Source organism: Pogoniulus pusillus, chromosome 34 (genome assembly GCF_015220805.1).
Source record: "Pogoniulus pusillus isolate bPogPus1 chromosome 34, bPogPus1.pri, whole genome shotgun sequence".
NCBI classification, from domain to species: Eukaryota; Metazoa; Chordata; class Aves; order Piciformes; family Lybiidae; genus Pogoniulus; species Pogoniulus pusillus.
The window spans coordinates 9,286,266-9,397,674 of record NC_087297.1 but is presented as its reverse complement, the minus strand read 5'-3'; the positions used below and the strand labels follow the sequence as shown (position 1 = coordinate 9,397,674).

Genomic DNA, 111,409 nt, shown 5'->3' with positions numbered 1-111,409 from the left:
ACCCAGCCGAGAATTTGTTTTCCACGTGCAAACCCAGCTGATGGCCTTCAACTGGAACAGATGTCAGAGAGTGACAGGCACCCTGGGGCACCCTTAAAGTACTGCTGGAACTTGACTTGGGGCGGGGGGGGGGGGGGAGGAAGAACACTATCAAATTACTAAATGCATTCTAACAAATCACATCGGAGTGGAGGAAAAAGCCTGAGCGGAAGAAAATTACTACTTTCATTTTCTTTCTTCTCTTCTGCTCCAACTCAGTGTGTGCTGCCTTATGCAACGCCATCAACCCCGGCACTAATGAGCGCTTCGGCTGCCTCAAATGGCACAGCTTTTAGAGTGCTGGCCTAGGGGCTGTGTTGCTGGAGAAATTGGAGAGATTAGGAGGAGCAGGTACCCCTAGGAACACGTTAGAGAACTTCAGCCTGTGCAGAGTCAGAAGTGTGACTATTAGCTGACGTTTTGTCCCTGGGTGGCTATGGGATTTCAACCTGCTCCAATGTGGAGGTAAAAAATGGCTATGGTAATATTTCCTCCGCCTTCTGTTGTTGATCTTGTGTGTGTACAATACTTAGCCCAAGTGTTGTGCATGCATGTAGTGCCTTTGCTCCTGAAGAAGAGATTGGACTAGGAATTCAGCCTGTGTGATGGAGGAGTGCTAGGCAAAATCAGACTTTAAACCATACCCTGGTGCATGAACTGTGTGACAAGCTTTGACACGTGGGCCCTTGATGAGTGACCAGAGACTGAAGGAGTACAGAGAACAACAGCAGTGGTTTGGATAATCTCATTGTAATCCATCAGTTAATTCCAAAACAGTCCATAAATCACATTCCTTCTCAAATAAGGCCTCCAGCACTCAGCTTTATGTAGCTGCTGTGACTGGAAGTTGCTCTTTTTTCCTTTAGGAGAAGTAAGTGAGCTAGGGTCAAGTCTTTACTGATCTGAGCTTCAGGAAGGAGAATTTGAGGGAAGAGCAGAGTGTTGTGGCTATCAGACTTGGTGTTTAGCAGCTTTGGGTAACACTGTATTGGAGCCAGGTGGTGCAATTTGGCCTTGGGAAGCTTACAAAACCTCAGGAGTGCCCACACAGGGTATGAAAAGCAGTGGCTTGCTCTTCTTAGCAGCAATAGTCTGGAGAAGAGAAGGCTTAGAGAGGATTTGATGAATGTTTCAAAGTATCTGAAGGCTGCCAGGAAGGGGAGGACAGGCTCTGTGCACTGCTCCCTGTGATAGGACAAGGAGTAATGGGTGTAAATTGCAGCAAAAGAGGTTCCACCTCAACACAAGGGGGAACTTCTTACTGTAAGGATCACAGAGCACTGGCACAGGCTGCCCAGAGAGGCTGTGGGATCTCCTCTGGAGCCTTTCAAGGCCTTTCTGGATGTGTTCCTCTGTGATCTGTGTTAGTATTGTCCTGCTCTGGCAGGGGGGGTTGGGCTCAATGATCTCCTTGGGTCCCTTCCAGCCCCTAACATCCTGTGAACCTGTGAATAGCATTAACATCATTTCACATCTTCTCTTTTATTGCTGTTCACTCACCCTACTTCCTCTCTGTTTACTCACCCCCCCCCCCCAGTGAATTCACCCAGACTAGACTCAGCCAGCTGGAAGATAAGGAATGAAGTTTTACATTCATAGCTGGATGATCTTTACAATTATAGAATGGTCTGGGCCAGAATGGACCTCTAGAGGTCATCCAGTCCTGCCCCCCTGAAGTCAGCAGGGACATCTCCACCAGCCTAGGTCACCCAGGGCCCTGTCAAGCCTCACCTTGAATGTCATCAGGGAAGGGGCCTCAACCACTTCTTTGGGCAACCTGTTCCAGTGCTCCACCACCCTCGTAGTAAATACCTTGTTCCTAACATCCAATCTAAATCTGCTTTTCTCAAGCTTGAAGATGCCCAGACCATTCTGGAGTTGGGTTTTTCCTGGGTCTTGAAATGAGTTGTTACCATTGCACCAAGTGTCATGGGGAAATGTTATCAAAATGTTCCTGAGGCACTTCAAATTCTTTCTTCAAGCTCTCTTCCCTTTGAACCTAATTTTGGTTATGGTTGATCTATGCATGCTTCTAACATGTGAAGGGAATGTGTGGGAACTAGTGTGGTTCTTCAAGTGCTCTACTTTGAACAGGAAAACAGAAAATGTAACTAGGAAGATAGTGCAGTCTCTGAATCTGCACCTCGGCATCCACCGTAGCCTGGGCGCTCTGAAAGAGCCCCTGTCCAAAAAGGAGTCAGTGCAGCAGAGGTTTACAACGGAGCTGGGTTCAAGAGATGCAGAGCTGATGGTTGCCTTGGGCTTGGAGTAATCTTCCCTTTCAGCAAAACGAAGAGCACAACTTCTGCTTGAGGGGTGGGGGTGAGGAGAGGACACACTCCCTGGGCAGGGCTGGTGCCTGTTTGCTGGGCATGGGACACCCAGCAGCTCTGCAGAAACAGGAGATGAGTGCAGCTGGACTGAGTTCTGCCGAGGAAAGGTTCTATGCTCAGAGGAATGTGAGTACATAATGTTGTGTAAAATTGTGTGCTTCATACATAGCCCCACAAGAGCTCCCCTAACAATATGCTTGGATTTTCATTACAATACCAGGAGCAGGAAGCTCCAAGGTGCTTTCTTTAAATAGTAATGGTCTCAGAAGGAAATGGAATCCTGCCTCGCTCTTTAGTAAAGGCTTTGGTGAATGATCTCTGCTAATCCTTTTGTTATAACTCTTCCAGTACTTCAAAGCATGAAGTTAGGAGAGGCAGACAGTACCAGCCTTTAAATGACCCTATTACAGGGCTAGGCAGCTGAAGGAGTGGAAGGTGGCTTTGAATACGTGTGGACATAATTCATGTGGTGCTTATGTTTCTCAGAAATTCTCCTTGTCATGACCCATCTTCAACACTTGGATTGCTTAAAAAAAATCCCTTTGTTTTGGATGGGGAAATGAAACCCAAACAAAACAAAGCTTCCTCCTAAAGGACTTCAATTTACAATACATAGCAAGAGTGCTGCAGCCCTATTTAGATGTCTTAGCACAAGGAAAGCTGTTCTGTTTGTACTTTAACACCTTTCACCCCCCTGCACACTCTGATAAACTTTAGCTTTTAAGACTCTCCAGCTGTGCCTCCAGCAGTAATTGGGGTCATTAGTCATTGCCTCCCTAGGCTAATTACCAACGCAATCCAAATGTCATCCTGTAAAGAAATGGAGCTTGAGCAGGCTAAAGGCTGCAGCCACATGCAGATAGAAATAAAGGGGAAGAGAGGAGGACATATATTTTACCCTCTCTCTCAAACAGCAAGTTATACAGGAGAAGTGTGGCCAGTGGGGCCAGGGAGATGATTCTCCCCTCTACTCTGATCTGCTGAGACCCCCCCTGGAGTACTGCATCCAGTTCTGGAACCTCTATTACAAGAAGGATGTGGACGTGCTGCAGAGAAGGACTACAGGCTGAAAGAGTTGGGGCTGTTCAGTCTGGAGCAGAGGATGCTCCCAAGTGACCTTCTTGTGGCCTTCCAGTATCTGAAGGGCACTACAAAAAATCTGAGGAGGGACTATTTAGGCTCTCAGGGAGTGACAGGACTGGGGGGAATGGAGCAAAGCTGGAGGTGGGGAGATTCAGACTGGATGTGAGGAGGAAGTTGTTCAGCATGAGGGTGGTGAGAGCCTGGAATGGGTTGCCCAGGGAGGTGGTTGAGGCCCCATGGCTGGAGGTGTTTCAGGCCAGGCTGGATGAGGCTGTGGGCAGCCTGCTCTAGGGTAGGGTGTCCCTGGGCATGGCAGGGGGATTAGAACTGGCTGATCCTTGTGGTCCCTTCCAATCCTGACTGATTCCATGATTCTACTGCCTTCTATAAGCACTGATTACTTTAATAGGCTCCTAAATGTTAAGTGAGGCAAAACCAAACGAGGTGCTTGTGGCTTAACAATTGTGTCTTTGTTTTCTGGCATGGTGAGCATTTGCCCAATGTTGAAATTTTAATCATGGGATGGCCAAATGCACTGTAGTTATCAATTCTTCATTTTAAAGGCAAAGTTTGAAGTCAGTCTATGAGGTCTGGCATGTAAAAAGTACAGCTTGTGGAAAGAGAGGTAAAAGGTATCATTCTTACCCAGAAAAGATTCTAATTTGACCTTAAAGTATGACATGAACATGAAAATTTTATGGACAAATGCTTGAAGTCATGCTAACTTAGATAAGGCATTTGTTTAGCAGCTGTGCTCTGGCAGGCAAACTCCATCTGTGACCTGGGCAAAAGCGTGTGCTGAGCTGCAGTCCTCTGCTGAATGGAGAAAAAGAAGTTTTCACACCAGATCCAGAATTTTGCTCTAAATTGCTGGTTGTGGTTGGCATGCTGGGTCCTTAGGAACAGGAGAAGTCAAGGGTTCTGCAGCTTCTAAAAGCAATTCTGAGGCAGGGTTCAGTGTATCACCTCATGCTTCAGATAACTTACAGTCATGCTGATAAGTCAAAATGATTCTATGAGGGAAAAATGCAAATTAGTAGGTCTCCAGGGCAGGATTGCAGCTATATTTGCATTCCTTTAATAGGAGCATGAGACAGGAATGTGCTCCATGCAATATGTTTTCCCTAGATAAGTATAGAGGGCTCTGCTCTGTAGCTGTTACTGGGAACTGACCTTTAGGGCAGGTTTTTGGTCACTGAAGAGTGGATTTAGCGAAGCTGCTTTAGGACTATCGGCTGTTTGCTGTGTTTGATCATTCAGGGCTACAGCTTTGCAAGTGTGGGTAGGGTTTGCATTGCTCTGTGAGGGCAGGAATATAGACAATGGATCCTGCTTTTGTCCAGAATATTGAGCTTTTCTTTATTTGTAGTATGAGCAGCAAAAACATTTGAGTTCAAGCCTTCCATTTAGGCTTGCAAGTACTTTGCAAGGATGGGTTCTCAGTAAAGGAAAGTTGTGCTCACCTAACCACTTCTCTGTTTGTGTTTACAGCCCTATTTCAAGTTTTGGAATGACCAGGGTTGCATACACATGCCTCTCCTTTCTGCCTGGGTGGAGAAATGGCAGCAGATTGAGGGGACCCTGTGAACCTCCCTGCCTCTTCTGTGACTTTGCAAGAGAAATGCTTGGGAGTTACTCAAAGGTATTTGGAGCAAAAGGCTTTTCAGTTAAAGGAAATCCCAGGCTCACAGGATGTCAGGGGTTGGAAAGGGCCCATGGAGATCACTCAGCCCAGTCCCCCTGCCAGAGCAGGACCACACAATCTAGCACAGATCACACAGGAACACATCCAGACAGGCCTTGAAAGCCTCTAGAGAATGAGGCTCCATGACCTCCCTGAGGAGCCTGTGCCAGTGCTCTGGGACACTTACAGTAAAGAAGTTCCCACTTGTGTTGAGCTGGAACCTCCTGTGCTGCAGCTTCCATCCATTGCTCCTTGTCCTATCCCAGGGAGCAGTGAGCAGAGCCTGTCCCCCCCCCCCACTCCTGGCCCCCAGCCCTCAGATATTTATAGACATTTATTAAATCCCCTCTCAGTCTTCTCCAGACCAAACAGCTGCAGGTCCCTCAGCCTCTCCTCATAAAGCAGTGCTCCAGTCCCCTCACCATCCTTGTACCCTTCTGCTGGACCCTCTCCAGCAGATCCCTGTTCCTCTTAAACTGGGGAGCCCAAAACTGAAGGCAGTACTCAAGATGAGGTCTCACCAGGGCAGAGTAGAGGGGGAGGAGAACCTCCCTTGATCTGCTGGACACACTCTTCTTAATGCACCCCAGGATCCCATGTTCCTTCCTGGCCCCAAGGGCACCTTGCTGTGCCAGGGTTCACTTGTTATCCACCAGCTCTCTCGAGTCCCTCTCCATAGGACTGCTCTCCAGCAGATCACCTCAAAGGTATTTGAGTGTTAGTCAGAAACTGTTTCTGAGAAGCCCTGTCTGCTGGATGTTCTGCAGCTCTGGATTTTGCTGCCCTTGGCTCTCTTCAGAAAAGTTTAATTTTTAGAAGCTATTGTGATAAAAAGTTGCCATGTTGTTTCATGATAAACTGGGGTTTGTGTTTTAATATCCAACATATTTTTTCTGGTTGCATCTATTCATAGGCCAGTTCATCTGTTTGCCTGAGAAAGCTGTCAGAAAACAGCCTGAACATGAGCCAGCAATGTGCCCAGGTGGCCAAGAGAGCCAGTGGCATCCTGGCCTGCATCAGGAATGGTGTGGTCAGCAGGAGCAGGGAGGTCATTCTGCCCCTGTACTCTGCACTGGTTAGACCACACCTTGAGTACTGTGTTCAGTTCTGGGCCCCCCAGTTTAGGAGAGACATTGAGATGCTTGAGCGTGTCCAGAGAAGGACGAGGAGGCTGGGGAGAGGCCTTGAGCACAGCCCTACGAGGAGAGGCTGAGGGAGCTGGGATTGGTTAGCCTGGAGAAGAGGAGGCTCAGGGGTGACCTTATTGCTGTCTACAACTACCTGAGGGGTGGTTGTGGCCAGGAGGAGGTTGCTCTCTTCTCTCAGGTGGCCAGCACCAGAACAAGAGGACACAGCCTCAGGCTGTGCCAGGGGAAATTTAGGCTGGAGGTGAGGAGAAAGTTCTTCACTGAGAGAGTCATTGGGCACTGGAATGGGCTGCCCGGGGAGGTGGTGGAGTCACCGTCCCTGGAGCTGTTCAAGGCAGGATTGGACGTGGCACTTGGTGCCATGGTCTGGCCTTGAGCTCTGTGGTAAAGGGTTGGACTTGATGATCTGTGAGGTCTCTTCCAATCCTAATAATACTGTGATACTGTGAAAACCTATTTGTGTGGTGTTATACTCTATGTGCTTAGGACTATTGCAATTTTCTTGGTAACATATAGCAAAAGTACATTTTGAAAACTAGTTGAAACTGCCTGGAAATTCTTCTTCTTCTTCTTCTTTTAACAAGAGTGGAAGTGTTTGAGTTTTGTTTTTTTTCCCCTCTTGGCTTTTATGAAGATTAAGTTTGAATTTGTGTTTCTTTTCTATCATTGCAAATTTGAGAAGTGCCAGAACTGCTGCTGCTGTTCTACTCATCCAGATAAAGTTCAGGCATCTCCTTCTGTTCATGTGGACAGATTATACCACAATTAGTTTGTTACCTAGAGAGAGTTCAACAGATTTTAACAAAACAAGTAATTTTATTTACAGGCCAGCAAAGAGACTGCTCAAGAAAACTAATACAAACATTTCTCTGACTTGCTCAGACTGTAGCTGGCTCTCAGGCTGCAGTTCTGAATGAAGCTGCAAATTGAATGTAAATGATGAACATAAACACCATTATCCATTTTTCCAGTTCATCTCTCTTGTGTGGTAATTTTGCCTGCTACCCTTTCTGGTTTGTTATACAGCTCTGCCAAGAGGAGAAAGAAATTAGAGATCAGCTAATGTATAAGGCATGTGTATGTGTGTGTGTGCATGCATCTGAGACTAAGTTCTTGTGAAATACTGGATCAGATCACTGGCTTCTTAAAAAGGTATTGATGTCTTAATCCTTTGTTGCATCCTCCTGTGGCTGCACACCACCAAAACAAAAGACTTTTTCAAGAAGAAAGGTTTTGTTCTATCATTTTGTCTTTTACAGCAGATAAAAGTAAGACTTTGAAGAATAAAATATTCTATTATGTCTTTGCCAACAGAGATACTGCTAAATCCACCTCACTGACTGCTCCAGAATTCCCATTTGGTCAAGGACAAAAAACTTAGCAAGTGCCCAAATTGCTTTCTTTGTTGCCCTTTCCAATTGTGGAAAATGATTTCTAACTGTAGAAAATGATGTGTGGGCAGAGCCTTCTGAAGCTGTGGTGACCCTTACTTGACATCAAAATTCTGTCTGCTTTCTTCTACCAGTGCTATCTAGGTAGCCAAGAGAGCCAATGGCATCCTGGCCTGGATCAGGAGCAGTGTGGCCAGCAGGACAAGGGAGGTTATTCTGCCCTGTACTCAGCACTGCCCAGGCCACACCTTGAGTGCTGTGTCCAGCTCTGGGCTCCTCAACTCAAGAGAGATGTTGCAGTACTGGAAGGTGTCCACAGGAGGGCGACAAAGCTGGGGAGGGGCCTGGAGCACAGCCCTGGGAGGAGAGGCTGAGGGAGCTGGGGGTGTGCAGCCTGCAGCAGAGGAGGCTCAGGGCAGAGCTCATTGCTGTCTACCTGAAGGAAGGCTGTAGCCAGGTGGGGTTGGGCTCTTCTGCCAGTCACCCAGCAACAGAACAAGGGGACAGAGTCTCAAGTTGTGCTGAGCAAGGTCTAGGCTGGATGTTAGGAGGAAGTTGTTGCCAGAGAGAGTGATTGGCATTGGAATGGGCTGCCCAGGGAGGTGGTGGAGTTGCCGCCCCTGGAGGTGTTCAGCAAAGCCTGGGTGAGGCACTTAGTGCCATGGTCTGGTTGATTGGCTAGACCTGAGTGCTAGGTTGGACTGGATGATCTTGGAGGTCTCTTCTCTCTGTGATTCTGCAAACATCAGAAAACCACACAACATCTTTCCTCTTCTGTCCATTTTAAGGACCTCTTTAATGTATGAATGGCAACAATTAATTTTACTCATGTCCTTCATTTCAGCAGCAGTTGTTTATAAAGTAAGCACTAATAAGAGGATGTTTCTGGTGAATGTGTTTGTCCATTAAGTAGGTCTTCCCCGGATGCCTCTGCTGCACACACATTATTGATCACTGAAGAGTTGAATGAGGAAAATTTATCAGGAGGCTGTTCTCTGTTTAAGGTACAGATGCTTTCTTAAATCTTCGTGGGCAAAACATATGTTGGGTTTTGTAAAGCTATTATTATTGACAGAGCTTTGAAATCCTCAGTCTCGTGCGTTTAGGCAAGCTGCTCTGTTTTGAATCTCTCCTTTGGTGAGAGGTGGAGGAATCTTCTCCCTGCACAGAACTGTGTGTGCAGGTGTGAGCCCTGTGAAGAGAAGTCACAGACCTATATTTTAAGGACCCTGAGGACAAAAAAAAAATATCAAAAAGAAGTCAATTTTTTAGTAGCAAATACTCTTTTTCTCCTTACATAGGCTGCATAGCCTGGCTTTAAGAAATGCCACATTTGTGCGCAAACAGCAGCATCTGCTCCAGAAGGAAGGAAAAGGAGCAGCTTGGCATTTAAGGTTTCTCTAGTCTTTACCTGGTTAAGACGAATTCAAGCTCCAGAAAATGTCAGTGGAGTTGAATCAGATGATGAACGTCCATCTCACAGGAGGCAGAAGGTCTGACCTGCGTCTTTCTAGCCATGTTGCACTTCAGGAAGCTGTTATTTTAGACTATGCTAAAAGACTTTCTAAACACACATGAGAACTGAGGTAAAGCTCTGGCAAGGCAGTTGGATTAGATGATATCTTGGGGTCCCTTCCAGCCCCTGGCATTCTGTAAAGAGCTGCACCAAACAAAGAGACAAAATTAGTGCATGGGGGGATGCTGTGCAAACCTCTTAAGGTAAGTTTCTCATGCTACAGCTGGCAGAAGTGAAAAGCTTCCTAGTCTGTATTTCCCACCTGTTTTATTCCTCTGCCTTAGGATGAAATGAATCACATGCTAGAAGCAGTGTGTCACAAGACGGACATGAAAAGAAGCCTTGTGTGACTAGCTCAGATTTAAATGTCTGTGCTATAAAACCAGAGAAGAGAAATCCCATCCCTCTCACCTTCTTTCCTCTTGGTGTGTGATGTGAGAATTTGACAGGTAGGTGATTCTGTGGGTGGCTGTTGGAAATACCACATTTTGAGGCATAAAAGCCTTGATTCTATTATCAGTAATGTTTAACAAACTGCAAATTGAGATTGGTAGCTGACAGAGAACGCATATGTTCCTGACAAGTCACCTTCAGGGGAATGATCTTATTTACAACCTTGGAAAGAAGAATAGTTTAATGACATACTTCTGCTTGACTGATTTAATATTTTTTGCTTTAAAAGTATCCTGCTCATCTTCTTCAGACTGCTGTTCAGACTCTGTTTTATAGTTTTACATGGCACTGGTAAGTACCACTTATTTGTCTGCACAAAATCCCTGCCTGAAATGAAAAAGCTGCTTCACCACTTTTTGGAAATAGAAAGCTTAATCACAGGCAGACTTTGCCGTTGGCCAAGTCCCACAGCAAATCTATCCTAGACGAGGCCACTGGAGTGCATCACTCTTAGATCCGCAGCTTTAATTCGGTGCTTGGGATTGCCCTGACCCAGGTGCAGGACCTTGCATTTGCCCTCGTTGAACTGCATGAAGTTCACACAGGTCCACATCTCCAGCCCGTCAAGGTCTCTTTGGGTGGCGTGCATTCCCTCCAGCATCAAGTTCTTGCTCTCTTCCAGCCTGGTCAGTAAAATGATAACTCAGTGAAAGCTCAGTGTGAAAACTCATGTATTTCCTCCCAAGTCACCATATCTATAGAGAGATATTTTCCAGGGGAAAAGAGAGAAAGAAATTCCCAGGCAGATCTAAGTCTTAGGCACACAAACATTTCCATTGGCTTCATGGGCACGACTCCTGCGTAAGATCTACTTCCACAATTAACAGTCTCTCAGAATTGAGTTTTAAATCAAGGATTGAGTTGTTTGGGTTTCTTTTCCAAAGCCCATACACCCTGAGGAGTGAGAAAGCAGAGCCTCTGAGGACAAATTGATAGGATAGATTTCTGCAGCAGAAACAAATACTTTAATTTGTGTTGGTAGCAAAAACATTGCGCTAACACAACCAGGCTTGGTCGTTAATGCTATGTTCTATTACTAACACTCTCTACCAGACAAAGACCAAGTTTCCTTGTAATTTTCAAGTGCTTCAAGGCTATAGGTCTCTTTTTAATCTTTATCTCCTTTCCTAATGACTATTAGTAGTAGAATATATTGCCAAAATTAAAACAAACTAAATTCTGTAAAGCATTAATTTATGCACCTCTTATGCTGTGAGTTTAATTTGCTGGTGCTAGTGCATGGAAAATAGAATGGACTAAATACAGTAGGTTTGGGAGGACACAGGCTTCATTTATGCTTTTTTTTCCCCCCATCTTTGTTTGTTTATTCTTTTTAGTTTCATACACAGCCTCAAGAAATACTTGTATGAATTCAGTTTCCATTTTCCCCTCTGAGCTTTAAGGTTGATATTCCATTTTTCTTATTCTCTTTGAGTTATTTTGTTGTTTGGAGGGAGGTTGTTAGTTTGCTTGGGTTGGATTTTTGTGGGTTGGTTGGTTTGTGGTTTGGAGGGTTTAAATTTTTGTTTGCTTTGTTTCTCTTGTTGTTGTTGTTTTGGGGGGGCTTTTGGAGGTGTTTGTTTCTTTGGCTTTTGGAGTCTTTTTGGTGGCAAAGGACTGTTAAGATTGTGCTGAGTTTCCTCTTTCTGGAGGGAGTAGACAATCACAGAGCATTCAGCGCTTTGAGGTAATATGTATTGTGTCTGTTTTAATTCTTGTCCTGAGACCAGGCTGGGGAGCTGAAAAACTTGAATAGATAGGAAATAAGCTTGGAGTTAAGGAAGAAAGCTGAAAAGCAGTGGGAATCTACAGGAATCCTACCTTTGCATTAGATGACCTGAACAGATCCTTCAGGATGGTATCTCACCAGTAACTGCTTGCTTTGTACACCTAGGCTTGTAAATGGCTATGTTGAAGGTGGTGCCTTGAGATCCTGGATCACAAAGGAGTGCTCAGACAGCTGCCTTTGGAAGGACTGATCTGTTTTGCTCCAAGTGTAAGCAGCTGCTCCCATCCTTGTGGCTTGTGATGTATTTGCAGTGTTTGTGTACTGCTAAGCTCTTATGTCTCAGTTTTGCCCATCACTTGAAGATGTGTGGCTGCACACAGAATGACTCAAAGACCTCTGAGGAAATAATCAAGGAGATGAAGCATTCTTGTTCAGTCCACTCAGTCTGTGCTGCTAGCTGCTCAGTGGCAACTGAAATGCCACTTGAAATATAGATTTAAATGTTACGTGGGAAGTACTGAAGCTGCTCTCATTCCTAGTGATTTGAGAAGCTGTTCAACACAGCAGGCTCAAACTTTTACTGCTACTTCAAAATACAAAGTTGTCTGCCTTTACTGCCTGCACAGGGCTTCAGAAGGAGCACCACTATAGGACTGCAGGAAATGTAATGTTTCAAAGCCTACGGAGACTCTTCAGCATTTGTTGACTCTCTGCCCTGTTCCATAGTATATGACCTGATATTATTCAGCTTGTCTAAGTATGATGGAGGAAATACAATGAAGGAAGGAGCTCAACTATTCATCTTTTATTTTCATCCTGTCCTTGACTTTCTTCCTGTATGCTAAATGAACAGAGACAGGAAAAATGTCAACAGTGACACTATCAGTTCTGTTAGGAACCTTCCCATAAACAGTCATGAGTCCCATGCAGTCTGCCTTTATATTCTTCATTCACAGAGCACTTTCACAAGGCTTTTTCAAGTAAGTGGTAATGCCACCTCCTGACAATGTGTTTGATGGCAGTCTAAGTGTTAAATTCTGTGCTCTTGTGACTTTCCTGCATGTTTTAGAACTACAAAAGTGCCTCATGAGGCTTTTCTTAGCCAAGCTATTTCTCTTCCAGTATATTATACAAGTATTAGCCTCTGCTCAGAGCAGACAATGATGGGGTGACAGATCCTCATGCCAGACATCAGGAAGCTGTGGGTTCTGTAGAAGTGATGCTGTCAGAATCTTGACCTGCACTGCAAACCCCCTTTGTCAGGGAATTCAGCAGTTATCCTATGCAAGGGACTGCAAAGGATCCTTTCACCCAGGCCAGAGCTGTGTGGTTTGAATGACACCAAAGGTAGCTGGGGAGCTAACCAGGACTATACTGACCAGAGGTTTGAATTCCTTCTCTCTCCATGCAGGGATTTGATGTAAGCACTCATAGCCATAGTTGTTTTGGTGTTTGCTGTCACTCTTGTGTGCAGAGACTACACAACATCCATAAGATACACATTTGAAACAACCAGGCATACTGTGGAGGTGACTGGAGTTACACAAGGATAAAACAAGGATTAGAAGTGTTGCTAGTTGCACTTTGAGTTCTGCTGCTGAGAAAACCTGTCTAAGCTGTCTTCCATTATCTCTGTTGCTTGAGAGGTCAAGAGTAAGAAGACTCCTTCCTAGGAACGTTTTGGCTACCCTCCATCTGGTCCCTGTAGTGCAAGGTTTGTGTTCTGCTTCTCCATTAGAAGGGAAGAAGTTTCTCTTCCTGCTGATAATCATGTTGCTACACTGAAAATTTGCCTCTTTGTTTTGAAAGTGTCAAAAACGTTTGGAAAATCAGTGGAGTTTCCTCTCTAAGTTCCTGTGGACAGAGGTGTCCCTGTGTTCCCTCTCTGGAGATATTCAAATCCTGGCTGGATGTGCTCCTGTGTGATCTGCTATAGGTGGTCCTGCTCTGGCAGGAGGGTTGGACTGGATGAGCTTCCAAAGTCCCTTCCAGCCTCTGACATTTTGTGCCTCTGTGTGTGGGATTCTGAACTCAAGACTTCAAACCTGTTTCAAATTCCTCAGAAGCATAGTTTCTGCAGCTGCTCTGGTTCAAATGGGACAGGCAAAATGAACAAGCAGCTGTCCAGGTAGCAAAGCTCTTTTTACTGCCATTTCCTGTCTTTCAGGGATAGCCTCTGTCTATCTCTAGCACTCTGCTTGAGCCAAGGCTGTCAGTTCTAAATGTAATTTCATTTCTGTTTTATTCCATCCTTCCAGGCTTTCTGGCTCAAGCTGCCTGGGAATGAAGCAGTTAGCATAAAGTGTGTTGAACAAATGTCATTCCTCCCCTTTGCAGAGCCAAGTGTGTCACCTGTGATGTGTCTAATTGCTCTGAAGTCCAGGCTTCACACCCTCTGGCACAGCATCTACAATCAAACTCTTGTTTCCACGAGCTATGGCAACTGTGTTGTATAGTGCCATATGTGCCAGTTGGTAGAGAACAAACACTTTGCTAGGAGTTAGAGAGGTAACAAAACACTGCTCCAAATGCAGGCAAATATGCCTGGAAGGGTCAGTTGGGATAAATATTCCATTTCCATTTCAAAAGCTTCATATTTTTTTTCTGGGTTTGTGTTCTCTGCCTGCACCTTTATTTTGGCTTTTGGTTTTCTGGTTTTTTACTTTACTCTCTGTTGATTTAGAGAAAGTCCCAACACAAAACTGATATTTGTGTGTATGTTCTGAGCTGGAGCAAAATTTAATATTGCTTTTTTTTTTCTCTCCCAGACAAAACCTCTGAAAGCAACCCAACCAACAAACCCAGAAGATTAAGATGAAGAGTTTCTCCTTTTCACTTGAGCAATGTATTTTTAGTATGCATGAAGAGTTGGAGCAAAGTATAGTGTATAAAATGTTCTTTTCTTTGGCTTTTTTGTGGTGTGGGGTTGGGGTGGGGTTTTTCTTGGTTTGTGTTGGGTTTTTTCCTCTTCTTCTGGTTGTTTTGTTTGCTGTGTGCAGGTTCCACCACCATGTTCACAGCCTCTGCAGTATCTCTCTGGACTTACTTGGATTTCAAAAGGCTCCTTAGTCTTTCTTTACATTAAATTGTGAGAGAACTCGACATGATAACAAGTATCATTGATCTTAGAAGACTTAAGGAATGAAAAGACTGGATGAGGCACTTAGTGCCATGGTCTAGTTGACTGGATGGGGCTGGGTGATAGGTTGGACTGGATGATCTTGGAGATCTCTTCCAACCTGGTTGATTCTATGATTCTATGTGGGGTCGATCCTGATTTTTGTTTTTACTTAAATTAGTATTAAGTCTCAGAATGCAGCCAAAGCAGTACGAAGGTTTCTGCTAAGCAAATGTGCATTCCATGCATAGTGTCCAAAGGAAATACTACTTCTGTATGGCATAAGGAAATTAGTCAAGAAATCAAAATGTGTAAGTACGTGTAAAGCCTCTGACAGAGGCAGAGTAGAAATACTAACCTTCCACCTTTTCCAGTCACTGCAATCAGATTTCAAAAGACTGGGGACAGCTGAGTTTGCTGGATGAGGCACTTAGTGCCATGGTCTAGTTGATTGGATAGGGCTGGGTGCTAGGTTGGACTGGATGAGCTTGGAAGTCTCTTCCAACCTGCTTGATTCTATGAAAAAATCTACTGAGACTGTCACTTATTGCTACTGTCTGTGAATTGTGTTTCTTCACAAGCTGCTTTCTCCTGCTTGCTCCAGGTAATGACTCAGGATGTTGAATTAGATGCCACTTGAAGGATTAAGGTACTACTGAAACTTGGCATAAATTTAAACAGTCTCCATGGTGAGAATGCTTGGCAAATTTAGAGCTGATCATGTGTTCCTGTTATCTTCATGGATCATTTCCAAATTCATCTATTCAGGCAGAGAAAGCAAGAGCCTCTGCTCTACAGACACACTTATGTATGCTTGGATGAGTGCTGCCAGGGGCCCCAGAGGGCTTGATGTTAGCCTTCTGTGCTGACACAAGTGGTGAGATGGTAGGAGCTGGGGCTCTTTATCAGGCCAGCACAGGTGGAACCCTGGAATGTTAGGTGATGTGCTTTTCTTTTCATCTCTGAGGAATACATTGTCCTTTCAGGATCTGAAGGCAAGCTAATGGTGTAGGCCCTGAGCTTTGGCCAGGCTAAGGTACTCTGAGTATATGCAGAACTGTCAGAGCTGAATTGTGCTTCCTTTAGGTTCATTAGGTGTTTGTTTTCTTTTTTTACCTAACCCTTGTTCTCACAGCACTGCTCATCCCAATTTTTCTGCTGCTGCTGCCTGCGTTATTCCTCACCCATCTGGTTTCTGCCCTTCATTTCTCTTTCCCTCTGCCTTCTAGGGAAGTGACAAACCTGAAACAGTTGAGTAGTCAAGTGCATCTGAAATAAAACAAGATGATGCATATGGCATGGTTCAGTGGATGGAGCATTTCATTCTGCATCAGAAAAAAGTTCTTTCTCTGCCACTCATCTTTTTTTTTTTTCAACTCTGAACAAGCTATTTCATCTTAATTTGGGCTATCAGACAAGAACAAGGCTGTGTGCCTTCTCTTGCACACTTTGAAATTCAGGTTTGTAATGTGGGGTGTTTTTTGGGTATGAATGAATGTTTTACTGATTGTATGAGAAGAACTGAGCAGGTCTGTTTATGTGTGGCTGGCATATACTAGAAGAACAGTTAACAAGGTCATCTTTTTGTTGGAGCTGCTTGCCTGTAGAATATATTCTTGTCTTTGATCTCTAATAGTTCAAGTTTGTCATTTTTTCCAGATCATCTCCCAAAGAATGTATAAAAATACATGAGAGCTGAGCATGGAGGTCATGGAGAGCACAGAACCTGTACACTTCTGCAGGACCACAGTGTAAATGTCCTGCTTCCTGCTGCCAGAAGGGACATCCCATGAGACACATGCTTTACAGGACAGCATTGCAGAACAATGCCAGCACTGGTGCATCCTCCTCATGTGCCAGTCCTACTGGAGATGTAGGCATCTCACCAGCTGCAGGCAATGCACTATCTCACAGGCACTGGGCAGAGTGATGCAAACATCCAAGTGACTCTACGTGGAGCTGCTGTGGAACTAGATGGGCTTATTTGGCTGAGCACAGTCCAGAATCTGTTGGACTGAATCTGAGCTTGTTTGTGCAGACCCACCTGTGCTCTTGTACTGCCTGGCCTAGTAGTGAAATACAGTGAAGCTCTGCAGTAATTTGCATGCTGCCCATACATCTACATGCTGCCCAGCAGGCCCCAGTGACTACAGCAGTTTTGGGATTGCAGCACTGCATGGTGCTCCATGTTGTGATCTGATAAATCCATCTGGGCTGGAGCACCTGAACCATTTCTGTTCTCCAGCAAGGGCTGCAGATAACGAAGCTGTTACCAGCAGCTGCTTTAGGCTATCATCATAGTAGTTGTAACACTGAGGATGCCAACTTATCCTAAGTTTGAGGGTTTTCTTTAGTTCACTTTTCGTTGATCAGATGCTCATCTTGAGAACAACAAAGTAAGTCAAAGATAAACTTCAGGCCAGGAGCAACTCCTTTCCCTTTTCTTTAACACAAAAAAAATAACCCTGAAAAACAAGCAAACAACCCAAACAAACAGATGCTCAAAACATGCCTCAAACCAAGACAAGGAATGAAAAATTCTAAGGAATGAAAAAACCCAGTAAATATTATGCTGATAACACAGAATGCTTGAAAGAAAAGTGTATTCATTATCACAGAACACACAGATGTCAGCAAGAAAGTTGTAACGGACTACACAACCTGCTCACTTTTTTGAGGTTATGGCTGTGCTGTCTCCTGGAACTCACAATTGCTACAAAGAGCAATGAGTGGACCCTCCAGGGCATTCACACTGCTAGAATTTTTGTTTCCACTGAATACAGTAGACAGTGAGTCAGAAATCCCAGGCTCACAGGATGTTAGGGGTTGGAAGGGACCCAAGGAGATCATCGAGTCCAACCTCCCTGCCAGAGCAGGACAATCCTATCTAACACAGGTCACAGAGGAACACATCCAGACAGGCCTTGCAAGTCTCCAGAGAAGGAGACTCCACAGCCTCTCTGGGAAGCCTGTGCCAGTGGTCTGAGACCCTTAAAGAAGTTCCCCTTTGTGTTGAGGTGGAACCGGTTTTTCTGCAATTTACACCCGTTGCTTCTTATCCTATCCCAGGGAGCAGTGAGCAGAGACTGTCCCCCTGCTCCTGGCCAGCCCTTAGATACTTATAAACATATATCAAATCCTCTCTCAGTCTTCTCTTTCTCAGACTAAAAAGTCCCAAATTTCTCAGCCTCTCCTCATAAGCCTTGCCCTCCAGTCCCCTCATCAGCCTCCCCAGCAGATCCCTGTCCCTCTTAAAGTGGGGAGGCAAAAATCGAACACAGCAGTCAAGATGAAGTCTCAGCAGGGCAGAATAGAGGGGGAGAAGAACCTCCCTTGACCTGCTGGACACACTCCTCCTAATACACCCCAGGATCTCATTGGCCTTTTTGGCCACAAGGGCACATTGCTTTGCCATGGGTAACTTCTTATCCACCAGGACCCCCAGGTCCCTCTCCACAGGACTGCATTCCAGAAGATCACCTCCCACTTGGGTATGTTGACTTTTACCATTATACAATGACCCTTCCCCCAGAATGCTTCAAAAGCAGGTGTAAAAGCTTGCATTCTGGAGAGTCCAAGAAAGAGGAAACAAAGTGAGGCTCTGGTAGTTATTAATTTCTGAGACAGCCCTTGAAGAACACTTCCTTGTAGACTCACAAAGAAAAGAAGGTGGAAAACCTGGGCTCAGAGTTGCAGCAGTGCAGTGTAATGTGTGTTATGATTCATTGGTATGTATTGTTATGAAGGGGCTGCCTGTTCTCATTGGAACTCCCTTGATAGATGAACAGGCAAACAGTTTTCTGAGGGAAGGATGGTATCAGAAAAGAAATGCAATAAAACATCAGATCTTTTTCAACTGAGTCACCCTTTTATCCTGCAGATAGTTTAAAAAAAGGAAATCATACATTAGAAATGTAGTTTTGGGGGCTTAATTTTTTTCCTTCCTTTGGTTCAAAGGAGATATTGGCAGATAGAAAATCCAGGGAAGCTTTTCAATTCTTTTTGTTCTCTCTCTTACTGACTATTAGGAGGCATTCATTTCATGAAGGTTTTTTTTTCTTTCTTGTGTGGTCCTGTGTGGCTTAGGACTTTAGTGCTCTGGCACAATTTGGTTTTCAGATTTGAATAAACAGGAGACTTTATGACTTTATTAGGAGGATGTGCTCTTGTCTGAGCAAAGCTGGTGAGTGGCCCCTTCTGAGAGCTGGGGTGTGCAGTGATGCATCGGGTACTAAAGAGCTGCCTGCTTTGAGGATGCTTCTGCAATTCAGGTGGCATCATTAAGAATTTTTGCCCTGGGAGAGTGAAGCCCTCCTGAACAGGATGTGGCAGGAATAGAGCTTTGTGGAGCTCACTTGAGAGCCACAAGATACATGTGATGAGCAGTGACCCCAAACCGTGTTTCTTCCCTCTTGCCTTAGGGGAAAAATGCAAATGAACACCTTGACATGCTTGCTAGGTCAGCCTGATCTGCTGCAGGTATTCAGCCTGCAACGTGTGGGCTAAAGCATGAACAATTCAGTAAACTTGAAATCAAAACTTAATGCTTTAGATGTAAGAGCAGCAGCCTAAAATGCAGCCTGTTGAAGGGGAAAAAAAAGGATCTTATGTTTTCTACAAGCCTCATTATGACATCTTCAAGACTGTACTAATATGAGGCAGCAGTAGTGCTACTAGGATCCCAAGATGCAGCTGTCAAGTAACATCTGCCAAAAAGAGACTTGCTTCATTACCTTCAAACCTCTCCATTGCTCATTAGGTCTCACCAGATGGGGATTCAGTATTTTGAAGTCAGTCATCCTGTATGAAGTAGTTTGTCCATGACACTGATGAACAATTATCTGCCCATGCAGTTGGGATTTCTATGCTGTTTATTTCAACCGAGTGTCAGTACAGGGCACAACTTCAGCATGTGAAGGCAAGAATCAGTCAGTTGAATCAGGTCAGTTTGGCTAACTACATGAATGAGAATGAAAGTTTTCTACCATAATCAGCTATTAATTTCCCTGTAATGGAATCCATAATTATAACCCTCAGAAGGTTTTGCTACATGTTTTTAATTTATTTTACTTTTTCAAGTAGTGAAAAACACTAATTACAAATTAAAAAGAAAAGATCATTCCAAGCCTTCCAGCAGAAGATAAACTGCTGTGCATAATAGCTGTCGTATTTCTGTTGGCTGATAAATGTTTAATGGCTTGTTAGAAAACTAATTGTCAGTTTAATCAGGAGAGTGACAATAATGACTCACTTAAATATTTGCATTGTCACCTGCAAAGGCAGCTGTGAACATGGTTGGCTCTAAATCTTGTGCCTAGTCTGCAGGTATGAATATGTGGCAATTCCCTTGACACACATTCCTGGTCTCTGTTGGAGTGTTTCTTTACTATTTTCTGTTGTTCACAATCCTGTTATAAACTAAATAAAACAAAACCTTGTCCCCTGGGCTGTGTGAACTGTTCATCTGTGAGGCACTCTGTTGATGACTCTTTGCAGCATCAGAATTTAGAAGTGATTAAAGCTCTTGAATGCTAATTTAAGACTAATTTAAGACTGCTGGAGAATGAGAAGCTCAATCTGGGCTATCAGTGTGCTCTTGCAGCCCAGAAAGCCAACCAGAGCCTAGGCTGCATCAAGAGAAGTGGGGCCAGCAGGGTGAGGGAATCGATCCTCCCCCTCTACTCTGCACTGATGAGACTCCACCTGGAGTATTTTGTCCAGTTCTGGAGCCACTATTACAAGAGGGCTATGGATGTGCTGGAAGGTGTCCAGAGAAGGGCTACAAGGATGATCAGAGGGTTGGAGCACGTCTCCTGTGAGGAGAGACTGAAGGAGTTGGGGCTGTTCAGTCTGGAGAGAAGGCTCAGAAGTGACCTTGTTGTGGCTTTTCAGTATCTTAAGGGGGCTACAAGAAAGCTGGAGAAGGACTATTTAGGCTGTCAGGGTAAGGTAGGGTAAAGCCTTTTCTTCTCTTGCAGTATGGTGAGAACTGAGGCCAGTTTATGAAAAATGAAGCTGCCATCTTCTTTTGCTTCCCAAGTTGCCTGGAGAGCATAGAGTAAAGATCTTCTTTTGCAGTTCTACTCTGAGCCATGCACTCAATAGAAATTGAAACTGTTAATTTTAAATATGGGCTTCTCTGGCAAAGGTGAAACAGAGGAGCCGTTCCTATTTCCTACCTGCATACCAAAAATCCTTTATAGAAGCAATTGATTAAAAAAAAACCAACCACCCAAACATTTAGTTAAACGTTTTTTCTCATTTTTTTATCATGAAATAAAGTATATTTTGATTAAAAAGCAGGCTGTGGGCTGTGACAGTTTCACTAGCCACTGGTCACACTTGCCACGGGTTTTTTTTCTTCCTGTGCTCAGTCTGTTTCATGTATAATTTACTGTGACAAAACACTGACCCTACTTATTGTCTGTATATACCAGCCCATTAGAAATGTGTCTGAGGTGTAGCTTTTTAATGCTTGCATAATGTTCTTGGAGCTGGAGTTAATGGAATGGTAAACAACTTTTTGGTTGCAGAAGCGGCGAAGCGGAAGTCTCCCTCCATAAAATTGGTTTATTGCAGATCTGTGGATGCTCCATGACAAGCACAGTAATTTGTATCCACTCACAGACGAGTAAGAATTCTTCTCACCTCAGTCATGTGAAGATTTTGAGAGGCATTAGGCTCATTTGATGACAAGCAGGATTCGGCTGTGTACACGCACTGCATAAAAACCCACTAAAGGTTGTCACTGTAGAGAGCTGCTTTATGAAACTGTGAGTAGTGTCAGTGGAGATGTGAGTTAGACAGATTTGATAAATACAGATGGTTTCCTTCCCATGCACAGAGTATGGGGGAAAAAAATCCAAAACACCTACACTATATGAGGAGGAAGTAGAAAAATAGGCAGCACCCAGGAAAAAGAATACCATGGAAGATGGAATGGCCTAGGTTGGAAGGGATCTTAGAGATCATCGACTCCAACCTTCCTGCCATGGGCAGGGACACCTCCCATCTATATTTGGCTGCTCAAAGGCTTCATCCAACCTGCCTTGAACACTCCCACGCAGGAGGCATCCACAGCCTCCCTGGGCAGCCTATTCCAGAGTCTCACCACCCTGATAGTGAAGAGCTTCTTCCCAAGATCCAGTCTAACCCTGCTCTGCCTCAGCTTCAAACCATTCCCCCTTACCTTATAGAAAGAATCCAGTGTCATTTACTGCTTTTTGCCATGTCTTAATTACAGAGCTGCAAATTTCACAATGCAGTGAAGCCAGGTTTGCTAAAGAACTGACTCCAACTCAAGCAGTGGTTAAAAGGAAGCTAGAGAGGGCTTAGCTGCCTTTTGAAAATTATTATCACCAAAACACAAAGAAAAAAATGTGAAACAACTTCCATGTTTCTCCAGCAGAAATCCCACCAGAAGGCTGTTCATAAACTCCATTCCTCTGTGCTTTGAAAGCCATTTTATCTGGCCTAGATGATCTCAAATAGGTGTTCATCGTCCCTGCAGGTGCTCAAGAAAAGACTGCATGAGGCACTTAGTGCCATGGACTAGGTGATTGGACAGGGCTGGGTGCTAGGTTGGACTGGATGATTTTGGAGGTCTTTTCCAACCTGGATGACTCTGTGATTCTATGATTTGCTTTCCTTACAGAATGCCTGTGGTTGGAAGTGACCTCTGCAGGTGTGATGGTTTGGGAGTTACTTGCTCTGCCCAACTCTAATGAAATCACCCAGACTAGACTCAGCTGGCTAGAGGTTGAGGAATGAAGCTTTATATTCACAGCTTAGCACAGCATATAAGCAGATATTTACAATACATCACAAATATCTACAGCTATAGAGAGAAATATATATATGTTAGAAGTAACACAGAATCACAACAGCCTTCCCAGAAACCAGTCCCCATGGTGGGCTCCCAACCACCCTTAAACCTTCTTTCCACCCCTCTACCTGGAATGGGCTGCCCGGGGAGGTGGTGGAGTCGCCGTTCCTGGGGCAGTTCAAGGCAGGATTGGACGTGGCACTTGGTGCCATGGTCTAGCCTTGAGCTCTGTGGTAAAGGGTTGGACTTGATGATCTGTGAGGTCTCTTCCAACCCTGATGATGATACTGTGATACTGATACTGTGATACCTTATCCCAGAGTTTGCCTTATGTGCAAGGTGAGGTCAGAGGATCAGCAAGGTGGTTTAGAAGCAGAATTAGTTGGGTTACACAGGGAGAAACAGCACAGGCACCATGACAGAGACACACACACTGTCTTATCTGTGTTTTGTGGTCTTGTTTTTATACATCTGAGCAAGCCTATGAGTGCAGTAGCCATCACCATTGTTTTCATAGCCTATAATCTAATTGTTCTCATAGTACTTTTTAACTCGCATTCACTTGTTTTTAATTCCTGTCTCTAACTGTATATATTGTAAATACCTGCTGTATATTGTGCTAAGATGTAAAGATAAAGCTCCACTCTAATTTCCAACTCAGCTGAGCCTTGTCTGTGCGGTTTCATTAGAGTGGGGGAGGCAGGAACACCCAAACTGTCACACCTTGCTTTTGAATCACAGTGGTATACAATATTTCAGAGAATATCATGGCCTGATGAACTTAAGGAACTACAAGCTGCTTTCAGTGGTTCCACTGTTTTAATTTACCACCATTAGTGGTTTCCTATTAACAAGCAGATCTAGTCTTCTGTTTTGCTGTAGTCAGTCTGAAAACTGTGTGATTCCTGGAAAGGTATTTTCTCAGTTCCCCCTGCCAAGGTCAACGTGGCATTCAGAACATGTGCTTCTCTAGGGGCTCTTTTATTTTCACTGCAATGTCAGAGGTGCTTCGAGTGGTCCTGATGTACTTCAAAAGGATCTTATAGCACCTTCTGATCTCTGCTGGATCACAAAGCAAGCTCTGGAGTAGTCTCCTCTAAGAGAAGCATTAATCAATCAGAGTTGTCTGAACTGATTAATCACAGCTGGCAGCCTTCCAAAGCACAAACTTTTCTATCATTTGATCTGTGCTAACTTTTTGTTTATCCTGGGTTTATTGCTTCTTGAAGTGCTTCAGGAGAAAATTATCTCTGAGGGTGAAAATGAAGATAGGGCAAACAAAATAGTGACAAAGCACATACGAATTCTTAACAGAGCAGCTATAAATCACTTCCCCTAAGAAATTAGTTACTGCACAGTGTTGCCCAGTTCCTTTTGCCTCAGCCTTGCTTTCTACACATTGCTTTAACTGCATCTTGAAAGAAATTCCTTTCTGTTCCCTGTTTTCACTGTGCATGGGAAATACTTCAGCAATGCATGAATCACAGAATTAACCAGGTTGGTAAAGACCTCTGAGATCATCGAGTTCAACCTATCACCTAACCCTTCTAATTAACAAAACCATGACACTAAGTGCTTCATACAGCCTCCTGTTAAACACCTCCACGGAGGGTGATTCCACCACCTCCCTGGACAGCCTCTTCCAATGCCAATCACTCTTGCTGTGAAGACTTTCTTTGTAATATCCAGCCTAAACCTGCCCTGGCACAGCTTGAGGCTGTGTCCCCTTGGTCTGTCACTGTGTGTCTAGGAGAAGAGACCAGCTGCATCTGATTCCAATCTCCCTTCAGGTAGTTGCAGACAGCAGTGAGATCTGCCCTGAACCTTGTTTTCTGCAGGCTGCACACCCCCAGCTCTCTCAGCCTCTCCTCTCCCCCCAAACGCACAGCACCTGGGTGCTGTTGAGTCTCCTCCCACCCCAGGTGTGGCCACTTTGCCCTCCCTGCCCACTCCCCTTTATAATCAGCCCCAGCAGAGGCAGAAGCCTCAAGCTTGCCCACTTGGGCAGAGGGATCCTCCTCCCGACATCAGAGGTGAGTGCCTGTGGTGTGCACTGGGTGCATGGTGGAGGCGATTCAAAGGCCGGGGGGCCTGCTTGGCCCCCCGGTTCCACACAATTAGGCTATGTTGTTGCTTGAATGTCACTTATGGGTGCTGGCTGAGCTCCTCTATAGAATCTTAGAATGGTTTAGGTTGGAAGGGACCTCAAAGCTCATCCAGTTCTAGCCTGCTGCCATAGGTAGGGACACCTTCCACTACAACAGGTAGCTCAAGGTCTCATCCAACTTGGGAGGGAGCAGTCATAACTTCCCTGGGCAACCTGTGCCAGTGTCTCACCACCCTTACTGGAAAGAGCTTCTTCCTAACATCCAGTTGAAATATTCTCTCTGCTAGTTTAAACCCATTACTAGACTAAGTAGTTCCTCCCCGCCCTCCTGTAGCCCCCTTCAGATACTGGAAGGCCACTCCAAGGTCTCCCCAAAGCCTTCACTTCTCTAGGCTGTAGAGCCCCAGCTCTCCTAGCCTGTCCTCACAGGAGATGTGCTCCAGCCCTCTGAGCATCTTTGTCTGTGTTCAGCTGCTGCTTTCTGCTCCCTGTGTGTCTGTCACTGGAGGAGTCTGTTCATTAAGAACAAAACCCAACAAACCCAGCTCTAATTATTCACCCAAAGCTCTGCCCCCTAGAGAAGGGGCAGGAGGTGCACAGTGTTGGCTGTGTTTTGTGAGCTCCCTGTGTTGTTCCACAGGTGCCCCACACCTGGCTGTGACAGGGAACTATGCCTCCCACAGAAGGTAAAATCCATCCCCCCTGCACCAGGCTCAGGGCTCTCAGCAAGCTGCAGCAGCAGAAAGAGGTGGCTTTTGTTGTAGGTTTGGTGTTACTTGCCCCTTTCCACCTCCTCCCAAGGTTAAGAATTCACCCAGACTAAACTCAGCTATCTGGAAGTCAAGGAATGAAGCTGTGTTTATAGCTGTGCACATTTTTTTCTTCATAGGCTGTTTTGCCATTGGAATGGGCTGCCCAGGAGGTGGTGGAGTCGTTGTGCCTCGAGGTGTTGAAGAAAGGACTGGATGAGGCACTTAGTGCCATGGTCTGGTTGCTTGGATAGGACTGCTTAAGAGGTTGGATGGGATGATCTTGGAGGTCTTTTCCAAGCTGGTTGGAAGAAGCCCTTTCTACACACTTGAAATACTTTCTTCCAAAGGTTAATCAAACTTTTCCTGCCAAAGTGTGAGCATTTTTAAAGCATCACATTGCCATTTAGTATACAGAAAGTGGGAGGCAGCTAACTGTTCTCTCATGTTAAAAAAACCAACCTTGTAGTAGCCTTTCAGTATCTCAAAGGGGCTACAGGAGGGCTAGGGAGGGGCTATTTACAAGGGCTTGTAATGACAGAACAAGGAGTAATGGGTTTAAACTGGCAGAAGGGAGATTGAAATGAGATGTTAGGGAGAAACTCTCTACAGTGAGGGTTATGAGACACTGGCACAGGTTGCCCAGGGCAGCTGTGGATCACAGAATCACCAGATGTGTTCCAAGACCACATTTGGTGGTTCTGTGATCCACAACCCCCCTGGAGGTGTTCAGAACCAGGTTAGATGGAGCCATGAGTGACCTGTTCTAGTGGAAGGTGTCCTTGCCTGGGGGGGGGGGGGGGGGGGGGGGTTGTTGACAGGTGTGTGGAACGAGATGATCTTTGAGGCACCTTCCAACCTAAACCATTCTGGGATTCTATCTGTATTTTGTTGTATTGTTAGCTGGAGGTTGTTTGTTTTTAACTGCTAGTTCTCTCACTTGCTCTTGATATTTCATACCACTAACCAAAACTGGATTGCACTGATGGTGTAAACACTGCCTTTTGAACTTAAGGTCTTGCTGAAGTTGGATAACCTTGGATAAAGTTACCTTGATGTTTTATAGCTCGGTATGATTTTCTAAGTGTGATGTATAGATTTCTTCTACTGAATGTACAGTGTCTTTCTGAGCACAAAAATGAAGCTGTAAAGAGCAGAAGGACAAATGAAGCTTGCAAAAAGGAGTGGAGGCCTGAGCAACGTGACTAAACCTGATGGACATTTTTAACACCTTCAGACTTGCTTCTGGAAGAAGCAAACACTTCCAAGCAACTTTGCTGTTCACTAGTGATATGAGTCTTTTGCTTATAGTCCTGGAAAGGTTATTAACTGGTCTTAAGTAGAAATGAGATCTGTTGCCAAGTGGCTAATTAATATTTCATTTGTATTTATTTATTTATAGGAGAGCTGGTTTTTTTTTTAAAGGAAAGGCTCTCCTTGTGGTTTCTGGCCAGTGAGCAGTGCTGTTGTAGCTATCTGTTACAATGTACTAATTGGATGTGACCCCTGTAATTGTGGGGAAATAAAAGAAGACAGTGCTAATTTATTATTTATTGTAATTGTCTTCATTAATTACTTCCAATCAGAGTTTTGTGTATTGCTGTACCGGCAATGTATGACCCAAGCAGCTGTGAATTGCCCTTCACAGTTCACTGCTCAAGACCTATTACAGCATAGAAATTTTTGTAGCCATTGCAGATAGGAACTTTTGAGACAATGCAACCAGAGAAGTTACTGGGCAGCTGGACCCTAAGCGTACCAGAGTGTGCCTCACCTGCCCACCAAACCCTGCTTGAGCAGAGCGCCAGACTCTGGTCTCTGGCCTGAGGTTCTACTCCTGCTCCTAACACTGATCAGGCCACACCTGGAGTACTGTGTCCAGTTCAGGGCTCCTCAATTCAAAAGAGATGTTGAGGTACTGGAAGGTATCCAGAGCAGGGCAGCAAGGCTGGGGAGGGGCCTGGAGCACAGCCCTGTGAGGAGAGGCTGAGGGAGCTGGGGGTGTGCAGCCTGCAGAAGAGGAGGCTCAGGGCAGAGCTCATTGCTGGCTACAACTACCTGAAGGGAGGCTGTAGCCAGGTGGGGTTGGGCTCTTCTGCCAGGCAACCAGCAATAGAACAAGGGGACACATCCTCAAGCTGTGCCAGGGCAGGTCTAGGCTGGATGTTAGGAGGAAGTTGTTGGCAGAGAGAGTGATTGGCATTGGAATGGGCTGCCCAGGGAGGTGGTGGAGTTGCCATCCCTAGAGGTGTTCAAGCAAATGCTGGATGAGGCACTTAGTGCCATGTTTGGTTGATTGGCTAGGGCTGGGTGCTAGGTTGGACTGGATGATTTTGGAGGTTTCTTCCACCTTGGTTGATTCTATGATCTATTGGCCCTGTGGGCATGCTCAACGTGGCACTTGTTAGGCATGAGAGCCACACTTTAGCTACATGGGGCTGAGCACAGCTGCTGTGGGTTGGTGCAACAAGTCCTATAAGGGAAGAGAGGTAATACTTGAACCCCGCAGAAGGTTACTAGGAAGGCTCTGAGCTCTCGGGCTCTGCTGGGAAAGAAGAGTGTTCTTGTGAGAGCAGCCCGCTGTAAAATAGTGATATCTTTATCTTAAAGCAAGCTAAAAGAAAATCACAATAAAAAAAAAAAGTAAAAGGCATCTAAATACCAAGAAATGTTCAGTTGGACATCTTCACTCAAATTCTTTTGCAACTTCTCAGGGAAAATTCAAACTCTTTAAATGAAAAGAGGATTCTTGCAGTACTAAAAAACCCTTTCCCTCCACTGTTTTTCCCTCCCCACCACAATGAAAAACAGCTCTGGAGGGATGAGTGAAATACAATTTCTCTTAAGTGATATGACCACTAAATATATTTTAATGTTTCTCTATACCATGCACACATTTATTTTCCAGCTGTTTACTCTGTATCCCTCTCTCACTTATTAACTACAGACAGTAAATTGTGTGGTTTTCCCTGTATAGCAATGCTTTGTTGCAATATAGCAGTAATTCCTCTATCTTAATTTTATGTTTTATTGATCCCTGCCTTCATCATACTTTACCTGCTCTAACCTTATTGCTGCTCCTAAGGTCTTAAATGTGTCAGTCTGGACTACAAAGATTCATTTTTCTTCCAAGTTATGACCCCATCCAGAATTTGGCTGAAGCTTTTCCTTAAATCAGTGCTTTCAGTTAAAGAATACAGCAATGGAAAGCTGATGATGCTTTCCAAAACTGTAGAAGGTTACACATGGACCACAGTAGGCACTTAGAGGAAATTCAAAATCCCATAAAGCTGGACAAAAAAATCATCTCATACAAGGCTTGAATATTGTGTTCAGTTTTGGGGTCCCCAGTTGAAGAGGGACAGGGATCTGCTGGAGAGGGTTCAGCAGACAGCTACGAGGATGATGAGGGGACAGGAGGGCATGGCTTATGAGGAGAGGCTGAGGGACCTGGGGCTGTTTAGTCTGGAGAAGGGAAGACTTAGAGGGGATTTGATAAATGTTTCTAAGTATCTGGAAGCTGCCAGGAGCCAGGGGACAGACTCTTTTCACTTGCTCCCTGTGATAAGACAAGGAGCAATGAGTGTAAGTTGCAGCAAAAGAGGTTCTGCCGCAACACAAGGGGGAACTTCTTTACTGTGAGGGTCACAGAGCACTGGCACAGGCTGCCCAGAGAGATTGTGGGGTCTACTTTTCTGGAGGTATTCAAGGCCTGTCTGGATGTGTTCCTTTGTGGTCTGTGCTAGATAGCATTGTCCTGCTCTGGCAGGGAGGTTGAACTCAATGATCTCTTTGGGTCACTTCCAACCCCTAACATCCTATGATCCTAAGATTAATGGTCCTTTCAATCAGCAAATAGAAAACCCTGCAAATTAGATTAGTTAAGATTGTCAAACATTCCTTGAAATAGAACTTAACTGAACTGTGTGTAATTAAGTCCAACAACTACAGAAGATGAATCCTTCTAGCCCGGTGCTAAAACTACCTGTAAGAGTAACCAAGCTGCCCTATGATTAACAGTTAACCAGCTGAAAAATCAATGCTGTCATTAATTACACAAATATGTGCCATTAAAGTAGTTTATCACCCCGCTCTGCTGTGAATTCCGTTCTTAATTGGGTGTGCAGCCTCAGTGTTCTAACAACACCAAACAGGATCACTTCACACTGAAAGCAGGTCATGGTGTTGATTTTCTTGAGTGTGGGAAGGCAGGTAACACCCAAACCATCACAGTTAACATATACTTTAATCAAAGTATTGGGAAGCATTCGTATTGGTTTATACTCCAAATACAGTCACTCATCTGTAGTGGAATTTGCTATTGTTGACTCCTAGGTACAAGAATCACCTTGTTAAAAATGAGAATTTATTTTTGGGTGAAACATCCCTGATGAATGTCATCATTGAGTAGCCTACACCTCTGTTAGGAAGGTGTGTTTCTAAATGTCTAAGTTACTTTTGCAAGTGGAATTGCCATTCTAACTGATTCTACACAATTATTTGCTCTCACGTGTGCTGGGGAACATACTCCAATGTATGAAAAAGCCTCAATCCAAAGACATTAGCTAGCATTTTAATGATGACCATTTGAAGGTGATACCAAGATTTTATCATTCTCTCTAAAAGCTGTTTAGGAGAGAAAGAGGAATTTTCTGAGATCTAATTTTTGGCTTGTTTTCTTTTGCTGGGTGATTATGTCTGCCCTCACTGTGATGTGAGATAGTGCTCCTGAGAAATAAAAGAAGAAATTCAGTGGTTATGTAACTTTTATTGCTCAAAATTGCTGCCTATTGGGTAATGTTTTTCAGTTCTCTAGCAAACTTTTAGTGACCAAAAAGCCACTCTTTCAAAATTAAGAAGATTTTTAACATTTGTTTAACTTAAAAAGAAGTTAAAGGTTAGATTCTGTGAGATTACTTTGAAATCTTTTAATCTTTTTCTTTCATCCTTCTGATCTCTTACAGATTAAGTAAAATGGTGAAGTACAGACATGCAGTTCTAACACTGCTACAGAGTCTAATAATGGTGAAATCCTTTCTGGCTGTCAACATTCTCAAGCATCAGAATAAGCACACTAAAGACCGTGGAAAAATATTGCTTACAGAATGAATACTGCAAAGTGTAGCTGTGGAATCTTTTCCGTCTGATAAATATTTTAAGTGAGGACTGTCTACATCGCATTAGTTTGGACCAACTGCATGTCTCATTTAATGTAAGTACTTTGTTTTCACCATATAGTAGTGTCACATCTATTGCTCTGAAAAATTGATGCTCCTTTGTACATAATTCATAGTATCGTGCCTGCTGAGATCAGTGAAAAATGCTTAATGTATTCATGGAATTACTTCTCTAACAGTTTCAAGGTCAGGCATTTAATTGATGCTTGATTCTAATTCTATCAATGCCAGCATGTTAATTTTAAAAACAGGGAAATGACATAGAGAATGTTGCTGAAGATAAGTTTTCCTCTCTGCAGTGTATACAGAGAACATGGTGAAGGCCTCACGTCTGATTGATGTGGAGTCGCAAGAGCTCTTTATCACACAATCTCTGATTTATTTTGCAGCTGTGGTATAATTATTGAGAATTTTTCAAGGCTACTGCCAAGAGATTCAAAACCTTTCCAAGAGTGATACTGTCTATAAGTTTGTTATTATGTTGGCTGATGTTTGTCTTCAGAGAGGAATTGATGTTTAAAAATCTTATAGCCTTTGGAAGGTGGTTTATGAGGCTTCTACTTTCCTGGGTGCATTTGGTTGGAGATTGAATGAGCAGTACCCAGCATAGCAGCTGGCTGGTCATGCATTCCAGCCTCTCAGTCTTCCAAGCCTGTGGGTCACTGGTTCTTCTCAGTTGTCCTCAGCTTTCCTCCAAACTTTTGGAATGCTTGGACAGATCATCTCTACCTCAGCCCACAAGTTATGAAGCAGGGCAACAGGAGCTGAGATTCACCTTCAGCCCTGTGCACTTCATTGATCTCCTGTCTTTTGCATCAGTGTAACAATGAAAGAGATGGAAAATGGTGGAAACTCATGTTCACCAAGGGATTCACTTGACATAAGGTCAGTCAATTAAAATGCTATGCAAACAGGAATGGAATTCCTCAGATTTAACCAAATACCCTAAAGCCACCCTAATACAGCTCTGAATATGTGAATCTTAGGAAAGTCACTTTGCAAAGCAGCTCTGCAGCCAGGAATAACAGAAAGAAGTCTGCAAAGTCAAGCAAGGTCAGCTGCTAAAAGTCACAATGATTCTCTAAAGACTGGCAAAAAGTGATGAATGTAGGAGAAACTAGGGGTGTGAAGGTAGGGAATGGGGAGAAGAATTAGCTAGAAAGGGAGAGGGGAGTAACACAGAAATACAAACAGTAAACGTGTCTCTGGCATTTTTGCTCTACTCAGCAGAACCTCAAAGGGACTTGGAAAAGTTTCCTGATGTCATTTCTCTTATTAGTTTAATCCTTATTTCAACATAGACTTGGTCCCCCTAAGACTTGGGAATAAAAGCAAATGCAGTAACTCATTCTGTTTACCCAACTTGGCTGAAATAAGATGATACTGCACGGGTGATGTGTGCTGCCAGTGTTGGACAGATGGTTTGCCTCCCCAGAGAAATCTGTGTCCCTAAACTATAAAGGAGAATTAAAAAACTTAAATGAAGTTAACTTTCTTTAAAAAAAAAAAGAAGGAAAAGGTAAAAATAAAAAGTTACTGTGTTATTCTTTAAAAAAAAATATATAGTTTTTATATAGTTTCTCTTTTGTTTTCATTTCTTGCCATATGCTTTGGAGCTGCAACTCCAGATGAAACAAAGGGAAATTATGTACAGGTGTAGGTTGCCTGTTTCTTTTTGCTTTGCAGTGGTGTTAGCTATATCTGCTTGTTGTGGAGGCAGGGAATTAAACGTGGCCAAGTCAGCAATTCTAAAAAAGAGAATGATTTTATTTTTCTGGAACCCTGCCCCCAAACCACATACAAAAATTAGTTTAGTTTATTTGCAGATTCAGTCTGATTGAGAATTTCTTCCAATAGGATATTATAAATAAACTTAGATATTTAGGAAGTCAGGAAATGGAAAAGGCTAAGCTACAAACACAGCTTTACTCCACTATGAATCAGGCTGAGCAGAAGATTAAAGGAAGAGCAGGCATTACTCAGAGAGGTGAGATAGGCATTCAGCAATGAGCCCTTACTGGATTCCTCTGCAGGAGCAGCCTTCTGATCCTGCAGGTAATATCCAATAATAGAGATCCATACAGCAGAAGCCCTTAGACAAGTGGCAGAGCTGCCAAACTCAAGCACTTCTTCCTGAGTGGGATGGTTGTGGAACGATGCTGCCTTCACAGTGGTAGGGAAGAACCAAAACCGCTAGCATCCTCAGTCCAGGAGGCAGTCAGGAAGTTGGCTATTGATATGGTCTGAGAGAGGACGGTCCAGATGTTGCCAGATGTCTCTCAAAGGACCCCAGGGCTTGCCGAGCCTGCAGGTTTGTACAGAAGGGTGCAAAGGTGGGGAGAACTGTCCAAAAGCAGGGATGGGATAAAACCAAGAGCCGTACAAGAGGTAGAAGCTATCCAAAAGTGGGGATGGTCCAGTCATGGCAGGAACCTGTCCTTAAAAGTGGCAGGAGACCCTCAAGACAGGAACTCCCAAGGAAGGAACCCTTGCTCTAGTTATCCTTTTTCTAGACAAAGTGTCCATTTACCATTTTAATGGGTATGAAAACCCAGCCAACCACCAGCCTGATTCCAGCATGGGCTTCCACACGGGCCAGCCCATGTGCACAAAGGCACATTTTGCTGCCCCACTTCAAGCCCGCAGGGCAGTGTAGGGGAAAGCAATTTTCACGTCGCCTTCTCCTATTCAAACCCATGAAATGGGAGGCAGAAGAAAGGAATTTGGGATATCCCTGGACACTTGTCTGCTGTGTTATCTCTAAGATAACATTGGGGAAAGAAAACTTGTAGTAGATCATAAGAAACTGGGATGGAATAGAGCTGAAGGAGATAATCTGAGCCATCACCCTACCTGCAGGTGACATTTGTCCTGCCTGGAATTCCCAGTGAATATATGCCTAATTTTTTTTCACAAGTCTCCAGTGGCAGATTTCATCTGTCAATACATTTGCTGTCTAGAAAAGTGTTCAGCAAGCTTTTTTTTTTTTTTTGAGACTTCTTTTTGTCTTTAAAGCCCAATCTAAATATCCTCTGTATCAGAAGTTACACCTACTACTTACCTGCCTAGAGCAGAAGTGCAACATAATTTGCTTGTGTCTGTCTTGAAAGTGACAGTGATGTCTTTTTAGCCTTTTCTAGCCTGGTCTCTAAATGTCTGTTCATGGACTGTATTTTTAAAGTCTGATTGTTCTCACTGCCCCACTCAGATCTTGTTTTGCTACTTTGCCACCTTCTTAGTGAAGCCCTAAAGGGAAATGGTGCTTTAGATGGGCTAATCCTTAAAGCAAGGTATAGAAGATCCTTTTTTCCACATGATGATTTGCCCTGGGAAAACAACAAGCGATGCCATTCCTGGCTGTTCTTAGAAACTGTTTAGTCTAGGCTTCTCACAAACAATTCTTCAGTGTGTGGTTCATCTGTTCAAATGATCCACCAGCAATTCCTAGTGGGAATGGAGTAGGCATAAACCACTCCATTTTAGACGTTAAGACAAAGGTGTAAGGGTAAACTGGGGCTGCTTCAGACCATTTCCAAGACCCACTTGATCTGTTAGCAAGGATGTTTTGGCTGCTGGTGACAAATTGCTCTTTATGATAGCAACATATGTTCTGCTTCCATTGGAGTTTTCTAGTCTGCTCTCAGATTGTTTTGTGGTGGAAAAGATACTTGACAGATTACTTCCTGGAGAGAAGAAAAAACAAAAGGAGTGTAGATATACTCTTTATTGGTATCTCCAGGACAAGTGCTCTATTTTGTACAAGCTATTGAGGATTCATGGGCTTGTTTTTACTGTTTCTTTTACTCTTATGATCAAAAACCTGTTTGTTTTCTCACATAGGCTTTTCATGAAAGAGGATGGAGAGACAGGGTGAGATATTTCCTAGAATGGACAAAGTCAGGGGAGGAATTGAGCACAAGCCCTATGAGGAGAGGATGAGGGAGCTGGGATTGGTTAGCCTGGAGAAGAGGAGGCTCAGGGGAGACCTCATTGCTGTCTACAACTACCTGAGGGGTGGTTGTGGCCAGGAGGAGGTTGCTGTCTTCTCTCAGGTGGCCAGCACCAGAAGGAGAGGACACAGCCTCAAGCTACGCCAGGGGAAATTTAGGCTGGAGGTGAGGAGAAAGTTCTTCACTGAGAGAGTCATTGGACACTGGAATGGGCTGCCCGGGGAGGTGGTGGAGTCGCCGTCCCTGGAGCACTTCAAGGCAAGGTTGGACGTGGCACTTGGTGCCATGGTCTAGCCTTGAGCTCTGTGGTAAAGGGTTGGACTTGATGATCTATGAGGTCTCTTCCAATCTTGGTGATACTGTGATACTATGATAATTGGAGCAGAGACCTCTGTTTCTCAAGACGGTGTCCAGATTAATGTGCTGTGGATATCCAAGCAGTATCTGCCCCTCAAAATTTAAGGGGCAAAATATTTTGGGTTAGCTTATTCACATCATCTTGTAAATATTTGTTGGAGGAAGTATTCTCCTTTTGAAAAGGATGCCAAAGTTCAGAGTCTCCTTGTCCTCGTTTGAATGTTTGTTACTGTGAGGAAGGAAAGGCTAAACGGTTTGCACTCTGACCATGAGAAATACTTCTTCCAGAGATGAATAATTATAACTTCAACTCAGAGTGGCTCACTTTTACTTTCTTTTTTTTGCATCAGATTGTATCCTAAATGCTCTACCATGTGGTTGGACTCTGGTTTAGAGTTTCATTGCTGTTTGAGGGTTTAGTTGGATTAAACCCAGACTTAAGTGGAATCCTGTGGGTGAACAAAGGAAGAAGAGGCAATTGGCACTATCCTTTATTCTTCCAAAAGAACAAGTGTGGTTTTATTGAAGTCCCAGTCCCCAGACCCTCCTTTCTGGGTTTTTAAAACGAAAGCCTTGTGTCTCTGTGTAAAACCTAAGACATTTGAATTTGAAAGACGTGACAGATCACAAGCACCTAGAGGGAATTCAGGATTAATTTATTTTCACAATGATTGTTCTCAGAGAGGCTTTAGGAGTGTGGGGATTTGGCTAATGGTTTTCAAATGACTGGAGAAGAGAAATATGAAAAACACAGACTCTGTGATGCATAACACAAGCAAGTGTTCTGCAAAGCTGAAAAGCATACAATGACTGGGTCGTTGTACTTTGTCAGTAAGTGATGACAGGACATTTATTGTATTATTCCTCACTCTGTGCTTTGTCTGGATGTAAACTGAAGGTTGAAGGCATTCAGCCATCAAAATTGATAATGAAATCCCAGTCCTCAGGGAACTCCCACTTAGGAAACTGAAGCAGAAATGATCTTATTAGAGTGTGTGAGAGAGCAAATGAAAAATGATGCAAATTGTACAGCTGTGCATGACAGTGAGATTTCTTGGCATCTGTGAATCATCAAATTGCTCTGATCAGATATAGGCATAGATTTTTCTGTCCTGCCATGCACTTTTCACTGATTTAGATTAGCTGAAACCAAAAGGTTTGACATTAGTATTTGCCTTTTTTGTGGAGTATGAAATCCTACAAGGTTCAGTGGATTTACCCTGCCTCATCTAGCCCAAGAGCTGGGGACTGAACTGGTTACCACAGTTTGTTGTCATGTCTGTCAGCAAGTTGGTACTGCTAGGTCCCAGAAGGCACTTCAGGGATGAGAACTGCTTTGGTTTTTTTTTTCCCTTGAAGATAATGTCTGGAATATTTGGTTGGGTTGCTCTTATCCATATTCTCTTTTATAAATGTGTGAAGAAACAGTGTTATTGTTGATTTGTAGGAAGTTCTGAAGTAGGTACCCCTTAGTCTCTGTAGCTTCATGTGTATAAATAACTAGTAAAAATAAGACAACTGTGGTTGGTGCTCCTAGGTATCCCAGGGAGAGCAAGCAACTGTTCTGACCAGAGTCTTTTTCTGCTTCTAAGAGTTTATTCTTATGCAAAGTACAAAATAGTCTCTGTGTGTGTGTGGAAATCCAGGCTAAAAAAGACTGTATGCCAGATTTATGTGTTTTAGCAGCAGCCAACTGGAGGTATAAATATAAGACAGTAGTTGATATATTTGGATGAGTTGATTTGCATAAAGTGAGATGCATAGGCCAGAGTGAGTGCTAAGTATGTTAACCTGGAACAATTTTATCATAGAATCAACCAGGTAGGAAGAGACCTCCAAGATCATCCAGACCAACCCAGCACCCAGCCCTATCCAGTCAACTAGATCATGGCACTAAGTGCCTCAGCCAGGCTTTGCTTCAACACCTCCAGGGATGGTGACTCCACCACCTCCCTGGGCAGCCCATTCCAATGCCAATCACTCTCTCTGCCAACAACTTCCTCCTAACATCCAGCCTATACTTCCCCTGGCACAACTTGAGACTGTTGCTGGTTGTCTGGCAGAAGAGCCCAACCCCACCTGGCTACAGCCTCCCTTCAGGTAGTTGTAGACAGCAATGAGGTCCCCCCGAGCCTCCTCCAGGCTGCACAACCCCAGCTCCCTCATTTCAAAGTAACCTCACAAATAGTTATTTCACTTCCCAGGGCCTTGGAGAGATGAATCAACTGTAAGTTATTGCTATTTTCATTGTCATAAATAGCAGATGAACATCATGAGGTAAAATGGCCTTTCTGTAAGTGGAAGTATTGTACCTGTAGCAGGTCCTTCCAGACTCAGAACAAAGAGTGGGATTTAACCTTTGATTTCACTGAGCTGAGTTTAGTGTAATTTATTTTGAATGGTTACTCTAGAATAGTACTGCTGATGAGAGCCTTAATTCACTCTCCCTCCTGGTTATTATCATTATTAGTATTGAAATACTAAGACAATCTCTTTGTACAGTAAAGTTGCTATAGAGTGTGGAGCAGTAACTGTGAAGGTCATGCAGTTTTTAAGGAGAATCTCCACATCTCTAAGTCCAGTGGTCTTATTGCAGAGGTATTCACAGTCAGATCTGTCCTGCTCAGAGTGCTCTGCTGGGCATTTTGGGGCAGCAATGTTGTGGTGCCAGCTGGAGCTGGCTGCCTCGCTAGGACCTCACCTCGGGCTGTTACCACTCAGTCCCTGGAGGCTGTAGTTCAGTGGTTTGGGTGGTTTAGCCTCTGCCCAAGAGCAGGGAAGGAAGGGAGCTGGAAATGGGAAATGTGTCCCCGTTAGGTTTCCTGTTAGGTTCATGGTGTGAGCGCACAGGTCACGGGTGGAGCACTGTTCCCCCACACTGCAGGACCAGGCTCTGGAAACTGTGCTAACTTCTACACAAGACAGGAGAAAAGAAACTATTTACTGCTGTAGATCCTCACAATATTTTGCCCTTCATGGTTTACTGGTTGCTGGCTTAGATGAAGTTGTTTTTGCTTAAAATGCATAGTATTGAAATCTGAGAAGAATAGGACACTTTCATTCCTTTCTTCCTCTCTCAATTGTGGCACCAAATTGATTTCATTTCTTCTCCTACTTGTTTCTATCAGGCAGTGTAGAGGGAGTGCAGCTTCCATAGCTGCAGATCTTCACATTCATCCCCAGCATTCGTGCAGAACTCTACACACCCCTGACAAATGACACTAAGATAAAGTGCGATTTCTCCACAGTTTCTTATATACAGCATTTTTCTAACGGTTATAAGATGAAAATAGCTAAGAAGCATATCCAAATCCAATCTTGCCTTCACTGGATGTAAAAGTGTTTCATTCATTTGCTCTTTTTCTGTATTTGGTGTTGGAAGCTGAGACCCTTCCTTTGTGATCTGATCGTGTAAGCACCACAGATTTTTATGGAAGGACTATAGAGGATTGGAATTGTGCAAGAACCTGAAATGAATCCCCGAGTAATTGTTGTCAGCTGGATAAAAATATACTCTGTGGCAGCATCAGAAGTGTAATGAAAGCACTGGACCTTTAAACTTACGGATATTCCTTTAATTCACGTGCTTTATAGCTGGGCAAAGAAACAGGGCACCTGCTGTAGTTTCATTCTTTTGGCTGACTGATGGGATTATTTCAGCTTTTTATATGAATTAAAAAAAATAAAGCATTGAATGAATTGCATTAAGGAAAAGTGACATATTAATAATTCAGAGATAGCAATTTCATTTCTCAGTGCCCACTTTGGATCCTCATGGTCTAATAAATCTCAACTTCAAAGCAGTTTCTTCAGGATCCAAGAATGGAGCATGAGTGTTCAGCATTAAAGATTGCTTCTGACTTTGATAATTCCTTCTATATGCAGAGACAGTTCCCTTTGCTTCTGCCTCTCTTCATTTTTCCCCTACTCTTTTTTTTTTTTTTTTTTTTTTAGTTAAAGCTTTATATTTGAACTATTAGTATGGACTGGGTAGTGACATGCAAATAAATGCTTTGTTAGAACATTGCATGTCCTTTGAAAGTATTTTTGTTTCTCAGAGCGACACACAGGATGAAGGAGGAGCATATTTTCTGTGTCGGGCAGTGATCTGATAGTATTGATTGGCAGCAAAATGCTGCTAAGCTCTCCATCTCATAATGAAAGCAGATAACATTTTGTCAGAAGCCACAGGGTCATAGAATCAACCAGGTTGGAAGAGCCCTCCAAGATCATCCAGTCCAACCTTGCACCCAGCCCTAGCCAGTCAACCAGACCATGGCACTAAGTGCCTCATCCATGCTTCTTCTGAACACCTCCAGGCACAGTGACTCCACCACCTCCCTGGGCAGCCCATTCCAATGCTAATCACTCTCTCTGCCAACAACTTCCTCATAACATCCAGCCTAGACCTCCCCTGGCACAATTTGAGACTGTGTCCCCTTGTTCTGTTGCTGGTTGCCTGGCAGAAGAGACCAACCCCACCTGGCAACAACCTCCCTTCAGGTAGTTGTAGACAGCAATGAGCTCAGCAATGAGCTCTGCCCTGAGCCTCCTCTTCTGCAGGCTGCACACTCCCAGCTCCCTCAACCTCTCCTCACGGAGTTGTGTTCCAGGCCCCTCAGCAGCTTTGTTGCCCTTCTCTGGACATGTTCCAGTACCTCAACATCTTATCTTGCTAGGGTATTCCTCTTGTCTAGAATAGGAGTGGCTTCTATGCATTTTCCCATTTTGAGGGGGCAGGGAAGGAGTAGTCTTTACTGACAGTAATTTACTTGGGTGTACCTTTAACAGCTTAACATTTGTGTACTGGTCCTCAGCTTTTCTTTACAGCTATTGACATACGTTAGAAGACCAACTTGAGACTACAGACCTTAGAAAATTCCATTCCAAGTTAATGATGTGGATTTCCATCATTAATTTTAAAGCCAGAAAACTTCATCCATTTGCTGTATTGATTTGCTAATGAGAGCACTTCCATGCTCTCCTGTGTGTGCTTCTTGTTTTGTACATTAGCCCCTCAGGACTCAGGGTGATCTGGAGGAGATGGCTACCCTCAGCAGGTCTCTCTTTATTATGCCTGAAATTCATAACTGAGTTTGTCTGGAAGATTCTTTATTTCCTGAATAATCCATTTCCCCCCTCCCAGCTATCTCAGCTTTCTAGAAGGAAGAGGTGTGAAAGAAAATACAGCATCATTTGCAGACCATCAGTTCTACAACTGGGAACATACAGGCAGCTGTGCCTGGCCTTGGGCAGCATCCCTGAGTGTGTTCACCACTCACTTTGCCCTCCTCTTCCTCTCTCCTTCCTACATCTGAAGAAAACAGAGGAGATAAGTAGATGGGTCACAAGCTGTAGGGCACACACTGGATCCTTAATAGAGACTGCACCCTGCCTTGCACTCGAGCCCTTGGAAATCCCCCTTTGCCCTTACTCTATTCTAGCAAAAGAAGGGAAGATAATCTCTTACACTATTGGATGTAGGACTGAGACTAAGGTAGAAATGTAACTGTCAAATATCTTCTTAGGTATCCACAGTCCTTTTCTTCCTCACAACTTCTGTGTTTTCTGTGCATGGTAATATTGCCAGCCACCTCCTCCTTTGTCATAGCATCAGCAAGGTTGGAAGAGACCTCCAAGATCATCCAGTCCAACCTAGCACCCAGCCCTAAGACCCTTAGACCATGGCACTAAGTGCCCCAGCCAGGCTTGGATTCAACACCTCCAGGGACAGTGCCTCCACCACCTCCCTGGGCAGCCCATTCCAATGCCAATCACTCTCTCTGACAACAACTTCCCCCTAACATCCAGCCTAGACCTTGCTCAGCACAACTTGAGACTGTGTCCCCTTGTTCTGTAGCTGCTTGGCTGGCAGAAGAGCCCAACCCCACCTGGCTACAGCCTCCCTTCAGGTAGTTGCAGACAGCAATGAGCTCTGCCCTGAGCCTCCTCTTCTCCAGGCTGCACACCCCCAGCTCCATCAGCCTCTCCTCGCAGGGCTGTGCTCCAGGCCCCTCACCAGCCTTGGCATCGTTCTCTGGACACATTCCAGTGTCTCAACATCTCTCTTGAACTGATGAGCCCAGAACTGGACACAGCACTCCAGGTGTGGCCTGACCAGTGCTGAGTAAAGAGGCAGAATAACCTCCCTTGTCCTGTTGGCCACACTGCTCCTGATCCAGGGCAGGATGCCATTGGCCCTCCTGCCCACCTGGGCACACTGCTGGCTCATGTTCAGCTACTCTCTACCAGTACCCCCAGGTCTCTTTCTGCCTGGCTGTTCTCCAGCCACTCAGTCCCCAGCTTGTAGCACTGCTTGGGGTTATTGTGGCCAAAATGTAGAACCCTGCACTTAGCCTTCTTAAATCTCATCTCACTGGCCTCTGCTCACCCATGCAGCCTGGCAAGGTCCATCTGCAGGGCTCTCCTACCCTTGTACAGATAACTCCTGTGAGTAGCTCGACATTCTCTGTGCATTCCCTTGCTTTGTCAAAGCAGGGCCAGCTATAGAAAGAGCAACTGTTACCAATCCCTGAAAAAAATCCTTACTCAAATTTATTCCTCCCCTCCTGAGCACATCTCTCAGGCTGTACTGGGATTAGTCACTATTGCATGGTAATGACATTTTTTTGTACTACCTGGATGTACTTTTTTCTGCAGAGCTCTCTCCTCTGAGGCATCTCTGCTGGAAAGAGTTTAAAGAGCTGATGCAGCAGAACTGAAACCCCCCCAATATTTCCCTGGGGAATGTAGTGCACATTTATCATGGCTGACCTTCCTGGGGCGGGGCAGCAGCGCTTGCTGTTGCCTTTGCATCCTTTCAGATGCAGTGCAATTTAATAGCCTTGTAGCCAGCAGGCTTCTAAATTATCAAAGCATACACTCACATTGCTCAAGAAAAATAGAGGTAGGATGAAGTAGTGTTTTTTTCAAGAGGAAACCAGTAACTCAAGTTAGGATAAGAGGGGAGCCAGAGAATTATAGAAATAAAGATGTTTTAGAGCAGCCTTCTAAAATTATGGGAAGAGAAATGATCTTCTTGCTGCCTCTGAATGGTGTAGAAACATGTGTTGGAATTTTAGCAGGATTCAGGTCTCATCCCTTCTTCAGAATGTATTCAAAGTACACTCTTCAACTGTGAGCACTTGTTAGAGCTCAAGAGAGTTGAAATTCAACAGTGTTTTACCTGCTCCTGCTTATTCCATAAGCTTTGAGTAATGAACCATCTCTCTCATTTGCCCCAGAGTATTTGGGCAATTAGGCAAGGCTGAAGTGGCCTTAATAACTCCAAAAAGGACTCACTCTTCTTCAGTGTTCACAACAAATGCTTTTGCTGCATTGTTGCTTCGTGACCTTTTCCTGGCTGTTTCATTGCCCTGCATGCACACTTCTCTCTCATTTTCACTCATGCAGCTCTGCATCATTTTAGTTAGCCATTTCAACAAGTTGTGGATTTCAGATTAGTAACTTTTCCACCTTCATCTATTATTTTTGGCCAGCAGATTGAGAGAGGTGACATTTCCATTTTTCTCTGGTTAGACCTCAACTGGGGTACTGCATTCAGTTCTAGGGCTGCCAACACAGGGAGAACATGGACCTGATGGAGGAGGGACATTAAAACAATTAGGGGGTTGGAGCACCCCTGCTACAACAACAGGCTTAGGGAGCTGAGGCTGTTCAGCCTGGAGAAGAGAAGGCTCTGAGGAGTTCCTAATAGCAGCCTGCCAGTACCTGAAGGGGTCTACAAGAAGACTGTAGAGGAACTGTTTGCAAAGGTCTGGAGTAATAGGATGAGGGACAATGGTTTGAAATCAGAAAAGAGTAGACTCAAGTTGGATGTTAAGACAAGTTCTTTACCATGAGGGTGGTGGAAAACTGGAGCAGGTTGCTCAGGGAGGTAGTTGAGGGCCCATGTCAGAATATGTTCAAGATCAGGCTACACAAGGCTCTGAGCAGCCTGATCTAGTGGAGGATGTCCTTGATTACTTGAAGAAGCTTGGACTAGGTGACTTTTAAAGGCCCTTTCCATCTCAAACTATTCTGTGATTCTATGAAATGATTCAAAACATACCTGTGTAACTCTCAGACCATCAGAGAGTTCCATGGGTTACTTTATGACTGTGACCCAAGCTGTAAGTAGGTGCAGTCACCAGAACTGTGACAGGAATGTGTTTCTCTTCTGCTCATGAAGCCCAGGTCATTTAGTGGCTCTTTTATCCTTCCCATCTGACATTTCTCATGTCTCCACTTTGTGTACAGGAGAGCTATGCTGTGCTTGCCCTCAGGCTATTTTGTGACTCCTCTGGTAGGTTTGGCATCTCTTCAGCATCTGACATGGTTGGTGTTGTTAGCAGTGCTGTGACCCTAAGACATCTGTTTGTTGTGGCTTGATTATCTTACTTGTTCTCACCACTAGGAATGCTTTTAAAAGCGGTAAGTCATGTTAGGCTGCAACCTCTCTGACATATTGCAGTTCCTTATGCTGCTAAGTGATCCTGCATAACTTTGACATAAAATCTATCAATTGAGTCAGTGTTTTCAGAGGAGGTGCACAGCTTCAGCAGCTTCTTTTCCCCCATATATTTATTGTGCTCTGAAATAGGAGGGAAATGTATGTTTGGTAAATATTTCAGAACAGAAGGGTAAAATATTCATCAAATGCACTGGCAGTTTTATCACATTACTTTCCTTCTTTGCTCACTAAACTCAGAACCAGCTTGCTTTCTTCACCAGAGGGCTCTCTTAGGTAGACAAGAGGTGCAATACACACTTCATCTTGGTGCAAGTCTGATGGTTGCCTAAAATGCTCCTTGCTGCACCTGACCCAGACAGCACCAGTCTTGCAAACAAATTGTCCCAGTCTAGACCTGTGGCAGGCAGGAGTGTGAGTGGTGCTCACATGAAGCATCCCTCATGTGCTATGCAGAGCTTGTGGTGATCATGTGCAGTGTCGATGGTCCTGCTGCTTTCTCAACATGGAGTTCTGGGTTGTTTAAATAAGAATAAAGAGCACTGGTAGCTTCTGAAAATGTCCTGATGAAATCACAGAATGTCAGGGGCTGGAATGGACCTCAAAAGCTCATCCAGTCCAACCCCTCTGCCAGAGCAAGATCGCCTAGAGCAGGTCACACAGGAATATGTCCAGGTAGCTTTTCAATATCTCCACAGAAGGAGACTACACAACACCCCTGGGCAGCCTGTTCCAGTGTTCTGCCACCCTCAAAGGGAAAAAAATCCTTCTGATGTTTACATGAGACCTCCTATGCCTCATCTTTCACCCATTGCCCATTGTCGTGTCATTGGGCATCACTGAGCAGAGCCTGGCTCCAGCCCTCTGACACTCACCCTTTGCATATTCATAGACATTGACGAGGTCATCTCTCAGTCTCCTCCAAGCTAAATGCTCCCAGGAAAAGCTTTTTCCTTGACTCTTTTCCCTGTTGAGGCTCCAATATAGCAGAGAATTGAAATCTTGTTTTGTTTGCACAAATATGGAATCTTAGAATCATTTCAGCTGGAAAAGACCTTTAAGATATTCCACCACAGTGCTCTTCAGTTGACTGCTTCATGATATGATGTTAGCATCTTTCTAATTCCAGTCACTAAGGGAATTTCACAGTTCAAAGAGCTGGCTGGATTTGATAGTAGAAAAAATACATGCAGATAGTCCAGCACTGGTTGTAAGTGCATATCTTGGGTGCTCAATATCAAACCATAGTTTCGTTCTTCACCTTTGAATACATTTCTTGCTGCAGTTCCAATGTGATACAGATACGAGATATGGAAAGCACAAATAGTATATAAAAGATCAGACACAAAAAGCTGAGCAAGGCAGAAATTTTGTCCAAGAGGCTAACATTGCAAGGCTATGCTCTAACACTAGGATAATTGGAATGCGAGTAGTTTAACAAGCACTCCAGGCAAAGACTGGTTTAGAACACCAGGGAAATTGCTATGTGGCACTTAGAGATAGTGTGCAAGTACACAGATGCCCCCAAATGCATATACTACTTACCTAGGGATAAGCTTTGGGTACAGAAGACTCTGGTGGTTTTTTTTGTCTGGAAAGTAGCCAGGAGCTTAAAGGAACTAGAAGGATTTCAACCCCCACCTGGCTGTGTTCCTGGAAAATCAGCAGATATTTGTATCAAAGGTATTCTACATATAAGCACACATTTTCATTTTGGGTCTGTAAAGGATAGTTGTATTAAAGAAGAGCCTTTTGTAATTCTGCTATTATTTGCTGCCTTGTTTTGTTTGTTTTAATTGCTGATTTTAAGAACTCACAAAGCAAACCAGAGTCGCAACCACGTGAGGGAGGACAATGAAGCTATCACTTTGGCTGGTAGTCTCTGGGTGCTCTGACCTTGTAGCTCTGTTGATAGCAGTTACCATATATGACTAGATCAGGTGTTTGAAAATTAGGGTTGTCAAAAGCAGTTATGAGTTACTTCTCTATTTGCTGCTTGCATTCATTACTCTAAATGCTGTGGAAGGGCAAGCACAGACTTCTTAAAAATTAATGTGGAACTGACTGCCTGACTTAAGAAATATGGATGTGACAAAAGACTTCATGAAGCCTTTTATTTGTTGTGTTGACATCATCACTTCTGTACAATCACGCTTCAGGTATCTCAGCTGCTCCTTGCAGCTCTCCTTAGAGGTGATATGAGGTAAAGTTAACAACATTCACCTTGCAGGTCTTTCAGATTGATTCTAATAATGTAATTATAGTCACTTTTGCAACAGTAGAAAACGACCCACCATCTTTTGACAGCTACTAGCTTCTGATTGGAAAAGAAAATTTGTTAGGAATGCTGTGCACAGAAATGATGTCAGGAAAGATTCAGAGTACAGCCAGGGTTCTAGGTCTGGTAGCTTTGCTTCCTCAAGGCAAAGACCCTGAAGCAATAAAATGCAAAAACTTGTGTTTTGCAAACACCAACTCTTTTATTGTTAGCAGATACTCATCACATTACTCCACTACATTTGAGTAAGTTGGGAGAGCTTCTTTATGTTCTTGGTAGTTGTTCAGTTTAGGTTTGGGTTTTTTTTGGCTGTTTGTCGTTGTTTGTTTTTTTTGTTTGTGGTTTTGGTTGTTTTTGGGGGGTTGGTTGGGATTTTTTTGTTGCTGGTTGTTTTTTTCTGTTTGTTTTAAATAGACTTAGTTGATTTTTCAGACTTTATAGTCTTAACCAGGACCCAAGATTCATGACTTAACGCTTCAACGCAACCTTACTATTCCCACCTACAAAAACTCCACTGACCAGTAACTTCCTTCTGACTCATACAGCAACCTCTTTCTCATCAAGCCCCTCTGGGTTTCTGATTGTGTTGTGAAAGTTCTGTACTTTATGCTGTCCTAAGTGTATGCCATAGTCTTCTTTCCAGACTCCTGTGTGCTGTAAAGCTCTGCCTCATGCTTTCAGGGTAGATAAATATATTGGAACCAAGAGCTGACTGACCTCCTAACTCAAGAATATTCCAGTGAGACTGCTCTCAGCTCTTGTTGTTTGATTAACAATGAAAATGAAAGAATGGTCTCTTATGGATGGAGAATACTGCAGGTTTCTTGGGTAGGTCCAGTGAGGACCTGTTTGTCCTGCAACAAATTCCTGGTATAGCCATGGATGACATTTTGATGGAAGATGATGTAGGGAATGAAAAGAGCATATGTTTTACAAACCAAATGGGTTTAAAACTCCTCTTCCACCAAAGGGGGGGGGGGGGGGGGGGGGGGGGGGGAGGGAAGAGAAAAATAGAAGTTAAAAAGGAAAACTGATCTTACCTGAATATCTTATCAAGTTGATTTTTATTTCTTTTTTACATTAGATGATCAAAGTGTTTGAGATGAGGGAGATTTACTTTGCATGATTTAGGGTAAGCTCTTCATTTGTCTCAAAGATTACTTCCCTAAGTTGAAAGCTGACTTACTCTTGACAAAGGAGTGACTTCATTTGAAGCTAATATGGAGAATAGTTATTAAATTGTCTCTCATGTCCTGGCTTACAAAGAGATTGCTCTGTATGCTAATTTAGCAGTCAAAATAATAAATAGCTCCTCTGGAATCCAGCCCACAAAGATGACAGGAGGTGAAAGGATGGAGGCGGAGGGCTGAATGCAGTGTCTCATGGGAGCAAGGAGGTTTTGAATGGGGTAGGTAGACTTCTTTGACTTTTACAGGTCACACATACTATTGCTTTGGAAATTACATGCTCATCAGGGTTATCTGTTGGAAATAGCAACCTGTTACAGGCAGTAGTGAGGAATCAGTGCTTTAGAGGCAGCATCTGTTGTGACTGGTAGTGAATGTTTCAGGGATGGCTTTGGTAAATGAGATAGAAGTCAAGTTGCATTTCAGCTCTTAAATTTGTACAATTTCTTGTAATTAGCAGAGTTGCTTGTTTCATGGGAGGATCTAAGAACCCCCAAAGTATGGAGTGATCTTCTAAAATTGTCTGGTTTTTCCTTTGCCCTTACGAAGCAAATTTTAATAGGGTGGCTAACCTGAGAACTGTGCTGTGTTTATGGGTTGTTGTTCCAGTGCTGCTTGAGATGCATCTCTTGAATTTGATCAGCACTTCCACTAGCAGACAAGTAAGGACAGAAAATCTTACCCTGGTGAAAAACATAGAACACCAATGTGGAAGTGAGAGATACATCCTCTTAATGAGCTGGGTCATTGCTACATTAATGATTCCTGCGAGTTCCTTCCCTGGTTCTGACCGTTAGTATATCAAAATCTTTTCACTATATTGATGTTCAGGTACTGAGGATGAATTTGAATTCCTTATTTTTTGATTGACTTCAACTTTTGAGGAGCAAAGTAGAAGGAATTTTCAAGTTTAAGTATAATCCTGTAATAGATTTTGTATATTTGATGTTAGAATTTGGGCAAAAGAAAACAGAAACTTGTGCTTTTCTTTGACTTAGCACAAAAAAGTTCTGCTTCAAGCTAATAATCAGTTGAAATTGTGGAAAGAAAGCACAAAATGTTCTCCTTCAAACTGAAGATTAGCTGAAATTGTGGAAAGGAGAGCTTTATTCAAGCTGTGAGCATGAGTTGTTGGATAAGCAAGTTTAATAATTACTTATCTAAAATGGTTAACATAAAAGTGTCAACATCTTTGGAAAGAGTATTTAGAGGATAATGTCATGAATGGCACCCTTTAAAAGCAGCCTGGGCATACAGACAACCCATAAGCCTGACTGGTTTCACTTATCTAGCTTTTAATTTCATTGTTGTGATTAGTTTTAATTCCAGTTGCCATTACAAGCAGATTATGAAGTGTTCTAGGCTCTTAGTTTGCTGCTCCAATTTGTATGCAGCTAAGTTCAGAGATGAGGATGAATTCATTTGTTGCCATGAGCAGCAGGTGCTCTGTGTGGTGTCTCTACCTGAAAGATGCATGAAGAGACTACGCATCTTGTTCTTAAAGTTGTTTTGATGGGAGTGATCCTGGGGTTTTCTGTGATGTTTCTGAAAAGCAACATTTCCAAGCCACTTGCTTGTGCAGATGGTGCCCCAGTAACTCTCTCTGTATATAGCTGCATTTGTGCACCTGTGAAAGATAGGGGTTTTATGGAATGCAAAAGAGAAATGTCTGGCAGACAACACCATGGATTTAATTACCAGAATGTGAAATCTCCATCAGGTGCAGCTGTTCCTCTTTCTTCTATTCTTATCATCACTACATTCGTCTCCATTTTAAGAGATATGAAATGCAAGTGCATCACACACTGCAACCATAACCAAACACTCCCCTCCTTTCCCCAGCACTTCCTTACAATGGGAAGAGAAGAACAATGCAATTTCTCATTCTTTTCAACAGGCTTGATGCTTAACAGGATATGAGAAATCCTGTTAGGCACTTTTAAAGAACTGGAGGATACTTGAAAGCCTGCAGTTAGCCATCAGTATGTATGATACTTTAATCAGCATTTTCACTCAGGAGCAATGTATATAACCTGGTTATTCTCTCTACCCTCTTTAAGCACATGCATAACATTTATTTTGAACATACTTATCTCTTTTTCTTTGTTTCCAGTATATAAATATAAATGCACACAAAAATAAGCTGACATTGGCAAATTGTCAAGTATTTCAGAAAATAACTTTTCTCTTCATGAGTCTTGCTTTAACTTTTGGTGGATTCACATTTTGTGTCATTGATGACTTTGCTCTCATAAATCTGAATCTATTGCTGCTTCTCTCCTCATACTGTTCTGAAGAGATGAGTAAGAATGAACATAATCCTCATTTTATGGTCAGCTGGGAATTGTACCGCTGTGCATGCCCCCAGGATGTGCTTTTTGGCTGGAAAAAACCTTTAAGATAATTGAGTTCAACAATTACCTAACTCTGTCAATGCCCCTTAAGATCCAAATTCCCTTATAAAGTAGTCATGTCTCTTAGCATCCTCAGCAAATGCCTCTTACAAAGGTAGCTCGTTGGAGATGCTGCCTGAGAGCCAGCAAACAGCAGGACTGGTAAGCTTGATTTGGACAATACTTCAGAGTCTGCATTTTGTGTCTCCATCTAGTCACAAGAACCTTAAAGGAACATTGCACTCCCCTAGACCACCAGAATGAGCTCTGAAAAGTATAAAATGCAGTAGGCAAATGCAATGGTAGCATTTGACAGGGAAGGAAGGAAATAGTGGGACTGTTTTTAAATATACAGAGAAATAACACGTCATCAGAGAACTGATAGTGCCTGTCTGCACTGCTTTGGTGAAAACATGCCTGAGATGCTCTGTGATCTCTTCATTCTGGAACATGACAAATGATAAATGCTGTTACTCAAAATGATTAAGCATCTCTGAGAAATGTGTTCATGGAAGGAAAAGAATAAAAGATGAAAGAAGGAGAAAACACAGTGGTATGGCAGGCAACTCTTGGTCATTTCTTATCCTTGACTTCCAGGGCTTGATCCCTGCACAGGCTGCAGCAGAGTCACAGCTTCAGAGATTACTAACTCATGTTGTCCACACTCTTCTTGCTACAGGCTTCCTTCTCCTCGTTGCTCTTTTCATGCAGTGCTGTGTCCTTCATAGGGTGAGGGAAGGATCTGCAGGTCTTGACAGTGGATAATACTTGCTCTCCAGAAGGATTTCTTTAGTTTTGTAAATGACAGCTTTCTCACAGCTCAGATTTATTCAAAAGCTCTTAAATGAGAAGTAGAGATACTATGCCACAGGGTAAAGCTTGTAAGTACAAGTCAAGGTCCTCCCATTTAAAAAGCAAGGTAGTAAAACTGGAGATGATGTCAAGAATGGGCAGCAGCTGTTCACTAAGAGCTAACAACAATCAGAGAAATGAATAAAGACAATGTAGCCTTGAGCTCTGTGGTAAAGGGTTGGACTTGATGATCTGTGAGGTCTCTTCCAACCTTGGTGATACTGTGATACTGTGATACTGTAAGACAGATGAGGAGAACCATAATGGAGACCTCTAATAAGTGTCATAGAGAAAGTCATTAAGGCAAGTGGTCACTGCTTGGGGGGCCTCAGATAAAAGCAATAGGTGGCAGTTACCACTTGGTTTGAGGTTTGTGCCAAGCAGCCTTTGAGAGTGTGAAAACATTTCAGATTCAGCTTGGGACAACTTTCCTCGGGGAACTGGAATTAACAACTAAATGAAAAATAAAAGCATGTGGGTATGATGGAAAACTGGGAAAATCTGGGAGGGAAACTTCGGAGGGAGGGGTATTAAATAAAAATTTATTTTGGCTCCTTCAGGTTCAAGAAGACCTAGAGAAACAGCTTTATGTGACTTCTTTGTTCTTAAATACTTTTGTAACCATATAGTAGTCTCAGAAACAAAACACAGCATGGAAAGAGTTCCTGACCTACCCAGGAAGGGTTTCCTTATAGTTGATGCTTATAGGTCTAGGCTGGATGTTAGGAGGAAGTTGTTGGCAGAGAGAGTGATTGGCATTGGAATGGGTTGCCCAGGGAGGTGGTGGAGTTGCTGTCCCTGGAAGTGTCCAAGCAAAGCCTGGATGAGGCACTTAGTGCCATGTTCTGGTTGATTGGATAGGGCTGGGTGCTAGGTTGGACTGAATGAGCTTGCAGGTCTCTTCCAACCTGGCTGATTCTATGATTCTATGATACCTGGTGGGGATTTTCCAAGGCTCTGTGGAGGGCCCTTAGCTTCCATTAATTAGAAAACAAAGCAATATGGTTTTACTGATACTGTTCAGCCACATTAATTTTTTTGTTGTATTTCTTGTCTTGTATTTTTCACTTCTTATCTTAGATAGGTATTAGGTAGTCACATAGTGTACTCTGCCCTGGAGATGGCCATTTTCAATCTGGGATGAGTATAGATTCCACAGCATTAAATTTGTAAAAGGTTTTGGGATTCCTTGAGATGAAATAAGCTATATAAATGCAAGCTGGCATTATGTTTGCAAAATCTGTGTGACTGAGATCAATCTTCCAGAGAAATGTCAGTAGATACAATCAGTTTATTATTTCTGGAGGCCGAGAACAAGCAAGAGATAGAAAATAAACTCAGCAAACTGAATGGAATTGATCTGGTTTAGTTTCTTTTTTCTTCCTGAAAGAAAATGATGGAGTCTGAAAAATACCAAATGATACTTTAGACTTGACCTTTTGTTGTTTGTATATCCTCATATGAGTGGATGCCTTATGCATTTGGCTCATAAAACACCTGCAGAGCTGTTGCAGGCAAAGACATACACTTTTACCAACGTTTAAGTATTTCATTAAAGGTAGTGAGTAATTCTGATTGCAAGTGGCTTTCATACAAGCTTGACAGAATAGTTGGATTGGTTTGCAGAATGCACGAGTTGAAAGAATTGAGAGTTATAAGAGATGAATTTGATTTCCTGAATGATGAGAATTTATTCTGAAGTTTACTTCTCAGAATTGTTGGTAATTAAACTCCAAAATAAGTATAACTATTACATAGAAAGTTCCTCTGTTTCACATGGAAATCTTTAGGCTGTGGTACCAGGATAAGAACAACTTACACAAAGCTTTGTCTTGTGTTACTACTTACAAAGAAGTAAGATGCTTTTAAGAAAACAATTCAGTTTTCTTTCTTTCATAACAAATCTGATCCTGTGTAGAGACATTTCCCTCTTCTAGCAGGCAGTGTCCAAAAAAATCCTAGTTATCAGAGTCAGATGTTACATTTCCACCTCTGGAGGCTGCAAAGCTGTGCTGGCAGTTTGGGCTGTCACAAAGCAGTAATGCTCTGTGGAATGGGGAATAAACCACAGCAGTGATGTTACAGGTAAACACTGATAAGTCTAAATGGTAAACAGCTTTTTGTTTATTTGACTTTGAGGATTTCTTCCCCAGTGTGTTCAGAAGATAAACATTTCTGTCAAAGGAAAATAACTGCTATCTATTTGCTGCAGGAGTATTTCTACACCCAGGCTCTGGCACAAGCTCTCTTGTCAGGAAGATCCCATCTCCTAAACTAGCAAATTAAAATGGTGCACAGCAGGGATTTCTGGAGCTCTTTTTTGCCTACTTTTCTAAGTTTACTGCCAATAAAGCTTGGCTTTATATTCCTGTGCTGCAGACTAGTTATCAAGAGGAATCAGCTTCATGTCCTGAAGCAGTCTCTGCAAGCACAAGTCACACTTCAGGTGGTGTCTGCAGAGCTGGGCTGCTGATTTATTGTTCTTGCCCTTTACAAGAGATGATACTGGAAGTGTGTGGCAATTCTGATGCACATGTTTAATGTCAGACAGTTCCATGCAGCTTGTAAGTCCTGAGAAGTGATAGCTTTTGACTGTCAGTGCCATACATGCAATCTTTAGAGTCCTCATGTTTGGTGAAAGGTCCAGTCTAAGCAGTTTTATGGTGCCAAGAGGTATGTGACATGGAGTTAAATCTGCTCATGTGCAGTTCTTCCTTTAAATGCTTTTCTTGTTCTCAGTCACACATTTATAAAACAAAACTACTGTAAAGGTGACAAGAAATCAGACTTTTTGTGTTCCATCCCTAACCCCTTTTATAAGCAGACATACCTCCTTTTATAAGCAGACATACCTCCTTTTATAAGCAGACATACCTCCTTTTATAAGCAGACATACTTCCTCTTCTTCCCCTTCCTCCATCTTTTCCCACCACATCTCTGACTTCTACACCGGATGAGGGTTAGCTCTGTGCAGCAGACACTGTGTGTCATGCAGTATGACAGTTATCAGCAATGTGTCTATTTAATGTAGAGTCATAGAAGCAACCAGGTTGGAAGAGACCTCTAACAGCATCGTCCAACCTAGCACCCAGCCCTGGCCAATCAACCAGACCATGGCACTAAGTGCCTCATCCAGTCTCTCCTTCAACACCTCCAGGGACGGTGACTCCACCACCTCCCTGGGCAACCCATTCCAATGTCAAATCAATTGTTATGAAGGGGAAATTAATTAATGTGAGATGGTGTTCTTTTTTTCCCCAAAATAATAATTTTATCCTAATAACATCCTGTCATTTTGATATTCAGAACTCTCACCACTCCCGACCACTAATTTTAATAATAATCAGTTCTTCACATGGTCATGGAAACATTTTACAGGTAATATCTAGATCTAGTGAAAATAGACAAACATTAATTGAACTGGAAGAGAAGCTTCTTGCAGTCAAATGCCTCCTGTGGTCAATATGCTGCTTGCCCACTAGGTGGACTCACGGAGCTCTTTCTGCTTGTGGCAGAAGGCAATGGAGGATTACAAAGAGGCTTTTAAGCACTTACAAAAATTGCTTTCCCCTGACTCGTGGGGGCTGGCACAGACCCAGACAGTGCCCAAATGCTTTCTGGGAGCTCTCTCCCATTGGCTGCTGAGACTTGCTTCTTCCCAGGCTTCTGCAGAAAGGAGGCAGACAACCTCTGACCTTGTCTCCTGGCTCCTCTGGGTGACCTGTGTATCTCCAGGACTTCTCGCCTTGGCAGGAGACTTTCAGGTGAGGTGCAGGCAGGATGCCTGTGATGTGCAGTCTCAGCACGATGTCAGGTGGCTGTGCAGGCTGAGTGCATGCAGGCATTCAGAGCCTGCTCCTGGCAAACTGGCGACAGTGGAGTTCCCAGGCAGACAATGAGGCAGTAAGCAAGGACAGCAGGCAGCAACAGGCACGAAGAGCACGGCAGAGCACACTGCATTTACCTGTTCATCTCTTTTATCAAGGTGGGCCGAGATGCATTGTCCTTTGGACACAGCATAGCCAGTCAGAACGGCAGTTAGCCAAGCTTCACCACACAGGCGTAAGGACAGGCTTGCTTTGCCCACAGCTGGGAAAAGCACAGGCCTCGCGCAAGGCAGGCACAAGCTGAGCCTGTGCACCTTGTTTGCCACAGGAGCAAGACAAGTCTGGGCAGGCCAGTACAAGTGTAAGCCTATTTGGGGCCTATCAGGCCTACCCCCACAAAAATCCATACCGTTCAAGTTAAGACTTCCAATAAAGTTTTGTGGAGGGATTCCCTTTCTGTACCCTCTAACAAAAATAATATATATATATATTTCTTTTTTGGAGCCTGGTTTTCAATATTTAGCAATCAAGAGGAAAATAGGTCAAATTTTAACTCTTTCACTACCTCCTTCTTGTCAGGTGTTAAATATTTGGCAATTAAGAGGAGAATAGGTCAAATTTTAACTCTTTCACTACTTCCTTCTTGTCAGGTGTTAACTATTTGTCAATTAAGAGGAAAATAGGTCAAATTTTAACTCTTTCATTACCTCCTTCTTGTCAGAAGGAAAATGCAGCTGCTCCACTCTTTGTTAATATTATTTAGAAGGGACATTGAGATGCTTGAGCGTGTCCAGAGAAGGGCGACGAGGCTGGGGAGAGGCCTTGAGCACAGCCCTACGAGGAGAGGCTGAGGGAGCTGGGATTGGTTAGCCTGGAGAAGAGGAGGCTCAGGGGTGACCTCATTGCTGTCTACAACTACCTGAGGGGAGGTTGTGTCCAGGAGGAGGTTGCTCTCTTCTCTCAGGTGGCCAGCATCAGAACAAGAGGACACAGCCTCAGGCTGCACCAGGGGAAATTGAGGCTTGAGGTGAGGAGAAAGTTCTTCCCTGAGAGAGTCATTGGACACTGGAATGGGCTGCCCGGGGAGGTGGTGGAGTTGCCGTCCCTGGAGCTGTTCAAGGCAGGATTGGACGTGGCACTTGGTGCCATGGTCTAGCCTTGAGCTCTGTGGTAAAGGGTTGGACTTGATGATCTATGAGGTCTCTTCCAACCCTGATGATACTGTGACACTGTGATTTAGTAAGGGGGGTGCAGAACGAAAATGCATTCACTTCTGTCCATAATATATGAAAAGAGAAAAACTTGAAACTGTCAGCCTTAAATTGAGGCTTTTTGTTTTCATTTTGCCTGTTTTTTTTTTTCCCTTTTGACTTTGTCAATGTGTCTTGTTTAACATTTGCTTTTTAAACTCCCTTAACATTACTCTGCCTGTAAAATATGCTTGTTGCCAAAAAGTGCTTTAGTTGCTTCTAAATATTTCTATCAATAAGAGACATGAATCTGAGGCAAGAGTCGCAGGTAAAACTATGACAATGAGCCATTCGTTGTCTTGTTTTGATCTCTTGACATGGTAAGAGTCTAAGCATCCCTGCCAGCAATCTGGTTGATGTTAGAATTACAGAGGCAGTTTAGGAACACAGCACAACTTGACCTTGCTTGGAGCTTGTCCAGTACCCTGCATTTTCAGTGCCTTAATGAAAAGCTGAAAGTTGATCCAAATTTCATTTCTAAATGAACTGCCAAAATACATGAGCAGGAATGATAAAATGCACAGATGAAGTACATTATTATAATGGGATTTTATTGCCTGAGGGATACTGAGTGGAGAAAATCAGAGTGACCTTTTAGTCGATGGTTATTTTGTGAAGCTGACTTTTTTTCTCCCCCTTCCTTTCTATTTATTTATTTATTTATTCCAGCCAAGAGAGTATATTATTCTGAAATCTCATCAGTGTGATTACAGTTGTTTTCCTTAGCAGAAGTGTTGGTTTTGGCACTGTATAAGAAAACCTGCAGTTGGGAACTGTAAATCTTTTCTGTATGTCTGAACGGAAGCCAAAATGAGAATATACAAATACAGGGCTTTAGCATAGGTAATTATTTTCTAAGCAGCTAAACATGCACATCATGGCTGTGTCTGAAGCAACAGAAAATTTGCTGTTTGCCAGTTTTAAGAAGAGTTTAGGAATGTAAATTCTACAAAAGCAGTTTCTTTGTCGCCGTATATCTACTGTGCAGGAAAGACACGGAAAAGGTAGAAGTTGTTGGTCTGTTTCACCTGTTCTTGCTGTACTACTGCAAAGCAGAGTAGTTACACAAGTTAGAGAACAGCTGGGTTTTTTTTTCTTCTAAGTATTTTGTTTCTAGAGGAGGACTATGCAGAGACACAGAAGTATAAAGATACTACCTGCTGGTGAGAACTGGATGTCAGCACCTGTTGTAAATCAGTAACTCTGAGTTGTACACAAATAAGTGGGAGGTGCTATAAAGGAATCTGAATCTCATTTGGGCACATAATAAAGGAGGCTGGGACAATTCTAGAGTCACTAACTCTTGTTCCTGTCCTGTGCCTTTACATGTGGAGTCACCATCCCCGGAGAGGTGTTCAAGAAAAAGACTTGATGAGGCACTGAGTGCCATGGTCTGATTGATTGGCTAGGACTGGGTGCTAGATCAGGCTGGATGATCTTGGAGGTCTCTTCCAACCTGGTTGATTCTATGATTCTATGTCCTGTCTTCTCCCTTATTTTTGAAAACAGTGGCAGTGTGGCCGTTTGAGCTGATTTTCGAGCTCAGACATAGGGGAGAGGTGAACATTGCAGGGATAGGCCATAAAATGGCAACAATAGATAAGCTAATATGATTTCCTTGCATCATCAAGAGCTTAATGTCTAGAGGCATAGCTTGTTCTCTCCCCCCCCCCCCCCCGCCTTGCTGGCTTCTGCTGCTTGAGCTGTGCCTGCCTGCTATCTTCCCCGGCTGCTGTTTTGGCGGCTGCTGCTTTTGCTGCTTTACCGCCACTTGACCCTTCCCCCATCTCCCTTAAGGTTATTATATTTTTTTCCTTCTCTAATAGTTTATCTCTCTTTATACTGTTATGCTTACACTATAGGAAATACAATTTCATCTTTCCCTGACTTAAAAACAAAGACATCTGTGTTGTGGTGAGTTTATTCTCCTGGGGGAGGGATCTGCCCTAACCCAGGACAGGCAGTTGGGGAGTTTACCTCCTCCAACATATGAATTCACCAAACTAACTCAACTGGCTGGAAATTAAGGAAAGAAGCAATATATTTATAGCATGACGCAATTTACAAGCATATATGTATGTAATATATACAGATATTTACAGCTATATACAATAATACACAAGTTATAATGCAGAAATATGAAACCCCTCCCAAACATCAGAACCACCCAAAAAGGCTTTCAAACCAATTCTCCACCTTTCTCTTTCTTTCCAACCCCCTTCCTTAGCTCAGGCTCCCCCTTATGTGCAGGATGAGCTGCAAAAGGTTGGCAAGAGGTTAAAAAAGAGAATGATTATTTCAGGTTACGCAGGTTCAGGCAGAGATAGTGGAGCAGGAAGACAGCCAGTCAGAGACCAACCCTCTTTGTTATTGTTTCTTGGTTTGTACATCTCTAAGAAAAACCAATGGGTAACGTAGACATCACTAGTATTTCTTTTTCCCCACAACCAATGATCTAATTTCTCTCATTAAAATATTCCAATTAGCCTCAAACCAGCACACACTTCATATAGGCCATTTTAATTGAAACTGTTCAGCCAGTGCTCTGCTTGCTTACATTTACAAATTGTGGCTGTTATCAAGGCCCATAAATGTTATGAGAACAGGATCATCCATTTAGGAATGCAATTCAAATAATCTTCCAATCCTTCCTTTCTTTTCCACTGCATATAAAGCACTGTTTATCTGGGTGATTACAGCCCTCATAATCTCCTTTTACTTAACACAAATTGAGACAACTCTAACTACCAGACCATCCAAAGTAGTTGTAGTAGACTGAATCGAAGCCTGGTGTCATGGCAAAAAGTTTGCTTTATCTTTTAAAACAATGTGATAAAAGAATGAATCATAGAATCAACCAGGTTGGAAGAGACCTCCAAGATCATCCAGGTGGACACTGAACAAAACAAATATTTTGTGTTAAAGCTGTAATCACAGAAGCACAGAATTAACCAGGTTGGGAAAGACCTCTATGATCATTGAGCCCAACTTATCACCTAACCCTTCCAATTAACTAAACTAAGAGCCTCATCCAGCCTCTGATAATAATTTTAATAACTTTTTTTCTAGTACTTTTTTCATGCCAAGAGATTAAAAAACCAAAATAAAACAACCCTCCCATAGAAATTCAAACAAACAAATTAATAAGCCAGCAAACAAAAAAATCATCAACTTCTTGTGTAACTTGTGAGTTTTCTCTTGGTGTCACTTAAGTAAAATTATTGAGAGGAGTACATAAACTTGAGAGCTTCTCTTTGCTGCAGATTTCCTTTTCTGATTGCGACTGTTCACACCTCTAACCTTTTCTTTACAAACCTTCTTGCATAATTCAGTGAGTCTAAGCCATTTTTCCTCGTCTGAATCTACTCTGACCTTTTGATTTGGTTTGGAAATCCTTTGCTTTTCTCATGTCTATCTGCAGCTGAGGAAGGTTAGGTTTCTATCAGATTTGATGCATTACTTGTTTGGGCTGCAGTCACTGAGGTTAACTGTTCTTTGTGCCTTGTTTGGCCTCTGTGTCAAAATCTTTTCACAGGATGATGATTACATACATCAAGAGTTTGTGTTGCAGACAGTTTTCATCACATTGATAACCTCAAAATGTTCAACTTCCCATTGATAGAATCGCCTTAGACCTTGGTAGGAATCAAACATTAAGTACAACATTTGTAAAAGACATTTCTTGATAAAGATATTCTCACAATGGATGATAATTAACTCTGTGACTAACTGGTAGTGTGTAAATCTCTCTGGATTATTGTGCTATTCAGCCTAGAGGCTTGGGATCTGACTAGCTTGTTTATAAAACAGCAAGGTCGGGGATGTAGCAGGACATTAATCTTCTTCTAAAAGCTCTGTGTTGCATTTTTCAGTCCTTTTCCTTTCAGTTATTAGAGCTCTGATTGAAGAAGCAAGCCGAATACTCACTTGCTTCATTAGCAGCAGAAAGAAAATTGAAGTGTCTGTCCTTAACAGCACATTAGATTTAACAACACCAGAGGCAAATACCTTTATTTTGCTGAATCCCAAACCCCCAAACAAAACACAAAGCAAATGCTGTCGTAGCCAGGGGACAGAGTAAAGTGAGAAGTGCATAGGCAGGAGATGTGTTTACTGGAGAAGCAGCCCAGACTCTTCCACATCTTGCCTGCCTGTGCCACTGGCTGACGGAGTCTGGCAGATGCTTTGCCAGCCTTGGTCTTATGTGAGTGGGTGTACAGGCTAGAGAGCAAGCTGAACTTTAATTTGCTTTGGAACTCATCTGTCTCATGGCAGGGAAATGGAAAATAGTCACAAAATCTCTTCCCTTATTCTGGAACATTTGGCAAGGGGAGGAGGGCTCGACCACTCCCTGGAAGTACAGGGAGCTGCACCCATGGACACTGGTGGGTGGGTGCGAACACTCGCTGGGATATGGCAATGAGGTTGTTTCTCCAAGGAGATAGTGAGGCCCAGGGTAAATGAAACTTATGGTTAAGCACCTGGATTAACTCCAAGCTCTTTAAACTGTAGTTAACAGAGACAGTTCCCACCTTCTGTATCAGTACAGACTGGAGACCTGAGCTGCTGGAGAGCAGCAACGGGGAGAAGGATTTTGGAGCCTTGGTGGATGGGAGGATGGCCATGAGCCAGCAATGTGATCTTGTGGCAAGGAAGGCCAATGCCATTCTGGGGTGTATTAGAAGGGCTGTGGTTAGTAGGTCAAGGGAGGTTCTCCTTCCCCTCTGCTCTGCCCTAGTGAGGTCTCATCTGGAGTATTATGACCAGTTCTGGGCTCTCCAGCTCAAGAAGGACAGGGAGCTGCTTGAGAGACTCCAGTGCGGAGCCACAAAAATTATTAAGGAAGCTGAACATCCTCCTTATGAGGAGAGCCTGAGGGAGCTGGGGCTTGGAGCAGAGATGACTAAGGGGTGACCTCATTTGTGTTTATAAATATGTAAGGGGTGTCAGGAAGCTGGAGCCAGCCTCTTCTCAGCAATGCCCAGTGATAGGACAAGGGGCAGTGGGTGGAAGTTGAGGCACAGGAGGTTCCATGTGAACCTGAGGAAGAATTTTTTCCCCATGAGGGTAACAGAGCACTGGAACAGGCTGCCCAGGGGGACTGTGGAGCCTCCCTCTCTGGAGATGTTCAAGAACCATCTGGATGTGTTCCAGTGTGATCTACTCTGGGTGATCCTGTTCTGGCAGGAGGGCTCGAGCAGATGATCTTTCAAGGTCTCTTCCAGCCCCTGACATTCTATGATTCCACGATTCTATGATTCTCCTTTTTTTAATGCATTAATATCACTGTAGTTTGAGGTGAGCTGTTTTGTGTTATCCCTGTTTGCTGCTCTCAGGAATGAAATATGCTCTGCCTTCAGCTCCTTTGTCATCTGTGAAGAATTTTATCTGAGTGTTAAACCAGCCTCATGTGATGTTTGAGTTCCTACTGTGTACCTGAAAGAAGGTGATTGGATATCTTTGGTGAGATGATAAGCTCACTGCAGGGTACATGGGCTAGATGACCTTTAAAGGTCTCTTCCAACCCAAAGTATTCTATGGTTGTGAGATAAATGGATCCTCTAATCATTTTTAGGAGTGTCATTAGCTTCATTAGAAGTCATTAGATTCACAGAAAAAAAAACCCACATAATTTCCTCTTCCCAAAACCCAGAATCCTGAACTGAGAGCAGATGAGGGTGAAACTATTTAACTCTTCTGATAGCTTTGCATAAACTGTCACAGTGTAAACGTTTGTTCTTAACTCTGATATTAGTCTCACTGTTAAGTATGAACACAATTGAGGCTGATTTCTTTAAACACCAGTACTGTAAATAGAGGATACACACTGGGTACATCCTGTGGAGTGACATATTAGAGTTTTTGGGAGGCAGTAATCACATAAGATGAGTAATTGTGTTCCCATATCTCTTTTGCTTCCTTTTTTTATCTCTGGCTTCTTAGTAATTTCATGGCAAAAAAAGATGTTCCAAAACAGAGTTCAGAAGTGTTTAGATTCCTAATGTTTCTGGTCCTTAGGAAATGTGGAATTGTAGTTTAGAGTCCAGGGGTCAGACCAAGCTTTGAGAGGCTTTAGTACTCCCTCCCACTTTCCCTCATCTGTTCCAATTCCAGCCTGTCAGGACAATCACTTTCATGGTCCTGCTGGACAGGTTATTGTTGTTCCAGAGCAGGGTATTGTTGACCTTCTTGGCCACCTGGGCACACACTGGCTCACATTCAGCCAACTGTCAACCAACAGCCCCAGGCCCTTTTCTGCTGGACAGCTTTCAAGCCACTCTGCCCCAGACCTGTAGCATTGCATGGGGTGGCTGTGATCCACTCTGCATCTGCAGCACTGAAAAGCTGGCGAGCTGTGAGCAGTAGTTTCACTCAGAGCCATTCTGTGGTTTAAAGGTTGACCTCCTCCTGTTTGATTTTTTTGTGCAGCAGGTGTCTCACAGGGAGCTGGTTTGCAGTGTCCAGCTCTCACAGCAGGCAAAAGTATTAATGGAGACCACTGGGGGTTTGTCCTGGCTGTTAAATAGAGAAATACAGAGCACAGCTCAATAAAATAAAGGGCAAAAGAGGAGGTGAGGAGGGCAGGAGTGAGCCACACACAGTGGAATAAATTATTTCCTTCACTCTGGAATGAAAAGTGGATTTGAAAGCTCAGAAATGATCAGCACATAGTGCACAGCTGAAAGGCACAGGCTGCCTCAGGTGTAAATAGTTTGCTTTCTTTCATTAGCAGAAATCTGGCCTCTCTGTATGGAAAGCTGAGGATATCATGTGTCAGAAAACATGAGACAAAGGTTTAGGTGTCCTTACTTCTGTCTGGAAAAAAAAACAAAAAAGTATTCTCAGAGCCATGTCCTTATTGGGCTAATATCAACAGTTCACAAAGCAGATTTCCTGAAGCAAATGTCTTAGTAGTTGGTCTGTAAGCACCCTAGGGGATAAGAACAGTGTCTTCCAGTGCTGATGGAGTGCAGCTAACATATTTCTTGTGACAGGTTGTCAGTCCTTCTGGCTAAGGCAGAAGCATTGCATGATGCTTAACTTCACACACACTCTTTCACCTGATGTTCTTACAAGCAATCTATGGAAATAAAAGTGTAACTGAAGCAGTTGAGTGATGGGTAATCACCTCACTGAAAACCCTGATTTAGTTGGCAGTTCTTAGCGGTCACTCATTAAGCTGGAAGGATGATGTGAGTGAAGATTTTCTTCAGTCCAACCCTTAGTCAAAGAGTTAGTCAGAAACCAGCAGTAAAAGCTGCTCCCAGACCAATATATTTTCATCCATTTATGGATGGAAGTGCTGTGGGGAAAGGAAAAGTGGGTTGTGAATGTACTTCCCTGGAATAGTCATTTACCTGCTGTACTGAGAAAGCAAAAAATTTACCAACCAGTTATATGCAGACACTACTCAGCAATGCAGCCTCATTTTACCTCACCTCAGCTTCACTGTGATTTGAATTTGTTCTATTTACACCAGCTCTGCTCACTCCTGATAATATACTAAAGTTGGATGTTTAACAGAGGTCAAATTATATCCCTTTGGGCTTACTACTGCAGAGAACAGACAAATCTTCTGCTACATAGCGCTGGGGAAATGAGCTAATGCAGACAGAGGAAGAGTGCAGCATGAAGAGCTTTGGCTGTTCTTGTAACTCAAAGTTATTTCAGCTTCTGGATATCCTCAGCACACCTTGGGCAGCAGGAGGCAGAGCTTGTGTTCTCCGTTAGATACTCTCCTGTCATAGCACTGATAACTCCAAAAGCTTATGGTCAATTTGTTTGTTATAAAAGCTCTGAGGAAACTAAAAGCAGAGCTGCTCATCCTCCAGCCACTCTAGATAGTATTAGCAATTAAAAACCTGACATTAATGCTGTCACCTCCTCCCTGTGCAATCTTGTCCACTTGGTGCACTTCATCTCTACCAGAAGGCTTAGAAACTGCCTCCGTTCATCCAAGTGCATTGAGCAGCTTTCTCTTCAGACTTAACTATTATATATTAGACTTTAACTTCTTACAGCTGTCACTGTATTTTTTATGACTTCCAACAAATAGCCCTGGAACCCTGTGTTCTGTTTTTGTAATGCCATATAATCTGCCTATGTGTGTTCATCTAAACCATTAGAGTCTCCAAGATCCATGACAGCCGAGCTGTTTTCAGGCCATTAAGAGTTTGGATGGATCAATATTTAATTCAAATTTGTCCCCAAGTTATATGGTAATCATCTGTTTTATGCTCCATATTTACAATATAGATGGTTAATTCGATGAAATCTGTGCTTGTTCTCATAAATATAGGTCTTACAGAATGGAGACATTGCTCACACTCACCTTTTAATTGAAGGAATCTTAAATAGGATGGGCAGACTTGGGACTTCTTATAGATTTCCATAACACACGTAAACATGTGGCAAACATATGTCTCAATTAGAAGACCTTACAGATTTTCTGTCCCTCTTTTCTTTTAATTGCATATGGTCTTTGCCTCTCTCCTCCTTGGGAAGGTGAAATTTAACAACATTACCCAGTTGATATCCCTGCTTTTATATCAGTTAACATGGGTCCTTTTTTGGAGTGATATTAGAATCACAGAATCAGAGAATCAGTCAGGGCTGGAAAGGACCACAAAGATCATCTAGTTCCAACCCCCCTGCCATGGGCAGGGACACCCTACCCTAGATCAGCAAGGCCAGAGCCCCATCCAGTCTAGTCTTAAACACTTCCAGGTATGGGACCTCAACCACCTCCCTGGGCAACCCATTCCAGACTCTCACCACTCTCATGCTCAACAACTTCCTCCTCATGTCCAGTCTGAACCTATCCATTTCCAGCTTTGCTCCATTCCCCCCAGTCCTGTCACTCCCTGGTACCCTGAAAAGTCCTTCCCCAGCTTTTTTGTAGTCCCTTTCAGATCCTGGAAGGCCACAAGAAGGTCACCTGAGAGCCTCCTCTTCTGCAGACCGAACAGCCCCAACTCCCTCAGTCTGTCTTCACAGGAGAGGTGCTCCAGCTCTCTGATCCACCCAGTGGCTCATCTCTAAACATGTTCCAGCACACCCACATCCTTCTTGTAATAAGGGCTCCAGAACTGGACACAGTACTCCAGGAGGGGTCTCACCAGAGCAAAGTAGAGGAAGAGAATCACATCTCCCTGGCCCTGCTGGCCACACTTCTCCTGATACATTCCAGGCTCTGCTTGGCTTTCTGGGCTGCAGTGCACACTGCTGCCTTATGATGAGCTTCTCGTCCACCAGTACTCCCAAGTCCCTCTCTTCAGGGCTGCTCTCCAGCCACTCACTGCCCAGCCTGCATTTGTACTTGGCATTGCGTCGACCCAGGTGCAGGACCTTGCACTTGGTCTTGTTGAACCTCATGAGGTTGGTTTGTGCCCGCCTGTCCAGATCCCTCTGGATGGCTTCCCTGCCCTCCAGTCTGTCTGCTGCACCACACAGCTTGATGTCATCAGCAAACTTGATGACAACATATTATCCAAATTCAATTGTTTGAGCTGGCTGGGAGATATTTGTGCTTTTCAGCTGTCCTCAGTTTCAAAACTGGACCTGAAGACCCTTTGTTTCTGGCCTTGCATGGAAGTAGGAGGCACTGAGGTAGAAATCACAGACAGCAGGTTAAATCTGTGAACCCTTGGTTGGATGTCCTACGACTGCATAGAACAGTATTATCTGAAGGTCATGTCAAAAGCTTTAACATACAGTCCTTTTGCTTCTTCCTTCTCCCCAAGGTCTGTTGCTTTGATCCTATGACAAGATTTACTCTTGACAAGTTCATGTCGGCAGTCATGAAGCAGTGTGTGTAACTGAAATACACAAGCCAGCCTCTGATAGATCTCTGATTTCAATTCATCTTTAACCTGGCTGAAAAGGTGACAGAGTTACACTTTTCAAGTAGAGATTATTTTTTTCCCCCTAATACCGGAAAAGAAAAGGAAAAAAACCCTCATGAATATTTCATTCCCATTCATAAGCAGAATAAATCATACAAAGCCTTGGTGATAAAGCATTGTTGGTTAAGATAATGCAGCTGAAGAACTTGACTGTATATAGAAGCAATTGGATTAATCCAGACCCTGACTGTTATCAGAGAATCACTTTAAAAAGTCTTCCTACTTGAAAAAGTCTTCTCATCATTCAAGGGATGATCATCTCTGATCATCTAATTAATCTTCACATTTATGAAGGAGAGCAACATTTAGAGGTTTTATGCTTTATTTGCTTGTTTGACTACGCGTTCTGCTTGGGGTAACAAAGAGTGAATTTTTGCTCAGAATGTTTAAAAAGTAACAGAAAAAATAATATGGGAATTATTTCTAATGGGAATCTGCTTACCAACATTTAAAAGACAGTTGTTGCTCCCTTTGGAGTTCACCTCTCAGCACTCTGAGGTCTTCACTCCCACCTTAGCACGAAAGAGGAGGGAGCCCGGGTGGGAAAGCAAAGCCAAGCCCTTTGATGTAGATGAAAATACAGTCGCTGGAGCACAAAGGCAGAGAGTAGCAGAATGCAGATTGATTCACTCCTCTCACCTACCCTCCCTCACTCAGAGAAGCGAATTCTTGAGATGTGTTAAGTTTCCCAATGCACTAAATAAGAGGGAATGACCCAGTGTCAAGTTAGTGATGCAGCTCTCATGATTTTTGACATAACCTTGCAAGAGTAGCTTCTGGGCTGCAAAAAGGAGAGATTTAAGGAGCCTGCCAGATTGCAGGAGTTATGACAGAAAGTTTGCTCTCGATGCTCAGAAGCCACAGTAGTTGACAGCTGTGTGAAAGATTGTGTTATTCCATGATAGAGGTTTAAGACTTATTTTCTGTTGTTATTTCATTTCCAACGTAACAAAAAAGAGGCTGCTGAAGAGAGAGGATTATGGCTGTAACTGGAATTCTGTCCCAAGAAACAGGAGGTGTGATTTTCCCAGATGATTTTGGAACTGAGGTTTCTTGTTAGGTAGTACATATAGATTTGGATGCTGTTGGGACAAGACTGGAATGCTGTCAGGAAACCATCTGGCTATAGCTGTTAGGCAACATTTGTTGCATTTAATTCCTGCTGGCAATCCTGCCTTCTATAGGGGATTTAGGAGCATGTCTCTATGCAAACCGGAGTTAGAGGAGTCACTGGAAGGCTTCTCCTGCAGGTGCTGAGTGTTCTTGGCAGCATAGTCATTTCCTTGTACAGCAACAAATTAGCTATTAACATCTGAACTAGAGGTGCTGGGAGCTCCAGTGTGGAGAAAAGAAGGGATTCTTAGATAATGTCAATTTAGGAAGCAGACATGCATTCAATCCATTTCAGCTACCTAGTCTAGAGCAGGGTAAGTCAGCCATGAGAGCTGCCTTTTTCCCTCCTGCTAATTACTTAGAATAGAGAGACAACTTGTTCACAGACAGATGTCTGGTTTGCTGATAGGAATTTGGCTAATGAGCCCTTTTCTTCCCTCTATCTCTGCTGCAACGAGGTGAAAGTTGGCAACAACATCCTCCCTCCTCTGTCCCCTGCAGATAACTGGCACAAAAAGTAAGACAGCAATATCAGCTTTGAGTTATTGCTGTGTATCTTCCATTGCAGTGTAATTACACTTGAACCTTCTTGTTCTTTCAGCAAGTCCCAACAATGTTTGGTTTGTTGATTCATGAGGTTTCTTTGATTTGGTTTTGGGGTTGTTTTTTTGTTGTTGTTGTTTGCTTGCTTTGGTGTTGTTTTGTTTTTGCTTTCCAACATACTTCTCTGTAGCTTATTAGAACGTTTCAGCAAGGCATTAGCGATGTATCTTGATATCTGTGGCTCATTCCCTGTGTTTTTAAGCCCATGTATCACAAACCTGTAACTCGATTTTATTTCTGACTGCTCTGATTTCTATAGGACAAATATAATTCCATCAAAGTAAACCACATTTATTTATTGCTTCCAATTTTAATTACCAAAACTAGAAAAATATTTTAAAACTCCCAACGTTCAAAGTCTTGCTTATGAAGAAGATGGAAAGCAAGGACTCTACTACCAAATATTTTTCTTTGTGTATTTGTTGGATGTTACTCACTCCCCTCCCTTAAGAAAAATCACCCAGACTAGACTCAGTCAATCTGGGAATTGAATGAAGCTTTATATTTACTGCTTAGCACAATATGCAAGCAGGTATTTACAATATCTACAGCTATATTCAGTGAGATGCAAGTTTAAAAAAGTAATACAGAAACACAGCAGCCCTCCCAGAAATCAGTCTCCAGGAGAGGCCCCCAGCCACCCTTCAACCTCCTTTCCACCTCTCTATCTTATCCCCAGACTTTGCCTTACGTTCAAGATGGGTTTGGAGAATCAGCCAGGAGGGTTAGGAAGCAGAAGGATTAGTCACACACACAGCAGGTTAGAGAGAGAAGGGAGGCAGCCAAAGCCAGAGAGCAACTCTGTTATCTATATTTATGTTCTATATTTTATACATCTCAGCAAGCCTATGAGTGCAGTAGACATCACCATTGTTTGCCTTTCACAGCCTATAATCTAGTTCTTCTCACCAAAATATTCCAGCTAGCTCCAAACTAGCACACTTATGAAGAAGATGGAAAGCAAGCACTGTACTACAAAATATTTTTCTTTGTGCATTTCAGACTCATTATTAGCATTCAGTGGAACAATGTACAATTATTTAGCTAAAATAATTTCTTTCTTAAGTCACTTTTAAATGGGTTTAGCATATGAAAGAGCTTCAGAGGTGTTTGGCTTCATGAGCTGAAGCAATGCCGTGAAAGCAGTATGGCCTTTCCAGTATGCCAGCTGGACAATCATAGAGTCACAGAATCGGTCAGGGTTGGAAGGGACCACAAGGATCATCTAGTTCTAACCAACCTGTCATGGGCAGGGACACCCTACCCTAGAGCAGGCTGCCCACAGCCTCATCCAGCCTGGCCTGACACACCTCCAGGGATGAGGCTTCCATCACCTCCCTGGGCAACCTGTTCTGGGATCTCACCACACTCATGCTGAAGAACTTCCTAACATCCAGCCTGAATCTACCCATTTCTGGATTTGCTCCATTCCCCCCAGACCTATCACTACCTGACAGCCTAAAAAGTCTCTCCCCAGCTTTTTTGTAGCCCCCTTAAGATACTGAAAGGCCACAATAAAGTCACATCTGAGCCTTCTCCTCTGAAGACTGAACAGCGCAAACTCCCTCAGTCCCTCTTCACAGGAGAGGTGCTCCAGCCCTCTGATCATCCTCATGGTCCTTCTCTGGACACATTCCAGCACTCCCATAACAATTGTTAGCTTTCAGGCTGTCTCATTAACTCAGTCCTCCCCTAACAACATTATCTCATCCTGCTGCATAGGGTACAGTTATTCATGAATCATTCATGTCCAACTGACAGTAGAAACTGCTGCTTCTGAGTCTGCCTGTGTAAGTTTGTGTTTGCTTTGCATCCCTCCTGGGACACAGAGTGCATCTGGAAATGTTTCCTTTGGGGCCCTCCTGGAGGATCCAGATTTATTTCAATGTGGCTGTAAAATGCCATGCACCCTTATGAATGGAGAGCAGGCATTGCTAATGTGTACTGCCTGAATCAAAGAAGATTGAAAATGCACTTTGAATCCTAGAGGTTATGCATACAATCAATTTTTATATCATCAGGTTACTCCTCCTTCACTTTTTTCTCTGTCACACATACTTTGGGTATTATTTCACTGTGTCATCAGTATCTTTACTGGATCCTTGGGGTATTTCCTTGTGTTTTTATGCACACAAGGAGAGAGGAGAACCTGAGGGAGCTGAGGCTCTTTAGCCTGGAGAAGAGAAGACTGAGAGGTGACCTCATCAGTGTTTATAAAGAAGTAAAGGGTGAGTGCCAGGAGGCTGGAGCCAGGTTCTGCTGGGTGATGCCCAGTGACAGGACAAGGGGCAGTGGGTGGAAGCTGAGGCATAGGAAGTTTCATGGAAACATGAGGAGGAATTGTTTCCCTGTGAGGCTGACAGAGTGCTGGAACAGGCTGCCCAGGGGTGGTGTGGAGTTTCCCTCTCTGGAGATATTCAAAACCCTCCTGAATGCATTCCTGTGTGACCTCTTTTAGGTGATTCTGCTCTGACAGGGAGCCTAGACTGGATGAGCTTTTGAGGTCACTTCCAGCCCCTGACATTCTGTGATTCTGTGTGCATCATCAAGTGCTGAAGCCAAAATGAGTGGCTGTTACTCAAAACATTCTCCTCTGCCATTGTTCTGTTTCAGTGGGAAAAAGAGCAGGACAGCATCAGCCTCTGATGCGTTTCTGTAGCAATTCATCTGGAACAGAATGAGGATGAAAGAACTGTGGTTAGATGGCCTTGATTTAAATATATAATTGGGTTTTGGAAAGAAAGTTGTGATCAAGCCTTGTTTTAACAGTAGTAGGACATCCAGGTGCATTTTAGAAGACTCTCTAAAGGAGTTTTACCACCTTAAAAACCGTGGAAAGCTTATTTCAGGAAAGAAAGCATCATTTAGTTATTTGTTCCAAGCTCTTGCTGGTTTGCTAGCTAATTAGGCTTCAGTTTTCAGTACCATCATTTTTCTTTCTTTCTTTCTACTTAATTTTATGTTTTTATCAGGACTTCATAGAAATTTTGGGTCATACTGTTTCATCCTTTCATGTATCATCCTCAGAAGAGGCTGTTACTTTATTGCAGCACAGTAAAATGGGTCTCATTAACCTGCTTTATGTAATGGTTGACATTCAGAAGCAGTATCAGTTTTAAATTTTGAAACTCTGCCAAAATACTCAAGCTTGGATTTATAAAGTTTGGGGGCTGCGATTTGTAGCTGAAATTTCCAGATCAAAGCAATCTCATTTAGAGCGAGCTCAGAGACTTTAGACACCGAGGTAATAAAATTCTTCCCTTGCCCTTATAGTAAGTAGGTAGTTTGTGTGTTCTGATAAAGTCAGAGCAGCAGTGGCTTTGAATTATTTATGAGGGAACTTCTTACCTAATCTTAATTTTTCAAAAGTGACAAAACTCTGTTTGTGTCAAGTTTTAGATAAAAGATTAAACTCCCCATTGATACATTTCTGTTGGTAATCAACAGCAGGCACAGGAGGGCAGTTTCCTGACTTATGCACTGCTTTACATTCTTTTGCACTGCATTGCCTTTCCCATCTGTCTGAATCCTGCTCATGTAAACAGTCTGATAAGAGATGACTTTTTGTACAATATCCCTTATTTTTAACCCCTGAAACCAACTCCTGAAAAGTATTTTCTGCTCTCTCACACATCCTTATCACAGGGGGGCTCAGCTTTTGCCTGCCCTGTTTTTACTTCACAGTATCACAGTATCACCAAGGTTGGAAGAGACCTCATAGATCATCAAGTCCAACCCTTTACCACAGAGCTCAAGGCCAGACCATGGCACCAAGTGCCACGTCCAGTCCTGCCTTGAACAGCCCCAGGGACGGCGACTCCACCACCTCCCCGGGCAGCCCATTCCAGTGTCCAATGACTCTCTCAGGGAAGAACTTTTTCCTCACCTCCAGCCTAAATCTCCCCTGGTGTAGCCTGAGGCTGTGTCCTCTCGTTCTGATGCTGGCCACCTGAGAGAAGAGAGCAACCTCCTCCTGGCCACAACCACCCCTCAGGTAGTTGTAGACAGCAATAAGGTCTCCCCTGAGTCTCCTCTTCTCCAGGCTAAACAATCCCTAGGTTTTCCCTAGGCAAAAGTCCTGGCAGTCAGCTCAAGTCCCTACTGACTGAAAAAAAGCAGCACACTGCAACCAATTTTGGAAAAGGCAGAAAGGAGAACCCTGGGAACTACCAACCTGACAGGGTTCTGAGCAACATGATTGTGTTGAAGATGTCCCTGCTCTCTGCAGCAGGTTGCTTCCAACCCATTCCATGATTTTCTGATTCAGAACCATCTGGGAAGAGCTGATGTGTTTACCTTTCTGAAATCAAAATGGTAAATTGCTGGGACTCTCCTACTGCTTCAGCACCATCTCAAACATGCTGCTGCTAAGCTAGTTCAGGTCTCCAAAGAGTGAGAGAAACACTTTCTGCAGGACCATCTGTCTGAAAATGGGAAGAGAATTTGGACAACAGACATCAAAGTTGTTAGGAGATGAAGAAGAGGTTTATTGCCATTAGGGAGGCTGCATCACTTTTCCCTTTTTTTTAATCTCTGGCAGTTGGCAATAGGCTGTGGGCATGGATGCTTCATTTCTTACAAGGGGATGAAAAGCAAGGCAATATTTAAGAGAATTAGTAAGGAATAAGTCCTCAAATGACATTTGGAGGAAAAAAGTGATTGTAATATGTAAATGTTCCATGTTACTGAGAGAGATTTAAAGGAACTCACATGGTGTTACTCCAGAAAGCAAATGCCCTCTTTATTCTAGAAAGTAATGATCATTAAACAGGAATTGCTAGTCATGGTTTAGTTTGGGAATGAGCTGCATTCATTTTAAGCTCATGCCAGGTTTTCTCCTTCAGCTGATTCACAGCTCTATGGTCTCCTTCTATGGAGACTTCCAAGGCCTGTCTGGATGTGTTCCTCTGTGACCTGAGCTACATAGCATTGTCCTGCTCTGGCAGGGGGGTTGGACTCGATGATCTCCTTGGGTCCCTTCCAACCCCTAACATCCTGTGACCCTGTGATCTAGCTGTGTCTCACCATTGCTGCAAATATTTTTCCATCTATATTTAGTCATTCTATTGCTTGATGAAAGTAAGAAAAAAAAAAAAACAACCATTGTATACTTTCCTGGGCTACCCAAATATGCTGCTCAGCCAACATCACTGTAGCCTGATAGAAAACTTACATAGATCACAGAATGATAGAATGATTTGAGGTGGAACTTAAATATCTCATTCCTAATGTGCTACATTTTCTGAATTGCCTTTCTATCCTCTGAAAACACTGAAATTTAAAATACCTTTTATTTATATATCTATCTATCTAATGTAAAATGTGTAATATATATACTACAAAATATTAGTAACAAAACAGAAAATAACTCCCTGAAATTCTGATAAAATATAAAGAAGCTTTTTGCACAGCTCATTAGTGCCTATTCCTGACCAGTTCTTGTCTGTTTGAATAAATGAATACAAAAAAAATACTTTGTACAGGCACATTGTAACTGATTACTGGGGAGAAAATTATATTAGGATTCATTATGAATTGATTTCTTTTAGGCTCTGAAAACACTGGAATTTAAAATATCTAATATATATATATAAAAAAATATAATGTGAAATGTGTCATTTATATATATATATAAAAATATTATTAACAAAATAGAAAATAATTCCATTAATTTCTGATAAAATACAAAGAAACTTTTTGCACAGCTCATTAATGCCTCTTCCTGACCAGTTCTTGTCTACTTGAATGAATGAGTACATAAAAAATATCTGTACAGGCACATTGTAACTGATTACTGGGGAGAAAATGATATTAGAATTTGTTATGAAATGGATTTTTATCCTCTGAAAACACTGGAATTTAAAACATCTAAAATATATATATAATGTAAAATGTGTAATTAGTATGTATATATATAACAAAGTATTTTTAACAGAATAGAAAATAACTCCATGAAATTCTGATAAAATATAAAGAAGCTTTTTGCACAGCTCTTTAATGCCTGTCCCTGACCAGTTCTTGTCTGTTTGAATGAATGAGTACATATAAAATACTTTGTACAGGCACATTGAAACTGATTACTGGGGAGAAAATTATATTAGGATTCATTATGAATTGATTTCTTTTAGTCTCTGAAAACACTGGAATTTAAAATACCTAATATATATATAAATATAAAATGTGTAATATATATAAAACAAAATATTATTAACAAAATAGAAAATAATTCCATGAAATTCTGATAAAATATAAAGAAGCCTTTTGCACAGCTCATTAGTGCCTATTCCTGACCCATTCCTGTCTGCTTGAATGAATGAGTACATAAAAATGTCTTGTACAGGCATATTGCAACTGATTACTGGGGAGAAAGTGATATTAGGTTTGGTTAGTTCACCACTCTAAAGATCAGTGATGTCATTAATAATCTCAGGTTAACCAAGTTCAGAAAGCTTTTTACAAGTGCATTTTGGCTGCTTTACTAGAAAGTAACTTCATTTGCAATTCTAACAGTGCAGAACATTAACAGCAGACTGAATATATTTCCATCCTGTTGTAGCTATAGTTTTACAGCTAAATAATGCTTAAAAGTAAATGTTTCAGGGTAAATGTTATTTTCCAAGAATCATTTGGAGTAAAACCAGCCTTCTAATATAATCTCCTTTCTTTGCCCTTTTTTTAATCCTCCCACATTCCAAATTTCCCCTGTCTCAAAAACAACTGATTGTGAGAAAAATATCTTTTAGAAGCCTTTTTTTTTCTTGTAACACTTCTGTTGCTGCAGGTTTTAGAATAAAAAGCTGATTCATTGTCCATCCTGAGATCATTCTATTAGCCACCACATTTCTGGATGTCTCATCTCTTGTCACAGAATCACAGAATCTCTTAGATTGGGAAAGACCTTCAAGATCATTGAGTTCAATCATTAGTTTCACACTGACAAGTCCTTGACTAAACCAAACCCCTCAGCACAACATCTAATCACTATGAATCGCTATGGCTGGAAAGGACCACCAGCATCATCCAGTCCAACCATCATCCCAGCATCCTTTGTCGCTAGACCATAGCCTCAAGCACCACATCCACTCTTCTAAAATACCCCCAGGGATGGTGACTTCACCACCTCCCTGAGCAGCCTGTTCCAGTGCCTGACCACCTGCTCAGTAAAGAACTTCCTCCCAACATCCAACCTAATTGTTTAGATATGGTGCTTAGGGATATGGTTTAAAGTGTGTCTTGTAGAGTAGAGTTACAGGTTGGACTTGGTGGTCCTAAGGGTCTTTTCCAACTTGGATGTTTCTGTCATTTTGTGATTTTGTAATTCTTTGGACAAGACACTAAATACCTTTGTTATTCTGCTTTTGATATCTAGCATAATAAGACTCATGTAGGTACCATGTAATAATTAGGATTTTTCCCCCCTGCTGAACAGAATGTAGCAGTATTCATAAAAGAAATCCACAGGGAAACAGCTTAGTAGCTCTCAGCAGTTATTTGATCAAAAATATCTGCTTCTCACTATGCACAGATAAATTAGGAAAGCAAGCAGAGTCACCAGAAACGATTCAGAGCAAACATTAATCAAAAGTAATCTTAAGTTTCTTCTGAATTTTATCCAGCTGTGCTCAGCATCAAGGCAGAGGGGGAAAAAAAGAGCAACATAATAATAATATGTTACTGAGCAACCAGCTCACAGCATTGTTCTGGTTTTCAACAGGGATGAGAGAAATACTCAAAGTTTAGCTAGCAAGCTTTTGGATACTCTTGTTTTCAACAGAGATGAAAGAAATGCTCCAAAGTCTAACTAGCAAGCTTTGGGGCTACAGAGTCTGGAGTTAGAAGAGGTGTTTCAATTGGGATGTACCTACAGCCATCATCAAGTCCAACAGACTGACTGCCTTCAGGGTTGACCAGAAGTTAAAGAGTGTTAATAAGGGCATTGTCTAAATATCTCTATAAAAATGACAGGATTGAGGCATCCACCACTTCTCTAGGAAGCTTATTCCAGTGTTTAACCACCCTCTCAGTACAGAAATACTTGCCCATGTCCAGTCTGAATCTCCCCTTGGTGCAGCTTTGATCAGTTCCCATGTGCCCTATCACTGGATACCAGGGAGATCAGCATCTCTCTCCCTCAATGTCCCCTGCTAGAGAAGCTGTAGAGAGCAGTAAGGTTGTGCCTTAGCCTTCCGAAGATGACTAACTCAAGGTAGTCCTTAGCAGTTGCCCAAAGGACACACTTTCCAGCCCTTTCACCAGCTTGGCTCCTCTCCTCTGGATGCATTCCAGTGCCTGAACATCCTTCTTCAATGATCAGACCCAGAACTGCACACAACTCATGTTGAAGCTGCACCACCACTGAACACACTGAGATGATTATGGTTTTTCATTGGCCAAAAGAGGGGAAGCAAAGAAAATCTTCTGCTAGGTCTGTGTGTCCTTTGCACTAATCATACATTTGTCACAATTATCTGCTCCACCTGTTTCTATTATCAGTTTTTGAGGGCTAGTGTTGTCTTTCAGACATTTTCTGCTACATTGAGAGCTGGTTTATTTTGATTGTTGTTGTAATAAATAAAACGCATAAGGTGAGCTGTGGGTAAGTGTTCTTCTGACAGGGAAAGAATCACACTGGGTCATGACTGAAATCTGAACAAACTTTGCTGTATAGTTTAGGATTTCTGAACGAAGTGCAATCATTTTCACATCTCTGCAATCTTTATTATGCTTAGTTCTGTAAAGCTGCTTTTTTACTAGTGTTCATTCCTGTCCTTATGCCTAAGTGTTGGTGTCCCCACAGTCTTACCTGATTTTTGTCCACGTTGAGAACAGTGTCTTGGGATGCTGCTGATTTGAAACAGGGGAAGGCTTACTGAGAGAAAGCAGCAGTTCTCCCTTGGTCCCTGTGAACCAGCCCATTAGCTGCTGACAGTCTTTATTGAATCAGCATGTGGCTTAAATCCAGAAACGAATTATAATGTAAGATCAGAGGTATGGTCTCAGAGAAAAAACAATGTTAGTGCATTGACAGCTGTGATCAAAGCTGCTTCTAGTTCTCTCAGGGGTAGAAATCCCTAGGTGGCAATCAAAGGTTTCATGGGTAGGAATTACAGACAGAATCCATAATTGACTTCAGCCAAAGTGTGTGTGTTTGGGGGGGTAGTCAAAATTAGTACTAAGCCAAATACTCTCTTGGTTATGAACCAAGGGTCTGCAGGCTAATTTAAAGCATCTTCTCCCCTGAAAATTAGGATCACCTGGGGCTGGTTGCTTAGGAAAGCATTCAGGCAGGTTCTGAAAGTCTCCAGAGAAGAAAACTCCACAACCTCTCTGGACAGCAGCACATTTAATGTTTGCCATGCAGGATGTCAGTTTAGGAATCTGTATATCTCCAGTCTTGTGCTCGTTTCCCCCGTTCCAGCAGTTTGTAAGTGGTGAGGAGATCAAGCACACCAATTCTCGTTTATTTAATGGCCAAAGCAAATGTAGCACAGGGTCGGTGCTGGTGTAGAGAGGGTAATGCTAGGTCAACCTAAAAAGGCTGAGTGCATTTTCTGGCAAAAATAGTTAATTCTTTCTGCTCTGTAGCAGGAATGTGATTCTTAGAGCCTAAAATCTGTAGCAATGTCTGCTAAATCACTGCAGTTTAGGATATCCCAATCTGACAGCTGTGACTACATTCGTGCATAAGAACAACTCTCTGACACACTGCAAAGAAATGCTCAGATTAACACTCCTGTGTTTTATGCATGTGTGAATTTGGGTAGATTTATTACTTGGATCTGGCTGGATACAGGATATTAATTGTGCAGTGCTTGGACTTGCTTGGCCTGACACCGAGTATTTACTCCCATGAAGGAGCACACACAGCTCCTGCTGGGATCTGTCTAGGGGTATGATGACAATTCTTTAAAGGTCAGAACACTGGGACTCCTCAGGGAAATTTAAAATACCTGACATGCTGGCAGGTATCTTTGATCTGCTCTGACTGGGCTGGAACAGATCCAGCAGATGGAATAAGTTGATGGATGATATTCTTCCTATTTCTCTCTCCCCACAGTGATGTTCCTTCTCTGAAGTGCTGAGGCTGAGCCAAAATGCTTGGTGCACATCAAACTGCATGGGGTAGGGAAGGAGGAGAGAGGTAGTGGCCACTCTGCCTGTTGAAAACCTTAATTGATAAATCTGTTCCCACACAGATCTGCTGGGACATGGGAGGGCATAACATAAGGGAGACCTAAATTTCATTAATTTCTCCTTAAAACATTCCTGTTTTGCCTAAAAGTTTAGAAATTATGTGATGTTTGCCTCACCAGCTTTGTTGTCCTCTGGACACGTTCGAGTATGTCCTCATCCTTCTTCACTGCTGTAGAACTCTTGATGATAGTGCTGCTTTTCCTGTAGGAATGGATTTACTGAAGAGCCTGCAAAAGCTATTTAAACATAGCAGTGTTCCTTAAAGACAAATGGTAAATAAACCAGACGCTGTTAGGATTGAGGAGACTAGCAGCACATTGCTGTTCTGCTACAGATTCATTTGTCAAGTCAAGGCAAGTCAAGGCTCAGATGGAAAACTGATTTATTTATCACAGTTTGATCATAAACCATAGCATCAGAGCAAGAGATCATCCATCAGCTCAGAGGTGATAACTGTAAATGCAAAGTTCTGCACTGCCCTATAATCCTTTTTTATTGCATGACAAATTAGGTAGCATTACTTTGACATAATCTAAGAGCAGAAAAATAGGCACTTATCATGATACAACTAATCCAAGGGAACTTGTGAAGTAGAAGTGAAGTGTTCATGCATCTTTACCCACAGTGCCTTAGCCTCCTGTCTGTTAGAGCGGGTGATGCTCTGGACTTCTCAGAATAACTGTGTTCAAATCCATGGATTTCTAAAATGCCCTCCTTTGGGGAATCCTAACTGTCTGAGAGCAAGAAAAATCAGATTGACCTTATTACCCTGACACATTTCTTTCACGTGGACAATCCAGAAGTTATCATCTTAGGCTCTGATAAACAACATCACAACAGTAACTGTAAAATTCGTGGCTCTTCTGTCCTGGATACCCCAAATTCCTCTCACTCTGTGGGAGAAGGAAGGCATGAAAAGTGCTTTCCCCATCCCCTGCCCTGCAGGCTTGAGGTGGGGCAGCAAAAGGTCCTTACTGCATGTGGGGTGATCCATGCAGATGTCTGTGCTGAAATCGGGCTGGTGATTGTCTGTGTCTTCACACCTAGTAAATGGTAGACGGACACTTTGTCTAGAGAAAGGGATAAATAGAGCAAGGGTTCCTGCCTTGATAGTTCCCACCTGGAGAGTCCCCTGCCACTGTGAAGGATAGGCTCCTGCCATGACTGGACTGTCCCTGCTTCTGGACGGCTCCTGCCTTTTTACAGCTCATGATTTTTATCCCATTCTTGCTTTGAATGGCTCTCCCCACCTTTTTGCACCCTTTGTGCAAACTGGCAGGGTTAGCAAGCCTCCGGTCCTCTGAGAGAGAGCTGGCAGCACCTGGACCGCCCTCTCTCAGACCCTATCAGTAGCTGACTTCCTGGCTGCCTCCTGGACAGGGGACTGTAGCAGTTTTGGCTCTCCCCTGCCATTGTGAGGGCAGCATCGTCCCGCGACCATCCCACACGAGAAGAAGTGCTCGAGACATTTCTGAGCTTGGCGGCTCTGCTGCTCACCTCGGAATTCTGTGGCATGGAGCTCTGTTATTGGATATTGCCAGTAACATCAGAAGGCTGCTCCTGCAGAAGAATTCAGCAAGGGCTCCCAGTTGAGTGCCTGGCTCTCACCTGTGAGTAAGCTTTTCTCTAAATCTTCTGCTCAGCCTAAATGTTAGTGGGGTAAAGCTGTGTTTATAGCTTGGCCTTTTCCATCTCCTGACTTCCTAAATAGCCAGATTTATCTGTAATATCCTTTGGTAAGATATTCCTGATTGAATTGAATCTGTTAATAACTAACAGATAACTAACTTTTGTATACAGTTTTGGGGGTGGGATTCCAGGAAAATAAAATAATTCTCTTTTTGCTATTCCCTGACTTGGCCACATTAATTCCCTGCCTCCACAACATCTTCAGACAAGCAACTTTTGACGTTGATGGATCTGAAGAATTTGTCCTTGAATCAAGAGGCTCTTTTGCTTGTGATACGGCATTTGGAGTCTGTAAAGTGTGATTGTTCCACATTAAGTTGCTCCAGATTATAATAGCTTAACATTTATTGTCCCTAGCAAAAAAAATGCAGAAAAATAGAATATGCCTTGAAGATTAAAATATCTACTGGAATTATCTGCACTTTCCACATTTTCATTGAAAAAAAACCCACAAAGGTTTCTAAAGCCTTTAATCATAAATTCCATTATGTTCAAATTAATTTAGTTTAAGGTGAGAGATGATTACCAGCAATGTTTCACTTAATGTCACCCTACTTTTGTGAGCTTTTATGGCAGATTAAGGTGGCAAGACTTTTCACTTTTTTATCAATGGATTTTTCACATACTTACTCTTTTGATAGTTTATTAGGACATTAAAATGTTAATTAAAAGCGCTGCTTTGAAAGCTTTTCCTCAAGCAACCCTCTCCCTCCCCATTTGCATTTCAGTTCAAACATGACCCAAAAAGGGACAGCAGATTTTCTGCCATTTGAAACTATTGTAGGCTAAGAAAAGCAACTAGAAAAAGCATAAATATGACACCCTGTGTTCCAAAACGCTGTGGAAAAATCCCAAACTAGACATTCAGTAAGTAACATTAGAGTAGAGCATCACTCCAGCTATGGGTCTGGGCAGTTTTATGACTTTCTAGTCCATAAACAACCATTAAAATAGAGTAAAACATCTTTTGAGACCCTTTTCTACAGCCTGTCAAAGGTGGGATATAATCCTAATCCATAACTAATTTGATAGTGCTTATTTTCAATCAAGACTCTGTCTCTGGTAACTCTATGGCTACTCTTCTGCATAGGTTTATATGCTTGGAAGGAATAATTGGTATGTAGGGATGGTTGCTTGGGTTTGATCTACCCCATTCTAAAGGAAATTGATTTGTAACACATTATAAAAATAGCAGAAACTTTTCAATCTCTTTAGGAAGGACCAAACTACTTGTCCTGAAAAAAAAAAAAAGAATAAGGAAACTATGTTCTCCCTTCAGGCTACACATCCAACATTCTTCTCAAGAATAGTTATTACTAAGCTACCCCAAAACTCCAATGCTATCTGATTAGCTGACATTTCCCATTTAAGAATGTATTGCAAAATAGATTGATACTATAAACAAATCTGTTTAAAATAGCTAATGAGAATGGCTTGTTATGATTAAATATTCATGTTTTACATTCAAGGATAAGATGAATATGCCTATAAAGCAAAATGTGTAAGATAATTCTTGTGCTTACTCTTGGGATTTAAATTCTTATCAAGTACAATTCTTTTTGGTCTAAAATGTGCACTTTATGCTGTATGTCTGGCAGCTACTTCACAAAAACATGTTATTGAGATATAACTCAGCTAGGAAGCTGTTGTTTGTTTCTGAAATACATATTCACGGGGGGGAGGGGGGGAAATTGCAGCTTGCTCCACATAGCTCACTCCAAATTGTCACTGTTGTATCACAGTTAGGCCATACTTCCTACAGAGATGTCATTGCTGCAAAACAAACAAAAGCAAACTGTGCTCTGATGCTTAGCTGCCCTCTGTCACCCTTCTGCAAACAGGCAGAGCAAGTATAAAGAGAGAATTGTTAAAAACTCATTGAACCCATAGTGTACTATGAGCATGTTCTAATTTAGCTTCACAGAGTACATTGATTGTAGGGATGCTTATAAGGTTTTTCTCTTCAGTGACTGTCACACTTACTCAGCCAACAGTATTTTGCCCTGAGCAAAACAAATATAAGCAAAACTCCTCACAAGTAAACAAATTTTCCTTGTTTATAATCTCAAACCAAGTGTAACAAGCATAAAATAGTGCAAGGGGTGATGAAGTTAACAGAAATACACAGTTCTGTGCTACATATATGGATTTTGAGCCACAGCTGGAGTGTTTGGCATCATACAGGTGTACCACAGTGCCACCTGTGTTCTTTTTTCTTAGAGAGTTCTGATGTGCTTCAGTTCTGCTCTTGGCTAATACCACTGGGGTGACAGTTATGGTTTTGTATTCAGATGAGGTTTAAAACTACCTACTTAGAAAATACTTTAAAAAGTGATGGCAGATTCCTAAGCACTCTTTTCTACTTCCAGAAGGTTTTATTCACAGATCCTTACCCAAGCGGTATGCATGCATCACCCTCACCCTTGCAGCAGCAGGGAGTTATGAGCCAATATCTGTGGTTCCTTTGTGCTTGCTTTCAAGCTCCCCTCTTTGTTTTTAGAATTCCTTTCTGTAGCTACTGCTTATTCCAGTTGATAGTTATCTCCCTCTCCAGCATTACCAGTGTTGATGCATTCCTCCTGGACTCTTGTGAGTGCCCCATGAGTGCACACCATTGCACTGGCACTCACCCACTCCCTGCAGATGCTTTCCAACTTTTTTACAGATGTGGGTTTTGCCAGCATCTCACAGAATCACAGGGCTTGGAAGGGACCTCTGGAGATCATCAAGTCAAATCCCCCTGCCAGAGCAGGTCCACCTAGAGAAAATTGCACAGGACTTGGAATGGGCTGCCCAGGGAGGTGGTGGAGGCACTGTACCTGGAGGTGTTCAAGAAAAGCCTGAATGGGGCACTTAGTGCCATGGTCTGGTTGATTGGACAGGGCTGGATGATAGGTTGGACTGCCTGAGCTTGGAGGTCTCCTCCAACCTGGTTGATTCTATGACTGTGTTTGGGTTGGTTTTGAATGACTCCACAGATGGAGACTCAACCATTTCTATGGGCAACTGTTCCAGTGTTCTACCACCGTCAGAGTAAAGAAGTTTCTCCTCATGTTTATTAAACATTCCTTCCTTCCCCACCCCAAGCTTATTTAAGTACTGCTTTCTCACTATGACCTTTTCATCCATTATGTTACTGCTTTAATGTATGAGCTGTGTAATTAGCTGCTGACACTTGGCACTGTAATGGTAATACAAAAATTGTGCATGTAAGATATTTTTCTGGCTTGCCTCGAAGCCAACTGCAGATGCAGGTGGAAGGCAAATGGTATTTCACACTTCTGTGCTTTGCATCTTCTGAAGCAAACCTTTACAGAGCTTGCAAGAGAATATTTTTGAGGGAATAGGAGTGGGATTATATAATCATGTATGATATTTTTTCTCAGTGACCTTGGCATAAAAAGCAAAAAAAATTCTGATGACAGTTACCAAGAGTGATCAATGTGAGCTGGATCAGAAGAGTGTACAGGACAGCCTTTTCTAATGCAGATGGGGTGAAATATGGTGTTAGGAAACTTAAGTTCATTCTGTAAGAGTGCCCAGGACAAGCACTAAGTGGTTCTGCTAGGACCATGCAGCTTTTTTCTCACTACAGTCAGCAAGTTACCATGGAGCACTGCAAAACACGGGGCTGCCACTTTGATTATCTTTAGCAGCACATTCAGAGAAACTCACCTAGCCTACTTTACATTCTACTGCAGCATGCAAATGTACTTTCAGAGACTAGTCATGAGAACTGCAAAGAAAACTGTTCTGAAAATGACCAGTGACAAAAAGTACAAATTTGTGCATTTTGTGCATTGTGGAAGAGTGCAAATTGGCACTGCTGCTGCTAAGAGAAAAGCAAATGCAGTGCTAAGAAGGGTCACGGATGGCATTTCAACTTCAGACAGGGAAATCTGAGAATAATTTTACCTGGTGAGATCTCCTTTAAACGTGTGGCACAGAGAGTTGTTCAGCCACGTTTTGAGACTGATTTATCTGAGCAAATGAAATGAATCTTTCATTTTGAATTTCATCACGAAACAAACCCACAGAGAATAACAGAAAGGAAATGAAAAAGATAAGGGAAAGATAATCAAGGGTGAAATGTAGAGAAATATCTTAAACATTGGCACTGGCACACAAAGCAGTGATTATGTACTGCCTGGCAATAATTCCCCAGCCATCAGAACAAAGAGTTTCCCAAACTACTCCCATTGCTACTGTGTGTGCATTTGCTGTTGAGTCGATATGGAGGGATGTGCTGCTTTTCATTGGGATAGAGCTAATTTTCTTCACAGTAGCAGTTATGAGGCTTATGATTTAGATTTGTGCATGTAATGGAGGGGTAATTAATTAATGTAAGATGGTATTTTCACAGAATTAACATTGTTTATTAATTTTCAGTATTCAAAACTCTCGTTGCCTGCTCAGTAATTTTTAATAAGAACTAAGTTCTTTTGCAGCTGTTCCAGTGAGTTCTTTGGGGACCAGGGAATGCTCTCACACATGGGTGCCCCTCTCTGGGTACAGTTTCAACACTTTATTATAGCTCAAATACTAAAACCATTAAGAGAAAGGTATACTGGAAACTACAATGCTTACAGTTCAAATACTAAAATCATAGAGACAAAGATATATGACAAGAAATGCCAAGTAACTCTATTGGTCAAAGAGCAGGTTAAACTCACCCTATCCAATTATCCAACTGACTCCTGAGGTGTGTAGATTGCAGGGCTGGCAGGCACTTATCTTCCTAAGATAGAAAACCCCACCAGGAACTGCACCTTCATGGTGGTAAGACTGGAGCAGCTCCGACCCAGCTCCCCAGGCTCTCAGTATACATGGGTTCAAAATCCTGTGATGTATGGCCAGGATGCCACAGAAGGCTGAACAAAGGAGAACAGAGCTCCTCCTTTATTTTGGAATCTGTTACATACCATCTTTCCCTACTGCACATACTTGCAAGCCTCACTCCCCTGGATCTTATCTCTAGTACCCTAGTGATTATCAGCCTGTTGTATCTTCTGATCAAACACATACCAACTCCTTCCTCTTACAGCAACGGGCATGGAAAGCATTACATAAAGGATAAACTACTTCTGGAAAAAATAACTAGCAATAATACATAAAACTCAAGTGAATTGGAAGGGGAGGTTCTTGTCCACCAGGTGGACTGAAGGAGCTCCTTTCTGCTTTAAAGCAAAAGGTTAGGATTCAATTAGATTCAATTACAGAGTTTTGCTAAAGAGGCTTTGAGTATTCACTCACAAATACTAATCTCCAGACTTGCAGGGCTTACTACAGCTTCAGAAAGCACCCAAGCACTTTCAGGGACTTCTGTTGATGCCTTGTCAGCTTCTGAGGCTTCTGATTCTTCCCAGGCTTGACAGGACGCTGGGGAAAGAAGGCAAATGACCTCTGACCTGATCCTGGCCCCTCGGGATGATCTGTGTGTCCCTTCCAGGGCTCCTTGTCTTGGCAGGTGTAGGCAGGATGTCTTGGCAGGTGTGCAGCCCTGGCACAATGTCACACTGGCTATGCAGGCCTATTGCATGAAGGCAGTTATGCCTATTCCTGGCGAACTCAAAACAGTCTCCAGGCAATCTAGCTCAAAGCACATGGCTTGTTATTCAGCCCTATCTACCTTATAGCTTAGCAAAGCACACTGCTGTAAGGTGTGACAGGATGCAGCAAGGCAATGAGGCAGAATACTGCCAGAAGCAAAGAGCAATGGCAGCGGGCAGTGGTGGAAGCAACAGGCAAGCACAAATACAACGGCAGAGCACCTTATGTTACCTGCTCATCTCTTTTATCAGTGTAGCCTCTTTTATCAATGTATCAATGAGCCTTTGGACACAAAATAGCCAATCAGAATGGCAGTTAGCCAAGCTTGATGGGAAGTGGTAAAGGAGCTCCTTTAGTTTGTATGCGCAGCCTTTGCTTTACCTCCTCAACTCTCTTTATCTCAAGCTACGTTTTCTCATTTCTACTCTTGCAATCTTCCCCATCATGCCTAGGCAAAAGTGATCAAGTGGCTGAACTACCTATGAGGGCTAAACCATGACTGTGGGGAAAGGAAATTAATAGTTAAAAACAATAATTAATTTGTTAAAATAGTAATATTATTACTAAATATTGCTTTATTTTCCCTTCTGATTAGGGGTCAAGAGCAGGTAAAAAGTCTGAGCAGTGACTACTACCCTCTAGTAATGAAACATTAATTAATGAATTCAGTGCGCTATTTTTTGTTTAAACTTAAGAGTATCAGATTTAAAAAATGGAAAGAGAAAAATAATAGAAAAGACACAAAAAGCTTATCTAATCTTTCATTTGTATTTTTGCTATGGATGTTACTGGGCTACTTAGCATTTCATAAACTAAACCCCAGAGCTGAAGGGTTTGTGGCATAGTAATTACTTTTATTATTTTCATTTTCTTGTTCTTTGTGTGGCCATTCATCATCTTCACCAGCTGCCAGAACTGCTTCTGGATGGATGGTTTTTTAACAGATACCAGCTTAGATTTAACCATCTCTGACCATCCCAGCCATGATGTCATTTAAAGTTGTTATTTTCTGACACAAAAAAAAATATTCTTCAGCCCAGATTCGCAGGATCACAGGATATTAGGGGTTGGAAGGGACCCAAGATCATTGAGTCCAACCTACCTGCCAGAGCAGGACAATGCTATCTAACACAGATCACAGAGGAACACATCCAGACAGGCCTTGAAAGTCTCCAGAGAAGGAGACCCCACAACCTCTCTGGGGAGCCTGTGGCAGTGCTCTGTGACCCTTACAGTAAAGAAGTTGCCCCTTGTCTTGAGGCAGAACCTCTTTTGCTGCAACTTACACCCATTGCTCCTTGTCCTATCACAGGGAGCAGTGAGCAGAGCCTGTCCCCTGGCTCCTGGCAGCCTTCAGATACTTAGAAACATTCATCAACTCCCCTCCAAATCTTCTTTCTGCCAGACTAAAGAGCCCCAGATTCTTTAACTTTGCATTTCACTCTAGTAACCTGTAGCTCAATTTTGAGCTCCTTTGCCTGGAGTTAAGGTAAATATAGTATGCATATCACTGGCATCATTAGAATCCAAAGTGTAGTTTCTCAGCTTTCAAGCAATACGACAGAAGTTGCCATTTGCTTGTCCTTCAACTTATTATGTATTGTGGGTTTAAATTTTCTTTAGCTGTATCATTAATCAACCAACTGGTGTGCAAAAAGCGGCTTTTATTTCCTTCAGAAGCAGATTGCAGTTTCCAGGAGATTTTGCTTTTTTGAGGGTCATCTTAGCAGATGCTCCAGCTCTGTGTCTCTGGTCCCTCTCTACTTTGTTTCAGCAACTGAAGGAAAAACGAAAAAATCCCCAACATAGATTGGCTGAGAAGTGCTGAATATAAAAGGAAAAGCTTTTGCATTGAAATGCACTCTCAGTGTGTGAGGCAGATACCCAAGTTTTTATGCCTCAGAACAATTAATACTGCAAATCAAAATTGATTCCCATTATGCATCTTCACAAAGAATGGCAAGGAGGACACCACCGTGGCTGATTTTAATCAGGCTATAAATCTTTGTTTATGTGATAAATTTAAATATTATGTTAATTCTTACAAGGAAATGCTTTTCTTCCAGTGATGTATGTTTTCAGAGCCACAAATTACTTGCAGGAGCTCATACTGATAAAGATATGAAAAAGGCAAGTTGTCACCAGCTTATAAATACCCAACTGTCTCTAATTTAAAGGTCATTTCAATTTCCAGTATTTTCCCATCCCAAGAATACCAGCTAGCTAGTAACAAGAGAAAGATAACAATGATAAATCCATTTGCATTTCAGTCTCCACTATCCCCTTTCAACAGCCAGCATCAGGTTTTGCACACGCTTTGTGTTGCGTGGTGGACCGCAACCTGCTGTCGAAAGCTCTGGGAATTGCAGGGGTTCAGCCCCTCAGAATCTGGCTAAATGGCAATTACATGGTTATGGTAAATTGCTTGGCAATTTTAGTTTAAATTAGAAAATAATTCCTGGAGTAGGGGTAACTTTCCAGTAGAACATCTAATTAGCAAGCAATTTAATGCATTGAACAGTTTTGTTTTTCCAAGTCTGTGTAGTGGAACTAATCACAGAATTATTATATATCCAGAATTACTTATTTAGTAAATCACTTTTCATTTAATTTCTCAGATATATTTTTAGAAGTTAGCTAACTGTGTTCTGTTGGTAGGATTACTTGAAATTTCCCTGCCACTCTGGAATGGGAGCTGGATTTATAACAAGATATGACTACATTTTTATGACGTAGATTCTAATTGCTTCTGTTAATAGTTAGAACTGCCACCAGGTTTTCAGGGTGACTGAAGAACAGTTTAGTAAGGAGATCACTGAGACTCAAGAAACTTGGATGCTCTGCACAGCTTCTACCTGGCTGACTGTGCAAATGATTGATGCCCTGGGCACTTCTTTCCTCCTCTCTGCTAAAAATGCCTGGGCACTTCTTTCCTCCTCTCTGCTAATAATGATTCCTTCCTTTGTCTGCAACATATCAAGTGGATGGAAAACCCTGAATAAGAGCAAATATTTTGATTATGTGACCCACATCTAGCTTCTTAGAGTGTTCTCCTTCACCATAGGTGGTGGTCTCTCCAAGAGAGCAGTAAAACCCCTCGGCGTTATCAAGTGACAGCTCATTATATCACAAATATTGAAGTGCTTAGCACACAGTGCTTGAAACCCCAACACTTACCACACAGTGTGGTCTCTGAAACTGAGCTGTTTCATTTTTTTCTAGAGATGAAAAGCTAGTTTAACAACTCACTGGACTGAATAGCTTATCAATTTCCTCCTTATTGAACCAAATCTCTTCAAGTCAGTAAAGGCTAATTTTCAACCCTGTATTAATGAGCATAATCAAAACTCCATAAGGTTTTTCCTTAATAATCTGCCCATCAGTTCTTTTCTGAGTCAATAGGAACCCTTCAGCATACTCCATAAGGAGCTGTATTTCTGTATCTTCTTTCTCTCCTCAAATGTGTTTTGTGCAGGGTAAGCTTTCCCTTATTTGCGTTTTCACACTTTACATACTAACACATGGGTGGGCTCCTCTCTGTTCCATTGGGAGATCTCTGCTGTAATAAGAGTCAAAGCATGAAACACTGGCACGGGTTGCCCAGGGAGGTTGTGAAGCACAAAAGCACAGAATGTGATCTTTGATCTTTGATCACATTCTGTGCTTCTGTGCTCCACAATCTCCCTGGAGGTGTTCAAGGCCAGGTTGGATGAGACCTTGAGTGACCTGTTCTAGTGGGAGGTTGGAACTGGATGGGCTCTGAGGTCTCTTCCAACCTAAACCATTCTATGATTCTATGCATTGCCAAGGACACTTCTTTGAATAGGCTTTAATAATCTCACCTTGTGTGCTGATCTTTCTGTTCATTCAATTCCACAAATTGGATCTTCATGATAGATTAACAGCTAAAGGATTTAAAGGCAAATTGGAATATTCTGCTGATGGCTTTGCCCTTACTTCATATGGATTGCTCTGGGCATTTATTCAGGTGTGTGCTTCATGTGGCTTAATAATGCATCTCCCTGGTATACAGACCTGTGAGGAAGGTTATTTTCACCTTTATGAGATGTATATGTAATTCAGTGTAAGAAGCATCTTGGATTTCCAAAATATATTAAGTAAGTTTCCCCTTCAAAGAAAGTAAAGAGCAGAGAATAAATTTTCTACATCCATAGTGAAAAGTCACCAGCAGTGACTGGCACTTCTGCTGTTTAACATATATGATCTACAAAAGGGTTAAGAGGAAGATGATAAAGTTTGCTGAAGATACTGAGTTATTCAGGGATGTGAAGGTGTGTGTAAAGAATTTCACAAAGCTGAGTGCTTTCTGAAAGCTGACTGAATTTAGAATGACTCCTATGTAAGTAATATAGGGTAAGTTGCAGGTAAGCTGTAGGACTTACAACAGGATGAATGGGTACTCAAAATTTCCCAGGCATCACAGGGCTGTTGGATTTCTTCATGATAAAGAAATCAAGCCTGGCTATAGAGTAGAAATCTCTGTGTCAGGAAGTCCCTGCTCTGCAAATGATAGGAGCTTGGGATTGTACTCTGGAACAATAACCCTTTACATTTCCTTTCTTCCAGACAAGAGCTATTGCCCATCGTAGGACACAGTGCACTAGATTGGATGGATCTTAACTTTGACCCATACAGAGGTTCTAGTGCTATTTTGCATCAGAGAGATGAGGATATCAGAAGACCCCTCAGGTTTGTTGTCACTTTTTGTCTTTATATCTGTATTTTTCCTAATGCTCTCAAATTGTCTCTGCACATTCCATATATCACCTCCTAAAAATATGCCACTAAAACATCATTTAATTTTTACATCATACTACAATCTACAGTCCATGGATACTGACAGAGATCAAAAAGAAACTGGGAGGCAGAACATGTGTTTTGACAGATTTTGTGTGCTTATTATTTGATTTCTCTCTGGAGTCTCTCCTAAGGATTGTAAAAGTATTTATGCAATGTTTCACTTCTGTAAAGCCAGCTGTCTCATTTTCTCTGTCCCTTGAACAGTGTCCTCAGTCTCAGCAATGCAAAGACCTGTTATGATCAAAAGCTTATCAGTTTATGTCTGTTCCATAACCAATCTGCTCCTTTCTAAAAACAAAACCCAAACCAAAAACAAAAGCAAAGAACCAAAACCTCAACAACTTTCTAGGGTCTTTGTGGGTCTTGTGAGGCTTTTTTCTGCAGAAACCTTGCATGGATTTCCAAGGCTGATATCAAAATTGCAGTTCATGGCATTGTACTGAGGTTCTAGAGCTGTATGCAATACAGCTGCACATTCTCCAGAAGGATGGGGAATTGGTTTCAGGAAAAGCATTAAACAGCAATAGTGCTGACAAGTGGCTATCATTAGTCTGAATTAGTTGCAGGAGGTTACAATGACTCATTTACCATTCCTATGAAAATTCTCTTGGGTTTTTCAATTTAAAGGCTTCTTCTCAATCTTCTAAGAGGAGATTTTGAAGTTTGCTGCTGCTTCTCAGACTTGCTGCTCTCCAAGAGTGTAGAAATGCCGTTTGTGGCACACAACCTTTCAACTCTTTAAAGTGGGAAGCTGTTCAAACTGCAAAATTGTTTTTGCAGTAGCACAAGACAGTGATATCTGTGGAATCATCCATTCTTTGCCATCTAGGAGCTTTGACAGAGCAATTAACTTAGTAAGAAGAATTTTTTTTCCACGGTGAGAATTTATTTTTGCTCAGAGAAGTTGTTGAGTTTTATTCTCCTCATTTCCTGTCACTTGCTGCAAGTCTAAAAAGGGACATTTAATATGATTGTCAAAAAAAGTATTTTTCTCTTTTAGCAGTCAGCAGTGAGCTGCAATCATTCAGTTCAGGTTTGGGGTTTTCTTTTTGAGGTGGGAGGGGAATATGCTCAAGTTGTTATTGTTGTTGTTAGGATCTCCTTCGTGTGTTGTTTGTGGAACATTTTGTTATTTTTGTTTGGTATTAATTGCAGTATCTGATACTAAACAAAGCCAGGAAACATAGTTTTAGTCTTTATTATTTCCCAGTAATTTCCTATATTACCTTCATAGAATCATAGAATCAACCAGGTTGGAAGAGCCCTCCAAGCTCATCCAGCCCAACCTAGCACCCAGCCCTAGCCAATCAACCAGACCATGGCACTAAGTGCCTCATCCAGGCTTTTCTTGAACACCTCCAGGGACGGCGACTCCACCACCTCCCTGGGCAGCCCATTCCAATGCCAATCATTCTCTCTAGCAAGAACTTCCTTCTAACATCCAGCCTAGACCTGCCCTGGCACAGCTTGAGGATGTGTCCCCTTGTTCTATTGCTGGTTGCCTGGCAGCAGAGACCAACCCCACCTGGCCACAGCCTCCATTCAGGTAGCTGTAGACAGCAATGAGCTCTGCCTTGAGCCTCCTCTTCTGCAGGCTGCACACCCCCAGCTTCCTCAGCCTCTCCTCACAGGGTTTGTGTTCCGGGCCTCTCACCAGCTTCATTGCCCTTCTCTGGACCCATTACAGTATCTCAACATCTCTCTTGAATTGAGTAGCCTAGAATTGGACACAGGACTCAACATATGGCCTGGGCAGTGCTGAGTACAGGGGCAGAATAACCTCCCATGTCCTGCTGGCCACCCAGTTCCTGATACAGACCATGTGTGGTTCCACAATGAGTCAACCTACAGAAAACCAATATCCTAGGGTTTTATAACTTAAGCAGGAAAACAGAAAGAATAACCTCAACAAAAGAAGTTGCTTTTTTTCAACAAGACCTCCTCCTTCCTGCAGAGCAGACCCAATACTTGGGTTTCTGCTAGTCATTTTCTTAATACAATAGAATTTTAACAAGGCTTGTCAAGTGGCAGCAGCATTTCTACAGGGACATTTTCGCTTTAGTTTGGCTTTGTGGTTTGGTTTTTTTTTTGCCTGTGTGAAATTGTAGTCTTTAGTTTCCCTGCCAAAACCTGGAAAATTATGAGTGTTACACTCTTCTGCAATTTCAGCATGAAAAGTTAAAGTGGTCCCATAGTGTTGCAGCAACTCAGCTTGGAGGCACTGAAAATTCAGTTTGCTCTTTAGTGAAATGCAGTCTTCAGCCATTCCTAAGTACATGTAATACTATTTCCAAGTGTTTGTCAAAAGAAACCAAGTTTTGCCCCAAAAAACAACGGTGCAAGGAAGCACAGCAACATTGTCTGAAAAACAAATTACAAATGACATTTTGTAAAGTGGCTACTGGTGGTAATGAGGATGACATTAGCAAACACCATAATCAATGGAGGATATTCAGAAGTGTTGCTCTCTTTTTTCTTTTTTTTTTTTGCTGCATTAATTCTACTCCACTGAATTAAATATTTTTTAGATAATTTTAAAAAGCAAAAGTATTTGTTTTGCATCTGCAGCAGAAGGGTTTCTATGTTAAGATCTAAAAGCATGCTTACATACACTGTCTGTCCCAACAAGCTCCTGGCAAAGCTGGCAGCTCGTGGCTTGGACAGATTCACTCTGATATGGGGCAAGGACTGGCTGGAGGGCTGGGCCCAGAGAGTGGTGGTGAATGGTGCCACATCAAATTGGCAGCTCACTAGTGGTGTGCCCCAGGGATCAGTTCTGGGCACAGTCCTGTTCAATATCTTTATTTATGATCTGCACGAGGGGATTGAGTCCAGCATCAGTAAGTTTGCAGATGGCACCAAGCTAGCAGCAGGTATGGATCTGTTGGAGGGTAGGAGAGCCCTGCAGAGGGACCTTGACAGGCTGGATAGGTGGGCAGAGGCCAATGGGATGAGACTGAACAAGGCTAAGTGCAGGGTTCTGCACTTCGGACACAACAACTCCAAGCAGTGCTACAGGCTGGGGACAGAGTGGCTGAGAGCAGCCAGGAGGAAAGGGACTGGAGGGTGCTGGTAGAGAGTAGCTGAACATGAGCCAGCAGTGTGCCCAGGTGGCCAAGAGAGCCAATGGCATCCTGGGCTGTATCAGGAGCAGTGTGGCCAGCAGGACAAGAGAGGTTATTCTGCCTCTTTACTCAGCACTGGTCAGGCCACACCTGGAGTGCTGTGTCCAGTTCTGGGCTACTCAAATCAAGAGAAATGTTGAGGTGTTGGAAGGTGTCCAGAGAAGGGCAGCAAAGCTGGTGAGGGGCCTGGAACACAAACCCTGTGAGGAGAGGCTGAGGCAACTGGGGGTGTGCAGCCTGCAGAAGAGGAGGCTCAGAGCAGACCTCATTGCTGTCTACAACTACCTAAAAGGAGGCTGTAGACAGGTGGGGTTGGTCTCTTCTGCCAGGCAACCAGCAACAGAACAAGGGGACACATTCTCAAGTTGTGCCATGGGAGATCTAGGCTGGATGCTAGGAGGAAGTTCTTGCCAGAGAGAGTGATATGTCATTGGACTGGGATGCCCTGGGTGGTGGTGGAGACATTATCCCTGGTGGTGTTGAAGAAAAGACTGGCTGGGGCACTTAGTGCCATGGTCTGGTTGACTGGACAGGGTTGGGTGTTAGATTGGACTGGATGTTCTTGGAAATCTCTTCTAACCTGCTTGATTCTATGACTCTAATCCAAAATACTGCTTCAGCTCATTCTAGCTTCAGCTGAGTTACCCAGCCCTATAGCTCTAGCAGTGCTGAACTTGATGGTTGAAGGTTTCTCTGACCTTCTGAAGAGGTTGAATCTCTAAGCGACATCTAAGCTCAAGAGGTCGATTCTGTAAGCGACAGCTAAGCTAGCTTTAGTATTTCCTTGATTGCTTCTCAGCTTTCTTGGCTGCAAAATTTATGTTGAGCTTCCTGTACAAATTACAATTCAGAGATCTGTGGCTATGGGATTGCTGTAATTTCATCCCAGAGGTGACCACCTGAAAACCAGCTCTGCTCTGTGCAGAGGTCTGTGCCCCCTTGCCCTCTGCCATGCACTCATCACACAGCAATATGATGCAAAGGTGCAGAGCTAACTCCAGCACTGCAAGGTTAAACTTGCCTTTCAATGTTCAGTGTGTTAAAGCTTCCCCTGGAGTGTGTAATGTTGGTCTCCCAGGCAAGCTGCAAACTACCATCAGTTTAGCCTAACAAATCAAAGCCTTTTTGTGAATAGTAAATCATAAAAAATTGTCCTTCTGATGACAGATTGAAAGGAGGAGCAGGCACTGGCTTAAAGAGGTGGTGCTTTCTTCTGATGTCATCATCTGGTCCTGGCAATGTGGTATATTGACAATGCTGCTCTCTTAGTAAGCACTGAAACCTATTTCTCTGCACATACAGATGTTTGTGCATGTCTGCATTTACTATTTCAGTATTCTGTGTTGACCTTTACATAAAATCTAGCATGAGTTGGGCTACTTTAGCTTATAGATTTTATTATTGATGATAAGCAGCCCTGTCTCAAATCTTGCTTGAAGAATGAGTGTGAAGAGAGAATTGTTTATTTTCTTTTCTACCATTCCTGCATTGTGTAGCTTTTGAACATGTTTTTTGCACTTGTTGCAGGTAACTTCTATACTGTCCATAGAGGCACAATTTTATACCTTATAAATATGACATAATTATGTGCATTGCCATAGTACTGCTTGTCATAAAACTGGCCTTGTCAAAATATATTACATTAGACACAATGCAGACAGCATAGACTCAGAGAAAGGTATAAGTTGGAAGAGACCTCAAAGTTCATCCAGTTCCAACCCCCTGCCATAGGCAGGGACACCTCCCACTAGAACAGGTTGCTCAAGGCCTCATCCAACCTAGCCTTGGGGAGGGGAGGGTGCAGCCACAACCTCCCTGGGCAACCTGTGCCAGTGTCTCACCACCCTCACTGCAAAGAACTTCTTCCTAACATCCAGTTTAAATATCCCCCTGGCCAGTTTAAACCCATTACCCCTTGTCCTGTCATTACAAGTCCCTGTCAATAGTCCCTTCCCAGCCTTCCTGTAGGCCTCTTCAGATACTGGAAGGCCATTCCAAGGTCTCCTCAAAGCCTTCTCTTCTCCAGGCTGCTGAGCCCCAGCTCTTGTAGCCTATCCTCATATCAGAGCTACTGTAGCCATCTTTATGGTCTCCCCTGGACTGGCTCTAATATTTCCATGTCCTTCTTGTGCTGGGGGCTCCAGAACCGCACACAGGACTCCAGGTGAGATCTGACCAGAGCAGAGTAAAGGTTGGAAGAGACCTCCAAGATCATCCAGTCCAACCTATCAACCTATCCAATCAACTCAACCATGGCCACTCCCAAGCAACAAATCCCAAAGCATGCTCTTTGCTTGAGCCACAGGCAGCAGTAGGATGCTCTCTTTCATAATGAACTCAGTTTAAGCAAGGCAGCAAATTAACCATCAAACATTGCATAGTTTGTTATGTGACTAGATGCTCTGAGAGAGACTAGAGAGACCTAAGAGACAAAACTACTCAGCATGGTCTCCTCAAATAAATTTTTCATCTCTAATCCTGATAATGTTTACTGCCATTTGCCACAAGTCCACTAGCTAAATAAAGAGAGGAAAATGAAAACACTGCTGCAATGCTTCTCTCTCTTGCAGCAAACTACAGAGAAGCTGAGCAGCTGGGACCAAGGTTTTTGCACACGTTGTGGTTTCACATAATTAAAAGCACAGCAAGGGAACTGCCAAAAGTGAGCTCCTGCTGGGATGGAGATATTGTCAATAAGGACGTAAAGATTATGCTCATCTGCAGCTCTCCACATTCACTCACCAGCTACCCAAGATCTTTGGTGAGTCTGGTATGAAACTCATAGGCAAAGGTTGTATCTCCTTCCTAAATGATGGGAGGTGTTCATGCCTTTGCAACAGTTCCTTTTAGGTTTGGCCAAATGCTGATCAACTCTGATCTCTACTGGTTGAGTCAGACTTTGGTTTTACAGTTGTATTGATGAGAACTTCCTCTAAGGTTTCACACAATGTCATTTTCCTCTTTCCATCAGTTAGGAAGGGTTTTTTTTTTTTGTTGTTGTTGTTGTTTTGTGGTTGGTTTTGGGGTTTTATTTGGTCAGGCAAGAAAAGTAAAAATGTTTATTTCATTTTAGGCAAATTCTTTCTTCCTTCTCTTTCCTCAACTTCCTAATCTCTCACTGTTCTTGCTGTCTGACATTTACACCTTTTATTTGCTTGCTTTAAGTGTTCTGCTTACATAGCTTCTCTTCCTCTGAATAATCCCTTTTATTCCTTCCTGTGACCCTCTAGGTTTTCTATTTAATTTGTCATTTTCTTTTGGTTTATCTCCTTCAAAATAAACATAACATAAACATTTTCAGTCTTACAACATTAAAAACAGATAGGTATAGAGAAATACAGAGATATAGATAGAGACATTGATGTAGGTAGAGGTATATAAGGTAGTGATACTATTTCATTTCAGTGAGAGACAATAATGTCCTTTTCAGCAAGCTGCACATTAATATGCATTTTGTGTACCTGTCCTGTATTTGACTCTCCAATTACCTCTTCACTACCCAGTTTTTTTCTCCATCTCTCCTTCATGTCAAGTTTTATTAATAGCTTTGAAGTCTCCATTGAGTGATGAAAGAAGAGTGTTTGGCTGTATAATAAAAATAATGACAGAAATCAGATCCAAAACTAGAGCTGAGATTTATTGTACTAAAAAAAATGGAGACCTCTATCTCAGAATAAAAGCAGCTGAATATAGCTTGCTGTAGCAGGAAAGAAAAAAAAGAAAGATGAAGTTTAGAACTGAACTTGTTATAAAAATACTCTTCCTTTAGTTCAGAAAAGAGAAGGAAAGTTCCATGTAATTGTGAATTGGTTAATTAAAAAGGCTGTCATGTAAGTTGTTCCTATGGGTACATTTGTGAGAAGTGCTTTGCTGAGATATTTGTAGAAGAGACATTGCTGTGGATTAACAAATTTGCCAAAGCTTGATTCACATCCAGAAAAGTAAAGCTGCCTGCAGCCTCCCCATGAACTTTCGTGTGAGATAGATCAGTCTGTTAAGCTGTTTGTTCACCTTAGCCTGTATGGTAGGGGCTGTCAGTAATGTTGGTGGAAAGCTGACACTCAGGTAAGGTCACAAGCCAAGATGAACTTTCAGTCCCTGTCAAAACAAGCAAGCAAACCATCTTCCATCCTCTAGGCACCGTGGAAGACCTGAAGTTGAAATTGCTTTCAGAAGTTAAACCGCTCCACTAAAAAGGAAGAAAACTTTTCAATCAAAACTGAAACCCTAAATACTACCTCCTCAACATAGGGGTACTGCTTGACAGCTGACTGAATATGAGCCAGCAGTGTACCCAAGAAGACCAATGGCATCAAGGTCTGTATCAGGAATAGCGTGGTCAGCAGGATCAGGGAAGCCCTTCTGCCCCTGTAAGCAGCACCTTGAGTCCTGTGTCCAGTTCTGAGCCCCTCAATTTAAGAAAGATGTTGAAGTGCTTGAATATGTCCAGAGAAGGGCAACGAAGCTGGTGAGGGGCCTGTAGCACAGCCCTATGAGGAGAGGCTGAGGGAGATGGAGGTGTGCAGCCTGCAGAAGAGGAGGCTCAGGGCAGAGCTCATTGCTGCCTACAACTACCTGAAGGGAGGATGTAGCCAGGTGGAGTTGGTCTCTCATCTAATTCTTCTCACCAAAATATCCCAGCTAGGCTCAAACTAGCACACTCATCAAAGCATTATGTTCTCAACAAGATTGTGGGGCTTTGAGATGGACTGCTTCATGCTTAGAAGATTACAGTGCCTATGAAGGTCTAGTTCCATAATGACGATAAAATGAAGCTTTGAGTCTTTCTTTGAGCTGAAGAACTTAAAGGAGCATAGAAAACAATGCTTTTGGGAGGATGGGGTCAAGCCAAAATGTTTTCAGGGCTCTATGAAGTGAATCACAGCTGCTGAAGGTAAGCTAATCTCATTGTGTCTTAATAGTGTTGTTTCTTTAAAAAAGTGCTTCTTTCTGATACATTTTTCCATGTCAGCCAGAGAATTGGAAGGACACAGCTGCTAAAACAGGTGGGTTTTAGATAACTGTATCAACTTAGTATGCTTTTAAAGGGTACATGAAAATTGGGGGTTGGAAAGTTATATTTTTATAGCTCTTTTCTGTCCTGTTTTCATTTTTAAGAAGGGAAATACTGCTTGTGTCCAGTGACAACTGATTAAATGTACTGCTTGACCAAAAATCGTTATGAAATGAAAATTTCCCTTAGTAACACTACCTGGTTTGAAATGATACTTTACCCTCATTATTATATTAGTTATTTTAAAAGGAACCAAGGGTTGGATGTGAAATTTTTATATGTTCTCTCCTTTATTATTTTTTTCCCATGTAAATTTCCTGTATTTCAGTAATTGCCTAACGAGGACATTAGCATTCATTTGTTATACTGCTTGGGGAATATCAGAAGATTTCTGGAGTTCATAAGACATGAAAAATGTAATTGTTCATGAGCCAGGGCTGTAGTTTTATCATTGCAGGGAGTTATTATCCATGAAACTGTAAGCACTAAAGGGTTTTCAATGCAAGAGAATTAAAAACTAGCTTAGTAAAGTATCAGTTGAGTTCTGGGTTCTTAACATACTTTATGTGTATTTTTGTAGGCTAGCACATTTCTGAGCTTCAACTTGTGGCTGATACTTATGGTGCAAGCTATAATTGCTGACACACAAGACTTGAGATCAGTCCTAATGTGTCTTTTTGCAATTCAGTTTTAGTGTCTTAAGGATGCAGCCCAGTAATTAATGTTATGAATCTGTACTTTTGTCTAAGGAACACTAATTTTGTAGTACTTAGAGTTTATAATTCAGCTTTAGTATAGTACCTAATAACTTTCCTGATTCCATTATGACTGTGGTTAAGGAATTTCACAAGAGAGATAACTTGGGGGAAATTATAATTGTAAATGGTTTAAGCTTCCACAATACTCCTTAAACTCAGTTGTCACTGTTTGTGTTGTTAGACTTAACTAAATGTGGGTTTAAAATATTGCTGGGGCTTCTGCTGTTTGTGCCCTGTTAGAAAGGTTTGTGTTGTGCCAATCCCAGCAAACTGTAAAAAAACAAAAAGCTCTGAAACAAACATTTTGGCTATAGAAAGTGGCTGTAGTTTCTCCACCAAAGTTATCTGTCCTGGTTTGAACTTAGTTTCAGTGTTTAGTTCTTTGTAGCAGCTTCAAACTAGCAACCCAGTTGAATTTCCTTAAGCATTAAGTACAGCTGAAGAAGACTGCTCATCATTTACCACAGTTGATCATTTTTGTTGTTTGCAACTGTGATGATTATGGTGTATATAACACTGAATGAGTCATTTGTCCTCTGGTGGTACTTTGGAGAGTGTGTGATATCTGCAGATGCTTTAGGACTGCAAGTGGGGCTTTTTTTCCTCTACCTCAGGGCCATCAATTTTGAAAGTATGTGACCTAGGCTGGATTCTTAGTGTTTTAACACTGTGTAGTTATCTAGTAATGGTTTTCATGAGGGAAATATCAGTTGTGCTCTCATGCTAAGCAAGAAGAAAATTAGACAAGCTGATTTTAAGTAATAAGTCATGCCCCTGAACATGAAGCTACTCTGTAGACAGTGATTGACATAGTAAATATGTTACGCAGTGTGCAGGGGTTCAGAGGGATCTGTGGCCCAAATGATGCTCTGGAGAAGGGACGAGAAGTAGGAAAATAATTCTGGTGCTCAAGCATAAGTTGTCTGTAAAGGGAAAGTATCAAGCATGTTGTACTTGAACTTTGGCAGCTCAAAGAGGTAAGAGGGGAAGACTACTGTGAAGCACATCTCTTCTTCACACCATGGCAATTGAAGGGAGCCATGAACCTTTTGGGGCTCATTAAGATGGTTGTGATTAGAGGAGTGAACACTGTGTTAAGTACAAAGATGGTCCTTGTCACCTGCAGTCTTTTGCGGCCAGAAGCATTGATATTTCCAAGGATTTCACAGACTCATTGAATGGTAGGGGTCAGAAGGACCTTTGGGGGTCACCTAGTCCACCTCCCCTGTTAAAGCTGATTCATCTAGATCACATCCAGGTGCTCTAAGGGTTGTACAGAGATAACAATTGTCTGAGAATTTCTCAGGTGTTACCATGCTGCCACCCACTATTTGCAGCCATGCACAGGACTCTTCACTTATATTCACTTCTGTGAGGTATTTTAGTTTAGACTGCATAGACTGCCCAGACTTTTTAACCTCTCTTTTATTAACATATCTACATGTGATTTTGCTCAGTGTAATCTGTCTCCATCTGTGCTTCTGTCACCCCTAACCAGAATTTTCAAACACACCAGGACTAAGGACATTGTTCTTGCCCTGTTTACAATATTAGTTTCTAACAGGTTGTTCTGAAACAGTAAAAATACAAGTTTGAGATGCTGCCTTATGGCATATGGTTAAGCACAGCAGCTATGCTCAAAGACAAGAATGAAAACAATTGGAGTTTGCTGTGAACTATGGAACTCTGACTTTCTGCAAATGCCTTTGAAGATCCTGTTTTTATTAATCATGCAGCAGCTTTTAATAGAATGAATTTATTAAGGGAATATTTGGCAATGTAATAGATCTCATACTGCGTAAAAAGTCGATTTTCCTTAGTCAGCAACAACTGTAAGTGCTGAGAACACTTCATCTATCCCATAGATACTTGAAAAGAGGCAAACATAGATCTTTCAACTACCTTAGAATCTCAGTGTGAGAACTTAATGTGAAACTTCCATCTGGAAATTACAGGACCAGATGGTTGTGCAAATCCCAGAAGAAAATATACATCTGTCACTTTTTTTGGTATAGCTGATTCTGTTTGAGAAGGATTTATTTAATCAGCTTGGCACATCATTTAGTCTGTCATTCCCATCAGCCTGTAGCCTTTAGCTCTCTTTGTACCAAGTCCTTTTACATTTGTTGAATGCAATTGAGGCAATCATTTCTCTAACCAGATGCAAGATGAGTATTGATTTAAACTGTTTTATGCAGCAGCATGATGAAGAGGAGATGTGGCTATAACTAAGTAAATCTCATCAGCAAAGATGCTCGCTATCAAGTCTACCCAGGTTATGAACTTGCTCATACCTCTTCACTTCACCATGTTAGGAAGCTATCTAGAAACAGCTTTAGCAGGATAATGGAAATAAGCAAACTTACTTAATGGAATCATAGAATTAGTCAGGGTTGGAAGGGACCACAAGGATCAGCCAGTTCCAACCCTCCTGTCATGCCCAGGGACACCCTACTCTACAGCAGGCTGCCCACAGCCTCATCCAGCCTGGCCTTAAACACCTCCAGGTATGGGGCATCAACCCCATTCCTGGGCAACCCATTCCAGACTCTCACCACTCTCTTGGTGAAGAACTTCCTTCTCACATCCAGTCTGAACCTACCCATCTCCAGCTTTGCTCCATTTCCCCCAGTCCTGTGACTCCCTGAGAGATTAAAAAGTCCCTCCCCAGCTTTTTTGTAGCCCCCTTCAGATACTGGAAGGCCACAAGAAGGTCACCTGGGAGCCTCCTCTTCTCCAGACTGAACAGCCCCAACTCTTTCAGTCTGTCCTCACAGCAGAGCTGCTGCAGCCCTCTGAGCATGCTTTGAAGCTCTATGCTGCCTTGCTAATCCAAAAGAGCAAGTTCTGACTCCAAAGTCTATCACATTTGGAATGCATGCAAATACCTGACTGGATTTTCTTTCTGAAAATTCTGTAGAGCAGCACTTCAGAGCAGGATGCGACCAAAAGTGCAAGCAAAGGGGAACATGAGGCGTGTGGAATCTGCTGTGGATTTTGTTATCATCTCTATAACAAGTGACTGGACACACATTGTGTAGACACTTTGCATTTCTTCGAGCTTACTCTTAGATCTCTGTCTGTAGGCAAACTTACACTTGCACATGCATGCATCACTGCTGGGGTCTAGATGCTGTGCTCGGTGCCACAAGAATGCTGGGAGAGCTGCCCAGTGGCTTGATCTTCAGGAGAGATTGCTCACTGTGACCCACCAGTGCACAAAGTGTTGTGTACAGCAGAAGCAAATTAACTTATGGGGGGGTGAATTACTTTATTTTCACAAATAGGTTTCAATTGTAGCACTTTATTATTATTTCATTTATTATTGCAACACTTTCAAGGACACTCTCCAGTCAAGAGAGTGATACAGCTAACTCTAAATGATTTGGTACCATTCCATTAGTGGCATACAAAATAGCCCTTTTAACTTTTAACCTGGAAACAGAGCCAAGGTTTCAAATGATCTTTGCCCTTATTTCCTCTGTTCTTACCTGCTAAAAACGAGAGAGTGGTTTTCTGACAAAACAAGTGTCATGCTCTGAAGAAGGCAAAGTATTTTTCCCTGACTTTGTATATATATATATTTAGATTTCCATTTTCTGATTGATAATCATAAGTAATAGACAGAAGATCAGTTACTCTTGTGAATAAGAAAAGTGATCTTGTCACACTGCTTATATTTAGAAGGTAATGCTTTCTGGGTTCAGTCAACATCAACCTAGAAAATCTCTGCACAACTACATGGAAGCTATCTTGAGGTGCTTGAAATGCCTCTCTTTCATAGCTGCCAAAGTTTACTCACCTGCCAGTGCTCCTGGTTTGAATATACAGAGTTTGAAGGCTGTTTCATCTGTCACTATTTGTCATACTCACTGTTTATAGCCTGTAGTAGACTGAAATAAATTTAAACCAAAAATTTCTTTGAGGGATTCCAACGTTAGCAGAAAGCAGTGCTCAGGATACAGGCACTGACAGTCCTACTGCCCTGAGATGTTTGTGACTTTGAATGACAGAGCAGAGATTTTGAAACTGTTAGAGGGGGCAACCCAGAGCAGTTCTCTGTGTTTTCATTGTTCCTACTTAGCACCCATGATTTAAAGCACTGAATCTTAATGTCATTTCAAAATGTATTTAAAAGATCTCCACCTGCTATTTCCCCTAGGTTCTAGCAAAAATCATAACAGGCTCAGTGCTTGTCACCCTTCAAGAGTCTCACCAGACTCCTATGCTCTCTCTGTCTAATTCTAGAGGAATGGACCTCCCAATGTATCTGGTGTGCTTATTCACTCATGCTACTTGAGTATGAACTTAATTTTCCTTCACCTGACCTGCTGTGTTAATTTCTGAAAGCTATAATGTAATCATGAACTGCCCTGATTTCAGGCAGCACTTCTCCCAGAGAGGTGGAGTGTCCTGTCATGACACACAGCATCAGGTTTTGGGTTCTGTGGATAAGGTAGTATATTTACCTATTAATTTTTCAGAAGAAAAGTTAAGAATTGTTTGGTTTTTTTCTTTTCAGTTAGGTGAATATTTCCTTTGCAGCTGTCCAAAGCGAAGTTGATAAATGCCTTTATTATACTGTGAGCAAAAATTAAATGAGAAAAGGTCTAACTACTTAGATATCTGTTCTTTTTCTTTGTTCTTATGAACAAAGGCTGATTGTCAGGATTGCATTGGCACATCCATTATACATGCCACCCTCTGTGGACATTGATGATTTTACAAGGTCTTCTAGTGACAAGGTACTCTGTCATAATTTCCAAATACCTTTGAACTTCAGCAACTTGTGAACACTGAGTAGCTCTGGTCTCCTGCTTGTCATTCTGAGCAACTGCTGCCAACTTGAATTCATCAATCTTAATATTTAGTTCATTGAAGTATATTCTAAATTTAGGAAGTGAGTCCTAATGTCAGGTCTTGTGTTAGCTCTGCACGTGTGTCCAAGTGGCCAAGAGAGCCAATGTCATCCTGGGATGGATCAGGAACAGTGTGGCCATTAGGACGAGGAATATTATTCTTCCCCTGTACTCAGCACTGGTCAGGCCACACCTTGAGTGCTGTGTCCAGTTCTGGGCCCCTCAATTCAAGAGAGATATTGGGGTGCTGAAACGTGTCCAGAGAAGGGCAACAAAGCTGGTGAGGGGCCTGGAGCACAGCCCTGTGAGGAGAGGCCAAGGAAGCTGGGGGTGTGCAGCCTGGAGAAGAGGAGGCTCAGGGCAGAGCTCATTGCTGTCTACAACTACCTGAAGGGAGGTTATAGACAGGTGGGGTTGGTCTCTTCTGCCAGGCAACCAGCAACAGAACAAGGGGACACAGTCTCAAGTTGTGCTGGGGGAAGTATAGACTAGATGCTAGGAGGAAGTTCTTGATAGAGAGAGTGATTGGCATTGGAATGGGCTGCCCAGGGAGGTGGTGGAGTCCCCATCCCTGGAGGTGTTGAAGCAAAGTCTAGCTGGGGCACTTAGTGCCATGGTCTGGTTGACTGACTAGGGCTGGGTGATAGGTTGGACTGGATGATCTTGGAGGTCTCTTCCAACCTGGATGATTCTATGATTCTATGTTGTCCTGCTTGGGAATTTATTATCATGCTGAGGAGTTTCAGTTTACACAGAGCCATCTTTAAAATATCTTTTGATTTAATTACATATTCCTCTACACTCATCAATGTTATATGCTATTGGAACTATGAGTATATATGGAAAGTGATTATTTTAGGCCTTATCCAAAAATTACATTAGTCCACCTTGGTTTTTTAAAGGCAATTATCTCTGTGGTCTTCTCAAGTTAAGACAGTTGTGATTCTTGTTCATGCTGCAGTAAAGCAAGTTCAGGTTAGCGCATTGAGTCTTGTCAATAAGAGAATGAATTGCTTGCTGGGTAAGCTATGCAGAACAGCTCGATGTGATGAAGTAAGATGTAGCATCACTGTTGCTCAAGCACATTATTTTTTTTCAGTAGCAGTCAATTCTAAGTCAAGGTAAAAATCTGGAAGCTAATACAACTGTTCTCTGAGCTGACCAGAAGTAGAGAACTAGATCCCAGTCTCTAATTATCATCTTATTTTTTTTCTTGGATAGGTAGCCTGTGATATTTCCTTTCAGATATATTATTAACTGTGACTTCAATTTGGCATTCACAATCCTGATCTTCAGGGGCAGTGGCAGGGTTAACTGATGGCAGCCAGCTTTCACAAGGCCTATTTCAGTAAAAGTCGCATTCTGTACTTTATATCTACAAAACATTGCTTCTGTCATATCAGGTCTCTAATTTATGTGGTCTGTACTGACTCCTTCCTCACTAAATGAAAGTCAGAAGTAGATTGCAAAGCATAATGGAAAGTACTCCTGATATCAGCTATGAAGGGGTAGCTGTGGCTCCACCATTTTCTGTGCTGTGGAGTTATTGATGCTAGACAGAGGTGTGTGCTGTTCATCTTCATTTCCCCAGACAGAACATGGTGTCCATTTTCTGCCATATTCAGTGAGTTTCAAGTCTGGCCATTATTGTGATAATTATTTCTGAAATACTTTTTAACAAATATTTGCTTGAAAGAAGGATTATGCAAAAAGAATTAACCTTTGATAGCAGGAAGACAGCTCTAGCAGCAATCCATCACGCCAAGCACTTTACTTTGGACATGGAGAGCATCGTTTAGAAAGAGTGTGCAAATGGGCAATGAATTTAAGGTATGTTCCCTGTCTTCATCATTATCATCATCTTTCCATCACCTTTGAGTGATTAAGAACAATGTCTTCTTTCAGCTAATGTTTTACCTTGCCTCTCATTGTTGCAAAAGTCAGAGTCAATACCTGATCTAATCTGTCAGCCTTTGAGAAACACTCCTACATTCTTATGAAAGATCTCCAGACACAACAAGCAGGAAGCTACTATTCAGAGGCTATTGTCTGTATCTTGGAAGTGTCATATGGATAGATGGAGAGTAACAAGAGACACTACAGATCCTGCTTCTGCAGGAACCTCTTACATCACTGTTACTGGCCATATACAAGAGAAATTTGGAAAGGAGTCTGTCATAATGTAGGCTAGATACGATAAATTTTATAGCTGCCTTGATATGTACCTGACATCTTCCAACAGAACATGCCTGTCAGATAACACCTTGCTGGAATTCCCAGGATTAGGAAAGTAGACTTCAACTGCATCAAAAAAGTCACAGTACTTGTTTTTGCATTGCTGGAATTGCTTTCTAGCACTTAACCTGCAGGATAAACCACTACACTCTGAAAGAGGGAGCTTTTCCTGGGAGAAATAACCAGTGGTTTTCTGACTGGCTGAAAGACAGCCAAAAAGTGATGAAGTCAAGAATTATGGAGAAGCAAGAGCTCGTGCTAGGTGCCACCTCCTAGGCACGTTTCTCCTTTATTATCTTTTCAAAGGATGCCTGTTAGACATTTTAATAACTTACAACTCAAACTGTCTAGAAACAACAATGACATCCTGCATGCTGTCCTGTGGCCCTCTCATTGCCCCATCAATTTTCTTTTCTGAGCATGGTTTTACAAGGCGTGTGCCTCCTTCCTTTCTTTTTTTGTTTTGTTTTTATTAGTTTAGCCACTACTTCTTTCTTCTGTTTTATCTCTTCAGTGTCTTATGCTCTATATGATGTCAGCAGGCATTTTTCAAAGATTAGTCCAAGAGGGATCAAGAAAGTGCTGCTAAGAATAGAAAGTCATTTCATATCCTTATACAGATGGACGATCTGATGATGCTTCAGAAAAGCTTAAAAGATAAAGGAACTTGAAAAGGCTGCTAGCTAAATCTTTTGCATTAAGGTGGATTAATTGTTCCTTATTTATCATTCGTCCAGTGATCAGATATCCTTTTGTCTTCTTCAGATAAAAGAATAACCTGCTAAGTAGCCGATGAGAGTGCAAAGCCTTTAGCAGGCTGAGTAGCTGTGTGTTTTTTTTCTGCACGTTTTCCTTCCCTTTTATACCCTATAGCCAAAGAAGACATTAGAAAAGAATTCTTTACAGTGAGGGTGCTGAGACACTGGAAGAGGTTACCCAGAGAGATTGTGAATGCTCCCTCCTGGAGGTGTTGAAGACCAGGTTGGATGAGACCTTGAGCGGTCTGCTCTAGTGGGAGGAGTCCCTGTCCATGGCACGGGGTTTGGAACTAGAGGATCTTCAAGGTTCCTTCCAACCCAAACCATTCTATGACTCTATGGATCTATGTCTTTTAGTAAATAAGCTAACAACAAAATAGAATACTTATTTTGAGTCCTGCAGAAGGAACTCAAATGATCATGCTATCAAGCTTGGGACAGATTCTCTCTCCTATTTTCTGCATGAAGTATGTGCAAATGAGATGGTATCTCACACAGAAGTTGTGGTTTAGTAATATCTTTGAGATGTGAAAATAAGGATTCTAAAACTATTTCACTGTAAAAAATGCCAGCTCATCTAACCCAATGAAGGGGAACAAACATGTGCAGAGGAGATAATCAGAGCATTGATGTCTTCAGTGACAGTAGAGACTCTTATATGTGATTGTATTGTTGGCAAACTTCCTCAGATGTGAGTTTCTTTGTGCTATTACTGATGATGTGAAGTTGACAGAGAACTAAAAGGAACGTGCCTTTCTCATTGCACTGTGTAAAAGTCAGTTTATTGTTCACTTGAAAGAAAGAAACATACCTCTGCAAGAGTGAAAGAAATGTCTTTATTCCTCCACAATGCCAAATGTCTTCCACAACCTCCCAGTAGGGTGAAATAATCTCTAGTTTAAAAAGAAAAAAAGGAAACACCAAACCCCATCAAATGTAGAGCTTTTAGGTAGCTTATTACACCAGCTTTTAGGTAGCTTATTACACCAAATGAATTCTATTTGTGTGACAGAGTGTTTTGACATTCTTCCCTTTTTTCTTCTGTTTAGCTTCTTTCTTTCTTTACGTTCCTGTGAATTTGCATAGGAGAAATATATCTATATATTCACTTGCATTGTCTAGAACTGGTTTAAATGAAAAGAAACATGTTGGTTTTGCCAGTGCAAAGTGATTTTACAGTTTTTAGCACAGCATGGTGCTTTTCAGTGCTTTTTTTCTCCAAATTATTTTTTCTTTTGATAGGTGTGCTATTAGTTTGTCTTAAAAACATATGTGACAATGTGCAGTCAGAGCAGAGAAATGAAAGGGAGAGGATGATGTCTGAAAAGTGCCTTTACTTGTAACCATTAGGAAGAAGGCATTTCCCAATGTGATCTGTATTTCCAGATGATTTCCTTTGTGTTGTAAAATCTAGGGATGGAAAAGGAGTTTTTAGTGTCATCTCCCTGCCATTGCAATTATCCCCTGGTGTAAAATCGGACTGGCTCATCTAATGCAAGTTGGTCAGAGTAATGGAAATCAAATTACTTCTCATTGAGAGGTGATACCCAAAGTTTAATAGACCTCACTCTTGGAAAGTACTGATTTGGTTCTGAAATTTCAGTTTCATAATTTTATTCAATGTGCCCTCTGATCTGAGTATCTACTTGTAGAAACTTCAGCTTCCATCTTCATTGATGTTCCTCACTGGACGTTTTCAGACTGCTTGGGTGAACTCTCACACTAATTGCTTACCTAAACCCCACACCTTTCAGCATTTTAGTATTCCTTGTCAGTCATCACAATCTGTCAATTCAGTGTTTTTCTGGCCTATAACAACGTAAGTTGAATAAATTAGTTGCATTTAGTTATGGCTTTAACTACAATAGATCAAAGCTATAATTTTCCTGTTCTATGAGGATAGATAAGCTGATCCAAATACACAGTGATGAGTACCACAGACAAATGTGTAAAAGGTTAACCCTCTGGGGGTGGGGAGTGGATCTGAACCTGACCGCAAGTGTAGTGGTAGCCTATTTCCACTTCTTATCTAGACCCCCAGAGGTCTAGATAATAGAGGAACTTCTTGTTTCTTTTTGTCTTTTGTCTCCCTGCCTACAAACTCCACCTGCTTGCAGGTGTTCCTGCTGCTTTTGTTTTACAACGTGGCCATCCTTCCATGGGGTGGGCAAATCCTGAATATCTACCTCCATCCATTGCCATCACTCTGGTTGTACATAGAATCATAGAATCAACCAGGTTGGAAAAGACCTCCAAGATCATCCAGTCCAACCTAGCACCCAGCCCCATCCAGTCAACTAGACCATGGCACCAAGTGCCTCATTCAGTCTTTTCTTGAACACCCCCAGTTATCTTTGTATCTCGTTTTCCCTTCCCTATACCTCTTTGTAACTCCCCTACCTTAAACACCTTTTATTTACTGTTAAATTTTTTTTCCTTTTAACTTCCAAATCGAAGCAAGACTATTTGAGTGTGGTGTTTTATTCTTTTCCTCTCTACATCTAATTCCTTTCTTTCCAAAAGGGGGGGAGAGGGGAAAGTATCCTATAATTGTATCGGTCTGCTAGCTGTATTCTGAGTCTCTGGGACATTTAAACTAGAACCAAGACAAAATGTTTCTACACTTCCAGCAGCAAAAAAGGTCAACCATCTTTACTCTCATGTGACTCAGTATCTAAAGCTCTTGGCAGTTGATACTTCTCAATTTCTTCTGCTGCAGTGCTCCTTAGGTGCACTGCAGAGAATATTAAATAGCTACTTGTTTTGGTCTGCACATTGCTGAACACCTCTTATTTTCTATTTCAAATCCCTATTTCCCTTTGCACTGCTCCTCTGTCCTTGTTGCAACATTTCCCAATATAGCTGTCAGCTTCATTAATGTGTTTTCTATTCCCCCTTGCAGAATGTAAATGAAGATGTCAAAACTGAATCTAACATGAGTACTGGAAATACATCCCCTTCCAACTTCTGCTAACTGAGTGCATTACCATTATCATTAGCCCTTGTCAAGAGAACTTCCAGACATTTCCCAGTTCTATTCCTCAAGCTGATTTGATTTAAGCTAGTCCTGAAGCACCTGTACAAAAAGAGACAATTTATGCTTGTATGATGCCATTACTGATAGTATGAGCACCAACTCAATTATTAATAAAACAGAATGTGCTTAATGCATGCACTGTGCAAGTCACCTATTGCTGAAGGTATCCAGGACATGGAGGATGTCCCTGGTTTTCCCCTTCAGGCCATAATGGATGGTCTTTCACTACCAAAATTTGTTAGACCATTGAAAGTATCATGTGGCTCGTGGCAAAGGCAAGTTTCTGAAGTAGGTGTTCTATGTGTTGTCTCAAGCACAGTTATATGCAACCTCAGAGAATATAACTCCATGTTCCTTTGGGTTAGCTATGATAATTTATTCATGCTCAGTAACAGATTCCTGTGCTAGTACTCTCATCAGCTATGGAAATCATGCCACTCTATGTCAAAACAGGTCATGTAAGGTAAGCAGGAAAAGGTGCTGCTCCACACAAGTGAAGTAAGACCTAACTCATCTCTATGTGTGGTCTGGTTGTAAAAAGAACCATCCAGACAGTTACCTAGATTTAAAGTGAATATATAGTTCTGATGGTTCATAATACTGATAGCTTGGAGATCAGCATACCAACAGCATCACTTTCACAGACAAACAAATTTAGCTGGATATTCTTCTGTATTCATGGCTTATATAACTATAAAATCGATTGTAATGGATTTTTAAAATGAAATCAATGGCCCAGAGGCAATTCTATCAATGCAGGTAGAATAAAAGCAACATATTTCATGTATGCAATCTGTTTCTAAACAGCTCCCAAGACACACAATGCGGTGTGCATTAGTCAGTGCTCCTGAGCTGAATCATCAAGTAAAGGCTTTGAAGAGGTCCTTTTTAAAAACCAATATTCTTCCTGAGAAAAGCAAATTTAGAGCTTAATTGAGAATGCATGCCTCTCTTCTGCTTACTCAAGAGGTTTTCTGACCTGAAATGATAAATGTCTCTGAGTCAGCATCTCTGGCAAGAGTTGGTGTGAGGGGGCATAAGAGTGGGCTGCTTTTTCAAGGGAAGGCAGTGTGACAGCAAGGCAGGCAGAAGCAGTGTCCTTTGCAGGACAGAGGGACAACCCTACAGCATCTGAACAAGAATTGCAGAGCAGCTCCCATGACACCAATTAGGATCAGCTCTAGCCCACAAGGTAGCTCCTGGCTGGCTCTAACACAACCATACTCTCACGTGGTGTGGAGTCCCACGTCCATACCACCTCTCTGCTGCCCTCTGGCAAAAGCAGACAGATTCCCAAAGGAACAGGGATATCAGTTCCTGTTCTTGCCCTGAGGGAAATGAGGTCTGGAAACCACTGTGCATTGTGCATGTTGTGGATGTGTTGTTATCCCCATATCAGAAGCCTCATGTAACTAAAGGAAGGTCTGATATGTCAGCACCAAATAGAGGCATGGCTGGTTTCAGAACTTGTCTTCTCCCTGACACATAATTTTAACAGAAACCAAGCTTGCAAGTGGTGCTTGAACAACCCAGAAGAATCTAATCTGTGTATTTGCTGAAGAGAGACAATGGGACAGAACCTATATAAGTGTAAGAGACCAAAATATCACCAGCCCTGACCTTAATGGACTGTTCTTTGATCCCAGATTAAGCTATGTGCTGTGCCATTACTGCTTTTCTAAGAGTGCAGGTAGAAGTGGTTGTTTGTGTACTGCTTAGGGATCTTTTTAACATAATACACTTCCAAGCTTCAACATTAAAACTTCGAGTGTAGGATGAAGTGTTGAATTGTCTGAGTTTTAATCCTTGCTACATTAAGTCAGTAAACAATCTGTATGAAAGCATTTCTTTATAAAGGGACAAAACCACATTCCCTGCTTTCAGTGCCTGGCCATGATACACTCAAGAAGATTCAGATTTGGCAGAGAGCTGCCAAGAGCTGGTGATGCCTGTAAAAAAAAAATAATAAATTGTGTCTTGGATGGTTGCTGATAGAAATGATACAGAAGAGGGCTGCAGCTCTGTTTGGGAGGCAAATAGGAAGGATGTGAAGAATAGTACACTGATCAAGTGCTGCACAAGGGTCAATTTACAGAAAGGTCTTCAAACTTCAGGGGTGTTTCAGAAGATTGAGCCAGTCTGGCTTGTGCAGAGATGTTTCATGTTTGGAATCAGCAGTGGAAATTATCTTCGGATGACTGCCTGTATGTGAAGAGTTTTCTAAAGCCTTCCCGAATAATTCATTGCTAAGAATTTCTGCACTGCACTGTGAAGAGCTTTTAAAACCAAAGCAAGTACTCAGCAATGTAAAAAGGAAAAGCAGAAAGTTCAGACGAGAGGCACTCACTTGTTCTTTAAATATGGATTGTCTGAGCTTCTTTCCCAAAGTCTGTGGAGTTCATGAGCAAGTGGGAATAAAATTTAGAGTACATTAGTTAGTCCTTTTTACATTCAGCTGTGGGAGCACAATATGCTTAAAGAACCCAGGAAAGTCTGTGACAGGTACATAAAAAAATCTTTTATTTTTGGGGTTTTTTTTTCTTCCAGTATACAAAAAATGAATGGAAAATTGCAACTCTTAAAGTATAGATAACTTTAGAATAAGAATAGTAGAGGCAGTAGGAGTAGACAGAACAATAAAGAATCTTGCAGTAGAGTGTTGAAGAGTAAAAATCAGAGTGGACCAAGAGACTAAAGATTAGAAAAACCAGAAACAGACTCGGGACTGCAGTTCTTGTTGCATAGAGGTAGCCTTGTTTCATTACGTAGTTGCTGGTTTCAATTTGTCCAATCATTTCATGTACACCTCTGCCAGAGAATGAAAACTTGATT

At 42.4% G+C, this 111,409-nt stretch overlaps 1 long non-coding RNA gene across 1 annotated transcript; it reads left to right on the top strand.

Annotated features, from left to right (window-relative positions):
- Positions 1-25,280: 25,280 nt before the first annotated feature.
- On the top strand, positions 25,281-94,671 carry LOC135189915 (uncharacterized). The gene is made up of 4 exons (XR_010308365.1): positions 25,281-25,525; positions 30,140-30,387; positions 88,558-88,680; positions 94,487-94,671. It is a non-coding gene; the product is annotated as an uncharacterized LOC135189915 (long non-coding RNA).
- The last annotated feature ends 16,738 nt before the right edge of the window (positions 94,672-111,409 follow it).